Source organism: Adiantum capillus-veneris, chromosome 11 (assembly GCF_014529385.1).
Source record: "Adiantum capillus-veneris isolate H3 chromosome 11, ASM1452938v2, whole genome shotgun sequence".
Classification (NCBI taxonomy): Eukaryota; Viridiplantae; Streptophyta; class Polypodiopsida; order Polypodiales; family Pteridaceae; genus Adiantum; species Adiantum capillus-veneris.
In genome coordinates, this window is record NC_140941.1 from 14787082 (window position 1) to 14923114 (window position 136033).

The 136033-nt window shown below is 44.0% G+C and overlaps 1 protein-coding gene across 2 annotated transcripts; it reads right to left on the reverse strand.

Annotated features, from left to right (window-relative positions):
* Positions 1-14048: 14048 nt before the first annotated feature.
* Positions 14049-92359, reverse strand: LOC147446917 (pre-mRNA-splicing factor CWC22-like protein (DUF3245)). Of its 2 annotated transcripts, none has more exons than XM_086522856.1 (4): positions 91967-92359; positions 65400-65443; positions 14827-14921; positions 14049-14715 (listed from the first exon to the last, which is right to left on the reverse strand). In XM_086522856.1, the coding sequence occupies exons 2-4, from the start codon at positions 65433-65435 to the stop codon at positions 14409-14411; spliced, it is 438 nt and encodes a 145-aa protein (XP_086378982.1). In that variant the 5' UTR covers positions 65436-65443; positions 91967-92359; the 3' UTR covers positions 14049-14408. The 2 variants fall into 2 exon arrangements, with proteins under 2 accessions (XP_086378982.1, XP_086378981.1); XM_086522855.1 differs by having other exon boundaries at positions 65400-65447; positions 91967-92355.
* Positions 92360-136033: the final 43674 nt, after the last annotated feature.

Consider the following 136033-nt stretch of genomic DNA (forward strand, 5'->3'; position numbering starts at 1 on the left):
GTTTGTGGGCCCATGCAAACTCCGTCCTTGGGCAATTACCTTTACTTCGTGACTTTCATTGATGATTACTCCAGGCATGCATGGGTATTTCCGCTTAAAGAGAAGTCCGAAGTTTTAATGTGCTTCAAACAATTTCTGGCTATGGCTGAAAATGTCTCGAAATGTACTATGGGCACCCTCCGTTCCAATCGAGGGGGGGAGTATATGTCTCATGAATTTAATGTATTTCTGGCTAGTCGTGGGATAAAACACCCATGTATAGTGCCTTATACACCTCAACAAAATGGTGTTGCTGAGAGGAAAAACAGTTCGCTTACGAAAATGGCACGATGTATGGTCAAAAGTCAAGCTTTTTCGCATTCTTTTTGGCTTGAGGCCTATGTGTGCCACTTATGTACTAAATAGGTGTCCTAAGAAAGCTTTGCAGTCTATTACTCCATATGAAGCATGGCATGATAGAAAGCCTTAGAGTATGTACAAGAGGAAGCATAATGTTAAGGATACCTATGTCTAGTAAGATACATTGTTATCTTAATGATTTTGAACATCATCCTCATTTGAGATCCCCTCAATATGAAAATTGCTTTACTCAAGGCTTGTGAACAAGTTCATTTTTGTTTCCTATTTGTTATCCCAGTGTTTCTTAACACTATAATCCTTGATGATGCTTTTGACTCTAGTGGCCTTATTTTTAAAAAAATTGAATTTTTTGGAATTATATCGTTCTAATTAGCACAGTTTATGATGGAATTGTTCATAAAGAGGTAAATCTTCCATATCAACAATGTTAAACCATGCTTATAGAATTGGCATTGTAAAAAACCCAACAATATGGCTTTGTGTTGAGGCTATGCCTATGTGTTAAGGTTAAGTTTATGATATAAGATGCTAGTCACTAATAATGACTTGCATGCGTGAGGCAGGTGTGGCTCAAACTTTAGTCATGTCTTCAACTCAGTGTCCTAAAGTAGGATTAGCAAGTATAGATTGAATGTAAATTTGAGCCTCCCATCCATGTGACATTGTCTTATTTCTATATGGCACCAATTAAGATTTGCATGTACATCTAGAATTATGTATGAGACTATGCTCATCTGCTAGTTCATGAAAGGCATACTAAGTAGCACCACCAACAAAGTGAGGAAAAACTTGAATATGAGACCAATACAAGCGCTAGTGCCTCACTGTGCCTCTTTTTGAAATGGCACTAATAAGAACTAGCATGTGTGCCTTGAACTAAGTTTGAGCCTCATATTCACTTGCTCGTTTAGTTAAAGGATTTGAAGCAGTTAGGCTAAACCCTCACCTCAGTATCGTTCATAACAACAATAAGTAAAACCTTAACTTATGTCTGAGTTGCACATCCATGTGCTAGTGCCTAGAGCTAAGTTTGTGTGTGTCCACTTGCTATTTTAAGTGTGGTGTGTGAGGCTCAAAGTTAACTTCAATCCTCTTCTTGATATCCCACGCAACAACAAAAGTGAGACGCAAACGTAGTTTTTGACCCCCTATTCATGTGCTAGTGCCTCATTTCTATATTTCACAAAGGGTCCCCACAAACAATCATGAGATTAAACTTAAACAAACTACTCTATTTTTAAGTCTCATTTTAAAAATTGGGACTTGAATAATTCCCAAAATTCCTAAATATGTCTTATAGTAGGACTTCACTTTGTCGGAAGACCAAACCATGCAAAGAATCTTGAGACTTGGAGTATTTTGGCCGACTATGAGGAGTGATGTTCGATCTTTTGTAAATCAATGTCAAAAACAAACACCCATACCTCATATAACTTTGTTCCAAATGTCGCATGTTCCTAAGTGGAGTAACTATCTGGTTACTTACTTATCAAGTCGAACATTTCCTGAGGATATGAGTAAACGCCTTCAAAGAGCAAGTGAAACTGAAGCAAGAGACTATGCTCTTATTGGGAACCAATTGTATCAAAGAGGTAAAGATCAACATTTGCATCTTTGTGAAAATGAAGATGAGTATATTCCGATTATAGAACAAGCACATGCTGGATTAGCTGGAGGTCACTTTTCTAGTGAGACCACCGCAAGAGAAATCTTGATGGCAGGCATATGGTGGCCAACACTTTTTGCAGATGCCAAAGAATGTGTTCAAGGGTGTGATGCTTGTCAACAAGCAAAAATGCCAACACGTGTAGATAGCATGCCCTTAAGACCAATGATGGTGGCTAGAGATTTTGCAAAGTGGGGTATAGGTTTTGTTAGGCCAATACAGCCACCTACTTATAGAACCCAGGCTCAAATATATCATTGTAGCTACGGACTATTTGACCAAGTGGGCCGAGGCTAAAGAAACTCAAAAGAATGATGTCAGAACCACTTCCGCATTCTTATATGAGTATGTATTCACGAGATATGGACTACCAATAGAAATTGTCAGTGATAGGGGAACTCATTTTCTCAATGAGGTAATCGAGTATTTGCTTAATGAGTTTATGGTCATCCATAACAAATCAGCTCCCTATCACTCACAAGCAAACGAACAGGCTGAGCATACGAACAAAATTCTTAGCTCGGTACTGACTAAAGTGGTTAGTTCAGGAAGGACAGATTGGGAAATGAATCTCCATGCAGCTCTATGGGCTTATCGAGTTTCATTCAAAACAGCTTTAAATGCTATACCCTTTAACCTTGTTTCTGGTCTTGATGCCATACTGTCAATAGAATTTTTATTTCCAACATTAAGGGTAGCTAAGGATCTTGAGTGGACTGGACATGAATTGTCAGAAAGACTTGAAGATTTAGAAAAGCTAGATGAGCAAAGACTAACTGCCGTAGCTCACATCTATGCACAAAAGAGGAAACAAAACCAGTTTTTTGATTCCCATCTAATAACAAAAATCTTCAAGAAAGGGAACTTAGTTTTAGTCTATTCCCTTAAACAACACATTCCCAAGTTTAAGAAAAAGGAAAACGGACCGTTTATTGTGGATGCCATTTAAAGAGATACAATTTGCCTCTAACCAATGAATTGCTAGAAAGAATACATGCAGCCAGGCAAAGGAGGATTAAACGACAACAGGTTATTAATGAAGCCCAAGAGGAAGCTCGGCTTCGGGTACTCAAACGAAAAGCTTCTCTAAGGAATCAACAGATACCGATTTTCATCAACACTGTGGAAATAGATGATCGACAATCGAAATTGCCTAAAGATACAGTTTCAACAGATGATGAATGGTTAGACGGAATGGACCTGCGCATCAAAGTATAGCTCAATAATCATAGCACAAATGCTTTGGTCGACACAAGAGCTAGAGTAAATGCAGTCAGTTATTCCACGTACAAGAAAGCAGCAAGTCAGTCTTTGACAGCAGGAATAGCGACAATCAAAGGATGCAACAAGAACCCAACACCAACATTGGGAGTAGTCAACTTGAACGTGATAGTACATGGATGTTCATGTCCTTATCAGTTTGTATGCTTACCAGATATACATGAATGAGACGATGATTCTTGGAATTCCCTGGATGCGGACATACAAAGCAGTACCAGATTGGGATACAAATCAGCTCAAGCTATCACCTAAAGGCAGGCTACTCATTGTTCCAATTGCACCAAGCAAGGAGGAATGGAAAGGAAGCAATCAGCAAACCAAACCACTAAGTAATCAATCTTCTCCATCCTCTCGACGAGCAAATGCTACAAGTAGCATGCAAGGATGGGTACCAAAAGCACAGCTTAAGGACAAGCCCATTTAAATCAGGGTGCCCAAAACATCACCGAAAAAACCAAAGAAAGGTCTAAGGGTCAAAACACAGAGACGAGCATCTCCGAGCAAGGAACCTAACTTGAAATGGATTTGGCAGAAAAAGGAGAACTTATCTTCTCCACAGACCGTAAAACCAATCAAGCAATGGAGAGTTAAGTCTTAGAAGACTCCACCACACCATTCCACAACAAGCAAACCAACCTACCAATGGCAATAAAAAGCTCGACGACAGTTAAAAGTTCTATCAATAGCTCAGGCAATCAGTGTGCTGAAGCATCCTGATGGTACAATCAAACAACGAGCACACAAGCTACAAGATTTTCTCTTTGGAAGACAGCAACAGCAAACCTCGACATCAGAAACCCTTGAGTTAATTACTCAAGACCCAACTCTAGTGGTTTGAATTGCATTGATCTTCAAAGCATGGTAGAGCAACCACAACTATACATAGACACAATTGTTCAACCCATACACACAGTCATCCCGGAGTACGTCATCTAGGAAGGGTGGAAGGGCACTAAGTAATTAAGGGCAATGTTTGAAGAGGGAGAAAAAAGTTCGATGTTAACGTGTGATTTTTTTGCAAAATTACGTAATAATGCTCTTATAATTCATCATCAAGAAAAAATTCATTGATTACATCTTCCCGATGAGTGTAAATAGTGTAAATACTATCAAAAAATAGTCCCTTTTGGTTATTTTTCATCATTTTTTATAATAATGAGACTTAAAAATGGAAAAATCCAACAAAAAACAATAAGTCTGTGTTTTTTCAATGGATTTTCTTAATTATTGGATTTTCACTTTGCTTTTTTAGCACATTTTGTTTTTTTTTTACTTTTTCAATAAACATGTCAAAAATTAATAATAAATAGCTCAGATAAAAAAACGGAAAACAAGGTGGTGATCAGAAAGACAAGCACAAAAACTTTCAATGAAATCGGAAGATGGAAGTGGGAAGCCTAAATTAGGCGGTCAGACATACTTTTGCAAAATTCTTGCAGAATGAGCTACAGTAATCCGATCGGGGAAATTTTTGACGCTAACATAGATTTCACTGCGTAGTAGGACTAACAGGAGAATCTAGAGAAAAAATGATTCGGGAAGTCCGGGTATAGATATCCCACATATGCTAAAACAACCCCATTTCCACTTGTCACCTTTGCAGAGAGAGCTTTTCGACCTCTTTCGCGCATACTTTTCGGAGTCTACAGTTGCCCGTTTTCAGCGCCGTCTCACATGAGACATAAGGGGTAAGTTCTTTACTCATCAATAATCCATTATGTACGGTCGGTAGCTAGTCTAAACCCCTAGAAAAAACCCTAGAATCCGAGCAGTGCACGAAGACCTACGACCAAAAACTGACCATGGGTGCGTGTCAACTCGACCAAATCAGATGGGATTTGAACTGTAGCATGTCCTAACATACTAGAACCTTTCTATATCATCAGTTGACCATTCGACAGAGGTCGAGGGGGTCCCTAGTAAAAAAGCTAGGTTTTTGGCAGATGCCAGAATTTGGTTCTGACTCCATAGACAAGTGCCTACGAGGTTTATATACAATGTATATGATTGGTTTCGTGAAATCGATCAAGCAAAGCCCTCGAAAAGCAAAAAATGGCTCGAAGGCTACAAAGCGTCAAATTCGACATACGAGGTCAAACTCACTCCAAATGAGCCAAAATTGGATGAGTTGCTTCAAGACTATGTTGCGGACAAGTCCAAAGCCTCACAAGTGACAAACCAACTCAACAGGCAGTGTAGTCATAGAAATTGGTGATTTCAGAGTCGACAAAGCACAAAGTAATACCAACAACACCAAATTTGACCAAATTCAATTTAGGACTTGTTTTAGGTGTATAGAATGTGTTTAGGTCAAAAAATTTAAGTTTTGCAAGAAAATTGTGACTACTATAAATAATCGTGATTATTTACTTTTGCACTATTTTTGCTTGAAAATTGTATCATCACCTTTCCTATCATGTGTACACACCTATTACATGCCAAAAATCAAGTATGAACCATTCTTTAACTTGAAAATTTGCCAAAAAACGCAAAGAAGTCTTGGCAAGCCAAATTTTGAGTTGTGGACCACTTTTTTTATCCAAATCACCTCATATCACATACACAGAGTCTATATAGTTCCTAGAACCAATTTGTACCAAAAAATGTTGATTTTGGTAGAAAAGTTAATAATCGCGATTATTTATTTTCTAGCCAAAATGAGAGAATTTTGATATTTTGCCATCATACATCCAAATTACATGATGTGTTAAGCCCACTAGCCAAGTTTGAACCAATTTGGAACTCAAAATCTCAAATTTTCTTTATATCTACTGTTTCAGAGACCTAAAGCCAAAATCTCGTACCATTTTCATCCTATGCATCCAAATGAGCCCATAATTCACTCAAAGCATGTATTTGGTATATATTTCAAGCATGTGATGCCAAGTATGCAAAAAGTTGGAGAAATTACTCAGCTGTAAATAATCACGATTATTTACTTTGGTTGTAAATTTTTGTTTGGACTTTACAACTTTGTTCCTTGCATGTTTTTATGCATCTATGCTTGTTCAAAAATTGATTTGAAGTAAATTGGATCAAAATTGTTAACATTTCAGCCTAAAGGACACTTCGGAGAAAAATCCATCAAATTTGCTAGCTTTGACACTCTATTCACTGAATAGGAGACATGCAAGTAGCAAAGAGCACCAAGAAGAAGCGCAACCACAAAGAAAAGTTGCAAGAACTAACAGCATACCAACTGGACCCCGATTCAGTCAAAACCGCCAAGGCAACCTATCTCTCAAAAGAACAACTTGAGGAGCATCACACCACAGTGTTTACTGGAAGATTCAAGAGTGAGGAGTGACATCAAGTAGAGTTACAACTCCTATCAAAAGAAGTGTATGATGTCACCCCAAAGCCCGAAACCAAGGATGCCAACCGACGGCTAGGACTCAGAGATTTTTACAAACAAGAGCCGTGCGGAGTAGCTTACGAGCTTTTGTCCACGATCAAGAAAGATGAAACTGCACAGATTTCTGATCCACAAGGGAATAAAGTTGAAGTAGTGATCACCAAGGAAATAGTGGCAGAAGCACTCAGACTGTCCACAGAAGGAATGACAATGAGGGCAAGGGATAGGAAGACGGCCGGAACTTTCACAAAAGAAACCGCCGCGGCCACCTTTGCAGACCTTATTCATAAACAAGTTGAAGAGCTAGTCAGGTTATACAACCAACCCTTCCATTTCCTGGCTAAGAGGCCACCAAGGTATACCACGCCCAATCATGCGGTTGCCACCACCTTCACACAAGTCCTCAAGTCAACAACCAGGCAACCGGTGAACCAAGCTCAATATGTCTTGACAACTTTGAAAGGAATAAAGAAAGAAGGAAAGATCACATACCTGGGTGCACTAGAGGTGTCGACAAGGATTTCATGCCACGCCATCGGCATGGCCGACAACCTACCACCTGTCTCAGATCAAAATACTTGGATAGTGTCAGCTCAACCATCTCCTCAAGCTACAATATTGGCCAAGAGATCCTACAAATCTGATGAAGAATCGGCTGAGAGCTCGCCGGAACGGCACAGCAGTGAGAGCTTGGATAATGAAGAGAAAAGAGCACGACAAGAGGAAATGAAGAGAAAAACCTTGGCAGCACACCAAGAAGAGCCTGTTCAAAAGCAAGCCCGGTTTGAAAGAGAGAAACACGCATACCAGCGCAGCCGCCAAGCACAAGGAAAGGACCCGGAAAAGTGGGTGCCTAGTAGACTTAAGGGACCAAGAACCAAGCATCACACCAGGAAGCAGGCTAAAGAACCCACTGAAGTACTGGAATGGATGTTCCAAGAAGCAAAAGCTCTAAAGCTGAAGAAGCAGAACAAGAGGTGAGAAAAGCAAAAGAGGCGGTAGAACAGCAAAAGAGAGCAGAGGAAACCACTGTACAAGGAGAAGTACAACATGCCCAAGGTGATGTGTCTCCCTGCATCTCTTCTCATGTCTTTGAACACCAAGATCAACCAATGTCGAACCCACCACCATCACCGGCAGTTAGAACCACAACAAATGAGCCAACAAAAAAAGCAGAACCTAAACAGGAAAAAGCAGTTGAAGCTACACAAGACTCTGAACAACAAGAAGCAATTGTCTCTACTCAAGAGAAGCAAATAGAGAAAGAGTCAGAGACAAAAGCAGTCACTCCTGCACCAGAAGAGGACTCTGCAAAATTTGAGCACACAAGAGAACAAGAGGCTGAGGAAACACCCTCTACCTCAACACAGCAAGATAAGACGGAGGCACAACTCTCTACCTCAATAGAAAAAGATCAGCCGATACAAGGGCAATAGCAGCAACCAGCAATCATGACGCAGCCAAAGGTAAAAGAATCTGCAGAAACATCAAAACAACTAACTCAAAACGAAGATTGGCAATTGAATGATGAAGTCATCCTGCAAGTGAACGAATATGCTAAGCAAATGCAGGAGATGACAGAAAGACTTCGCTGAGCACCACTTGGCCGTAGTACATGGGCCAAAGAGTTAGAGATGGTGATTGACGCACTCCAAGGGAAGCTAGACGAAAAACTCAATGTCATCACCAATCTACAGAGACAAGTGCAGGAGTTAAGAGCGGAAACTGAACAACATCAGCTCGCAAGAGATAAACAACAGAAAGAAATGGAGGAATTGGGTTAGTTGTTGTCAAAACTGTTAGATGCATGCAAAGCGAAGGATGATCAACTGACGGAAGTGACAAATGAACTTCTAATTACCAGTCTATCAGCTCAAAAGATCCAAGTACAATTAGATGTGGCCAATGCTTCCGTACAGTACTCAGAACAAAGAATCAATGATCAGGTGATGTTCTTGCCGGCAAATACGAGAAAATCCAACCGTCGCCTTGATCAAGGGAACAGACGAGGTCTACAAGGCATTAGAAAATAAAAATAAAGACCTCCACCCGGAGCTGAAATTAGAGCAGTCTCAGCGTAGAGATCTGGCCTTGATTCGGGTCCAAAAAGAAGATGAGCTGTTGAAGGAGATAGCTGAACTCAAACGAGTTAACTAGCTACTGAGAGAGGGAAGAACAGAAATGCAAGAAGAGACAGGCACTTCGGAGCAACCTCAGATAGAAATCCCCTCAGTATCATTTGCTGACATGGAGACACGGTCAACAGTAGAGCTGAGCGGCGATGAAGAATTTCAGGTACCCATTACGGAAGAAGACATGGTCCAGCTCTCAGAGACTGAAAATAATGCACTGAAGGAAAAAGTTACACAAGAGGTAGATGAGCAGTGGAAGACAGCAATGGATTGGGAGCTGAGAGTACTTCATTCCGTCAATGTCACACAACTCACTCCCAATCAAATAAATGCGCAATGACACCAACAATCCCTGCCCTACCCTCTGATTAAAGTTGAGCTACTTCAAGTAAAAGAAAGGCTTTACATCGACATGCAAGTCGAGGACGCAGATAAAGACCACCCGAAGTGGAGGTTGAGCTGGCTCAACAAGAATCCCAAGTACTTGATTCTGTTCACAAGAGGACCTGCGGTCCTGCAAAAGGATCCTACCTTCTGTTCTGTACCAAGAGTAAGGACCTAGATAGCACATGAGGCACTCAAGGCGAGCCTCAAAGATGCGGAAGCAATGGGCCCGACCAACCTCGCTGAACTACCCCAGATTTCTTGCTCCAGAAAAGGGACAGCTAGCTGAAGAATACATAGTGAAAACCCTAAAGGACGCCATGTCATTCTTTAAAAGTCTACCAGATTTGTCATGTGCTATGTTATACAAAATCTACAGAATGTTGCTCACCTACATCGAAGTGTTCACTGAACCAGAGCAAGCAGGCGCCCCTTGGATACCGTTCCTCGAGGGTAACAAAGAGTTGTGCTATGACCTCAGTGGCCAACCTTCCGAAGAAGTCCTCTATGGCTTCTACGCCAGGTGCATGTTTCTACCTTCTCACAATATACTGGTGTTCAAGGAAGCGTTCTACACGGGATTCTTGACTTGGAAAACGAAGATATTTGCACGAGTGATCAACAACCTGACCTCAAGGTTTGTAGGCTACTCAGCAGTGGAGCTGAAAAACAGAGTAACTATGCAGTTCTTGCAAGTGCAAGATAAGGAACAGAAAATCAGATATTCAAAGGCTCTAAGAGTGCTTAAAGACCGCCTCGCCAACCGCCAGCCCGAAGACTACTTCAACACATAAAGCTCTGTCAAGGGACGACACAGACGAAATGGGGGGGAATGTTAGTAGCAAGCTAACACAGATACCACGGATACCATTTTTCATTGTAAAAACACTTATTATTTTGATAAATCGAGAATATTATAACTCTTAATTTTCAGATAAACCTTGTAATTGATGAGCCGAGGCTACAAGCTTCCAGATTGTATCAACCTGTCATTACCCATCTTTGGTAGAACTCCCGTATTATTAGTTTTGACCACCAAAACCCTTGGCTAAGGTATAGAAGCCAATTTTTGTAAGTTATTATGAAGTTTTGGATAATGAAATACACAGCGTGAGCTAACGGCGCTCACCTCTTTCCTTCTCGTGCTTCCTACTTCCTCCCCGGTTGTCACATTGCAGTCGCGTTTGTTGCATTGCAACCGCAGGTAAGAGCTCTACGTATTGACGTAAGCACATCTCAGTAATTCGTAGCTTTTGACGTCGCAGACCCACGGCCTAATTTCATAATAACTAGGAATTTACACTTTTAAATCCAAAACTAAGCATAGGCGAGATATTGGGGCATCATTGCTAAGCATTTAGATGCATTCCGGATCGAAAACGACTAGGTCAAAAATCCATTGCTGTTAATGATCGCGATTTTGGCACTTGACCTAAAGTGGGATTTGAGACCATAAGCATGTATGCTTAGGTCTTATAAACATGTCCTAGAAGTTTCGTTACGCTTGGATGTCATTTGATGGTGCAACGGATGTGATTTGTTTGCCGATGAGTGATTGGCTTTTAGTCACTTGAGTGTAGCATGAGTTAGATGCGAGTTGTTAGTTGTTTTTCGAGAGATTGACACCGTCTTGTAGCCTCTATGCACTAGTCGAGTCAGCTTCATCCTATGGATTGACAATTTAATCGTGGTTCTCGCTAATACTGCAATAAGATAGGATATTGAGATTAAACACGCGTCCCACAGCTGTAAAGGACGCAAGTGTTGTTGTTGGAACACGTAGCATCTCAAAACTCTCTATTGGTGGCCTTCGTAGACAGTTCTACACATACGTTTCAAAAAGCACTACGGGATAGCTATATGCACAATTGTTGAGCTTGGCAATTTCGCAACGTTCTGAAACGTTGTCTAGGCAATGGGAAAGAACACCTCTAGTGGAGGTCTTTTGCAATGTTTTGATATGCAGTCATAGGTTGGGGATTCTACTCAAAGCGATAATGTGGCCATCAAAAGCTCAAGGACAAGGCAAGCAAGTTTTTCTATGGTGAGCTTATTGACATTTGTTTTTGTAAGTCTTTCAAAACGCTACATTAAGATCCTTACAACATGGCCAAGTCCACAAGTGAAGCAATTGCTTCTCGACAAGCATTTCAACACACCCCTCCTTTTGAGCTACATGTGCAACACGAAGACGAAGATAAAGACGATAACCAACAATAACCTTCGTTATCAAGCTTCTTGAAAGCTTCAATATGGCATCAAAAGTGGACAAGCTAATGGATCCGGCTTTCATACCTGGCAAATTAAAGTGAAGGGCTATCTGATACGCAAGAATCTCTGGAACGTGGTCAAGCCTCTTTCAACGGACGAAACAGACACATCCGTCGTAGTTACCAGGGCATTATCCGCAAAGCAGCAACCCAAGGATGAGCAAGCATTAGGTATTATTCTCACATCTTTGGAAGATTACTTTATTCATTATTTGGTTAATATCAATTCTTCAAATGTTGCCTGGATAGAGCAAGAGAAGCTTTTTGGTGCTAAAGCTAAGTATTCAATGATGAGTCTAAAGATGGAGTTATACTCTCTTGCTATGCGTATTAAAACTGAACTTATGTATGTCGAAGCCCCAGTGCCAGAAGAAGATCTCAAAGCCGTTTAGTTAAAAAGTTTACCTAATGAATTCCATCATTGTTACAAAAGAGAAAGATCCGCTACCCTCCTTGGATGGTATCATCAATTCATTACAAGAACAAGAAAAAGGAGTATTCCGCTCGAATTCTCTCATTATTCCTAGTGCATATGCAATCTCCCCTACTAATTTTTCTAATACTATCAATGTTTATGCAATCAGTAATTGTGTTTTTACCTCAACTTCATCCCAACCATCCATGGGTACTAGATCTTGTGTCATTGGTGGACACAACAATCACCATATAAAGAACTGTTTCAAAAAGAATCCTTGTATTCACTGCGCGTAAGACAAATCATCCTTCAAATAAGTGCTTCAAAAAGGGTACAAATCATATTCATGTGGTTGTGATTCATGTGGTTGATGGGGATACAGAGTCCCAAATACTTACTGTTGACAATGATATTCTTTAGATAAACTCTTTTTAAGTTTTTTCCTAGTAAAAAATGAACATGTACGGATTATAAACACTACCACACACACATAATTGGTAAGATCTCCCAAAAAATATCCGTTTTTGTTCAGGTCCTATTTTTGTCCTGCTTTCTCATGAGGTTATTGGGTACACCTTAAACCAAGGGTTTAAAAATCAACCAAAAACTCCATTTGTTGGTAACTAATTTTGACCTACACCCTCTTTTCAAAAAGGGGAGGGGGGGGGGGGGGGGGGGGGGGGGGGGGGGTTTACTAACAATAGCACCACGTTATGGGTACACCAAAACCCTTGGTTGTGAGAAAACCTAAAACTCACGATTCACGAGTGCACCAAAAACTCGAGATATCATGAGAGTGGTGTATCTAGTTCGGACATGAGGGGAGGATTGTTGTATTCAAGCCCAATTACTCGTGGAAACAAGCCTCAAGGCATGCAAAGGAAAGTTCTTGCTCTGTATATGCAATTGGTATTTAATCAAAAGATATGGCGTTTTTACTGTGCCATACTCTCTCTCGCTCTTCTTTCTCATTATCTTCTCTACACCTACGCTCAGCTCGCCATGGCTCCGTGCACCCTAGCCCTGCATCTTTTACACTTGCATGCTCCACATTCACATGATAAGAAGAAGTTTTGTGACTCAAAAAGAACACATAACAAGAAGACTTTTAATCTACACCATAAATGTACACCAAGTGCACAACAAAGAAAGATGTTTATGAAGACCTTTTGAAAAAATCTACACCAAAGACGTACAATTCACCAAGTGGACAACATAAGAAGATGCTTATGAAGTCTCTTTTATTACCAAGGTCCTCGAGAGTGAGAACAACCATAGGCCATCTAGCTCAACTTCTTCTGAATTCTTGCATAACATCCTCTTACATTTGCAATTTTTTAAGGAGCATACACAATCAATTCATTACATCATTTTGGTGGGTGTAGTTCCAAATGAGATCACTAATCAAGCTCTCACATCAATGTGTTGCATGCTCTTTTCTTTTTAGGGGAGGATAGAGAAACAAGAGGAGGTGGAGGATGAGGTTCACTATGTACGAGGTGGAGGATGTGTTGCATGCTCTTTTTTTTTTTAGGGAAGTGGACGTAGAGAAACAAGAGGTGGAGGATGTGGTTCACTACAGATGCCCCACCATGTTCAAATAGCAACGCTCCCTCTACCAACTCTTAGAATCAACAGACCAACACACACACACACACACACACACACACACACACACACACACACACACACACATGACGCTTATGTGGCTCCCGCAATATTGGCACGTGAACAAGTTATTGCTAGCTCCCAAGAGGCGCTATGCCTTGGCTGCTCCAAATAACCTCCTTTGCATATTTGCAGAGGTGCTAGGTTAAGGTAGCTACACCTTTTACCTTTGAGTGATAAAAAAATGAGCACCTAACCTACGACCTTAGCTTAGAGGGTCAAACAACATCCCAGCAACAACCATTCCTATCAGATTTGGGAATCTCTGCCTTTTTTTTTTTTTCGGCTTCAAAAAAGAGAACATATGTCTGGAGTACTACTCATAGAACAGTGTACTTACAAAAACTAAAGAATAAGAAGTATTTCACATTAGAAACTATAACAGCGCCGAAAAGTATGCGGACGTTGTGTGTGGCTAGACGAGGCTCAAGACAATCAGTTGAGATGCTATGGTGTGCATTCCCCGTAATATGTGGGACCGCTTGGGCACCTGCTAACAGTATCCTGTTGAAACGTCTTAAGAAATGGCATATATTATTAAAAAAATCACTATTCTGAAGGACAGCATTTGAACAAAAGTTTATATGGTGGCCAGCAGATCCATTCAGACACTAATCAAATCCCTTGCCATAATCATCGCCAAAGAGCGACACTGCCCACCTGAAACACAATGACCCTGCCGGAGACCAGATCCTTTTCATGGGCTTTTGGAGCAATATAGCATACCTGGCATAGCTTACAATGTTTGTCATGGCCAGAGTTCCCCCATAGAGCAATCCTCTTTTCAATGTTGAAGCATCATCGACTTGTTGTCTGCTAGATTATGCAATGGCTTACCAAAAGAAAGTCAATATAGCACCACAAAAGTTCAAACCACCTAGCCATTTTTCTTCCTTTTCTTTTTGCCCTTCGAAGGCTCCAATAAATGACCCATCAATGTAGACGACTGTTGTTTCCTGTTGAATTGAGCTGCTCTACCATCATCGTCTTCACCATCCATGTCCTCTTTTAACCTTTTTCCTGAGTTGGATTTATCAGTGACCAGGTGAGTTTTCAAATGTTTGGTTTCTTTACTGAGGGCTGTGCCTTTTGAAACATCCAGCTTTGCTTTAAGCTTTTTCTCGAGTGGGTTTAGTGTGGTTGTCAGCTGTGAATGAGGCACATACTCAGCTCCTAACCCTAGTCTGAAGAAACCCCAAAATGTGTACTTTAGCAAAACATGCAAATGACAAGATGTCAAGTAACGATTTCCTCATTTCTAGGCTTGTTTTCTGAAAGGAGACACAGACACATACCTTGCTGGGCGTCCATCTATTTTGAGATCAGACTCATATGTATCTTCACTATCAAGATTCTCCCCTCCACTCATATTTTTCACCCATTTATTTGCCTGCACCATGCATAGGAACCCAGGTATTTATAGCCCTCATGGTTAATTCAAGCACGGCACGGAACAGCAAATGGGAAGCCCCAAAACAGATATGTCAAACAGCATGGAAGTTAGGAAATTGAAATGGGTACAAAAAGGTAAGGAATGGGATAATATTATGATTTTGTGACTACTAAGCACAAACACTTTTACTACCGTCTTCTCCAATGTGAGACAATATACAACCACAAAACACTTGATTAAACCTTTAAAATCAGAAATCCTTGCAAAGTTCAAAGTAGAAGTGCTTTCCTATAGTCAATTTATTTTCTTTTTTTTTGGTTGGAGGGGGGTTGGGACTCGGGAGCCGGGGAGGGGGGGGGAGGGGACTTGACCTAACCTGCGGCAAACGCCATGTGCTTCAACTCCCGGAGCAAGCCCCTTCGCTTACCCTTGTGCTGAGGTTCAAAGCTGGCATGGATTAATAAGAATGCCCATCGCTGCAGCGTCAGGTGCCACAGGTCATGCCATACGACACATGGCAGTCCCAGATTTTTACGGCGTGATCTACGGGCCATTTGGCTGCTGACATGGTAGGACATACGGAAGTCAGTGATGTGGCATGCTTTTCGGTAAGGTTATTGGCCCAACTTGAAGAATCTTTGATCGAGGATCCACAGCTTGCACATATTTGACAGAAGCTGCAAGTTGGCACTTGTGCTTAGTGCCTCTTGAAGTATTCAAAGAATCCTAGATATGCAAAAGTTTTGAAGCAGCAACCAATCACAGAATTTTACGAAAGGTGGCAGAAGGTCGCCAATTCTCCTCTCAAGTCAGCAATGAAAGTGAAAGCAAAGCCGAAATCTGATACGAAGACTTCTCTTTTGACATCGAAAGAAACTGATCGAGCCATCGAGCGAAAGATCATCGAAATCATGAAATACAGGAAAACTCTCGTAGGGGATGCAAGTTCGAGTCTTTCCCCGGCTCTATCTTGAAAGTCGACCGACATTCAACTTTCGAGGATTTTGCAAAGAAGAGGTCAAAAAGGAAACACCACCGAGGTATTCACTTTGAGGATCTCTCCAATTCTCCAGTTCAGTTATTCAGCAGTTTGAGACCGCCTTCTCAAGAGACAATTTTATGGAAGTCTCCAAGGTTCGAAAGTGGCATCCCACCTTAAAGGGAATACACAAACATGGTGGTAAGATAGCCTTTCTGCCTATAACCAGAGATATTGAGGTTCTTTCTTACCGGTTGCTTCTTTCTAGAAAGTGTCTTTGAAGAAACAAATGGAGAGATACTTTTGCGATCTACAAAAGGAAATCCAGCGATACTGTTTGAAGAAGAAATTTGCTAGCATTTAGCAACTTATGGATCATGCTCTGGACAGTTTCTCAAAGATATCGGGATCTTTGACTTATGTTATGAACAAACCAATGTCCAATGCTGCAAGAAAGACGCTTCAAATAAAAGGAAGAAAGCCAGAAAACTCGTTCAAAAACAGAAATCCACAACCTCACAATTCTCTGCCAAGCAGAAAGTGGAATTCTACAAGGAAAGTGCTTCGGGTGTGGTTAAGTAGGCCATATTTTTTAGCACAATTCCCTAAGAAAGAGGAGAAGCCAGAAGACAAACCAGAAACTTCAAAAGCAGTACAGTGAAGAGCTAAAAAGGAAAAACGAAGGCCGAACTTGTACCAGATTTTATGGGGACGCCTGAGGATCATGAGAATGAGAGTACAGAGCTTTGCAGTTGGGCAAAGTAAACGATCACAAAGCCCTAATTTTTTTCAACAACGGTGCCAAGGCAACTTTATTTCTACAGAGATGGCGGCTCACTTAGTAATGCATGAAGACATGGGACCCCAGATAGATGTGGTATTAGTGGCACCAGGGTATGAAGCTGCCGTAACGCTTGTCGTAGGCAGCTTCAACTGCATTGTAAGGGTTGCTTAGGGCATGAGGGCATCAACATTTTTTCCCTTGGAAAGGTGTGATGTACTCCTAGAAATGCCTTGGCACGATCAGAACGTCATCCTGGTAGATTATGGTGCCAAAAAGATTTTGTAGAAGAATAGTAAAGGTCGAGTGGTCATTGATGTAAAGCTCAAAGGCAAGTCAGTCCTCCTGTATCGGCTTCGGACATTTTGAAATTAATAAAATTAAATCCTTTTGTTTCCTCGTTCTTGCTCAATAATGTGGAAGAAGAAAAAGAATCCATCCTCACAGAGTTGGAGTCAAAGGGGCAAAGTTACCTTCAAACTCATGCCAATTGTTTCTCAAAGGGGTTGCTTGGCGAGTTACCTCTAGAGAGACCAGAGAATCACACCATAGAATTAATCCTTGGTAGTACTCCAAACTAACCCCCTTACAGAGTGAGCTGAGACCAACAAGAAGAAATCATGAGCCGATTGCAAGACCTTTTGGGAAAGGGTTTGATCCAACACTGTACCTCACCTTTTTGTTTTCCAGTATAACTTGTACAGAAGAAAGACGGATCTTGGAGAATGTATATCGACTACAGGGCTATCAATCAGATTACCAGCAAGAACAAAATTCCAATACCCAGGATCAATGATATAACAGATGGATAGGCGAGCTCGCTGCTGCTGCTTCTGCGCACGCCATCCCTGCCCTCCCCACCTCCCCCCCTTCGCACTGCCCTGTCCCTGCCAGCCCGCCTCATCCCCCTCCCTCTCACACTGCCCTAGGCTGCCCGCCAAGCTTGCGCACTGCCCAGTGCTGCCCGCCCACTCCTAAATCCCCCCCCCCCCCTTGCGCTGCCGCAGCCTGTCGCCATTCCCTCACTCCCCCCTCGATACTGCTTCGCAGCGGCATCGATTTGCCCCACCTCTTCGCCTCATTCTCATCACCACCTTCGACTCCCCGTCGCTTGCCTTTGTAGCAGCAGACACAGATGGAAAATTCTGCTCCGCCACAGAGGGACTCCACTCAAGCCCCCTCGCCCGACCCCGCAGAACCCACCATCCGACTTGCTCTTTCGCCGACAGAGCAAGCAAGCTTAGAGGCAGAGGTGTGTCACGTGATACATCCAACCCTATGTGTCCGTGGACAAGCTACAGCATGACCAGGGTTCAGTTCAGTCAAGTCAGTCTAGAATAGGAAGTGATCTGGCACTTTTGTGAGTCTGTTCGCAGACCGTGCATGACCAGTCACGTAGAGTAGATGCATATCCTCCAGTTGCACACAACTAGATCATCAGCATTACCATCAAAATCCATCAGGGGAATTTTCTCGTGCATTAAACCTATTTTCCCTATTTTTGACATTTTTTACTTATTTATTAAGTGACTTTTGTTGGGAACTAGGTAGGGCAATTTTGCTAAGATATATATAAGCAAACCAAAGCTAGCACCTTCTGGCAGAGGAGGCAGCAGGAGCATTGCTCAATAGACCCACTCTCAACAAGAACAAGAACCCCACAGCTGGTGTTTCCCACCAAGCAACTCAGCGTTTTTCAAGCAGCCTCATCAGCGTTTTCAGCCAGGAAATTCAGCAAGAAGAAACCTCTGCACTCAGCGTTTTGCAACACCCTGCATTGGCGTTTTCTGCAACAGAGATCCCACAGCGGTTGACAGCGTTTTCAGCAGCATTTCCACAGCAGCTTGGCAGCGTTTTCAGCAGCAGCATATCAGCGTTTTCAGCAGTTGAACCTACCAGATCCAGCGTTTTCAGCCATAGGAAGCAGCATTTTTGCAACAGCAGCAAGTCCGATTCAAGCATTCAGTTTTCAGCCATAGTCTCGTCATCATCGTCACCACCGTCGGCCTCGACATAGCCCCATCTAGATTTGCATCAGCCATTGTACCAAATTTTGCAATCAATAGTAGACCACTCTCGCCATCGAGAGTGGGGCCCTTGGAGGAAGGTTTTACGACGTCTCTGGTGTCGTATTCTCTTCTTTCTCTATCTCTCAGTCTCATGCACCTTCACGCACAGTGTCCATTCACTTTTGTGCCCATTGCACACTCTCATTAAGAACGGAAGGCTCTCACTTCCATAAGTAAAAGGAAGCTTGAGCACAGTTCGGAGCACTCATCTTGAGCAAAGTTCAACATTCATTCCGCTGCACCTTACAAGGTGGCACGCCTTCAGCCCACCTCTGTTATCTGCAAGATTCTCGCATGATCTCCTCTAGGCCCGCCTTCGCGCAGAGGTAGGCAAGATCCTCGATGTTCAGCTTCTCGGACGTGGCTACTACCAGATAGAGTTTGAGACTCCCGAGAAGGCCTCCAAAGTCATTGCGATGCGCCCCCTGGCCATCCAAGCAGTTCGCTTCCCCGGCTTGAGGAGAGAGTACCTTCCGCTCCTGTCCAGGATTGGCTCAGAGATTGGGACTGTCCTCACCTCGCACAGCAGCCTCTGTAGCTACCAATGAAACTGGCATTCCCACAGTACTTATTCTGGTTCGGGACACCCACACCCTCCCAAAGGTTATTCTACTACCTCGAGTGAGTGGTAGTTGGTTCAACCAGAGCGTGGAGTATTCGGGCCTTCCGAATCAATGTTTCATCTGTCGACAGATGGGCCATCTTACGAAGGCCTGACCACGGAGGAGCCCCCGACCTTCACCTCAGGCTTAGCCTTAGCCTCCTAGGGTTGGCCAACAGCAACAGACCGAGTCACAGAGTACTCAGGCACACTCCCCCTCAAAGCCTGGGGCTCAAGCAAAGGAGGATTGGCAACAGGTTCGTGGTCAGCGTCGACAAGGGCCACCACGTCAGCCTAGCCCTCCGAGTGGTCACCGGAACAGGCTCCAGGCCAACAGTAGTGGGTTCCCAAAGGAAACCGTTTCGACCCTCTTCAGCAGCACAAGATGTCACGTGACACATCCAACCCTATGTATCCGTGGACAAGCTACAGCATGATCAAGGTTCAGTCAATCCAATCAGTCTAGATTAGAAGTGATCTGGCACTTTTGTGAGTCTATTCGTAGACCGTGCATGCCCAGTCACTTAGTGTAGATGCATATCCTCTGGTTGCACACAGCTTGATCATAAGCATTCCCATCAGAATCCTTCAGGAGAATTTTCCAGTGCATTTAGCCTAATTTACCTATTTTTGATATTTTTCACTTATTATTTTTAAGTGACTTTTGTTGGAAAGTAGGTAGGGCAAATTGAGTAAGTCTAGACTAGCACTAAATGGCAGAAGAGGCAACAGGAGCCAAGCTCAACAGGCAACTTCTCAGCAAGACCCCTTGGTGGACTTCCCTCCAAGCAAGACTCAACCTAGCGTTTTCTTCATCTACATCAACCTTGCGTTTTCAGCATTTGGATCATCGCCAGCAAGTCCCTTGCCTTAGCGTTTTTGCATCAGCAGATCTTCACCGCAAGCAAGTCCAAGCCTATTGTTTTTGCCAAGTTCTATCACCGGAAAAACTACAAACATCAGCGTTTTCAGCCCTTGCCGTCGGCAACAGAAACCTCATGCCTAGCGTTTTTGGTCATAGCAAGCTTCAGCCCCTAAAGAGTAGCAGATTCAGCCTTAAGAACCTCCGTTTTCATCCCTAAGACCTGTAGATTTTCAGCGACAAAGATCAGCAGAATCAGCCCCAAACCCAACGTTTTTGGATTTGCACAGCAGATTTCAGCCCATAGTGTTTTTTGACAGCAGATAAAAGATTGCAGATTTCAGCCCTTAGGTCGGCGTCGTCGTCCCCGTAGTCATCATCAACATAGCCTAGACTTGCATCAGTCACATGCATTCCCATTGTACCAGATGGTGCAATCAATCGTAGACCACTCTCGCCAACGAGTGGGGCCTTCGGAGGAGGGTTTTACAACAGTCTCTGGTGTCGTATTCTCTTCTCTCTCTATCTCTCAGTCTCATACACTTTCACGCACAGTGTCCATTCACTTTGTTTGTGATCATAGCATTCTCTCATTAAGAACGGAAGGCTCTCCCTTCCATAAGAATAAAAGGAACCTTGTGCACAGTTCAAAGCACTCATCTTGAGCAAAGTTCAAACATTCATTCCGCTGCACCTTACATTGGTATCAAAGCTTTGGCAGTGTTCTATATCACTCAAGGAAAGAACCACAATAATCACAAGAATTTTTTTTCTTGTTGAGGTCGCACGAACCCAAGTTCGCTTGGGCCTGTCGATTCCTAGTCATGTTTTTGAAGAGTGGCAGGAATCCTAGGAAAGAAGGGCTTGTCCAGCCTCTCCTTGTGCCTCTTTTCACTCATTGAGAGCGGACCGTGCACTTAGCGACCGGCCAATCGACGTGAGGTGGGAAAAAGAAACCTTGGTGTGAGCGCAAGGCCACGAAGGGATGCGCCCGTATAAAAGAGCAGAAATTGGGTGAAAAGAAGATCCTTCTCAAACACGGTTTGCAAGCGAAAGAAAGCCTCAAGAAAACCTCAAGAACCTCAAGACCCTCGAGAACCCAAGTTCCTCGTGAACTTAAGAACCAAAGATCACAGTGCATGGTCATAACCCGAAGCGGAATGGATACTTCACATACAGGTGATGAGCATGAGAGAGGCGATGAAGAGTTCTCCCCACCAAGAGATTTTTCCGACCCTCCTTCTCCATCTACGCCAAGGATAGCACCAGATCCTATGGAGGCTTGGTGCAAGATAATGATGGACATGATGACAACGTGGCACGAAGCAAGAATGGCAACCATGGAGCGTGAGAGCGAGCAATTACGCTTGGAGGCCAAAGAAGTTGATGACAAGTACGCAGAAAGAAAAACAAAATTGGATCGCAAGAACGTTGTTCATTCTTCCTCTCTCATTTCTAATGTGCAGATGAAGATTGAAGAGATTCGGGAAAAGGAGACTCTCTTAGTCTCTTCTTCTCCCAAGCATGACACACATGATTTGCATGATTATGCGAAGCATGATGATTTGGATGACACTGACAAGCATGATGATTTGCATAACAAAGATGTGATTTCTCACAAGCATGATGATTTGCATGAAGAAGACATGGTTGTTCACAAGGATGATGAGTTAGTTGATGCTTTTTCTAGCAAAGCTAACCTCGTTGCAGATTTGATCAATCACGAAAGATCGATCTTGGCTCTCGAGCCTAGATCCAAAGAACCCCCCCAGGAAGAACCGATCTTGGCTCTCGAGCCTACGTCCACAGAAACCCCCCCCCCCGAGGAAGTATTATGTGTTCGCATGATTGATACGCACGCATTGTTTGAGTGTTTCATTCGTGATCCTTTCCTGTATTTTAGTCAACGTCTTTATGTGATCCCTTTTCCTAGGCATGACATATTGTACGTTGAGCACGCTTCACTCATGAATGAGCACGAATGTATGTGGAATTTTCATGAAAAGCTGAAAAGTATGCATTCAAGGAAGTCACGTTCCATGTCTCTTCCTTGGCATGACACATTCGTAGAACGAGCACATGAAAGTATGAGCACCAAGCATGGGCATTTCTATTGTGAATTGCCACAATTGATTGATTTAGATCAGCAAGACAAGATTTGATCTCATTGTTTGTGTGTGTGTGGTAAACGGTTTGGCACTCCGTCTATTTGTTCATCTACATTGCATGCACAGTCTTTGAGGAAGACAAGATTTTTTCACTCACTTTACATGGAATAGGTATGTTCATGGTTTTGTGTTGGAAATGGTTTCAGGAATTTTCAACCATGGAGATTCTTGATGAAGAAAGAAGCATGACTCTCGACAAAATTAAAGCATCGAAGGAGACTCAGAAGACTTTGTGTCGCTTTCGGCGCGGCCCAAGGAAGCAAGCATTGCAGACCTTTATGAAGTTCAAGTACCCCACAACCCACACATCAGAGTGGGCCAGCGAAGAGTCCCTTCCAGGATTCCGGATGCTATTGGCAATCTCCCTCGACGCCATACAGTTCGGTACCAGTACCTCACTTTGAAAAGGAGGGGATGACACGTGACACATCCAACCCTATGTGTCCGTGGACAAGCTACAGCATGATCAGGGTTCAGTCAATCCAGTCAGTCTAGATTAGAAGTGATCTGGCACTTTTGTGAGTCTATTCGCAGACCATGCATGCCCAGTCACTTAGTGTAGATGCATATCCTCTGGTTGCACACAGCTTGATCATAAGCATTCCCATCAGAATCCCTCGGGGGAATTTTCCAGTGCATTTAGCCTATTTTTGACATTTTTCACTTATTATTTTTAAGTGACTTTTGTTGGAAAGTAGGTAGGGCAAATTGAGTAAGTTTGTATATAAGAAAACCTAGACTAGCACTAAATGGCAGAAGAGGCAACAGGAGCCAAGCTCAACAGGCAACTTCTCAGCAAGACCCCGTGGTGGATATCCCTCCAAGCAAGACTCAACCTAGACGTTTTCTTCATCTGCATCAGCCTTGCGTTTTCAGCATTTGGATCATCGCCAGCAAGTCCCTTGCCTTAGCGTTTTTGCATCAGCAGATCTTCACCACAAGCAAGCCCAAGCCTAGCGTTTTTGCAAAGTTCCATCGCCGGCAAAACTGCAAACATCAGCGTTTTCAGCCCTTGTCATCGGCAACTGAAACCTCATGCCTAGCGTTTTTGGTCATAGCAAGCTTCAGCCCCTAAAGAGTAGCAAATTCAGCCTTAAGAACCTTAGTTTTCAGCCCTAAGACCTGCAGATTTTCAGCGACAAAGATCAGCGGAATCAGCCCCAAACCCAGCGTTTTTGGATTTGCACAGCAGATTTCAGCCCATCGCGTTTTTGGACAGCAGATAAAAGATTGCAGATTTCAGCCCTTAGGTTGGTGTCGTCGTCCCTGTCGTCATCATCGACATAGCCTAGACTCGCATCAGCCACATGCATTCCCATTCCCATTGTACCAGTTTGTGCAATCAATCGTAGACCACTCTCGCCAACGAGAGTGGGGCCTTCGGAGGAGGGTTTTACAACAATCTCTGGTGTCATATTCTCTTCTCTCTCTATCTCTCAGTCTCATACACTTTCACGCACAGTGTCCATTCACTCTGTATGTGATCATAGCATTCTCTCATTAAGAACGGAAGGCTCTCCGTTCCATAAGAACAAGAGGAACCTTGAGCACAGTTCGGAGCACTCATCTTGAGCAAAGCGCAAACATTCATTCCGTTGCACCTTACACGAGATCCCAACTCCACCCTCCACCTCAGCCTCGCCTTCGACAGCCCCTCCTCCCCCTGAGTTCTCCTTGGATGTACTCCTAGAAATGCCTTAGCACCATCAAAACGTCGTCCTCATAGATTATGGTGCCAAAAAGATTCTGTAGAAGAATAGTAAAGATCGAGTGGTCATTGATGTAAAGCTCAAAGGCAAGTCAATCCTCCTTGTATCAACTTCGGACATTTTGAAATTAATAAAATCAAATCTTTTTGATTCCTTGTTCTTTCTCAATAATGTGGAAGAAGAAAAAGAATCCATCCTCACAGAGTTGGAGTCAGAGCAACAAAGTTACCTTCAAACTCATGCCGATTGTTTCTCAAAGGGGTTGCTTGGCGAGTTACCTCTAGAGAGACCAGAGGATCACACCATAGAATTAATCCTTGGTAGTACTCCAAACTAACCCCCTTACAGAGTGAGCTGACCCCAACAAAAAGAAATCGTGAGCCGAGTTCAAGACCTTTTGGGAAAGGGTTTGATGTTAGGTGCAGCGGAATGAATGTTGTATTTTTTCAAGATTAGTGATCTTTATTGCTCAAGGTTCCTTTTAGTTCTTAGGGAAAGAGAGAGCTTTCCGTCTTGTAGAGTGCTATGATCACGAACAAAGTGAGTGGATATTGTGCGTGCAAGTGAATGAGATTGAGAGAAGGAGAGAGCAGAGATACGACACCCGAGAGGTTGTAAAACCCTCCTCCGAAGGCCCCACTCTCGTCGGCGAGAGTGATCTAACTTGATTGCACAAAGGTGTACAATGCGTATGCAATGGACTCATGCAATGGGACTATGCCGATGGCGGCGACGATGATGACGACGACGACTTAGGCTGAAATCTTTGATCTTCTATTGGCTGAATTTCGTGGTCTTCTTGGTGGCTGAAAATGACTGTTTTGCTCCTTTTTCTAGCTGAAAATGGGGGGAGCATCTGCAACCGTCTATGGGCTGATCTGCTACTGTGTCATAGGCTGAAAACTGTGAGAATCCAACTGCTGAATTTTGCGTTTTTGCTACTACTGAGCTGGCGTTTTTGACAAGGCTGAAAAAACGTTGAATCTGCAAGTGATGCTAGCGATGCTGGATCTGCTACAGTTTCCTAGCGTTAGTAAAAACGCTATGGCTGGGCTGATTCTGTTGCGGGAAAAACGCTGCCTAGGATGGAAAACGCTGCTGAGGTTGGAAAACGCCAAGCAAGAGGACTTGTAGGCGATGGCTTGCTGGGAGGAAACGCCAAAGGAAAGGAGTGGATGGCGAGGGTCTACTACTGAGGGGGGGTACTGCTGAGAAGTTGCCTGTTGAGCGGGAAGCTCCTGCTGCCTCTTCTGCCAGAAAGTGCTAACTTGGGTTTGCTTATATATTAACTTAGCAAAATTACCCTACCTACTTTTGTTGGAAAGTCACTTAAAAATAATAAGTGAAAATAACCAATAAATAGGAAAATAGGCTAAATGCATTGGAAAATTCCCCTAATTCATGCTAATGGATTTTGATGGGAATTCCGATGATCATGCTGTGTGCAACCGTAGGATATGCATCTATGCTAAGTGACTAGTCATGCACGGTCTACGAATAGACTCACAAAAGTGTCAGATCACTACTAATCTAGACTTGACTGAACTCACTGAACCCTGTTGTGGTGTAGCTTGTCCACGGACACATAGGGTTGGGATGTGTCACATGACATTTGATCCAACACTGTACCTCACCTTTTGTCCAATATAACTTGTACAGAAGAAAGACGGATCTTGGAGAAGATATATCGATTACAAGTCTATCAATAAGATTACCATCAAGAACAAAATTCCAATACCTACCAGCTGCAGTGGGAGCATTTGCAACAGGGATTGTCAGTCGTACAGTGGCTAACACTAGCATGATGCATAGTGGAGTTTTGTAGACCATACAGAGTAGTCTGCGGAATTTACATGCAGGATCTAGCGTTGGTACGCACGTTCACCTACCAATAGAGTCCATATGGGTGCATGTAGATCGTCTGAGCGAGCCATTGGGGGCCTAGGTTGAGAGAGTCTCTCACCTGTTTTCTTGTACATACAAGCAGTTTAGATGGTAGGACCCACTTATTGGCACATTTGCCTTTAAGTAGGAGATTGTTGGGGTACAGGCGTATGTGCCTTGCCCGGTCGCCCCATGCGATGGGTGCCCGCCCATTGACACCACCTTATTCTTGTACATATAAAAGAGCTCCTCATTTAGAGGTTGAGTCCACCCACACACCTACTCTCTCCCTCTCCCTTTCTCGCCCGCACACACCGCACCACATCCGCACCGTGCACGCACGCATCCGTGCACATGCACTCTTCAACTACTTACGCTATGTAGCTATAGTCATACGTTCTTTGTAAGATAGAAATCTTGCAAGTAGTATGTATTTAATAGACCATGTGTGCTACTTGTGTTCTCAATACGTGTTACATATAACTAGCACATATTTTAAAACAGTGCATGAGGTTGGTGAAAGTTCACGGCCACCACTGTCTATAACTTTTATGGATGTGAATGCGCCACAAGTTCAAGAGATAATGATTGGGCAACTAGATGAGGACAATTCAAGACACCGTTGGTAGTTGTTGTAAATGTGTTTAGCCAATTGATGCGGAATCCCAAGTTTATGGAGTTTCTAGAAGTTCCACCAGTGTCACAGCAGATAAGGCAACATTCTCATCCAATAGAGCCTGTTGAGGCTTATGGGCAAGTCCCAAATGTGTCCCAACAGGAGAGAGACCATTCTCATGTTGTGGAGTCGCAGGAGGCTCCAAGGCAAACCATTTCTATCCATGAACACGTGGCTAGGACGCCAATTCCTCATCCTATACCACTTCAGCCAGTCACTTTTCAGCATCCAAATGTTGGTCCAAATCAACACAGAACTACCTTCCAGGCTATGCATCAAGTATTTCCACCACCTACGATACATCATGGGTATTTTGGAGGTGGATTTGTGTTTCAAAGCATGGCTAGTTATGGGCCTGGAAATCAGCAGTATATACCAGGACCAATATTTGGGGGTATGCAAGGCATGCTGCCAAACCCCACGTATGGTAATGTTGTCTTATAGCAATTGAGTCCCTCATGGTAAGCAACAAGGGCTACTCATGCCGTTGCCTACCTCTGATAAACCATTTTAGGACATAAGTATAGACTTTGTAACTAGTTTACCTCCTTCCACATCTGCACGGAACACGCAATGTCTAACTCTCATTGATAGATTTAGCAAATTTTGCATGTTAATCCCTTGCAAGGCCAATCTTACTGCACAAGATGTTGCACGATTGTTGATAAAGCATTAGTATTCATTGTGTGGTCTACCCAAGTCTATTGCATCGGATTGTGATACCAAGTTCACATCCCATTTTTGGCATGCTTTGTTTGAAAATTTTGGCACTAAGTTAAATTTCTCTTTTATCCACAATCTCATAGGCGAATTGAAATTTACAACCATTTGGCATTTGATGTTCTCAAATCGTATGTTCATGATAAACAATCTAAGTGGGAACAATATCTGTCGTTAGTTCAAGTTGTCCTCAATGATTCATTCTCTAGTGCAATTGGTCATACTCCATATGAGGCGGCATTTGGCCGACCTTTTTAATCGTTATTGACTAGGTCCATTTCCAAATTTAATGATGTTAATTTTGTTAGTCAAACAAAAATTGATGGTGTTGCTTGGTGATGATGAACTGAGGAACGCTCGTTGATACTGCCGCTTACCCTGCACACCTTCTGCCTGCAGCCCTGCACAGTGCACCCTCCTCCCCCCTCGCCATCGCTCTCCAATCCCCTCTCCCTCCCACCCTCGTGTTGCGTGCTGAGGAACGCTCGTTGATACTGCCGCTTACCCTGCACACCTTCTGCATGCAGCCCTGCACCCTCCTCTCCCCTCGCCATCGCTCTCCAATCCCCTCTCCCTCCCACCCTCGCGTTGCGTGCAAGGCCTGCATCACGCTGCCCCAGCCAGCACGTGTGCTGTTTTCAGCGTGCGCAACCCGCGTAATCCACCTAGCCCGTCAGCCCTCCTCTCCCACCTCGTGCTGCCCTTGGCAGCCCGCCAGCCCCTTTCCCACCTCACGCTCCCTCTACCTGCTCACCTGCCTCCTTTGTTGTGGGCTGATTTGCAGCCTATTGGCAACGGAGTCTACACATTCGCCCGCTCCTCGACAGCAATAGACACAGAATGGCGGCCCCTGCTCCAGCATAGAGGAACTCCTCGGAAGCCCCCTAGCCCAACCCCGAGGAGCCAACCCTTTGACTTGCTCTTTCGCCAGAAGTGCAAGCGAGCTTGATTGCCGAGGTGGAACGCTTGCAAGCCTCCTCGGTTATCTTCAAGATTATTGGCACCAGACCCAGCCGAGGCGAAGTTCGGAATTTACTTCAGGCCCGACTCTTCTCCGATGTGGGCAGGATCACCCATGTCCAGATCCTCGGGAGAGGGTATTATCAGATAGAGTTCGAGTCTCCAGAGATGACGGCCAAGGTGATATCGATGAGTCTACTTGGTATCCGAGCAGCTCGAGCTTACTTCAGACGATGGCATCATGGTTCGACGATGGCATCATGGTTTCGACCCTACTACAGATGTGCTTGAGGAGGAGGCCGACTTGCCTATCTCAGTCTGCTTCCCACGCCTGAGGAGAGGGTACCTCCCTCTTCTTCCCAAGATTGGTTTCATGTTCGAGACAGTTCTGGAGTCACCACGCATTGCAGCTTCAATTGTGGCCAAGGCCGCAGGTTTACCTATTGTGCAGGCTCTTGTTCGAGACACACACTTCTCCCTCCTGAACGTGATACTGTTGCCTAGTGTGAGCGAGGGTTGGATCAAACAGTGTGTGGAGTATTCGGGTCTCCCGAATCAGTGTTTCATTTGCAGGCAGATGGGCCACTTAGCAAAGGCCTGTCCTCGCAAGAGACCTCGACCCACAGCGCATGCCCGGCCTCCCAAGGCTAAGCCTGCCCAGCAGACAGATACCCATGACACACACGCTAGCACCTCAACAGAGGCCAGCGATCAAACAACTGACGGTTGGCCGTGTTACGTGCACATCCAACCCTATGTGTACGTGGACAAGCTACTTCATGACAAGGGTTCATTTCAGTTAGCTTAGGAAGTGTTCTGGCACTTTTGTGAGTCTGTTCGCAGACCGTGCATGTCCAGACACTTAGAGTAGATGCATATCCTCTAGTTGCACACAGCATGATCATCAGCAGTACCATCAGATTCCATCGGAAGCATTTTATAGTGCAAAAAACCTATTTTCCCTATATTAGTCATTTTTCACTTATTATTAATAAGTGACTTTGTTGGAAAACTGGGTAGGGCAATTTGACTAAGGCAGTATATAAGAGCGCTAGTGTTTTCTGGCAGAAGAGGCAACAGACCACAGTTGAAGTGCACCTTCTCAACAAGACGGCAAGAGGACCTATCGTTTTCAAGCCACCAAAGACAGTCAACGTTTTTCACCAAGTGCAAATCAGCACCAGCGTTTTGCCACTTGCAGATCAGCCTAGCGTTTGCAGATACCATAGCGTTTTTGCAGCAGATCAGAATCAGCCCTAGCATTTTTCGATCAGCAAGACAGCCTAGCGTTTTGCAGATTCTCCATGACAGATTCAGCCCTAGCTTTAGCATTTTCAGTTTTCGACCTATAGACACCACAGAACAGCCCCCAAACCTCGCAAATCTCACCTTGCAGCAGATCCTCGCCGCACGGTTAGATCAGCCAAGCTTGCAGATCGCTATTCGCAGATTTCAGCATCTGCGTTTTCAGCGCATCGTCGCCGCGTCCTCCTCGTCGTCGCCATCATCACCGACATAGAGTCAGAATTCAGCAGATACAAGATTTGCAGATTTCAGCCCTTAGCGTTTTCAGTTTTCAGCCCGTCTCATCGCTGTACTCATCGTCGGCAAGTCCATTGCATTGTAGAGATTTGTGCAATCAATAGTAGACCCCTCTCGCCATAGAGAGTGGGGCCTTCGGAGGAGGGTTTGACAACATTCTGGTGTCGTATTCTTCTCTCTCTATCTCTCAGTCTCAGCACCTTTATTCACAGTGTTTGCCACTTTGTTTGTGATCATTTGCACTCTCTCACTAAAGGAACGGAAGGCTCTCCCTTCCGTCATTAAAAGGAACCCTTGAGCACAGTTCAGAGCACTCATCTTGAGCAAAGTTTAGCATTCACTTCCGTTGCACCTTACATTGATATCAGAGCTTTGGCAGTGTTCTGTATCACTCAAGGAAAGAACCACATAATTTTTTTGTTTGTTGCGGTCGCACGTAACCCAAGTCCACTTGGGCATGTCGATTCCTAATCGTGTTTTGAAGAGTGACAAGAAACCCAAGAAAGAAGGGCTTGTCCAGCCTCCCCTTGTTTCTCTTTTCACTCATTGAGAGCGGACGGTGCACTTAGCGGCCGGCCAATCGACGTAAGGTGGGAAAAGCAACCATCGTGTGAGCGCAAGGCCGCCAAGGGGTGCGCCCGCAGGAAAGAGAAGAGCTCGGGTAAGAGAAGATCCTTCTCTAACACAGATTGCAAGCGAAAGAAGAACCTCAAGAACCTCAAGACTCGAGATCCTCAAGAACCTCAAGAACCAAGAACCACAACAACCCAAGTTCCTCGTGAACTTAAGAACCCAAGACTTCAGTGTATGGTCATCACCCGAAGTGGAATGGATACTTCGCATGGAGGTGATGAGCATGGAAGTGGCGAAGAAGAATTTTCCCCACCAGGAGGTTTTTCAGACCCTCCCCCCTCCCCATCTACGCCAAGGATTGCACCAAATCCTATGGAGGCTTTGGTCAAGACAATGATGGACATGATGTTACAAGAAGAAGCGCAACGCACCACCTTGGATCGCGAGCGTAAGCAAGCGCGCTTGGCAGCCGAGGAAAGAATGGTATCCTTGGATCGCGAGCATGACAAAGAGCGCTTGGCAGTCGAGGAAAGAAAGGCATCCTTGGATCGCGAGCGTAAGCAAGAGCGCTTGGCCGCCGAGGAAAGAAAGGCATCCTAGGATCACGAGCGTGAGCAAGAGAGCTTGGCGGCCGAGGAAAGAAAGGCAATCTTGGAGGGCAAACACGAAGAAAGAAAAGCAGAATTGGATCGCAAGCGCAAGGAAAGAAAGGCAGAATTGGATCGCAAGCACGAGGAAAGAAAGACGGTTAGACTTGTAGCGTGAACACGAGCAAGCGCGCTTGGTGGCCGAAGATAGACGAGCGGCCTTGGAGTTAGAGCGTGAGGCACAGAGAGACCAACGCATGCAAGAGTTGGTCCTACAGGTACTTACCTCAAAGCCCGAGCTGGTCAAAGACATTGGTGGTTCATCAAGTGGCACAAGCCGAGACGCGGACTCCAACAACCCCGTCACAGAAAAGTTGGCATTCAGTAAGTATGACAGTAAGATGGATGCTAGTGTTATTCATTCTTGGTTGCATCAATTCAATACTTATTTTGCGACAACTAAGAAGACAGGAAATAGCAAAGTTTTGACAGCAGCCATGTATCTTGTCGGTGATGCTATCAATTGGTATAAAGCATGGCAAGAGGAGCAATCGGCCGCGCACCTAGAGGAAGCTGAGGTAGACGTGCCCCTGTCTTTCAGTTGGGCCGACTTCCAAGACAAGCTCAAGACGCAGTTCTTGCCACCTCAATGCCTAGCGCGATTAAAAGAAGATTGGCACAATCTTAAGCAGAATGGTACTCCAGTCATGCCTTTTTCTAACCGTGTTTTGCAACTTGGCACCCAATTACGCAAATCGGATGCGAAGCACAAAGAGGCTTTCATTTTCGGGTTAGACGACTATATCAAGTTTGATATCAAAGTCCTCGACCCCGTAGATCTTAACAAGGCGGTAGCAATTGCTCTCGCACAGGAGATGAAGCACAACAAGGGAAAGCCTAAGGAGAACAAGACTTCTCAAAGTACCTCTCAGAATCCTCAAAACGATAAGAATGGTAAGAACGGTAACTCTTCTAGCCAATCTTCCTCTAATTCTTCGGAAAAGAACTCTAACAATGAATCTAAGGGTAAAGCTAAAACACCTACTAAACCTAAGCTAACCCCTGATAAAAAAGCCACAAAAGGAATTATTGGAGGATACATAACAGCAGAAGAACAAGTCATTTATGCTAAGGAAGGTCGTTGTTATCAATGTCACATCAAGGGTCACATTAAAGCGGCTTGTCCTAAGACAACTCCACCTAAAGAACCTAAGGCACCCGCAGCAACCACAAGCACTTTAATGAACCAAGCTGAAACTTCTCATGTCTCTGACACACACATTGATGAGTCTCTCATGAAGTGTTATGGTCATGTGAAGGGTCAACGTTTTGTCATATTGTTTGATCCAGGCAGTATGCATGATGTGATTAGTGTCTCTCTTGTAGAGAGAGCCCGCCTAGAGGTTAGTCAGACATCTCCTCTCGAGGTGTCTCGCTTCACTCCCGATATGGATTCTCTCATCACGGAAGAGTGCCTTGATGTGATGTTTACATGTCGTGTCTCCTCTCTCAGGATGTGATATGCTTTTAGGCATTCGATGATTTCGTGAGGATAACCCTCTCATTGATTGGGCAACCAATACTTTCACTTTCAATGGCAAAAGTGACTCTTCCATTGTCATTCGTGGGGAGCAAGTTGTTCATTCTTCACCTCTCATTTCTAATGTGCACCCGAAGATTGAAAAGAATCAGGAGAAGGATAAAGAGGTGATTGTTCACAAGGATGATGGTTTAGTTGATGCTTTTTCTAGTGAAGCTAACCTCATTGCAGATTCGATCAATCACGAAGAACCGATCTCAGCTCCCGAGTCAACATCTAAGGAATCCCCACAGGAATGTGCATGATTAGTCAGTACGCATTGTTCGAGTGTTTCATTGGTGACTGTTTCCTATATTTTAGTCGCCGTCTTTATGTGTTCCCTTTTTGTAGGCATGCCATATTGTACACCAAACATAATTCACTCATGAATGAGCACGGATGTATGCGGATTACGCATGAAAAGATGAAATATTTGCATTCAAGGAATTCACATTCCATGTCTCTTCCTTGGCATGACACAGTATCCAAAAGAGCACAAGAAGGATTGAGCATCAAGCATCGGCGTTTCCATTGTGATTTGCCACAATTGATAGATTTATATCAGAAAGACAAGTTTCGATTCCATTGTTTGCGTGTGTTTGATGAACGGCTTGGCACTCTGTCTATATGTTCATCTACATTGCATGCACACTCTTTAAAGCAGATAAGAATTTTTCCACTCGCTTTACATGAAATGGGTATGTTCATGTTTTTGCGTTGGAAGTGGTTTCAAGAATTTTCATCCTCGGAGATTCTTGAAGAAGGTAGACACATGACTATAGACGAAGTTGAAGCATTGAAGGAGCCACAAATGACTGTCGCTTTCAGCGCGGCCTAGAGAAGCAAGCGTTGCAGACCTTTATGAACTTCAAGTATCGCACGGCCCACGCATCAGAGTGGGCTGGCGAAGAGTCCTTTAAAGGATTCCAGACACTATTGGCAATCTCCCTCGACGCCATACAGTTCGATACCGGTACCTCACTTTAAAAAGGAGGAGATGTCACGAGCACATCTAACCTATGTCTACGTGGACAAGCTACTTCATCACAAGGGTTCAGTTCAGTTAGCTTAGGAAGTGTTCTGGCACTTTTGTGAGTCTGTTCGTAGACCGTGCATGTCTAGACACTTAGAGTAGATGCATATCCTTTGGTTGCCCACAGCATGATCACCAGCAGTACCATCAAATTTCATCAAAAGCATTTTACAGTGCAGAAAACCTATTTTCCCTATTTTAGCCATTTTTCACTTATTATTAATAATTGACTTTGTTGGGAAACTGGGTAGGGCAATTTGACTAAGGCAATATATAAGAAAAGCCAGCGCTAGTGCTTTCTAGCAGAAGAGGCAGCAGACCTCAGTTAACGTGTACCTTCTCAACATGAAGGCAAGAGGACCTAGCATTTTCAAGTCACCAAAGACAGCTAAAGTTTTTCACCAAGTACAGATCAGCCCCAGCGTTTTGCCACTTGCAGATCAGCCTGGAGTTTGTAGATACCATAGTGTTCTTGCAGCAGATCAGAATCAGCCCTAGCGTTTTTGGATCAACAGGACAGCCTAGCGTTTTGCATATTCTTCGCGACAAATTCAGCCCTAGCTTCAGCGTTTTCAGTTTTCAACCTATAGATACCGCAGAACAACCCCCAAACCTTGCAGATCTCACCTTCCCGCGGCAGATCCTCGCCGCACGGTTAGATCAACCAAAGTTTGCAAATTCAGCCCGCTATTCGCAGATTTCAGCATCTGCGTTTTCAGCGCATCGTCGTCGCGTGGTCGTCGTCGCCGTCATCACCGACATAGAGTCAGAATTCAGCAGACAAAAGATTTGCAGATTTCAGCCCTTAGCGTTTTCAGTTTTCAGCCCGTCTCGTCGCCGTCCTCATCGTCGTCCTCATCGTCAGCAAGTCCATTGCATTGTAGAGATTTGTGCAATCAATAGTAGACCGCTCTTGCCATAGAGAGTGGGGCCTTCGGAGGAGGGTTTGACAACATTCTGGTGTCCTATTCTTCTCTCTCTATCTCTCAGTCTCAGCACCTTCATTCACAGTGTTTGCCACTTTGTTTGTGATCATTTGCACTCTCTCACTAAAGGAACGGAAGGCTCTCCCTTCCGTAATTAAAAGGAACCCTTGAGCACAGTTCGGAGCACTCATCTTGAGCAAAGTTCGGCATTCACTTCCGATGCACCTTACAGGCAGCAGGTGCCTGGCCGCCGCCGGCAGGGACGGGCTCGCCACACTGCTCCCCTGGTGGCCGACCTCTTGCAGCCTAGCAATATTGGGTTCCGACAGGGAACCATTTTGACCCTCTTCAGCAAGACCCCGCTGAGGAGGCTCCCTCCACCCTCGGACTCCTCCGTTCCGCCTCCACCTTCACCCCCACCTCTCGCTCCTCCTCTCTTCTCAGTGGGACCCTCAGCCTCATCTACCGACCCATCCTCCTCAGATGCAGGAGACTGGACACACATCTTCAGTGAGACGATCTCTTGGTGGTGCTTTCGCTACGAGTCACATGGCTCGGGAGGGACAGCCCCATCTGAGGCCGCCTCTTCTGGTTCAAACCTCTCCTTTTGCAGTAGTTCCTCGCGGTTTGGCCAGCTTTGACATTCGCAGACGATGGGACTTCTTCGATTACAGCTTCACACGCTTGCTAGGTGATTCTTCTCCCGACCACGTCCTCTTCCTACCCACCCGAGGCACTGAGGCTCTGGATACTGCAATAGGTTTCTCCTTTCCGTTGTGCGGCAGGGATCCTACAGAGTGGACCCTGCACACAGGATAAGCAAGCACTTGAATGAAGATGGGTTTAGAGAAAACTTTGAGGAAAAGCGGATTCTTTCTGAGAAAGCAGGATTGCTTTTCAAGAAAGCAGATGCTTTCCCGCGAGGAAGTCTATGTCTACATTGCAACTGTGCATGTGATTGCATCCAGGGACGCTCGAGAAGTGTTGTCAAAGCATTGTTTTTAAGTTATAAGGTTTTATTTAGTTTTTGGACAGATTCGGACCATTTTTAAAGGTGACCATCCACCCACTTATTATGATTAAATAAAGAAGTAAAAGACCAGCCAACGATTTTTCTCTCTATTTCTGGCAGAAGAAGAAAAAAAAAAAAACGAAAAAACGGTCGCAATGCCAACGCGGGCAGCCAGCCCTTAGCTATTAAAGCATCACGCCCTCTCTCAGAGGAGGTTGCCAGTGTCAGCAAGAGGAGACTCTGGCGCAAGAAGACGCAAGTGATCGCGAGACTACGAAGCACGGAGGCCGCTTTTCCCGCGCAAAGAGCAAGAGGTATCAATTGTGGATTCGCCACACGAATTGTTGTCCCGTGTTTGTGTGTGTGTTTGCAGGTGTACTTCCTCTTCACGAGGGAGTAGAAGCAGAGGAATGCACAAGCCTCTGCAGGAGAAAAGCGCTCTGAGGAATTAGAGCTAGATCAGCCCAAGGGTTTCGTACCGAAGTTTGGGAAGTGGATCCACGGATCGAAGAGAGGTAGTCTCTCGAAATGTGATCCGGAAATGGGGATTCCCAAGTAAGGACTCCGTGTCCAGGAAAGTAGAGTTGATCTGCAGGAAGAGGACTCTGGAAACAAAGTTGGAAAAGAGAGTTGCAGGGATGCTATGCCCTGAGTCTGGAAGGTGAGATCCAGAGGCGAGAACCTTGGTTCTCGAGGATTTGGAGTAAGAAACGGAAGTTCCTTGGAATAGGGTTTTGCCCTAGGAATAGGAAGCCGAGGCTTCCAAGAATCATCAAGTCTTATTCTAGAACAAACGTGGTAATACACGTTCGGTTCAAGTGCTTGCATAGACTTCTCCTCAGTAATACAGATACTATTACGCGGGGGGGACCAGCCCATCTTCTAGTCCCCAGAACTGTGTCGATCTTCTCACTCTATCTCTCTCTCTATCTATTTCTCTCTATATCCTCAGGCTTCAGTAATTAAGTGATAAATTCTATTTATCTGAGTATATTTTATATTGCTATGCGCTCCCGTTTGTGACACCACTTATGTCCAGCTAGTGTGAACATGGCCCTTTGGTTATGATGTCCTATAAATAGGACTTGAGTCTCATTGAGAGACATCTTGTGTGATCACCACACTTGGACTCTTGGCCCTTGGCAGCTTTACCCGCACACCCGTATTAGTGTGGGCTCGGTGGTATGAGACACCGGCCCTTGTGGCAGAGACTAGCCTGCTTCGCTCCAAGGCTCCGAGGTGAGCCTCTATTAGCTCTATGGCTGAGAGGTGAGCCTAATATCCGCTCACTACGTGTGTCTAGGTGTGAGTTTGGCTTGTGTCATGTCATGTGTGCAGGATTGGATCCGGCTAGGGACTAACAGTCCTCCATCCACTTCGCATCCAATGCCGGATAGTTCTTGAATTTCACTAAGAACCGCCGAATTACTTTACCTTTTCCTTCTTTGTGAGCCGATATCTGTTCTGGAACGAGTATCTCCTTGCTCTCTTCCACTTCAGGTTGCTCATCAGGCTCCCTTTCAACTAGCACCTCACCCTTAAAGGTTTCAAGAGACTCATATTAAAAGCATTGTGAATCTTCCAAGTGTCTGGCAACTTTAGTCTGAAGGATACATCATTTATCTTTCCTTGAATCAGGAAAGGGCCATAATACCTCATGCTGAGCTTTGGAAAAAGTCGCTCTTTTCCCTTTCGTTTCCTTAGGCATGTCTTCTCAAGCGTAAGAGCACGCAGTCGTCTTCCTTCAATTTCAAGTCGCGTTTATGTTTATATGCTGCCTTCTTATCCCGTGCTTGAGACTTCTTGTCACGTGACACATCCAACCCTATGTGTCCCTGGACAAGCTACACCATGATCACGGTTCAGTTCAGTCAAGTCAGTCTAGATTAGAAGTGATCTCGCACTTTTGTGAGTCTATTCGTAGACCGTGCATGCCCAGTCACTAAGTGTAGATACATATCCTCTGGCTGCACACAGCATGATCATCGGTATTCCCATCAGAATCAGATAGGCGAATTTTCCAGCGCATTTAGCCTATTTTTCCTATTTTTGATATTTTTCACTTATTAATTTAAGTGACTTTCCAACAAAAGTAGGTAGGGCAATTTTGCTAAGTTAATATATAAGCAAACCCAAGTTAGCACTCAATGGCAGAAGAGGCAGCAGGAGCTCCCCGCTCAACAGGCACCTTCTCAGCAGGAACCATCAAGAACCTCTACACCCTAGCGTTTTTGGTTATACCTTTAGCACCCGCCAGTACCTAGCGTTTTGGTCAACCCCTCATCGCCATCAACCTTGACCCCTGGCGTTTTTCAGTTTTGCATCATCGCCAACTTTCCAGATTGCCTAGCGTTTTTGCTAGCGCTACCCCAATCCACCAGCGTTTTCATTTTCAGCCTGAATTGAGCATTGGCAGCAGCGTTTTCAGCATTCAAGACAATAGCAGATCAGCCCTAGAGACTTGCAGAAGATCCCCATTTTCAGCCATCAAAAACACAGCCAAAACAGTCATTTTCAGCCACCGAAATCAGTCCAAGATTTTCAGCCATAGCGTTTTTATGGACAGCAGATAGAAGACCGCAGATTTCAGCCCTAGAGTCGTCATCGTCATCCCCGTCGTCGTCACCGGCATAGTCCCAAGTTGCATCAGTCCATTGCATCGTCATTGTACCACTTTGTGCAATCATAAGTAGACCACTCTCGCCGACGAGAGTGGGGCCTTCGGAGGAGGGTTTTACAACGTCTCTCGTGTCGTATCTCTCTTCTCTCTCTATCTCTCAATCTCATTCACTTGCACGCACAGTGTCCATTCACTTTGTTTGTGATCCTAGCACTCTCTCATTAAGAACGGAAGGCTCTCCCTTCCATAAGAACAAAAGGAACCTTGAGCACAGTTCGGAGCACTCATCTTGAGCAAAGCGCAAACATTCATTCCGCTGCATCTAACATTGGTATCAGAGCTTTGGCAGTGTTCTGTATCACTCAAGGAAAGAATCACAAGAATTTTTTTCACTTGTTGCGGTCGCACGAACCCAAGCTCGCTTGGGCGTGTCGATTCCTAATCGTGTTTTTGAAGAGTGATAGGAAACCCAAGAAAGAAGGCTTGTCCAGCCTCCCCTTGTGTCTCTTTTCACTCATTGAGAGCGGACCGTACATTTAGCGGCCGGCCAATCGACGTGAGGTGGGAAAAAGCAACCTTGGTGTGAGCGCAAGGCCGCCAAGGGGTGCGCCCACGGAAAGGAGTAGAACTCGGGTGAAGAGAAGATCCTTCTCAAACGCAGTTTGCAAGCGAAAGAAAACCTCAAGAACCTCAAGACCCTCAAGAATCCAAGAACTCAAGACCCTCAAGAACCCAAGTTCCTCGTGAACTTAAGAACCCAAGACCACAAGAACCCACGACTTCAGAATGGTCATCACTCGAAGCGGAATGGATACTTCGCTTGGAGGTGATGAGCATGAGAGAGGCGAAGAAGAATTTTCCCCACCAGGAGGTTTTTCCGACCCTCCCCCTTCCCCATCCAGGTGAAGGATTGCCCTAACTCCTATAGAGGCTTTGGATCAAATGTTTATGGAAAGGAAGTTAGAACGCGAAGCAAGATATGCAGAAAGAATGGCAGAAATGGAACGCAGACACACAGAAAGAAGAGAGAAAGAGAAGCAGAACGAGAAGCAGCAAGGAAGGAAGCCAAAGCAATACAAGAACAGAGCGACCGACGAAACAAAGAGTTCTGGCGACTCTATTCTCAGGTTCAGGCACAGATGCAAGAGATTTGGGGATAGGAGACTCTCTCAGTCTCTTCTTCTCCAAAGTATGACACACAGGATTTGCATGATTCTGAGAAGCATGATGATTTGACTGACAAGCATGATGAGTTGAACGACAATGATTTGCATTATGATTTGAATAACAAGCATGATGATTTGGATGACAAAGATAAGCATGATGATTTGAATGACAATGATTTGCATGATGACGATTTGATTGAAAATGATGAGCATGATGATTTGGATGTCAATGACAAGTATGATGATTTGCATGATCAAGATGTGATTTCTCACAAGCATGATGATTTGCATGATCAAGATGTGTTTTCTCACAAGCATAATGGGTTGCATGAAGATGATATGATTGTTCACAAGGATGATGTGTTAGTGGATGCTTTTTCTAGCGAAGCTAACCTCGTTGTAGATTCGATCAATCACGAAGAACCGATCTTGTCTTTCGAGTCGAGGTCCAAAGAACCCCCACAGGACGATTCGATCATTCAAGAAGAACCGATCTTGGCTCTCGAGCCTAGGTCCAAAGAACCCTCACAGGAAGTATTATGTGTTCGCATGATTGATACGCACGCATTGTTCAAGTGTTTCATTCGTGATCGTTTCCTGTATTTTCGTCACCATCTTTATGTGATCCCTTTTCCTAGGCATGACATATTGTACGTTGAGCACGTTTCGCTCATGAATGAGCACAAATGTATGCGGATTGTTCATGAAAAGCTGAAAAGTATGCATTCAAGGCGTCACATTCCATGTCTCTTCCTTGGCATGACACATTCGTAGAACGAGCACATGAAAGTATGAGCATCAAGCATGGGTATTTCCGTTGTGAATTGCCACAGTTGATTGCTTAAGATTAGAAGAGAAAGATTCGATCTCATTGTTTGCGTGTGTGTGGTGAACGGTTTGGCACTCCGTCTCTTTGTTTATCTACATTGCAAGCACAGTCTTTGAGGAAGACAAGATTTTTTCCACTCACTTAAATGGAATAGGTATGCTCATGGTTTTGTCTTGGAAATGGTTTCAGGACTTTTCAACCATGGAGATTCTTGAAGAAGAAAGAAGCATGACTCTCGACATCAGAGTGGGCCAGCGAAGAGTCCCTTCCAGGATTCCGGATGCTATTGGCGATCTCCCTCGACGCCATACAGTTCGGTACCAGTACCTCACTTTGAAAAGGAGGGGATATCACGTGACACTCCAACCCTATGTGTCTGTGGACAAGCTACAACATGATCAGGGTTCAGTTCAGTCAAGTCAGTCTAGATTAGAAGTGATCTGGCACTTTTGTGAGTCTATTCGTAGACCGTGCATGCCCAGTCACTTAGTGTAGATGCATATCCTCTGGTTGCACACAGCATGATCATCCGTATTCCCATCAGAATCCATCAGAATCAGATAGGAGAATTTTCCAGTGCATTTAGCCCAGTCAAGTCAGTCTAGATTAGAAGTGATCTAGCACTTTTGTGAGTCTATTCGTAGACCGTGCATGCCCAGTCACTTAGTGTAGATGCATATCCTCTGGTTGCACACAGCATGATCATCGGTATTCCCATCAGAATTAGATAGGGGAATTTTCCAGTGCATTTAGCCTATTTTCCCTGTTTTTGACATTTTTCACTTATTAATTTAAATGACTTTCCAACAAAAGTAGGTAGGGCAATTTTGCTAAGTTAATATATAAGCAAACCCAAGTTAGCACTCAATGGCACAAGAGGCAATAGGAGCTCCCCGCTCAACAGGCACCTTCTCAGCAGGAACCATCAAGAATCTCTACACCCTAGCAGTTTTGGTCATACCTTCAGCACCCGCCAGTACCTAGCATTTTGGTCAACGCTAGTGCTACCCCAATCCGCCAGCGTTTTCATTTTCAGCCTGAATTGAGCATTGGCAGCAGCGTTTTCAGCATTCAAGACAGTAGCAAATCAGCCCTAGAGACTTGCAGAAGATCCCCATTTTCAGCCATCAAAAACGCAGCCAAAACAGTCATTTTCAGCCACCGAAATCAGTCCAAGATTTTCAGCCATAGCGTTTTTATGGACAGCAGATAGAAGACCACAGATTTCAGCCCTAAAGTCGTCGTCGTCATCCCCATCGTCGTCATCGGCATAGTCCCAAGTTGCATCAGTCCATTGCATCGTCATTGTACCACTTTGTACAATCATAAGTAGACCACTCTCGCCGACGAGAGTGGGGCCTTCAGAGGAGGGTTTTACAACGTCTCTGGTGTCGTATCTCCCTTCTCTCTCTATCTCTCAGTCTCATTCACTTGCACGCACAGTGTCCATTCACTTGCTTTGTGATCCTAGCACTCCCTCATTAAGACGGAAGGCTCTCCCTTCCATAAGAACAAAAGGAACCTTGAGCACAGTACGGAGCACTCATCTTGAGCAAAGCGCAAACATTCATTCCGCTGCACCTAACACTTCTTGAGAGCCTCGTGAACCTTGGCAAAAGCAGTGTCCAAATCCCTCGCGTACTGATCCGCTTCAAAAATCTTGTCTTTGGTGCTTAGAAATGGAGGAACCTTCTTAGCACCTTCGATTACCTCAAATGGCACCTTCCCTATCAAAGAGTAAACCGTGTTGTTGTAGGCAAATTCCACCAAAGGCAAGTATTTTTCCCATTGATTTTATTGATCCAAAAATAAAAGACTTCAATAAATCCAAAACCACTGAATTGGCTATCTCAAATTGCCCATCTGTCTGTGGTTGAAATGAGGATGAGAACTACAACCGCGTGCCAATATTCTCCCAAATTCCTCTCCAAAACAAACTCGTGAATCGGGAATCTCTATCTGAGACTATCAACTCAAGCATGCCATATAACCAAAAAAACTGTGAAATGAACAGTCTCACCAAATAATCAAGCTTGACCGTCTTCTTTACCAGAATAAAGTGAGCTTGCTTGCTAAATCTGTCAATGACTGTCCAAATGCCATCGTGCACATGTTGAGTCTTGGGAAGGTCAAAAATGAAATCCATAGCAATGCTTTCCCAAAGGCCGGAGGGAATGGGTAAAGGCTATATCAGTCCTGATGCCTTATGCCTTCAAACTTGACCCTTTCGCATACTATGCAATTGCGAACAAAGTCGTCCACATCCTTTTTGAGCCTCGCCTAGTAGAAGTGACGCTCAACACCCTTCAAGGTTGTATCTATGCCGTGCTGGCCTGAAAAGGGTGGACAGTGGGACTCTATCAAAACCTTTTCCCTCAACAGGTGTGTAACACACAACATCATTTTACGCATCAAATAGCCGTCCCGTATAGAATAGCATGTAATTGTCTCCCCACTCTATATCCAGCTAAAGATGTTTGCAAAGTCAGGATCTGTTGCGTACTAATCTACCATGTCCTCAAAACTTCAATAATGGATCGCGGAAATAGCCAGAGCCAAGGGCTTCCGAGACAATGTTGGATAGGGAGAAAGGGGAACACACCCAGGAACCAAACAAACTGCCTCTCTATAGCCCACGATAATCATTGCACCCCAGTCCACTAGAGTTCATCTTCAAAACTAGACAATCCCGCATACAGATCACCGTCCGCACGCGACCATACACACACACGCTTGACACCATCAACTGATAGCACACCAATTTTGTTGGTTCACAACCGTGCCACAGCACACACCGCTCTCTTTCTCTCTCACACACTCACACAGGCCCAGGGAGGCACACACATCTCAAACACCGGCACCAGATGTTTGGAACAGAGCAAATAGAAGAAGGGGGGAAAGGGAAAGAAATGGCACCAAAATCTGCTATGGTTTGTTTCAACTATGGCAAAAACATCATCTACAAACACTAATGAATCCTGCTATTACAACCGGCTCGGCATGGCAACATTGAGCAACAAAAGAGGGGCGATTTCCGGTTTTACCGTTGTGCGGCCCTCCTCGCTGAGAGCGTGGCAAGAAAGATGTCGCGTGACACATCCAACCCCATGTGTTCGTGGACAAGCTACAGCATGATCAGGGTTCAGTCAGTCTAGATTAGAAGTGATCTAACACTTTTGTGAGTCTATTCGTAGACCGTGCATGCCTAGTCACTTAGCATAGATGCATATCCTCTGGTTGCACACAGCATGATCATCAGTATTCCCATCAGAATCCATTAGAATCAGTTAGGGGATTTGCCAGTGCATTTAGCCTATATTACCTATTTTTGGCATTTTTTCACTTATTAATTTAAGTGACTTTCCAACAAAAGTAGGTAGGGCAATTTGGGTAAGGAAATATATAAGCAAACCAAAGTTAGCACTAAATGGCAGAAGAGGCAGCAGGAGCTCCACCCACCTTCTCAGCAAGAACCATCAAGAACCCCCAGCCTTGGCGATTACACCCACACAGCCCTAGCGTTTTCTCAAACCAGCAGAAGGGCTCACTGTTTTTGCGTGTGTAGCAGAATCGTCCAAGCTCAGCACATCAGCCTTAGCATTTTCTACAAAGTCGCAGGTCAGCTAGCATTTTCAGCCTTGTGCAGTTGCTGGCGTTTTTGCCTGGAGAACAACTCAGCCCAGTAGCAGAGGTGCATGGAGCAGTAGCAGATTGGAGCAAATTCAGCCTAAAAACGCAGCAGCAAAACAGCAAATTCAGCCTCGAAAAACGCAACCAAAACCAGCGTTTTTTTCAGCCAAAACCTGCATTTTCAGCCACCCAAAACAGCCCCAAGTTCAGCAGATTTTCAGCAGTTTGAAGGTTGCAGATTTCAGCCCTTAGGTCGTCGTCGTCGTCACCGACATAGCCTAGACTTGCATCAATCCCATGCATCATCATTGTACCCATTTGTGCAGTCATAAGTAGACCACTCTCGCCGACGAGAGTGGGGCCTTTGGAGGAGGGTTTTACAACGTCTCTGGTGTCGTACCTCTCTTCTCTCTATCTCTCAGTCTCATACACTTGCACGCACAGTGTCCACTCACTTTGTTCGTGATCATAGCACTCTCCATTAAGAACGGAAGGCTCTCCCTTCCATAAGAACTAAAAGGAACCTTGAGCAAATATGGATCACTCATCTTGAGAAAGAACAACATTCATTCCGATGCACCTTACAAAAGACCTATGGCGCCTTCGTTGGCTTGAAAAGCTTCTCCAAAAGCTCTTCCAAACTTTGCCTGCACGTTGAGCTCTAAAAACGGCCCTTGAGAGCTCCTTCGTCTCCTCGAAAAAATTCCCCCCACCCCCCCCTTGGGCGTGTGTACCCTCCTTTTTTTAGCTCCAACTCGCTATTTTTATCCTTGCTTGCACGTGAAGCCGTCCTATTTTTGGCTTTGCCTTGGGGCCCACACCACCGTGTGCACCATCCCTTATGAGAGGCCCCGGTGCCCTCTCCCTTTATCCTCAAAAGTTTAGGGACCCTTGTGGGCGTGTGAACTGGCTCTTGGCAACCACCACATCATCATGTCATTGCCGCCCATGGTGCGCCACCAGACGCCACAACGCCACCGCCTACAACCAAAACACCGCCACGAGCCCAGCTGCGCCACCATAACAGCGCCCTGCGTGCGAGCGCCATAGCTTCCTAGAGGAGAGCTCTCTCTCTCTCTCTCTCTCTCTCTCTCTCTCTCTCTCTCTCTCTCTCTCTCTCTCTCTCTCTCTCTCTCTCTCTTTTTTGGAAAAAGTCAGGGTTGTATATTACTGAGTACAATATAATCCCCAGCGGATGCTAAAATAGCCTATCACGTGGGGTGTACAAGCTGAATGTAAGGAGAAGAGCCACTATAGTGACTACTCGACTAGAACAATCTCATGGTGGTCGGTGTGATGAGTGGAGGAGAAACCACCGAGTAGGGGCATAATGCCACGTAATCTGGCCATCTGTCAGTGTGAAGAAGAGTGGGGATCGAGCCCAACGCCGAAGGAAGGCAAATCGGCGAGCCTCGGCTGCTCGAGATGTACCTGAGGAAGAATCCCACTACCAAATCAGGGTGTGAATGATGTCCAGCCAAATGGCAGTGAGAGTAGTGAAGGAGCTGTGGAGCCGCACTTCGAATGTGAAGACAAGGAGCTCTCCAAACATTCCATAGTGTGATACTAGTGATGACTGAAAAAACTTCATCACGTGTCTAAGAATCCCCCTGCCAAGCAATCTGTGGTATCATAGCCAAAGTCCCTCGCCGATAACCAGTCGAGGTAAGCATGAAGGCTGGATCTGTGGTTGAGCCCTCGTAGAAAAGATGCGGGCTGGGCATCGGCATCAACCATGAGACAGATCCCCAAGTGATAAATCCATGTTGAACACCTGCTCTGCTGAGTAGAAAGCAAACTGCAAGCCACACTACATGGGAAGTTGAGCATGACCAAAGACAGTGTGCAGGTGACTCAAGTAGTCGCAAAGGACAGCGAGTACATAACGGATCATGACCCATAGTAGCTAGCCAAGTCCCAACTGGAAGTCCCGCATGTGCAATCATCCACATGAAAAAAGAAATACGACGAGCCGCATGTAAATCCCGGATGGCGGACCAAAACTGCTGCAGATAGGCATGGGAGAGGCCTGAATGTAACCAGAAACACATATGAGTGGGCTGCTCTGGTTGCTGTCTCATCAATGCTAACCTTCCAATCCTGACAGTGTACTCAAAGAATGATACAGGTGCACCGGTGGGGTCAGAGTGAGGCCAATGCCACTCTCCTGGGTCCCAATAAAGCTGAGATAGGGCACGACCCTCCCACACCCAAAGCCTCTAAAGTGCAACATCAGCGGAAGCGAAACGGGGGTCAACACAACGACGCTTCCCTCGTGAGCCAAGTACTCGTATGGCCTCCCCTGAGAGTAGTCAGTATCAACTGTGAACAGCATGGTGTCTAAACGAACTAATAAGAGAGTGCTCTGAGCAAAGAGGCCTTCCCAGCCGCAATGGGGAGGCATCTGAACCGTGCCTCGCATGACTGCATCCCACTGTGAAGGAACGGCAGAATCAATCTCAAGCAGTCTGTCTGTCACCCCGCGACCAATGTCATAATGTTCTGCCACAAAATCTGCATTCAGCATACGTGTCTCATGAAACAACTACATAGAGGCAACAGGGCCAGTGTCCCAAGCAGCCCAATCAATGTGAGTCCTCTCTCCAAGCTGACGTGGTGGATTAACCGAAGAATCAAGAACTGCAGCATTCCAAATGAGAGGCTGGCGCTCAATCTCCTCACGACATGAGGGAGGTGAGCATATGATAGCCCGTCGCATGGAAACCCAAATCTGAAGGAGCGATCGAATGAAGGGCGAGAGGGTGGTGGTGGACAATGGGGCATCCGTAAAGAGAAAACGCTACCTTGTATGCCAAGTATGATCGTCTCTAGTGCCGAGTCGTGGAGTCACTGTGCAAAGAGCGGCCTGAAGAAGCATCTTCCAAGGTTCTTGGCCGGGAAAAAGACCGCGAACAATAAGCTTGGTAAGAAGGGCGCGGCTCTGTAACTCTGGATCAATAATGCCAAGGCCTCCCTCTGACCTAGGACGAATAATCGTGGACCAGCGAACTCGAGCACGAGTATCAGTAGTCCCATCTGTGCCACTCCATAAAAAATTCCGCACTAGTCGGCGGAGCTGAGCTATCACACCGGAATGTAACATCCAACAAGAGGCCGTATACCATCTCTCTCTCTCTCTCTCTCTCTCTCTCTCTCTCTCTCTCTCTCTCTCTCTCTCTCTCTCTCTCTCTCTCTCTCTCTCTCTCTCTCTCTCCTCTCTCTCTCTCTCTCTCTCTCTCTCTCTCTCTCTCTCTCTCTCTCTCTCTCTCTCTCTCTCTCTCTCTCTCTCTCTCTCTCTCTCTCTCTCTCTCGCTCGCACAATGAGGAGTTCACGCCCAGCCTAAATACCTCAACATGTCCGTGCTCGACTCGGCATGTGGGATTGAAGCCCTTGCCACGTGGCATCCGTTGGGGCACCCACCCCCCAAGGCCTCCAAAAATCATCCTCAACAGCATTAAAAACATTTCCACCCCCCCCCCTGCCCCTCCCAACTTTCCAAGCTTGCCACCTGTTTCCCACAGCTCCTCTCCCCGAGCCGTAAAAATGCCATTTGCAGACCCAGTTCCCAGCTATCATCCGTGCCGGGCAAATAACATTCCTCACTGCTACAGTTACAAACATATATTTCAGCCATGGATTGCAAACCTCTTTAGACAGCTTAGACACAACTTGGAAATCTCCTTCATCTGCCATATGACATGCCTGCTGCACTGCATGAGAATGCACGGAAGCCTGTCAATGCATGAACCTGCAACCCAGTGTGGTCGGGTGGCTAAGCTGTGTAAAACTCCAGGAAGGCCAATGTAGTAATCTGCGCCATAAACTCCTCCAAATCAAGGAAAGCCAGACTAAACAGTCTGCACTGTAGAAGCTACCGTATGTTGCAGCAGTCACTGATAGACCACACGGACCACCACCGGATGGTGTCCTATCAGTAGGTAGGAAAATCCAAGATGAGGGAAAAGCCAGACTCAATAGTCTGCGCTGTGAATGACCTCTGAGAAGAGGAAAGGCCAAACCAATCTATCTGCATCGTCTTGCCTGTATCTCCTGCCTCCAATCCTCCGGTGTCAGCCAAAACAAAATCCGTGCCAACAACGCCACCAAAACGCAACTCGGTGTGGCCTTCGTGTGAATGAGCTAGGAGTGGCTTACTGCCCAGGTTGGGGGATGAGTTTACTGTAAGGTTACCAAGGGTGAGTGTAAGCAACTCTGAAGGTAGTAATCCAAATGATCAGGAGTGTAGAAGAGCAACTGCACTACCATCCAAGCCAAGCTCCGGGTGACTCCGCATGTAGTCGCGTAATGCCTGATCCTCTGCATCTCGCGGGTAAACTCTCCAAGAGAGTCCAAAGCACTGAAGTCCCACTCCAGTCTGTAGATCCAAGCAATGAACCTGTCCAAGAAGAGATCCAAGATCCTCTCCCTAAGTCCATGTAGATGCTCCTATGTAAGCAAGTGATCTGACATGTGGAGGTCAAGTGGTAAGTGTCTGTCCACCCAACAAGGTGGTGTCTTCTTTGGGAATGTCGTAATCCCATATGCCATGAGCATGGTCATATCTCGTGTGAACTCCTCTGATGAGTGCATAGGTGTGTCCATAGCAAACCACAAGTCACCACCCCCTCTAGAGTGCACAACCGTCGAATGATGGCTGGAATGAATGGATCTCCCACGGTACGCTCGTAGATGATCAAGCCGATGTCGAAGATACCATGTATTGCAGCAGTCACACTGAAAGACCACACGGACCACCACCGGATGGTGTCTTGGTAGGAGGTAACTTTATCCTCTGTGAAAAACACAAGCCATGGCTGCTGTCCACCCAAAAACGCAATTGTAAGGTGATGAAAACGCTGCTGTCCAGCGATTTTCAGCGTGCTCGTATGCTCCCGGCAGGGTCCGGAGCGGTGCAGAGGGTGTAGGGAAGGGTGGTGAATCACCGTCATTGCCCCAGATGGCTGAAAACAAAGAAAACAGCAAGGGCTAATGGCTGAAATCTGTAAATTTGAAGACAGAGAGGATACTCGCCGGCAATGCACCTTATGCAAAGCCAGGTAGGTGGTGGCGAGATCCGGGGTCTTGAAGCTGAGCGCTGCCCTCCCGCTGCAAAAACGCAGGTCAATTTGCAGCCCAATTTTGCTGCACTTATTGGCACCAAAAACCTTATGTTTGCTGAAAAAGACTTGATGGGTACCCTAGGTGCCCAGCAACTTGTGGAAGGTGTCAACGACACAAAGTGACCAATAAAACCGCCAAAAATGGGCTGAAAGCCCAAAAACGCAGATGAAGGTCAAAAACGCAAATGAATCTGGAGGGGTTTTTCACGACAAAGATGTCCAGAAATGGTAGCGCTAGCAGGGAAATCAGCAGATCTGATGTTTCTTGCAAAAACGCAAGTGGCAAAGCATTCCTTCGCGATGGAAGTTCACCAAATGTTGGCGCCACCCCCTCTTGCAGGCAGATCTGCAGAAACACTGATGCTTTCCAAAAACAATGGCTGTTGTGATCCCTTGGGAGAAGAACCTGATGCGATGTAGCGCCTCAACACTGGCGATTGATACCATGTGCCCTGGCAACTGATACCATGTGAGAGTGCGAGAGAGAGAGAGAGAGAGAGAGAGAGAGAGAGAGAGAGTAGACACTGTCACGATTGTGACTATGTTAACAGCAATACATCTACTCCTAGTTGCAGATACGCGAAGTTCCATGCCAAGGAGTGTTACTATATACATGTGGTAGTGATGTGTGTGAACACACTAGGACCGCCGGGGCATTTTTTCCCTCTTTAGGAGGATTTTTCCCCCGAGCATTGCACTCTAGGGCTATCTATCTTTCCATTGCACACTAAGTAACACACTCTCTATTGTGTGCCTTGAGCTTCCTTCGTCTTCTCCAAGCTGGGTGCGTTTCTCTGCAACCCTAATTCCAACAATTGGTATCAAAGCTCGGTTATGTCCTCCCAGGCTTAGTCGCCAGCTGCTCCAGCACACGGCTGCTCACTTTCTCCGATAACAGTGAGGTTTGGCGAGCGTTCACAGGTCGACAAATATTTTGGGACGGGTCGTAGAGCTTAGTCTGCTCAGATTTCTGATTCGGGCTCATTTCGGCCTCCGTTCCACTACAGGTAGGTCTGGACAGACAATTTCGTCATTTTGTGCAGAATTTCTGTGAGTGCCGATTTCTGCATAACAGGTGCCTTACAGTCTTCTACGGTTTGTGCTATATAGCACGTGTTGTTCCCGCTCCGTTTCTCCTATTTTCTGGCAGTTTTCACATCAGGTGCAGCATTTACCATGGCTGACAACAACATAGATGTACTCACGATGTTTGCTGCTAAGGACAGGTTGGATGGGGACAATTACTCTATCTGGGCTTATATGATGCAACATGTTCTTGTGTCAAAGAGCGTCTGGAATATTGTGCAAGGCATTGATGTACGTCCTGGTTCTGAGGATACAGGCGATGTTGAGGATGTTGCAGGGTCTTGCTGCAAGGATTTCTGCTATTAGAGTTGTTTTGCCTACGGTAGAACAAGCTCGTTGGGATGTAAAGGATGCGCAGGCTCATGCATTGATTGCGTTGTCTGTGAAACGCACCATTGTTCCTCACATCCGTTCAGCAAAATCTGCAAAACAGGCTTGGGATATTTTGGATGGTCTTTATGCAAGTCGCAATGAGACTAAAATTGCTTTGCTGCGTGAAGAGCTAGAGTCGAAGATTATGCATGAGGAAGATGATATGGACACTTTCCTTGCTGGTGTCAAGGATATCAATAAGCAACTTATTTCTGCAGGTGAAGTCATTTCAGACAGTTCCCTTGTACAGATTGTTCTTGATGCCTTACCAGATTCTTACCAGACTTTTGCTAGTACTTGGAGACTTATGACCCAAGGAAATCCTGAAGTTGTCAAGTTTGATGCATTATGCACATTGCTATTGCAAGAGTCACTTTCTAGAAAAAACAGGACTAGGCAGTGTGCAGTTCAACAGGCTTTTATTGCTTCTCAAAGAAAGGGTGGTAACAGCAATGCAGCCACTTCTTATGGTTCTGTTGTGAGTGGCAAAAATTATGTTCCTAATGCTTCTACTGGCAACAATTCGTCTGGAAATTCTGGTGATAAGGGCAAAAAGAAAATGCGTTGCCATTATTGTAAAGCTAATGATCACTTGATCAAGTCGTATCCTAAGTTGAAGTCCAAAGAGGCTAAGAAGAAAGAGGGTGGTTCCACTGCAAATGCTGGTTCCACTACAAATGCAGCCATTGTTGAGTCTTCTGTAAAAGGAGACTGTGTTGCTCATGTTGATGCAGAATGGGCTTTTAGCGCAGAGTGCACTTACAATCCTGTTGTCCATGATGCATGCTTGTCAGTTGCTGCAGATTCACATGTGTGGTATTTCGACAGTGGTGCTACAAAGCACATTACCTCACATCGTGAATTGTTTACCTCTCTCGAGTCTGTCCCTCGTGGGAATTCAGTCACTTGTGCCAACAATGCCTCCTATCGAGTTCAGGGAGTTGGAAAGATTGTGCTTACTGCTGCAAATGGCAATTCCTTCACACTTGTTGATGCACTTTATGTATTGGGGATCAAGAAGAATCTCTTGTCTATATCCGCACTTGCTAGACTTGGACTTGTAGTCAAATTTGTGAATGACAGATGTACAGTTCATGATCTCAGTTTTGGTGATGAAATTGTTGCATATGGGCTTTTGTGCCGTGGGCTATGTAAGCTCACTTTGTACGACAAGTTTGGACAAAATTTTGCAAATGCTGTTGCAGATTCAAGGGCTATTTCAGATGCAAAACTTTGGCATGCACGTTTGAGTCATTTGAATTTTGTCAGTTTGCTGCATTTGCAGAAATCTGATATGGTTGCTTCTTTGCCGCCTCTTGAAGCACCTATCAAACATCTTTGTGAAGGCTGTATTTTGGGTAAAATGCTGTGTTCTAAGTTTTCAAAGGATAGTTCAGTTAGGGCCACATGCAGGTTGCAGCTTGTGCACAGTGATGTTTGTGGACCCATGCAAACTCCGTCCTTGGGAAATTACCTGTACTTCGTGACTTTCATTGATGATTACTCCAAGCATGCATGGGTATTTTCGCTTAAAGCGAAGTCCGAAGTTTTTATGTGCTTCAAACAATTTTTGGCTATGGCTGAAAATGTCTCGAAATGTACTATGGGCACCCTCCGTTTTGATCGAGGGGGGGAGTATATGTCTCATGAATTTAATGCATTTATGGCTAGTCGTGGGATAAAACACCAATGTACAGTAACTTATACACCTCAGCAAAATGGTGTTGCTGAGAGGAAAAACAAGTCACTGACGGAAATGGCACGATGTATGGTCAAAAGTCAAGCTTTGCCGTATTCTTTTTGGCTTGAGGCCATCATGTGTGCCACTTATGTACTTAACAGGTGTCCTACGAAAGCTTTGCAGTCTATTACTCCATATGAAGCATGGCATGATAGAAAGCCTTCTATTGAGCACATGCGTGTTTTTGGTTGTTTGGCATATGCTTTGGTGCCACAAGTGCAGCGCAGAAAATTGGATGATAAGGCTGTCAAATGTATTTTTGTTGGTTATAGTGCTGAAAGCAAAGGTTACAAGTTGTATCATCTGCAAACAAAACGTATTTTGGTTTCAAGGGATGTAGTGTTTGTGGAAGACTCTGTTCAACCCTTGCTGTCATGTACTAGAGACAATAATGTAAGCTCACAGGACATTTATGACACTTTGTTGCCTCTTTTCAGTGGTGGAAATACAAATGTAAGTTCCAATGAGGCAAATGTACAACCTATTGGGGTTTCTGAAAATGTAACAGATCTGCCTATTACTGAAGCAGATGTACATGATGTACTTGATGAGGAAAGGGCTGAAAATGAGCAAGCTAGAGGTATGCCAAAATGGCTGGTGTACACTTTGCGTGACAGTAAATTGGATGCACCTTTGTCTAGTCGTACTCATTCACGCTCTCGCCATGCATCTTATGCATCGATTGTTATGCTTTGGCTGTGTCTAGCTTACATGATGTTGAGGAACCTCTGTCTTTTGATGAAGCACAGAATTCAGAAAATTGGATGGCTGCCATGCAATCAGAATATGATGCACTTATAGAAAATGACACATGGACTTTATGTGATTTGCCTTCTAGCAAAAAGGCCATTGGTACGAAGTGGGTTTACAAGTTGAAACGCAAGCCGGATGGTGAGATCGATCACCATAAGGCTCGACTTGTTGCAAAGGGTTATGCACAGCAAAAAGGCATAGATTATGAAGAGACTTTTGCTCCCACTTGTCGTATGACTACTGTGCGTTTTCTATGTGCATTGGGAGCTCATTTTAGTTGGAATGTACATCAATCAAACATTGTTACTGCTTTCTTCAATGGTGACATATTTGAGGAAGTTTATGTAACGTAGCCTCGCGGTTTTGTCGTAAAAGGACAAGAGGACAAAGTGTACAGATGTAAGAAGGCTTTGTATGGGTTGAAGCAATCTCCTCATGCTTGGTATGAGAAAGCTGACACTCATTTGTTCAAACAAGGCTTTCGTAACAGTCCAACAGAAAGCACATTGTATGTAAAGCGTGAGGGTGATGTACTTCTCATCGTGGTTCTTTATGTAGATGATTTGTTGATCACTGGACCAAATGAGAGACATATTGCTGAATTTAATATATATACCTAGATGAATCCAAGATAAGCCCAGATTCACCCTTGAAGAAAAGTGCAAGGTATAGACCTATGGTAGTCACCCACAAGACAATATTACCATCAACTTCATCATGCATAGTATCGACTAAATACCACGACATCCCCATTAACGTCGTCAGTGCCCAATAGTGGGTGTAGAACTAGGTACTAATTTAAGGCTGATTTGAATGCTACTTTCAAGATGAAAGATTTGGGGCTGTTGCATCATTACTTGGGTATACAGTTTAAGCAGTGTGATGGTGGTATTGCCTTGTGTCAGAAAAGTTACATAGAGACATTGCTATGTGAGTTTGGACTTGAGGATTGCAAACCTATTGCCACTCCCATGGAAACAAGTTTGAAGTTGAGTCTACATGATGCTGGTAATCCTACTGATGTCACTCTTTACCAAATTGCTGTTGGTTGCCTCATTTATGTATGCAACACAAGGCCGGATATTCAGTTTGCAGTCTCACAGGTCAGCAGATTTATGCATAGCCCAGGGTCTAAGCATTGGCAGGCTGTCAAGAGGATTTTCCGCTACCTTAGTGGCACTTTACATCTTGGCTTGTTTTATACCAAGGGGGAATCATTGCCACCAGACTTACATGCTTTTTCGGACTCAGATTGGGCTGGTTGTTTTGACACGCGAGTGTCCACAAGTGGTTTTTGTTTCATGCTTGGTAGTTCATGTATATCATGGTTGAGCAAGAAGCAACCTACTGTGGCCACTTCGAGTTGTGAGGCTGAGTACAGGGCAGTCTTCACAGCTACGGTTGAGTGTGTATGGCTCAGACGCCTTATGGCTGATTTGGGTGTTGGACAAGACACTGCCAACACTATCTACACTGACAGTCAGAGCACATTGGCAATTGCGAGGAACCCAGTTTTTCATGCTCGCACAAAGCACATTGAGATGCATTACCACTATGTCAAGGAGAGGCTCTCAGCAGGAGAGATCAGCTTGGCTTATGTGCCAACACAGGACAACCTTGCAGATCTTTTCACAAAGGCATTGTCTCGTGAGAAGCTTGAAGCTTTCCGCAAAGCTTTGGGCTTACTCCCCTTTGTGGACTGATCATGTCCTCAGGGCATGGCACTTCCCTTTACTCATGTGCCAGCTCTCGTTCACCGCATCACTCCAGGGGGGATTTGTTACCATATACATGTGGTAGTGATGTGTGTGAACACACTAGGACCACCGAGGCATTTTTTCCCTCTTTAAGAGGTTTTTTCCCCCGAGCATTGTATATACGCCCATCACTCTAGGGTTATCTATCTTTCCATTGCACACTAACACACTCTCTATTGTGTGCCTTGAGCTTCCTTCGTCTTCTCCAAGCTGTGCATTTCTTTGCAACCCTAATTCCAACAAGGAGGACCCCTGCGCTTGGATGGTCACACCCCTTCGCCCAAGAGACGTGCCTCTTCGCCAAAAGCCACACTCCTTCGACGACTGGTACACCCCTTCGCTCTACGGGTGCGACTCTTCGCCTAATGGTTGCAGCTCTTCGCCGAAAGGATGTGTCTTTACGTCTAAAGTCATGTCTCTTCACCAAGAGACGTGTCTTTTCATTTGTGTCTCTTCATCTCCTATATAAGGAGCCCTTGTATCACACATTCAATCAATCAAACACAGAGTCTTCTAGATCTTGTTTCTGAGTATAGTTCAAGTTTCTTAAGTCTTCATCATGAGTTTAAGTACTAATTAAGGATTGGTACCTAGAATCCTTACAGTGGTATCAGAGCAAATTTTTTCCCGAGACCCGAAGGTTGTGAGCCTCTAGGTTGTGAGCCTCTCACCCTCGCTGCTACCCTCTCCCCCCTTACCGGAGTTGTATGGAAGCAAAAGAAAGGTGGTACACACACACATACGCATGCATGAGGTAACAAGTATCTTTCTGTTTCACGTATATAAATATATAAAAAACAGAAGAAAGATGTGTGTGTGCACGTACCCTGAGAACCCTACGCACCCCTTCCCCGGGCAACCCCCTTTGCGCAACTTTCAAATCGTTCAATCGCTGAGGTGCTGGCTGAAATTCTGCGCTGGCTGACTGCTAGGCTGAATTGACTGTTCGTGCTGGCACCCCCTCCTCCGGTTCGCAGATCGCACCCCTCCCTTCCCCATGCGCTGGGCTGAAACGCCATGTTGGGCATGCCTCTTCGCTGCCCTTTGTTACACGGAAAAACCTCAGCAGCGCAACGTATTAAAGCCAGCAGCGCAAGCCTTTTACGCTAATCACATCACAGCAGCATAAAGTTTTTTTTACGATTAGCCAGCAGATTCTACGCTAGTGAGTGCCCTCAATTTCAATAATTTACAATGGCCGACTAGCCCCTAAATTAAACCCCATGTGAAACCACACTTGACCAGCCTCCCCCAAATTAACCCAAATTTTTAAACCCATGTGAAAACACCCAATTTTTTAAAAAAGCCAATGCGAACACACCTTATAAATCTTTTAAAAAAAAAAACTCCCATGAGCCTATATTAAAAAAGTACAAAAACCTTACGCTGCCTCTCCCTTGCTCTACTCTGTGCGCACCTTCTCTACGCAAGACATTTCGCACACATGGCCGACGCGAATCAGTACACGAAATTCCTCGATGAAATTTTGCAGGTGAATTTCTCTACTCAGAGCCAGAAGTGATAATTATTCCCGATTTCCCGACTCCAAAGCGCGAACTTATTCTAGAGGCATTTTCTGCTCACAGAGCACCCGCCCGAGAACCTGTTCCCAACCCCCTGTTCGTGTTCCTTTTAAGGCGTAACCATGCCGAATTCTCACGACGGAGGTGGTCAATCTGACGATGCCCTTACTCTTATCAAGGAGCAGATGGCCACACTTTCCATAAGCCTCGCATCACTTCATACTTGCTTGGATGAGATGCAGACGCAAAACACTTCTCGAAGTCGTCCTGCTGTTTCTCGGACTACTAATGCAGCATCTTCAACACCTTCTTCCGAAGCTTCAATGGACGAACCAAACGAACCAGATCCAACTGAAGAGGTAGACAATCGCGAACTTCAATTACTTTACAAAATTTTTAATGCTGCACAGAAGAAGAAGCTTGATGTTAAATCAGCCAGAACCAGACACTGGTCGCCGCGACAAGCGCGTGCTGGACCAATGGCTATTCAAAATGGAGGTCTACTTGTCCAACACAGATTTGGTCGAGAGTAAAAAGTTGCACTTGCTAGTTCTTTGCTCAAGGACACATTATTTCTTTGGTGGCAACAACGGGTTGCTGATGGTAAACACACACCTTCTTGGGATAAATTCCGGCGTGCTATTCGCAAGGCGATCGAACCTGCCAATGCGGATTTTCATGCCCGGTCTTCTCTTCGCCGCCTGAGCCAGACACGTTCCTTGGCCGCGTACATCACAGAGTTTCAAAGGCTAACTCTGGAGATAGAGACCCTTGATCCCTCTGATAAACTTCACAGCTTTATTGACAGACTCGAACCCAACCTGAAGGACGATGTGCACAAATACAACCCTACCACCTTGGATACTGCAATTGCCTATGTGGAGCGTCTTGGCGACAATCAGCGCCCTACACGGAATTTTCTCCCTAGTGACAGATCTTCAAACAGCGTTGCTTTTCACAGCGCGATCGCAAAGACAGTTACAGCCAAAGTCAGCAACATCAGTCTCAGTTCAGACAACAAGCAACACAACCTTATTCAACTTCAAGGTTCTATTCTCAAGATAGACAATCTCAAAGCAGATCTTCTTCAAGTGCTCCACTTGATCGTGGTAAAGGACGTGATTTTTCTCAAGATCGGCATTCCAATACTCAGCAAGGCTCTTCATCAAATGAATCTTTGACTTCAAAGAAGGAAGGATTATGTACAATTTGCGGTGGTGACCATAGATGGTATCAATGTCCAAAGAAACCAAATCCGTCTAATTTGAAAAGAAATTCCAACCGGGAAACATCATCGAATGCTGAACAACCAGATTCTGCTAAGGATAAAAGAAAATATGTGGTCAATACGATTCGTGTCTCAGAGGATACGACTATTCTTATGAAGCATGTTCAATGCAATTCTTCAGTTTTGGAGCCTCTCTCAAAGCAAGTTTTGAGCCTTCTTGGAACTATGAATGGTCGTTCCATCAATGTTTTGGTGGACAGCGGATGCTCGAATAATTTTGTCAGCTCTCAGATAGTTCAACAGCTTGGCTTACCAACTCAGAAGACATCTCACTTATATGATGTGGAATTAGCAGATGGATCAATTTTGACTTGTGATCAGACAGTTCGATACTTGCAGTTTGAGATTCAAACTTATGCAGATCAATTGGATTTCAAAGTCATGCCTTTATCTTATTACGACATGATTCTTAGTCAACATTGATTATTCCAATATGATCCACCAATTAGCTTTCGAGGACATACTATCAATTTGTTCAAAGATGGACGTGAATTGACTTTACGTGAGCTTTCTCATGCGGAAAGATTGATTCAAGCCTCACGTGTACTAGTCAAACAGCATGATACAGTGGATTATGAAGAGAATATGATTTCCGATGCAAATGCAGATATTATTATTGATGAATTTTTGAATTCATTAACTTCTCTCGGATCAATTGAAGAAGACAAAGATGATTTCAAGCAAGAAGTTTTTCCAAATGATACTTCGTTACCAGACAAAGATAGGAGATAGTTGCAGATTCCAAGTCTGAAGACGACTATGCTTTCTTTGATTCTTTGCTGGATGATGATATGCCAATTGCAAGTCATGAAGTGACAGTTCCTGAAGATGATTCTGAAGAATTTTCGGATTCATTATTGGAAGATAATTATAGTGTCAAGCCAAAATCCTCTCCAGTGATTCATAAAGTTGAAGTTACCCCATCTAAAGAGTACCTTGAGAAGATTTCCTCTTCCTCAAATATTTCGCAGTTACTGGAAGATTTTGAACCAGAAGTCTTACATCGCATGAAGAATTTTGAAGATCAACCTCTTGTTGCAGTCAACCCGATTATGCCAGATTCCTCTAAAAAGTCTTTGAATAATGCAATGACATGGGATTTAGCAGTCAAAGCAAAAAGGTTTCGCAAGAAGCAAAGGTTGAAGACAAAATAACTCAAAGATTGAAGATTTTCGAAGATTCAATGCTTTTCCAGAGTTCTATCAACATCAAAAGTCATTTCATTGACACGGGCTCTCATTTTAAATGGGAGGGAATGTCACGATTGTGACTATGCTAACAGCAATACATCTACTCCTAGTTGCAGATACGCGAAGTGCCATGCCAAGGAGGACCCTTGCGCTTGAATGGTAACACCCCTTCGCCCAAGAGACGTGCCTCTTCGCCAAAAGCCACACTCCTTCGACGACTGGTCACACCCCTTCACTCTACGGGTGCGACTCTTCACCTAATGGTTGCAGCTCTTCGCCGAAAGGATGTGTCTTTACGTCTAACGTCATGTCTCTTCACCAGGAGACGTGTCTTTTTATTTGTGTCGCTTCATCTCCTATATAAGGAGCCCTTGTATCACACATTCAATCAATCAAACACAGAGTCTTCTAAGTCTTGTTTCTGAGTACAGTTCAAGTTTCTTAAGTATTAATCATGAGTTTAAGTACTTAATTAAGGATTAGTACCTAGAATCCTTACAGACACAAACGCCAGAGATGGTGAAGAGGGGGGGATCAGTCCCCCATGACTACCATGAGCAGAAGACCCAATACACAATGACCAAATGACCAAATGATGGAAGTGGGTACCTCCCTGGCCCTATAAATTGGTGCCCAAGGGGAGCTAGGGCAAGGATTGATAAAAATCCCAACGACCCAACAGAAAAATGATATATGGAAATATATGTGGGCGCACGGACAAACGTGGGCGGCCGGCCCCAAAGTCGGGCGGCCGGCAGACCAGGAGCAACCTAGACTATGGGTGGCCAACCCGAAGACATACAAGCCATACAAGTATGTCCTAGACCTGTGACGCAGCAGAGTGGTGTAAGTCTTAACACTCAATGCATTAAAACTACTCCCAAACTACAACCACAAGCATCAGAATAAACTTCGAATGGCTTTTGCAAGTCTGGCAAGACCAACACTCGTCCGGTAGTCAATTTCTCTTTGAGAGTCTGAAAAGCGGTAATCTCTGTCGGTCCCCACCTGAAAGGGACTCCTTTCTGAGTCAGTAAATGCAAACGAGAGGCGATCTCTGCAAATTTTTGAATGAACCGCCGATAATAAGAGCACAAGCCTAGAAAGCTTCAAACTTCATCAACATTCTTTGAGGCAGGCCAATCGCCAATAGTCTCAATTTTGGCCGGGTCCATCTGTACTCCTTCTGTTGAGGATGTGCCCCAACCTCCAAGAAATGTATCTTGGGCAAGAAAAATTCACTCTTCTTCACGTTGATAACCAATCTATGCTTCCGCAATGCTTGAAAGACCTGTAGCAGATGATGTCTGTGCTCTACTTCATTCTTGGAGAAAACTATAATGTCGTCAAAGAAAGTGCCCTGCCCACAAAAGATCGATACTCTCTGAAAATCCTTTCCATCATTCGGTTGAATGTTGCTGGAGCATTCGTAAGTCCAGCAGGCATAACCAAATATTCGTACAAACCAAAGGTTGTCCAAAAAGCTCTCTTGTAGACATCCCCCGGAGCAATTCGGATCTGATGATATACACTCTTCAAATCAATTCTACTAAAATAAGAGGATCCTTATACTCTATCGAGTATATCATCGATCCTTGGAATAAGGAATCTGTTCTTGATAATGATTTTATTGAGAGCTCTATAGTCAATGCACATCCTCCAAGATCCGTCTTTCTTTAATACTAGCAATACCGAAGAGCAGAAAGGTGAAGTGCTAGGTTGAATGAGACCCTTTTCTAGAAGTTCTTTTACTTGGTTCATTATTTCTTTATTTTGGGCTTGGCTAGCTCAATAAGGTGGCCGGTTCGGTGGTGTACTTCCGGGAATCAAATCAATCGTATGGTCCTCAGGCCGAGGTGGAGGTAACTCGCCTGGTAGGCCTTCAGAGAACAATCAGCTTGTGTGTGCAGAAATTCTGGTCGTTCCTTTTTCAATTCAAACATATTTGATCATTGTTCATCATTCTGTTCTTTCAAGAAGATCGAGTAAACAAAAAGACTGGATTTCATAATTTCGAAATGGTCGAAGCCGATACAAGTGAGACAGACTCGCCCTTCAATTTTACATCAAGTACAATTTCTCTGCCCTTCTCATTCTTCAAAGTCGCTTTCCTTGCCCTATAATCGACCACTACACTGTTCTTGTGAAACCAAGGGATTCCTAGGAGGACATCACACCCTTCCAAAGGCATGATGTAAAAGTCCTCGTGCCCTAAATACCTCCAACAATGCAAACGAAGTTTGCCAATGACAGGTGTAATGGCAACATCCCATCTGCTAGAACAGCTTCTGCCTACGGCCCCCTTCGATCGGTTGTGATTCCAATTCGAGCCGCTAATTCGGGTGAAATGAAGTTGGCCTTGGCTCCTCGTCAAAGAAGATGAGGGCCTCTTGGTGTCGTACTTTGCCCCATGCGCGACAAAGTTCTGTGCTTCCATCAATCTGATCTGGGTGGGTCCCCACACAATCTCGTACCAGTCCTGCTTCCACCTTTCCTTTTCTGCCACGTTCTCCGGTTGCTCTGGAACTCTCTGGCTGATCTCCTGATGGTGCTCTGTGTGCCTTTTTAGGGCACCGTGCGGCAATATGCCCTTGTTCGCCACAATCAAAACACTTGCCTTCTTTGAGACGCTTGGATTTCTGATCCTCCGTTAGACGGAGACGAGTATCTTTCTTCTTTTGAAACTATTTAAAGGTCCTTAGCCATGGAAAAGCAGTTTACAAGAAAAGCTTCAAGCTCAAAAGCTGTAAGCCCCATAAGCTGGCGTTGTTTCCAGCCAGCGTAAATTACGGAATTCCATACGTTGCCACGCCAGCATTGTCAACGCGTTTTCTGGTCGTCCGTACAACCAGCCACGTCAGTATGTCAGTGCGTTTCCCGTGTGTCCATACAGCCAGTCGGCCCCTTTTTTATTAAGTCTGTCGGTTTCATGGTTTCGTTACCGGAACAGAATCACTTTTTCCTCAAAGAGTGAGCCTAGGTTGGTTTTTGGTGAAGACACAAGCACAGGAGCTTGGAATTACACCATGGATGACAGAGCAAATGACACCAAGGAAGAGGGTTCCTCTTCACAGGACATATAGACTGTTCCTCAAGTGTTAGAGGTTGGCAAGAGTTCACGGCCACCACTCCCTGTGCCTTTTATTGATGTGAATGCTCCACAAGGTCAAGGGTTTATGACTGGGCAACTAGACGAGGATGCGTTCAGGACACAATTGGTTGCTGTTGTAAATGTGTTTTCTTGGTTGGTGTGGAATCCTAGGTTTATAGAAGTTTTGCAAGCGCCACCAATGTCACAGCAGACAAGGCAACTTTCTCCTAGGTCCCTTATGCGTCCCAGCAGGGTAGGGAGCACACGCATGTTACAGAGTCAATTGGGCCTCCAAGGCAAATTCCTTATGTCCACAAATAGGTGGTTAGGACGCCAATTTTACAGGCTTTGCGAGTTCAGCCGGACCACCTTTCAAAGTCCAAAGGTTGCATTAAATGGGAAGGGAACCAATTTCCAGGCTATGCATCAGGTTTTTCCACCACCCACGGTACATCCTGGGTATTTCGGGGGTGGATTTGAGTTTCAAAGCATGACTGGTTATGCACCTGGAAACCAGCAATACATGCCAAGAACAGTCTTTGGGGGTATGCAGGGCATAATGCCAAACCCCATGTATGGTAACATTGGCCTCCAGCAAGGGTTTCGGTGCAATCAAGGCCAGTTTGGGGTGCCAGAGGGTAATTTTGGCACGGCTAGTTTTTTCGACCAACAAGAAAATATGGCACAGGTGACGCAAAATGTCAATGGCCAAGAGACACCGATGTTCCATTTTACAGTGCCTATGTTGCAAATACTTCCCTATGATAATTTGGCAACACTCAAAAAGCCAAAACCATACGAGAAAGGTGGTGCAGCTGTAAAGTTTGATACCTTCAGTGGTTTCGAGGACAAGACGAAGGCTCTTACTTTCCTCCAGCAGTTTGACACGGCATATGCAAGGGGGGAATTTTACAGAGGTCTCCAAGGTCACGAAAGCTACCACTTTCTTGAAAGGAAATGCACGTTCATGGTGGACGACATTGTTAATGCAAGGACAAGCACCCGCCATGTGGGTTTACTTCAAGCAAATGTTTGCATTTGCATGGCTGTCAATGAATTTGAAGCCAATGTCATGAGGGATTGGCACCAACTCAATGCAGCTTCTTGCAAAAGCTTAGATGAGTACAATAGGAATTTTTGTAAAGCATCTCTCTCAGTAACTTCCTATAGGTTTGTGCCATTGACAGAGCAGATAGAGAAGTATTGTTGTGGGCAGCCTAAAGGGCTCAAGGATAACTACATAAAGAATAAAGTGGCCACCCTTACTCATCTTATGGAAGTTGCCAACACCGGAATAGACAGTAGATTCCAGGGCAACGTGAAAGGGAGCCAGTCAAAGAAAAATTCAGCAAAAAGGTCCTTTGCAAAAGCGACTCCTAAAGCTTCCTAAGGGTCAAGAAATGCAGAGAAGGCCAAAGACTCAGTCTTCGAAAGGACAGGCCAAAAGGAAGAAAAGTTAAGGGAAAAGTTGCAAGACGTTATTTGGTGAAGTTCAAAAACTATCCACCTATGGATGCAAAGTGGATGGAAGAAAGTGAACTGATAAAGTCACCAAATGTATTGCAGTTTTACCTTGAAGCTTTTGGTTTACAACCCACGTATTCTCCAACTCAGATCACTTGAGTAGAGCAAAGGTCAAAGGGTTTGACACGTGCTCCAAAGAGGGGTGATGATAGAGCTAGCACTTCATATGTACATAAGGATTCAGTGCAATAGCAGTGTACATTGTTTGACAAAAGTATGAAGGTCTCATTAAGACATTTATACACATGTTTGACAGTCTTTCTTGTTGATACATGCGATGATAAAAGGGTGCCATACTAAATAATCTATGGCATGTATATATAGCATGCAAACGAGGACGTTTGAGATTTTAAGAGGGGGATATGTCACGAGACTGTGACAACCACTATATATATTTGCTGGTTTATTTTCCTTGATTTTTATTTAACTTTTGAGACCCTCTTGTTAAAATCACAAAAGCCCAGACATTGCATGGCCAGTGTGAAACGGTCGTTGGCTGAGAGTTTCACCCGCAGGAGTCAAGATCAGGCACCCACGAGATGCTTGGGCCGATTGGCACTAGAATCTGACTAGTAAAGAAGTGGCTAGGCTCAGTTAAAGTCATTTAGGCCCCTTGGCCGGACTTTATAAGTTGGTGGGTACTAGGAATTAAACCAAAAGGAGCAAACTGGACACATGGCAATAAGAGAGCAATCTGCAGGTCAACTCACCCCAAAAGGTCTCATCTAAGAGGGAGCGCCCAAAAATGAGGCTGGAGGCTGATTTTTATCATTGCTCCACAGTGTGTGTGTGTGTGTGTGTGTGTGTGTGTGTGTGTGTGTGTGTGTGTGTGTGTGTGTGTGTGGTGGGTGCAGGTGATCATAGCTTTAATGGGAAGCTTGCCTTCTTCCTTGTCTCATGCAGCGCGACGATTTGCTCTTGCGCATCTCTCTCTCCCCTTTGCACATATGGTAATGCCCTTCTAGTTGGGCTTCTCAGATGACCATGTACAGTTCTGGGGGTTTTATGTGCGTTTGCCAAGGCAAGAGCCTTCTGTAAAGGAACCAGATTAGCTAATTGCTAATCCCCTTCAGGTACGCACAGTTCCATCGCAAAAGAATGCGAAAACAGAGAGTTTTCTCGCGTGAAAACTCCCATCTCTTCAGCTTCAGTGCGGGTCATGCCACATCATTTATCGGCGTGAAATCCGTTGTATCTTGCAGCAAGAACTGTACAAACAGCTGTTGCAGATCTTGGTCCTCTTTTCGAGTTTGGGTCAGGCTTGGCTCGTCCCCTTCTCTTCAACTTCAGTGTGGGTCATGCCACGTCATTTATTTGTGACATCCAGAATGGCAGAGTGGGACATTCCTGCACGAGACAGACGGTGGCCCTGAACCACCACTCTCAACGCCCCTGGTTGGGTATTTCTTTACTGGTTGAGTTTGATTAATCGACCGCAAGAATCTACAAGTTCTTCTGATCCTTCAACCTTTAGACTTGGTACTTCCTCTTGAGACAAAACCCTATATAAATGTCATATCCTCCAGATATCATATGATACAATTTACAAAGCTCAAAAATGTGTGTGTGGATGGGTGTGAGGGTCCATGGGGGTAATCAAATGATTGACTCTAAATAAAGAAAAAAGAGATCCACGGCGCCCCGGCGGGGGGGGGGGGGTGTTTAAATTATCATTTTCTTTAGCATAATTGAGTCTAAGGTGCACACAAATGAAATACGAAAAGGTAAGTCTATATGGTCGAGAAGACAGAATTGCATAGGAAAAACTAGGACAAGGCTGAAGGGAACACTAATACATTTAAACAAGATAAACATTAGTGGTCTTCTACTGTTTACTAGTCCAAATATTATCACAAAGACACCAGGAGGGGACACAACCTAATTGAATTGGCTTCCTACATTAGGGATTGGCAGCTTCTACACCTATCTCCTTGTTTAAGAGGATGAAGTACACTAGACTATCGTACAAGCTCACTATCCCTATTCCTCTCATTTGACTTCAATATTTGCTCTTTGTCCATTTACAAAAGGTATAAACAAGAGCCCAAAATCTAACACTTCATGCTTTCAATTCAATTGCATCAGCAACTTAAAAGAGCAAGATGAATATCAAAACTACTCACCAGCTGAAATGCTCTGTCTGAGATTTTTAAATACATCGCCAGCCCTTCCTTATGAAGAAAAAAGAAAAAAAATCAATCCACATTTCAACGAGAAAAGTAACATTTTGTGTGCTATTGTGTAAAGTAAAATTTTCCACCATATTTTATTTTGTGAGAAAGATTTTTTTTTTTTTTTGGAAAAAGAAGGGGGGCTTGGTACCCTTTTGTATTACATAATCAAACTTATAGGCCCGAAGGCATTACATCAACCCGTAGGCATACAAGGATACGCATCTGATAGTGAAAAAACACCTGAGATATTCAATGATTACAAACAATAGGGGAAAAACTACCTGTCACAAGCCGGGCACCACGTGCCAATAGAAAAGAACAGACTGAACAGACTTTTAGCACTTCAATAACAACTGAACTGAAAAAGAGAGAGACGACACGCGACATGGAGTGGTGGAATTCTACCCCAGAGAGTATTGGCCCCAAACCTTGGCGCCCATTTCTTTATATTGCATCAACATAGAACAAGCCGGTACTCCAGACTCTGCACCTTCTCCAGGAAGCATGCCAGAGAATGAGCCCTAACCTCATATTTAAAGGCCCTTGGCCTCAAAAGCAATTACAGTGCAAAGCCTTCAAAACTCAAAAGCTTCTGGTCCAAAAGCAAAGCCAAAAAGCTGCCAGCGTAAATCACGGAAATCCATACAACCTGCCACGTCATCAGCCAGCGCAAAACGCGGAAATCTCCTTGCTGCCCTTAGGGTTAGGGTTAGGGTTTCTGCAGTTTTAGGATTTCTGGCAGCAAAATTAGGGTTTGCAGGTTTTAGGGTTAGGGTTTCAACAATTAGGGTTTTTGGCAGAAATTAGGGTTAGGGTTTCCAGAATTAGGGTTTGCAGGTTTTAGGGTTAGCGTTTCCAAAATTAGGGTTTCAGCAATTAGGGTTTTGGGCAGAAATTAGGGTTAGGGTTTCTGCTCTCGAGCAGCCACGTCATCACTTTGTGACAGGTTAGGCCCCTCGGCCACATCTGTAAGTTGGCTCCATTCTTTAGGCTTTGACACGTCAGCAATTTGTTACATCTCCCCTTGAAAGAGAGTAATCGTCCGCGATTACAGCATATCTGCAAAACAACTCAAGTTAGCTCAAAAATTTCCGAGGGTCATTCCGAGGGACATCAGTTTGCTGTTTTGATCAAGGAGTTAGCTTCTCGTTTTGCTCTTTTGATCAAGGAGTTAGCTTCTCCTTTCGGCTGTTTTGATCAAGGAGTTAGCTTCTCCTCTCGTCCAGATCAGAACTCTTGATATTCCGGCGTAGTAAAATTAGCCATCACACCCAGACCGTACTGATCTTCCACGGGTGTTTAAAATTACATACCCAGGCAATCTCATCCAATTAGGAATATTCAGTAGTTGGCACATCACAATGCAACAGAAAAGCTTACATATGCATGTTACAAGACATAGAAACATAAAGCCGTCGATGAACACTCCTCCCGCATAACCTAACAAGGTCCGGGCCGGGAGATATTCAACGACACCCTCGTCACTCCTCCCGCATAACCTAAAAAGATCCGGGCCGGGAGATATAGAGGCCTTTTACAACCAACGTCCCTCAGACCGCAGCCTGTATCATTTGGAGGTGCTGAGAGTAACCACTGCTCAAACTGCTTAATACTCCTCCCGCATAACCATCAAAGTCCGGGCCGGGAGTCACGACAACAATTATTTTACAAGCATAAAACCAAACGCTCCCGAGGCATGGCCTGCGTCGTTCCGAGGTTCAAACAATAACAAAGCAGTATTTCTCACTTCTCCACCCGGGAGTAAAATCACCAATCATTGAAACCAGTATCAAACCAGAGTCATACAATTCAAATCGGCACCAAAACAGGTTCAAAACAGATACCATCCATTTCAAACAAATTCCAAACAGGATCACCAAACAAGATCAAACAGAACTCAAACTTAAAAAGCAATCTCAATATCACTCGAGCTCGAAAAGTTGACTGACTTTCCATCCTGAAACCTACATCAAAAATTAGGGTTAGGTTCCTTCCATAAGATCGTAGCCGAGCACAGCATGGTCCATCAGCTCTTGGACAAATAGTGTTTCTTTGGCGGCGATGGTAGTCCCAAGAGATAGCAATCACACTGGACCTTCAAGGTCATCTGATCGTGAAGAGACATCTGCTCGAAGATGTCGAGAAACTTCAAGTTATAATCTGCTAGGGTTTCCATTCAAGCATTTCAAGATACCCCACTCTGCCAGAAGTTGCACTCCAAAGGAAGATGTCAGAAACCATATAACTTCGGAAAAAAAAATTCTTGAAAGCTTGCCAAGTACTTGGAGTGTGCTGCTTGGTAGCTGTAGACATCAACATCTGCATGGCACTGCTTCTGAGAAAAAACAGTGACTTGAAGCAAATCTGGATCCTTCTCTTGCAAGTGATCTTAATTGGCTTATGCCCTATCAGACATGAGCGGTGAAGATGGGAGCGCGCCCGATGCACGATGAAGTAAGGGTGGGAGTGGCTAATAAGTCCGGGGTAAAGGGCGAAGAGACAGAGGAGTGGCTAATAAGTCCGGGTTGGAAGGCGAAGAGACAGAGCAGAGGAGTCGCTAATAAGTCCGGGTTGGAGGGCGAAGATACCTCTGTCTGCTCTTTTGTAGGGCCAGTATAGTTTTAGAAAAGCACACGCCTGATGCTCTGATACCACTGTCACAAGCTGGGCACCATGTGCCAATAGAAAAGAACAGACTGAACAGACTTTTAGCACTTCAATAACAACTAAACTGAAAGAGAGAGAGACGACACGCGACATGGAGTGGCGGAATTCTACCCCAGAGAGTATTGGCCCCAAACCTTGGCGCCCCTTTCGGTATTTCTTTATATTGCATCAACATAGTACAAGCCGGTACTCCAGACTCTGCACCTTCTCCAGGACGCATGCCAGAGAATGAGCCCTAACCTCATATTTGAAGGCCCTTGGCCTCAAAAGCAATTACAGTGCAAAGCCTTCAAAACTCAAAAGCTTCTGGTCCAAAAGCAAAGCCAAAAAGCTGCCAGCGTAAATCACGGAAATCCATACAACCTGCCACGTCATCAGCCAGCACAAAACGCGGAAATCTCCCTGTTGTCCTTAGGGTTAGGGTTAGGGTTTCTACAGTTTTAGGGTTTTTGGCAGCAGAATTAGGGTTTACAGGTTTTAGGGTTAGGATTTTCAAAATTAGGGTTTCAACAGTTAGGGTTTCTGGCAAAAATTAGGGTTAGGATTTTTGAAGTTTTAGGGTTGGGGTTTCCAAAATTAGGGTTTGTAGGTTTTAGGTTAGGGTTTCTAGAATTAGGGTTTCCAAAATTAGGGTTTGCAGGTTTTAGGTTAGGGTTTCTAGAATTAGGTTAGGGATGATCATGTTGTGTGCAACCGGAGGATATACATCTATGCTAAGTGACTAGGCATGCGCGGTCTACGAATAGACTCACAAAAGTGCCATATCACTGCTAATCTAGACTAACTGAACCCTCCTGTGGTGTAGCTTGTCCACGGGCACATAGGGTTGGGATGTGTCACGTGACATTTCCATCAGATTCCATCAGAGTCAGTTTGGGGATTTTTCAAGTGACTATCCTATTTTTCCCTATTTGTGATATTTTTAAATTATTTATTAAGTGACTTTTTTTGGGAACTTAATAGGGCAAATTAGGTAAGTTAATATATAAGCAAACCCAAGTTAGCACAATTGGGCAGATGAGCAAGGAGCACAGCAGGCTTTTCCAAGCAACAGGTACTCCCTCCCTCTCTCAACAAGAACTTCGTCAAGCATGTCTTGGTGAGGCCATTCCACCATCAGCCCCAACGTTTTAGCATCGCCAGCAAGCCTCCCATCATTGGCGTTTTTCCCCCAACAGGCCATCGCCAGAAAGCTTGTTCTCTTGGCGTTTTCCTCCCCTACCGGCAGCTATATTACTCAAGGAAAGAACCACAAGAATTTTTTTTGCTTGTTGCGGTCCCACGAACCCAAGTTTACTTGGGCGTGTCGATTCCTAATCGTGTTTTGTTGAAGAGTGACAGGAATCCCAAGAAAGAAGGGCTTGTCCAGCCTCCCCTTGTGTCTCTTTTCACTCCTTGAGAGCGGACCGTGCACTTAGCGGCCGGCCAATCGACGTGAGGTGGGAAAAAGCAACCTTGGTGTGAGCGCAAGGCCGCCAAGGGGTGCGCCTGCAGAAAAGAGTAGAACTCGGGTGAAGAGAAGATCCTTCTCCAACGCGATTTGCAAGCAAAAAAAAACCTCAAGAACCTCAAGACCCTCAAGAACCAAGTTCCTCGTGAACTTAAGAACCAAAGATCCTAGTGCATGGTCATCACCCGAAGCGGAATGGATACTTCGCATTCAGGTGATGAGCATGAGAGAGACGATGAAGGATTCTCCCCACCGGGAGATTTTTCCAACCCTCCCCCTTTGCCATCTACGCCACGAGTTGTTCTAACTCCTATGGAGATGATGGTCAAGTCGATGTTGGACATGATGGCACAACAACAAGAAACGAATCAAGTTGCATTGGCACAACTCGCAAGCAAAGCAGAACAATAAGAAGCTAGGGACCGTGAGCGCGACGAAAGAATTGCAAGACCTGCCGCAGAACAAGCAGCTAAGGACCATGAACAAGCAGCTAAGGACCGTGAGCAAGCAGCCAAGGACCGCGAGCGCGACGAAAGAGACGCCAGACTTACCGCACAACAAGAAGACGAGCGTCTTGCTTTCGAACGCGAGCGCGACGCAAGAAAAGAAAGAAAAGAACTAAGAAAGGAGGGAGCAGCAGCATGAAGCACGGCCTTGGAGGCGGAGCGTGAAGCTCAAAGGGAGCTACGCACTCAAGAATTGCTTGCCCAAGTACTAGCCTCGAAGACCGAACCACCCAAAGATCGTGAGAGTTCCTCAAGTGGTACAAGCCACGATGCGGATTCCAACAACCCAGTCACCGAAAAGTTGACTTTCAGTAAGTATGATGGTAAGATGGATGCTACGGTGATTCATTCTTGGTTGCATCAATTTAATGCTTATTTTGCGACAACTAAGAAAACAGGAAATAGCAAAGTTTTGACGGCAGCTATGTACCTTGCCGGTGATGCCATCAATTGGTACCACGCATGGCAAAAGCAACAGCTAGCCGCGCACCTAGAGGAAGCTGACGAATTCACGCCCCTCTCTTTTAGTTGGGCTGATTTCCAAGACAAGCTCAAGGCGCGGTTTATGCCACCTCAGTACCTCGCACGATTGAAAGAGGATTGGCGCAATCTCAAGCAACATGGTATCCCAGTCATGTCTTTTTCTAACTATGTTTTGCACCTAGGCACTCAATTATGCAAATCGGATGATGAGCGCAAAGAGGCTTTTCTCTTTGGGTTAGACGAATACATCAAGTTTGATGTTGAAGTCTTTGACCCCGCGGATCTCAACAAGGGGGTACCAATCGCTCTCGCCCAAGAGATGAAGCACGACAAGGGAAAGCCTAAGGAGAACAAGTCTTCTCAACGGACCTCTCAGAATTCTCAGAACACACAGAATGGTAAGAACGGTAAGAATGGTAAGAATGGTAATTCTTCTAGCCCTTCTTCCTCTAATTCCTCATAAAAGAACTCTAACAATGAATCTAAGGGTAAAGCTAAAGCACCTGCAAAACCTAAGCTAACCCCTGATGAAAAAGCTTCACAAGGAATTGTAGGAGGATACATCACGGCTGAAGAACAAGTGATTTATGCTAAAGAAGGTAGATGTTTTCAATGTCACCTCAAGGGGCACATTAAGAAGGCCTGTCCTAAGACAGTCCCACCTAAAGAACCAAAGGCACCCACAGATACCACAAGCACTCTCACAACACAACCTGCATCTTCTCCTGACTCTGACACACACATTGATGAATCTCTTGAAGTGTTAAGGTCATGTAAAGGGGCAGCGTTTTATCATATTGTTTGATCCAAACAGTACACATGATGTGATTAGTCCCCTTCTCGTTGAGAGAGCCCGCCTAGAGGTTAGTCAGAAAGCTCCTCTAGAGGTTTCTGGCTTCGCTCCTGGTATGGACTCTCTCATCACGAAGGAGTGCCTTGATGTGATGTTTACCGTTCAACAAGCTTCTTTTCATAGGAAATTTCTTGTATCTCCTCTCTCAGGATGTGATATGATTTTGAGCATTAAATGGTTTCGAGAACTTGACGCTCACATTAAATTTGGTGCTAACACAATCGCTTTACATTCCGACACTGATTCCCCCCTCATCATTCGTGTTGAGGAGGACTTGCATTCTTTGTCTCTCATCTCTCATGTGCAGGTAAAGCGTCAATTACGACGAGGAGCACAAGCGGCATTCATCTATGCTGCTGCAGTTTCCCAGAGCATTCAGGCTCCAAGTAAGTATTCGGAGTTGTTTACGAAGTTTAAACATCTCTTTTTCCAGGATGATCTTCCACCTCGTCTCCCACCCGAGCGGCCGGAGGACCATCGCATCGAGCTTATGGAGGGAGCGCAGCCTGTCAGTAAGGCTCCCTACCGTTTGAACAAGTCATAGGAGGAAGAGTTAGAGCGACAACTCACGGAGTTGGTGGCTAGAGGATTCATACGTCCTAGTTAAGTCCTTTTGCTGCTCATATTTTGTTTCTTCGCAAGAAGGATGGTTCGTCTCGTTTGTGTGTTGATTACAGGGCATTAAACAAGATGACCGTCAAGAACAAGTTTTCGATGCCTCACATTGAGTATATCCTTGATAGACTCAATGGAGCAAAGGTTTTCAGCAAAGTCGATCTCAAAAGTGGATACCATCAGGTACGGGTATTCAAAGGCGACACTTTCAAGACCGCCTTTCGCACCGATCGAGGGCAATGGGAGTATATTGTTATGCCTTTTGGATTGACAGGCGCCATGTGTACGTTTAATCGTCTGATGGTAGGTTCGCAAAGCCGAAGCATATACAGAGCTCTGATACCAATGTCATGTGTAGCAGAAGTGATTGATGGTGTGTGCTCAGGATTAGTGCTAAGTCCATACTCAAGATTCCTTTTAATCAATAAGGAGTGATAGAGAGAGAGAGGACTGACCCCAGATGGGGTCCCAAACCCCCCTCCAAGGGCCCCTCTCTCTATCGCTAAAGAGGTATTTGCTTTAGATTGCACAAATACTGGTACGATGGTTCTATATGCTGAGATGTCGATGGGTACTTGCTAGAGATGCTTCGTACTGCGAGGCTACGGCTGAATACTCAAACGCTAGGAAACTCTCCTTGGATCTGCAACTAGGGGCCGATCCAAAGAGGGAATCCGGGAATATAAAAACGCTACTAGATCGGGCTGAATTCTGCACTTGTTGTCATGTGACACATCCAACCCTATGTGTCCGTGGACAAGCTACACCATAGCAGGGTTCCCGTCAGTCCAGTCAGTCTAGATTAGCAGTGACCTAGCACTTTTGTGAGTCTATTCGTAGACCGTGCATGCCCAGTCACTTAGTGTAGATGCATATCCTCTAGTTGCACACCGCATAAGCATAAGCATCTCCATCAGAGTCAGTTTGGAGATTTTTCAAGTGACTTTATCCTATTTTTCCCAATTTTTAACATTTTTCACTTATTTATTAAGTGACTTTTGTTGGGAACTAAGTAGGGCAAATTGGGTAAGTTAATATATAAGAAAACCCAAGTTAGCACAATTGGGCAGATGAGCAAGGAGCACAGCAGGCTTTCCAAGCAACAGGTACTCCCTCCCTCTCTCAACAAGAACCTCTTCAAGCCCGCTTGGTGAAGCCACCCCCTTCAGCCCCCTAGCGTTTTTGGGATCGCCATACACTCTCTCTCCCTTGGCGTTTTCTCCCCAAGCAAGCCATCGCCATCAAGCTTCCCTACCACAGGCAGCCTTACCCTAGCGTTTACTAACGCCAGCAACACCTGCAAAGGAGCAGCATTTTTAGCCATAAAAACGCAGTCCAAGACCTGCAAATCTTCAGCGTTTTCAGCCGTCGACATCAGCCATAAAAACGCAGCTTTGTCTTGCTTATCCTCAGCGTTTTTACCATCCCTACAAGCCTCGACAAATCAGGGATTTTCAGCCATAAAAACAGCATCAAACCAGTCATTTTAAGCCCCCAAAGCGGTCCAGATTCTCAGCCATTACCCCTTTGTGGACAGCAGATAGAAGAGCAGCGAATTCACCCTTAAAGTCATCATCGTCGTCATCGGCATAGTCCCCATTTGCATCAGTCCATGCATCATCATTGTACACCTTTGTGCAATCAAAAGTAGACCACTCTCGCCGACGAGAGTGGGGCCTTCGGAGGGGGGTTTTACAAACTCTCGGGTGTCGTATCTCTCTTCTCTCTTTCTCTCAGTCTCATACACTTGCACGCACAATATCCACTCACTTTGTTCGTGATCATACCACTCTCCATAAGACGGAAGGCTCTCTCCTTCCCTAAGGACTAAAAGGAACCTTGAGCAAATATAGATCACTAATCTTGAGAAAATACAACATTCATTCCGCTGCACCTTACATTGGTATCAGAGCTTTGGAAGTGTTCTGTACTACTCAAGGGAAGAACCACAAGAATTTTTTTGCTTGTTGCGGTCGCACGAACCCAAGTTCGCTTGGGCGTGTCGATTCCTAATCGTGTTTTGTTGAAGACTGACAGGAATCCCAAGAAAGAAGGGCTTGTCCAGCTTCCCCTTGTGTCTCTTTTCACTCATTGAGAGCGGACCGTGCACTTAGCGGCGGGCCAATCAACGTGAGGTGGGAAAAAGCAACCTTGGTGTGAGCGCAAGGCCGCCAAGGGGTGCGCCCGCAGAAAGGAGTAGAACTCGGGTGAAGAGAAGATCCTTCTCCAACGCGATTTGCAAGCAAAAGAAAACCTCAAGAACTTCAAGAACCCAAGTTCCTCGCGAACTTAAGAACCCAAGATCATAGTGCATGGTCGTCACCCGAAGCAAAATGGATACTTCGCATACAGGTGATGAGCATGAGAGAGGCGACAAAGACTTTTCCCGACCACGAGATGATTTCTTCAACCCTCCCCCTTCACCATCTACGCCACCAAGTGCACCAAACCCTATGGAGGCAATGGTCAAGCAGATGATGGCCATGATGGATAGACAAGAAGCAAATCGCCTTGCTCAAGACCGTGAGCGTGACGAAAGAAACGCAAAACTTGCCGCACAACAAGAAGACAATCTCCTTGCTTTAGAACGCGAGCGCAACGAACGCAAAGAACGGAAACAACAAAGAAAGACGGACGAGGCGGCAAGAAACGCGGCCTTGGAGGCCAATCGTACAAATCAAAGATTGTCTTTGGACACCAAGCATGAAGCTCAAAGAGAGCTACGCACTCAAGAATTGCTTCGACAAGCGCTAGCCTCAAAAACCGAACCACCCAAAGATCATGGGAGTTCCTCAAGTGGTGCAAGCCACGATGCGGATTCCAACAACCAAGTCACCGAAAAGTTGACTTTCAGTAAGTATGAAAGTAAGATGGATGCTACGGTTATTCATTCTTGGTTGCATCAATTTAATGCTTATTTTGCGACAACTAAGAAAACAAGCAATAGCAAAGTTTTGACGGCAGCTATGTACCTTGCCGGTGATGCCATTAATTGGTACCATGCATGGCAAGAGGCACAACTAGCCGTGCACCTAGAGGAAGCCGACGGATTCACGTCCCTTTCCTTCAATTGGCTGATTTCCAAGACAAGCTCAAGGCGCGGTTTATGCCACCTCAGTACCTCGCACGATTGAAAGAGGATTGGCGCAATCTCAAGCAAAACGGTATGCCGGTTATGTCTTTCTCTAATCGTGTTTTGCAGCTAGGCACTCAATTACGCAAATCGGATGTGGAGCGCAAGGAGGCATTTCTTTACGGATTGGACGAGTATATCAAGTATGATGTCGAGGTACTTGATCCAATCGATCTCAACAAAGCGGTAGCGATTACTCTCGCACACGAAATGAAGCACAACAAAGGAAAGCCTACGGAAAACAAGATTTCTCAAGGAACTCCGCAGAATTCTCAGAACACACAGAATGGTAAGAATGTTAATTCTCCTAGCCCTTCTTCCTCTAATTCCTCGGAAAAGAACTCTAACAATGAATCTAAGGGTAAAGCTAAAGCACCTGCAAAACCTAAGCTAACCCCTGATGAAAAAGCTTCACAAGGAATTATAGGAGGATACATCATGGCTGAAGAACAAGTGATTTATCCTAAAGAAGGTAGATGTTTTCAATGTCACGTCAAGGGTCACATTAAGAAGGCCTGTCCTAAGACAGTCCCACCTAAGGAACCAAAGGCACCCACAACAACCACAAGCACTATCACAAATCAACCTGCATCTTCTCATGACTCTGACACACACATTGATGAGTCTCTCATGAAGTGTTATGGTCATGTAAAGGGGCAGCGTTTTATCATATTGTTTGATCCAGGCACTATGCATGATGTGATTAGCCCCTCTTGTTGAGAGAGCCTGCCTAGAGGTTAGCCAAAAATCTCCTCTCGAAATTTCTGGCTTCTCTCCTGTTATGGACTCTCTCATCACGAAGGAGTGCCTTGATGTGATGTTTACCGTTCAACAAGCTTCTTTTCATAGGAAATATTTTGTGTCTCCTCTCGCAGGATGTGATATGATTTTGGGCATTAAATGGTTTCGTGAACTCAACCCTCTCATTGATTTTGAGGCTAACACTCTCACTTTACATGGCAAAACTGATTCCCCCCTCATCATTCGTGCTAAGGAGGGCTTGCATTCTTTGCCTCTCATCTCTCATGTGCAGGTAAAGCGTGAATTACGACGAGGAGCACAAGCGGCATTCATCTATGCTGCTCTAGTTTCCCGGAGCATTCAGGCTCCAAGTAAGTATTCGGAGTTGTTTACGAAGTTTAAACATCTCTTTTTGCAGGATGATCTTCCACCTCGTCTCCCATCCGAGCGACCAGAGGACCATCGCATCGAGCTTATGAAGGGAGCACAGCCTGTCAGTAAGGCTCCCTACCGTTTGAACAAGTCACAGGAGGAAGAGTTAGAGCGACAACTCACAGAGTTGGTGGCTAGAGGATTCATACGTCCTAGTTAAGTCCTTTTGCTGCTCATATTTTGTTTCTTCGCAAGAAGGATGGTTCGTCTCGTTTGTGTGTTGATTACATGGCATTAAACAAGATGATCGTCAAGAACAAGTTTCCAATGCCTCACATTGAGTATATCCTCGTAGGCTCAATGGGGCAAAGGTTTTCAGCAAGGTCGATCTCAAAAGTGGATACCATCAGGTACGGTATTCAAAGGCGACATTTTCAAGACTGCTTTTCACACCAAGCGAGGGCAATGGGAGTATATTATTATGTCTTTTGGATTGACAGGAGCCGTGGATACGTTCAATCGTCTCATGGTAGGTCGTTTCGGCAATATGGTAGGTGTATGTGTGTTTATCTTTTCAGATGATATTCTCATTTTTTCTGCATCGTGGGAGCAACATGAAAAGATGTTGAAAGGGTACTAACTCGTTTGGATGAGTGTCAGTTGTACATTGCAGCTAAGAAGTCTGAATTTTTTTTTACTGAAGTCACTTATCTAGGTTATATCATTTCTGCAGAAGGCGTCAAGCTAGACCCCGCGAAGGTGGAACAGCTTCGTAATTGGGATTTTCCCAAAACTGCAAATGATGCGCGTTCTTTTCTTGGTCTATGTCAAGCATATAGTTCGCACATAGAGAATTTTGCACACATTGCTACACCTATGACTGATGTTTTGAAAGGGGTAAAGACTCGCCGTGAGCGCATAGACTTGCCCGAGGCAGCCATTGAGGCTTTCGTAGCTCTCAAGGTTGCGATGACAGAAGCTCCGTGTCTTATCCTTGCTTCTTGGGATGATCCCTTTGAGGTATGGACGGATGCGAGCAATGTCGCCATAGGCGCTGTGCTTCAACAGCATGGTCGCCCAGTAGCTTTCCTTAGCCGGAAGCTCACTAGTGTGGAAAAGAATTATTCAGTTTATGATAAAGAACTTTTGTCTGTCATGCACTCTCTTAAGCATTGGAAGCATTTTCTGTATGGTAGAGAGTTCACAGTGCGCACAAATCATCAAGCCCTCAACTGGCTCCAGTCTATGCCTAGTGCAAATTGGAATGATCGCCAAGCGCAGTGGTCACAAGTTTTTGAGCAATTGGCGGTTTGAATGAGTATGTGCTTGGAAAAGCTAACCCTATTGCAGATGCGTTGAGTCGCAAAGGACAGATTTTGGCTCTTGAGTCAAGAACCACATTTTCTATACAGGGTGAGTCTTTTGATAGCATGAAGAATCAATATGCAGATTCAGAGTTTGGTAAGTATTGGTTGCAGGCTCTTGCTTCCCAAGGGCCCAGCAACTATCTCATTTGTGATGGATTGTTATTTTTTCGTCAGCGTTTATGTGTGTTGCCCTCTCTCATGCCAACCATATTGCATGATGCACATGATTCTCTCACTGGTGGGCACAGGGGTATCAACACCATATTAAAAAAGATTGAACGATTTTTTTATCGGCCTAAAATGCAGAAAGATGTGTTTCGTTATGTCACACAGTGCACTATATGTCAAAAAGTAAAAGCTCCTCGGGGTAAGCAGCAAGGCCCCTTGCTTCCGCTGCCTATTGACCTTTTCAGGATATCGCTAAGGATTTTGTGACTAACTTACCACCGAGTCTGCATTCAAGGAACACTCAATGTTTAACAATTGTTGATCGTTTCAACAAATTTTACATGTTGATTCCTTGTAAAGCCACAGTTACTGCACAAGATGTTGCACGATTGTTCATTAAGCATTGGTACCCCCTCTGTGGTTTGCCAATGTCCATTGTTTCAGATAGGGATGTTAAGTTCACGTCTAACTTTTGGCGTGCACTCTTTGAAAATTTTGGCACAAAGTTGAATTTTTCATCCGCTTTTCATCCACAGTCCGATGGTCAAACCGAAATTTATAATCAGTTGGCTTTTGATGTGTTAAAATCTTATGTTCATGATAAGCAGTCTCAATGGGAGCTCTATCTCCCATTGGTTCAGGCTACTCTAAATGATTCCTTTTCTTCTGCTATTGGTCGAACTCCGTATGAGGTAGCTTTTGGCCGTCCGTTCCAGTCACTTTTGACTAGATCGGTCAGTCAAATGCCTGATGCCAATGCTGAGAGTCAGTCATTGGATGAGATTTTTGAGAGTGTGAAGCTTCGGCTAAGAAAGGCTCAGGAATCTTATTCTCGACAGGCTAACAAGCATCGTCAGGAGGTCTTGATCAAGGAAGGAGATTGGGTGTATCTACGAATCATGAAACAGCGTCTGAAGCAAGTTGAAAAGAAATGTCCTAAGTTGTCTTTTCGTATGTATGGTCCATTTCCAGTTATCAAAAAGATTAATGAGGTTTCAATGAAATTGCAGTTGCCTAACTCATGGTCAATGCACAACGTTTTCCATGTTTCTTGGTTGAAAGTGTTTCAAGGCACACCTCCAAAGGACGTTTCGGAAGAAGAAGAACCGGAGATCATAGATGAAGCTAAAGTCATGGAGCCGGAGCAAGTCTTGTTGCATCGGTTTCGCCATGGTTCGAAGAAACAAGTACGACAATATTTTTTGAAGTTCAAAGATCGAGGAACCCATGAAGCGGTGTGGGTAAATGGAGAGTTCTTCAAGGATTATCCAGAGTTGTTGGTAGACTACAAGGAAGCCATGCAGGTCGGTACCAGTACCTCACTTTAAAAAGCAAGGGATGTCACGTGACACATCCAACCCTATGTGTCCTTAGACAAGCTACACCATAGCAGGGTTCCCGTCAGTCCAATCAGTCTAGATTAGAAGTGATCTGGCACTTTTGTGTATCTATTCGTAGACCGTGCATGCCCAGTCACTTAGTGTAGATGCATATCCTCTGGTTGCACACCGCATAAGCATAAGCATTTCCATCAAATTCCATTAGAGTCAGTTTGGGGATTTTTCAAGTGACTTTATCCTATTTTGACATTTTTCAATTATTTATTATGTGACTTTTGTTGGGAACTAAGTAGGGCAAATTGGGTAAGTTAATATATAAGCAAACCCAAGTTAGCACAATTGGACAAATGAGCAAGGAGCACAGCAGGCTTTTCCAAGCAACAGGTACTCCCTCCCTCTCTCAACAAGAACTTCGTCAAGCATGTCTTGGTGAGGCCACTCCACCATCAGCCCCAGCGTTTTAGCATCGCCAGCAAGCCTCCCATCATTGGCGTTTTTCCCCCAGCAGGCCATCGCCAGAAAGCTTGTTCCCTTGGCGTTTTCCTCCCCTACCGGCAGCCCTACCTAGCGTTTTGCTAACGCCAGCATCACCTGCCAAGGAGCAGCGTTTTCAGCCACAAAAATGCAGCCTAAGACCTGCATCCAGTCAGCGTTTTCACCCTTCGACATCAGCCCCAAAAACGCAGCCTAGTCCTGCTTATCCTCAGCGTTGTTATCATCCCTACAAGCCTCGACAAATCAGGGATTTTCAGCCATAAAAACAACAGTAAAACCAGTCATTTTCAGCCCCCCAAATTGGTCCAGATTCTCAGCCATTACCCCTTTGTGGACAGCAGACAACAGAGCATCGAATTCAGCCCCAAAGTCATCATCGTCGTCATCGGCATAGTCCCCGTTTGCATCAGTCCATGCATCATCATTGTACACTTTTGTGCAATCAAAAGTAGACCACTCTCGCCGACGAGAGTGGGGCCTTCGGAGGAGGGTTTTACAACCTCTCGGGTGTCGTATCTCTTTTCTCTCATTCTCTCAGTCTCATACACTTGCACGCACAATATCCACTCACTTTGTTCGTGATCATAGCACTCTCCATAAAGACGGAAGGCTCTCTCCTTCCCTAAGAACTAAAAGGAACCTTGAGCAATATAGATCACCAATCTTGAAAAATACAACATTCATGACAAAACACTGCCCCGTCATATGACCATAACATTCAATGAGAGATTCATCAATGGGAGGGTCATGAGAAACTTGGGGCACACTCGTGTTGTCATTTATTCGTAGTTACCAAGAACGGGAAACCGGAACGGGAACGCGGAACAAAATGCCATTCCCTGTTACGAGTACTCACGTTTGAAACACGGAACGGGGATTCGGAACTTGAACTTGGAATGAGAATGGGGAACGGAGACCTGAAAACGGCCATTCCCTGTTACTATGCATTTATTGCATTGATAGAGGAAGTGGGTTCTGTGGGTTCTTTAGATTCATTAGAGTCAAGCTTACAATGTCACGTGACACATCCCAACCCTATGTGTCCGTGGACAAGCTACACCACAGCAGGGTTCAGTCAATTCTAGATTAGCAGTGATATGGCACTTTTGTGAGTCTATTCGTAGACCGTGCATGCCCAGTCACTTAGCATAGATGCATATCCTCCGGTTGCACACAGCATGATCATCGGAATTCCCATCAGAATCCATTAGCATCAGTTAGGGAAATTTTCCAGTGCATTTAGCCTATTTTCCTATTTATTGGGATTTTCACTTATTATTTTTAAGTGACTTTCCAACAAAAGTAGGTAGGGCAATTTTGCTAAGTTAATATATAAGCAAACCCAAGTTAGCACTTTCTGGCAGAAGAGGCAGCAGGAGCTTCCCGCTCAACCGGCAACTTCTCAACAGTAACCCCCCCTCAGCACCCCCAGCGTTTGGAGTTCATCCTCGCCGGGCCAGATCTCCATCCACTAGCGTTTCCAGACCAGCCATCGCCATCCCGAGTTCCCCACTTGCCCTGGCGTTTCATCCTCTTGCAGACATCGCCATCATTACCTCTAAGCTGGCGTTTTTGCCCCTTCAACGTTTTTGTGTCAACAAACACTAACGCTAGGCTGCTGCCCTTGCAGCGTTTTTCAGCCTTGGACAAGCCTGCTGTTGTTGCAGCGTTTCCAGCAGGTACAATAGCCCTAAAAACGCAGCTTGCTAGTCCAAGTCTGCAGCGTTTTTACCATCAGCAAAGGCCCCGACCAAGCCCTCATTTTCAGCCATGAAAACAGCGGCAAAACAGTAGTTTTCAGCCTCGAAACAGTCCAAAGAATCCAGCATCTAGAAGATCTCAGATTTCAGCCGTCGTCGTCGTCACCGTCGTCGTCATCGGCATAGACCAAGTTGCATAGTCCATTGCATACGCATTGTACACCTTTGTGCAATCAAAGAATAGACCACTCTCGCCGACGAGAGTGGGGCCTTCGGAGGAGGGTTTTACAAACCTCTCGGTGTCGTATCTCTTCTCTCTCCTTCTCTCAGTCTCATTCATTTGCACGCACAACATCCACCCACTTTGTTCGTGACCACAACACTCTACAAGACGGAAATCTCTCTCTTTCCCTAAGAACTAAAAGGAACCTTGAGCAGTAAAGATCACTAATCTTGAGAAAATACAACATTCATTCCGTAGCACCTAACATTGGTATCAGAGCTTTGGAAGTGTTCTGCATTACTCAAGGAAAGAACCACAAGAACCACAAGAATTTTTTTTGCATTACTCAAGGAAAGAACCACAAGAACCACAAGAATTTTTTTTCTTGTTGTGATCGCACGAACCCAAGTTTACTTGGGCGTGGCGATTCCTAATCGTGTTTTGTTGAAGAGTGACAGGAATCCCAAGAAAGAAGGGCTTATCCAGCCTCCCCTTGTGTCTCTTTTCACTCATTGAGAGCGGACCGTGCACTTAGCGGCCGGCCAATCGACGTGAGGTGGGAAAAAGCAACCTTGGTGTGAGCGCAAGGCCGCCAAGGGGTGCGCCCGCAGAAAAGGGTAGAACTCGGGTGAAGAGAAGATCCTTCTCCAACGCGATTTGCAAGCGAAAGAAAACCTCAAGAACCCCAAGAACCCAAGACCCTCAAGACTCAAGAACCTCAAGAACCCTAGATTCTCACGAATCAAGGACCTCAAGACTCTCAAGACCCAAGTTCCTCGTGAACTTAAGAGCCCAAGACCCCCAAGAACCCAAGTTCCTCGTGAACTTAATAACCCAAGAACCCACAAGAACCCACGATTGCAGAATGGTCATCACTCAAAGCGGAATGGATACTTCGCTTGGAGGTGATGAGCATGAGAGAGGTGAAGAAGAATTTTCCCCACCAAGAGGTTTTTCCGACCCTCCCCCTTTTCCATCTACGACAAAGATTGCACTAACTCCTATGGAGAAGTTGGACCAAGAAAGAGAAGTAGAAAGAAAATCCTACGAAGAAGACATGGCAACCATCGAGCGTAAGTACCAAGAAAGAATGGCAGCCATAGCACGAGAGAAACAAAGCAAGACAAGCAGAATTTGATCGCCAGAACAAAGCCCTCAAAGAAAAGAGCGATCACCACAACAAAGAGTTTTGGCGACTCTATTCTCAAGTTCAGGCACAGATGCAAGAGATTTGGGGAAAGGAGACTCTCTCAGTCTCTTCTTCTCCAAAGCATGACACACAGGATTTGCATGATTGTGTGAAGCATGATGATGATTTGATTGACAATGACTTGCATGATGATTTGAAGCACAATGATAAGCATGATGATTTAGATGCCAATGATTTGGATGACAAAGATAAGCATGATGATTTGAATGAAATTGCTAAGCATGATGATTTGGATGCCAATGACAAGCATGATGATTTGCATGATCAAGATGTGATTGCTCACAAGCATGATGAATTGCATGAAGATGATGTGATTGTTCACAAGGATGATGTGTTAGTGGATGCTTTTTCTAGCGAAGCTAACCTCGTTGTTGATTCGATCAATCACGAAGGATCGATCTTGGCTCTCGAGTCTAGGTCAACAGAACCCCCTCAAAAAGAACCCACTCAAGAAGAACCCCGTCAGGAAGAACAGATCTTGGCTCTCGTGCCTAGGTCTCAAGAACCATCACAGGAAGTATTATGTGTTCGCATGATTGATACGCACGCATTGTTCGAGTGTTTCATTCGTGAAGGTTTCCTGTATTTTAGTCAGCATCGTTATGTAATCCATTTTCCTAGGCATGACATATTGTATGTTGAGCACGTTTCTCTCATGGATGAGCACGAATGTATGCAGATTGTTCATGAAAAGTTGAAAAGTTTGTATGTCAGGAAGTCACATTCCATGTCTCTTCCTTGGCATGACACAGTTTCCGAAAGAGCACATGATTGTATGAGCACCAAGCATGGGCATTTCCATGGTGATTTGCCACAGTTGATTGATTTCGATCAAACAAAAAAGATTGGATCGCATTGTTTGCATGTGTTTGATGAACGGATTGTCACTCCGTCTCTATGTTCATCGACATTGCATACACAGTCTTTAGAGAAGACAAGATTTTTTTCCTTCACTTTACATGAAATGGGTATATTCATGGTTTTGTGTTGAGATGGTTTCAGGAATTTTCAGCCATGGAGATTCTTGAAGACGGAAGAAGCAGGTCTCTAGACGAAGTTGAAGCAAGAAAGGAGATTCAAAAGACTTTGAGTCGTTTTCGGCGCGGCCCAAAGAAGCAAGCGTTGCAGACCTTTATGAAGTTCAAGTATCGCTTCACCCACACAGCACAGTGGGCCGGCGAAGAGTCCCTTCCAGGATTCCGGATGCTATTGGCGATCTCCCTCGACGCCATACAGTTCGGTACCAGTACCTCACTTTGAAAAGGAGGGGATGTCACGTGACACATCCCAACCCTATGTGTCCGTGGACAAGCTACACCACAGCAGGGTTAAGTCAGTTCAGTCAAGTCTAGATTAGCAGTGATATGGCACTTTTGTGAGTCTATTCGTAGACCGTGCATGCCCAGTCACTTAGCATAGATGCATATCCTCCGGTTGCACACAGCATGATCATCGGAATTCCCATCAGAATTCATTAGCATCAGTTAGGGAAATTCTCCAATGCATTTAGCCTATTTTCCTATTTATTGGGATTTTCACTTATTATTTTTAAGTGACTTTCCAACAAAAGTAGGTAGGGCAATTTTGCTAAGTTAATATATAAGCAAACCCAAGTTAGCACTTTCTGGCAGAAGAGGCAGCAGGAGCTTCCCGCTCAACAGGCAACTTCTCAGCAGTAACCCCCCCCTCAGCACCCCCAGCGTTTGGAGTTCATCCTCGCCGAGCCAGATCTCCATCCACTAGCGTTTCCAGACCAGCCATCGCCATCCCGAGTTCCCCACTTGCCCTGGCGTTTCATCCTCTTGCAGACATCGCCATCATTACCTCTGAGCTGGCGTTTTTGCCCCTTCAACATTTTTGTGTCAACAAACACTAACGCTAGGCTGCAGCCCTTGCAGCGTTTTTCAGCCTCGGACAGGCCTGCTGTTGTTGCAGCGTTTCCAGCAGGTACAATAACCCTAAAAACGCAGCCTGCTAGTCCAAGTCTGCAGCGCTTTTACCATCAGCGAAGGCCCCGACCAAGCCCTCATTTTCAGCCATGAAAACAGCGGCAAAACAATAGTTTTCAGCCTCGAAACAGTCCAAAGAATCCAGCATCTAGAAGATCTCAGATTTCAGCCGTCGTCGTCGTCGTCACCGTCGTCGTCATCGGCATAGACCAAGTTGCATAGTCCATTGCATACGCATTGTACACCTTTGTGCAATCAAAGAATAGACCACTCTCGCCGACAAGAGTGGGGCCTTCGGAGGAGGGTTTTACAAACCTCTCGGTGTCGTATCTCTTCTCTCTCCTTCTCTCAGTCTCATTCATTTGCACGCACAACATCCACCCACTTTGTTCGTGACCACAACACTCTACAAGACGGGAAGCTCTCTCTTTCCCTAAGAACTAAAAGGAACCTTGAGCAGTAAAGATCACTAATCTTGAGAAAATACAACATTCATTCCCCTGCACCTAACATACGACATATTCTTTTTATGTGACCCTTAATGTGACAATGAAACAACGACCTTCCTTAGAATAAGTGCTTTGCTCTTCCGACGTAATGTATCCTCCTAAAATTCCTTGTGCTACCTTTTCATCTGGTGTGAGCTTAGGTTTAGCAATTGTCTTAGCCTTATCCTTAGGTTCATTTTGAAAGTTCTTTTCTGAGAGACTATTGGAAGATTGATTAGAAGAGTTACCATTCTTACTGTTCTTACCGTTCTGAGAAGTCGGAGAGGTACTTGTCGAAGTCTTGTTTTCCTTAGGCCTTCCCTTGTTGTGCTTCATCTCCTGTGCGAGAGCAATCGCTACCGCCTTGTTGAGATCAACTGGATCGAGCAACTCAACATCGTACTTGATATACTCATCCAATCCATAAAGAAATGCCTCATTGCGCTCCGCATCCAATTTGCGTATTTGAGTGTCAAGCTGCAAAACACGATTAGAGAAAGACATAACTGGCAAAGCATTTTGCTTGAGACCGCGCCAATCATCCTTCAATCGTGCGAGATACTAAGGTGGCATAAACCGCGCCTTGAGCTTGTCTTGGAAATCGGCCCAATTGAAGGAAAGGGGCGTGAATTCGTCGTCTTCCTCTAGGTACGCGGCTAACTGTGCCTCTTGCCATGCGTGGTACCAATTGATGGCATCACCAGTAAGGTACATAGCTACCGTAAGCATCAGATTGATGCAACCAAGAATGAATAACCGTAGCATCCATCTTACCATCATACTTACTGAACTGGATCTTCTCTGTGACTGGCTTGTTGGAGTCCGAATCTCGGCTTGCACCACTTGATGAACTACCAACATCTTTGACTGGCTCGCACTTCGAGGCGAGAACCTGTCGAACCAATTCTTGTGTGCGTAGGTCTCTCTGAACCTCACGATCGGCCTCCAAGGCCGGTCGTCTTTCTTCGGCTACCTCCTTTCTTTGTGCTTTTCTTTCTTTTCGTGCATCACGCTCGCGTTCCAAGGCAATGCGAGTCGCTTCTTGTTGTGCCATCATGTCCATCATCGATTTCACCAAAAGCCTCCATAGGATTTGGTGCAATCCCTGGCGTAGATGGGAGGATCAAGAAAACCTAAATGGTGAGAAAATTCTTCTTCACTACTTTCATGCCGATCACCTCCATGCAAAGTATCCATTCCGCTTCGGGTGATGAGCATACACTGTGATCTTTGGTTCTTAAGTTCACGAGGAACTTGGGTTCTTGTGGGTCTTGGGTTCTTGGATTCTTGGGGGGTCTTGAGTTCTTGAGGTTCTTCTTTCGCTTGCAATCTGTGTTAGAGAAGGATCTTCTCTTCACCTGAGTTCTACTCTTTTCCGCGGGCGCACCCCTTGGCAGCCTTGCGCTCACACCAAGGTTTCTTTTTCCCACCTCACGTCGATTGGCCGGCCGCTAAGTGCACAATCCGCTCTCAATGAGTAAACAGAGGCACAAGGGGAGGCTGGACAAGCCCTTCTTTCTTGGGATTCTTGTTACTCTTCAAAAACACGATTAGGAATCGACACGCCCAAGAGGATTTGAGTTACGTGCGACCGCAACAAGCAGAAAAAAAAAAAATTTGTGGTTCGTTCCTTGAGTGATACAGAACACTACCAAAGCTCTGATACCAATGTAAGGTGCAGCGGAATAAATGTTTGAACTTTGCTCAAGATGAGTGCTCCAAACTGTGCTCAAGGTTCCTTTTGTTCTTATGGATGGGAGAGCCTTCCGTTCTTAATGAGAGAGTGCAATGAACACAAACAAAGTGAATCGACAATGTGCGTGAAAGTGTATGAGACTGAGAGATAGAGAGAGAAGAGAATACGACACAAGAGACGTAAAACCCTCCTCCGAAGGCCCCACTCTCTATGGCGAGAGCGGTCTACTTATGATTGCACAAATCTCTCTTGCCGACGAGGACGACGACGAGACGGCTGAAATCTGAAAATGCTAATGGTTGAAATCTGCAAATCTTTATCTGATGAATTATGACTCTATGTCGGTGACGATGTCGATGGCGACGATGCGACGACGACGCGCTGAAAACGCAGATGCTGAAATCTGCGTTTTCCGGGCTGAAACTGCAAACTTCGATGGATCCAACCGTGCGGCGAGGAACTGCTGTGCGGGAAGGTGAGGTCTGCGAGGTTCGAGACTTCTTCTCCGAGTGCTAAAGACTGAAAACTGAAAACGCTGGTCCTATGGCTGATTCTGTCGCGATGATCTGCAAAAACGCTGAGGTTGTGCTGCAAACCAAAAACACTAGGGCTGAAAACTGACCTAAATCTGCTAATGCTAGGAATCTGCTGTGTTGCTGTGGTAACCTGCTAACGCTAGGGCTGATCTGCTATCTACTGTCGCCAGGAATCAGGAAGTGCAAAAACGCTGGCTGATCTGGTGCAAAAACGCTAGGCCTTCTGTTGAGAGAAAACGCCAGAGTTGTCGTGGGGGTTGGTCTTGCTGAGAAGTTGCCTGTTGAGCAAGGTGCTCCCGCTGCCTCTTCTACCAGAAAGTGCTAGCGCTAGGTTTGCTTATATACAAACTTAGCAAAATTGCCCTACCTACTTTCCAACAGAAGTCACTTAAAAATAATAAGTGAAAAATGTCAAAAATAGAGAAAATAGATCTAGGCACTGTAAAAATGCTACTAATGGGATCTGACTGGAATCTGATGGTCATGTTGTGTGCAACCAGAGGATATGCATCTAATCTAAGTGTCTGGACATGCACGGTCTGCGAACAGACTCACAAAAGTGCCAGATCACTTCCTATTCTAGACTGACTTGACTGAACTGAACCCTTGTCATGCTGTAGCTTGTCCACGAACACATAGGGTTGGATGTGTCACGTGACATCCCCTCCTTTTCAGAGTGAGGTACTGGTACCGAACTGTATGGCGTCGACGGAGATCACCAATAGCATCCGAAATCCTAGAAGAGACTCTTCGCCGGCCCACTCTGATGTGTGGGTCGTGCGGTACTTGAACTTCATAAAGGTCTGCAACGCTTGCTTCTTTGGGCCGCGCCGAAAGCGACAAAGTCTTTGGGGCTCCTTCGATGCTTCAACTTCGTTTAGAGTCATGCTTCTTTCTTCTTCAAAAATCTCCATGGCTGAAAATTCCTGAAACCACTTCCAACACAAAAACATGAACATACCTATTCCATGTAAAGTGATTGGAAAAAATCTTGTCTTCTTCAAAGACTGTGCATGCAATGTAGATGACCAATGAGACGGAGTGCCAAACCGTTCACCGCACACACGCAAACAATGAGATCGAATCTTGTCGTGCTGATCTAAATCAATCAACTGTGGCAAAACACAATGGAAATGCACATGCTTGGTGCTGATACTTTCTGGTGCTCTTTCTACGATTGTGTCGTGCCAAGGAAGAGACATGAAATGTGACTTTCTTGAATGCATACTTTTCAGCTTTTTATGAGAAATCTGCATACATCAGTGCTCATGCATGAGTGAAACGTGCTCAACCTACAATATGTCATGCCTAGGAAAAGAGATCACATAAAGACGCTGACTAAAATACAGGAAACAATCACGAATGAAACACTCGTACAATACGTGCTGACTAATCATTTGAACACATAATACTTCCTGTGGGGGTTCTTTGGACCTAGGCTCAAGAGCCAAGATCAGTTCTTCGGGATCTATCGAATCTTCCTGTGGGGGTTCTATGGACCTCGACTCGAGAGCCAAGATCGGTTCTTCATGATTGATCGAATCTGCAATGAGGTTAGCTTCACTGGAAAAAGCATCAACTAACCCATCATTCTTGTTAACAATCATATCTTTTCCCTGCAAATCATAATGCTCGTGAATAATCACATCTTGATCATCATGCAAATCATCATGCTTGTCATTCAAATCATCATGCAAATCCTGTGTGTCATGCTTTGGAAAAGAAGAGACGGAGAGTGTCTCCTTTTCACGAATCGCTTGCATCTGTGCTTGCACTTGAGAAAAGAGTCGCAACAACTCTTGCATGTGTCGCGCTTGCTCGTGCTCATGCTCTATGGCTGCCTTTCTTGATCAAATTCTGTCATTCTTTCTGCTTTTCTTGCTTTGCATTCTAACTTCCTGTCCATAAACATTTGCTTTGCGCCAACTCCTCCGTAGGAGTTAGTGCAATCCTTGGTGTAGATGGGGAAGGGGAAGGGTCAGAAAAACCTCTTAGTGGAAAAAATTCTTCTTCGCCTCTCTCATGCCGCTTCGAGTGATGACCATCCACTGAAGTCATGGGTTCTTGTGGTCTTGGGTTCTTAAGTTCACAAGGAACTTGGGTTCTTGGGGGTCTTGGTTCTTGGGCCCAGTTCTTGAGGGTCTTGAGGATCTTGAGGTTCTTCTTTCGCTTGCAATCTGTGTTAGAGAAGGATCTTCTCTTCACCCAAGTTCTTCTCTTTCTTGCGGGCGCACCCCTTGGCGGCCTTGCACTTACACCAAGGTTGCTTTTTCCCACCTCACGTCGATTGGCCGGCCGCTAAGTGCACGGTCCGCTCTCAATGAGTAAAAAGAGGCACAAGGGAAGGCTGGACAAGCCATTCTTTCTTGGGTTTCCTGTCACTCTTCAAAAACACGATAAGGGATCGACACGCCCAAAAAATCTTGGGTTACGTGCGACCGCAACAAGCAAAAAAAATTATTGTGGTGCTTTCCTTGAGTGATACAGAACACTGCCAAAGCTCTAATACCAATGTAAGGTGCAGCGGAATTAAATGTTTGAACTTTGCTCAAGATGAGTGCTCCGAACTGTGCTCAAGGTTCCTTTTATTTTTATGGAAGGGAGAGCCTTCCGTTCTTAATGAGAGTGCAATGAACACAAACAAAGTGAATCGCCACTGTGCATGAAAGTGTATGAGACTGAGAGATAGAGAGAGAAGAGAATACGACGTTGTAAAACCCTCCTCCGAAGGCCCCACTCTCTATGGCCAGAGCGGTCTACTTATGATTGCACAACTCTCTACAATGCTTGGACTTGTCGACGACGAGGACGACGACGAGACGGTGAAATCTAAAAATGCTAATGGCTGAAATCTACAAATCTCTATCTGCTAAATTCTGACTCTATGTCGGTGACGATGCGACGATGACACGCTAAAAACGCAGATGATGAAATCTGCGTTTTCAGGGCTGAAACTGCAAACTTCGATGGATCCCACCGTGCAGCGAGGAACTGCTGCGGGAAGGTGAGATCTGCGAGGTTCGGGACTTCTTCTGTGAGTGCTAAAGACTGAATACTGAAAACACTAATCCTATGGTTGATTCTGTCGTGATAATCTGCAAAAACGTTGAGGTTGTGCTGCAAACCAAAAACGCTAGGGCTGAAAACTGACCTTGTGGGGGAAATTTGCTAACGCCAGGAAATCTGCTGTGTGGCTGTGGGAACCTGCTAATGCTAGGGCTGATCTGCTGCCTACTGTCACCGGGAATCTGCAAGTGCAAAAACGCTGGCTGATCTGGTGCAAAAACGCTAGGCCTTCTGTTGAGAGAATACGCCAGAGTTGTCGCGGCGGTTGGTCTTGCTGAGAAGTTGCCTGTTGAGCAAGGTGCTCTTGCTACCTCTTCTGCCAGAAAGTGCTAGCGCTAGGTTTGCTTATATACAAACTTAGCAAAATTGCCCTACCTACTTTCCAACAAAAGTCACTTAAAAATAATAAGTGAAAAATATCAAAAATAGGGAAAATAGGTCTAGGCACTGTAAAAATGCTACTGATGGGATCTGACTGGAATTTGATAGTCATGTTGTGAGCAACCAGAGGATATGCATCTAATCTAAGTGTCTAGACATACACGGTCTGCAAACAAACTCACAAAAGTGCCAGATCACTTCCTACTAGACTGACTTGACTGAACTGAACACTTGTCATGCTGCAGCTTGTCCACGAACACATAGGGTTGGATGTGTCACGTGACATACTCGAATAACCTTAGTGACATACAATTGGTGCAAAACCTTCAGCCCAGTATTCCATGCAAGGACGAAGCACATTAAGGAGCACTACCACTTCATCGAAGACAGGGTCTTGGTTGGAGAGATCGACATTAGGTTTGTGAGAACGGATAAACATGTTGCGAACATCTTCGCGAAGGCCCTAGGAGAAGAGAAGCTAAGGCGATTTCGAGCTATGCTTGGGCTTGACTCTTGAGGGGGAGAGTTGAGATATCAAGCTCGACACATGGGTTGTCTAAAGGACTTCTCGCCCACCTTTATCCTAGAGGTAGCGGACAAGAGGATCATTGCCAACGGTACTACAACGGAACTTCACTGACATGTTCTACCTACTAAGAGCGATGGCCACTTATATTGCCACCTGACTCGCTAGCGGGTTCACATTGACCATTGTACATAGTTCTTAACGTGTTGTACTCTTCACTTATGTTTTGAAGAACTTATCATCATTTTGAGTGGTGATGAAGAAAAAGCAACTTTCAACAACCACCTCCCTCGTGTGTGCTTCTCTTGGTTTTTTTTTGTGTGTGTGTGGTGTGCGTGTGTGTGCACTCGCTTGCAAGAGCTCCAGCTCTCTCCTTTTCTATCCATTTAGACTAGTTTCACCTTCTTGAATAAAACAGAAAATTCACAATTATGATCGTAGCTACCTCTCTCATAATCATTCTGAAATTGATTTGAATGACAAAACATATGGCATCCCCTAATGTACCGACGATTCGTGTGTGTGCGCACGGGCAAAACAGCGTAGTGTACCTGAGCGCGCTAGGAGAGCAGGAGATGAGGGCTGAGGGGCTGCTGCGAATGCTCGTGATCGAGGTGTGGCCCTCGTGAGCGGTAGGCGTTGGGGAAGACACGCAGCGAGACACACCACTTTGATAGTGTTAAAATGTTTGCCCGACTCCAAAAGAACACGATTATCTGAATGGTAAAAGTTGCTTGACAGTATTGCAGCGAATAGCTTGCGACCTTCTGGTTATCGCATAGGCTACGAGCCAATGGGGTCAGCAGTTCGAGCTTTTCTCGCTGCAAAGTACATGGAGCAGGTGCTCCGACTCCCGAGGGGTGCAGGCCGCTCGTCGAGCTGGTGGGTCCGGACGATGCAATTATTGCTTTAGAGAATAGCATGCTGGCACATCTTCATTTCCTGTTTTGGCATGGAATTTCTTCTTTCCCCCTTGCCCCGGCAATTTTGGCCGGCCCAAAGGGCAAGGTTATAGCACTCTTTGGGAACATTCATTTTCACAAACATACAAAAATCCCTCCAAGACAAATCTGAACCGGAAATTTTACAATACTAGCCAGTATTTTTGCAAAATTACACTATTTTTCATGTATTTTAAGCGGAGTTTTCTCCTTCTTGCCCTCCCCTCAACCGGCTACTTTGATTTTGTAACCGCCTCAAGGTTAAGCTGAGGCACACTTTTCTTGAAAGAACGCTGGGTTATAGTGATGCATTCTCTTTTTGCTGACTAAAACAGAAAAAAGATTGGGTTACATTTTCAAGCATTTTTTGATACGCTAAATAAGATGATTGGTTGAAATAAGACGATGGACACTCATTTAAATGAAGAGTGTGTAGATCTAATGATAGACATGTCTTGGGTTTTGAAATATGAATGAATGCTCATTTATCAAGGCAAGGATTTTGGGCTACCTTTGAAAGCATGAAATGTTGACAGCCTTCATTTCAAGTGGAGGGCATCCATGTGTCACTCTCTCTCCTTCATTTCAAGAACCTTGAGAAAAATGAAGGGTAAGTAGAAAGTCATTTGGTTTGAAATGTAAAAGTGAAGGGTAAGTAGGAAGTACTCTCATGGTAAAAAAATGAAAAGACTTAGTTTTGACATAGTTTTGTCAAAAAGTAGCAATACTTAATATTATATTTATATTTATATTACTTTAACTCTTTAGCAAGGCCATGGAGTTTCACTCCCACCTTCAATTTTTAAGGGTGGTTACTTTTGTTTTTGTAAAGGGTGGCTCTACTTCGTATTTCGAAGGCCGTAAAGAACATCGTGTACTAGATGGCACTAGTGTGGCTGGCAGCCTTCAGCCGCCTCTCTCTCTCTCTCTCTCTCTCTCTCTCTCTCTCTCTCTTGTGTGCGCACTGTCCTCATTGTAGCCAGATAAAGGAAATTGCGACATGTGGCACTAGAAAACCAATCTCCTTAATATATAGTATAGATGGGCGTGGTTAATGGGATCAAGGGTGGAGGTGACAGATCATAACATGCATGCATTGTAGACCATGCGATTGACACCCAAATTTACAAATAACTATGCACTTACAATGCAATGCATAGGAGTACTCTGATCTTCAGTGAAAGCATGTGAGCGTGGTGGTTAGAGCCCATGCCTTGAATAGGACAGGTCGTGGCTTTGACGTGCAAGGTGCGAATCCATCTTGACTAGCTCAAATTTAATTACTGCCCCGAATTTACTTTTCGCCTTGAATTTTCTCAACAATCCAAATTCGACGGTTCGAATGACACCCAATGTCAATCCCATTGGGATGTGCCCGGGCTAGATTATGCGCAACATAAAGAACTCCCTTTTTCTTTCTAGCCACGAAATTTATACTTGAGCTTCAAAAAATGTAGAACTTTCAAAGATTTCACGCATCGTATAATGTTGAGCTAAAATCTCGCACTTGGCACCTTCATGTATAATTTTCCTTCTAGCCTCGACAATGTGCACATTACATGTTGTAGCTTTGCACAAAGGGTCAGAGTCGAATGATCTTGGATTTGATTGGCGCTACCTACACCTTATGTGGGACAGCATGCGCGTACACACACACACACACACACATAGAGGAGGGTTTCTCAAATAGGTCCCGCCAAAAATATTTTTCTAAAGAAATCTTAAAATAAAAAATTACACAATAAAACAGGCTTTTGAATTTTAGGTCGAAATTTGAAGAATTGATAGTATTGACTAAAACTTGCAAAATTTTGTTAATTTTCTTCATTGGCAAGCTTGAAATATAGCCAAAAAATTACAATTTTAGTGACAAAAATACACTAAACCTGGCTTATTGAAAACATTGGGAACCTCATGTAGCCCCAAAATAGAAGAGCATAATAGATGTAGAGAAGTTGAATGCCGAGTACATCCAGGATCACTCTCTCACCACCCCGAACCCACCTATTAAAAATCTGCTACACCCTTACATGGGGCACTGATGTGTCTGTGTTAGAGAGAGAGAGAGAGAGAGAGAGAGAGAGAGAGAGAGAGAGATGAGTCCTAGAAGCATCCATGTGTCACTTAAAGGGTTACTCTACTTTTACTTTTGAAGGCCATAAAGAAACTCCAGCCCTCAAATATAATACTTTGATATCTATAATACTTCTTTATTGAGCTTGAGAAATCCTCAAGCACTGAAGCCTTCCACACATCAGAAAGTGCTCTCTCTCTCTCTCTCTCTCTCTCTCTCTCTCTCTCTCTCTCTCTCTCTCTCTCTCATGCGCGTGCGGAGAATACTCAAAGAAAATAGTAAGTTCGTGTATGTATAGAAGGGAACTGAGTAAAAGGGATTGGGGATAGGTAAGGTAGGGAGCTAACCAAAAAAATACCTCATATGGCACTATGTCAATATGTGAAAGATTAAGAAGGATGTTGCTATCAGTTATGACAATACGTAAGGGGTCCATGTGAGGCATGGTGACATATTCAAGCCAATAGTGCGGCCAATGCATTTTGATGCAAGCATAAGAGGGAAAACATATGGAAAAGTAGGTTTGCAATAGTTTAATTTATAATCAAAATGGACTAAATTGTAGCAAAGCACAGATGTGCATGTCCATATAGCCATAAAGATTGAGTACAATCCATCAAATGGATGGTGGCAAAGACAAATTCACAAAGGAGAATGGTGGCAAGCTCATAAAGTTTGTGTTTGTTGCTTTTCAAAGCTACTATATTGAGATCAAGATGTACATAGTGTGAAGAAGGTTTAGAATATTCTTGGCATTGGAACAATAACATCCGTGAATCAGATAAGCACGTGGAAATCTGGATCTGTATGTTTCACGAAGGATCATAGGTTGTGACTTATTGCATGCCTAAAAAAGAGTAGAATGCTAAACTCTACAAAACAATATGCTATTCATAGATATTGAGAATATAGTAAGAGCAAGAAACCCTCTAAAAATACCCTTTTCTCTTGCACATCTTCTTTCTTTACTAATAAACAACATAGTTGACAAATTTCATATTGGTTCCTATAAAAATGCGGAGACATGTTTTTCTTTTTTTGCATTACCCATTGCATCGAAAAGTTATTGCAATGGTGTAAAGTGAGAGCATAGGGAAATGGCATGCATTAGCCCCTTGGCATTGACATGATACACACCATCAAAAGCTTACTTGGATACCAAAACATGGCCCCTTTATCACAAATGTGGTGACCGTCCATGCCAAGCAAGGTGCTCACATTGAAGCAATCACTGCAAGACTTTTGGTGTGTGTGTGTGTGTGTGTGTGTGTGTGTGTGTGTGTGTGTGTGTGTGTGTGTGTGTGTGTGTGTGTGAGAGAGAGAGAGAGAGAGAGAGAGATTTGTTTGTGCGCGTATGTCACACGTGTCAATGCAAGGAACTTGCCGATACACCGTGTGCGAGCCACAAATGGCTCCAAGCACACAACAAGCCTAAACTAGTAAGCTCAAAGAAGGCGATGGTGTGTCACTCACCGCTCTACACTTGCTTCGTGGTGGATTCCTCGCCGCGAAGAAGAAGGAGACGCCGCTACGCCACGCTCAACCGCTTCACCGCCGTCGTGCCTTCGTAATGCTCGATCGCCCACACACACTCTCTCTCTCTCTCTCTCACACACACACACACATATACACACACAAAGAGATGAAGAAGAAGAAGATGGAGATGGAGATGGAGCAAGAGCACTCTTCTATTGCACAAATGAGAGAATAAGTGAATTTTAGGTTTAGTTGGCTTTTATATGAGCTCACCCCATTCACACTTGGGCGCCCATGCTTAGCCAACTAATCCCTTGAATGTCCCAGTTAGAGTGCGCCTCTCATCGGCGATCACTCTTACTCTTTTCCTATTGGACCGACAAGCCCGGCACCTGACTCTACCAAATAAATAATACAATGTCCACCGTAGGTTACAACGTCCGTCTCGTAGGTGATAGGGTGTCAGTGAGCCGTGAGGGTTAACATGCCCCCCTTCCTGATGTAGATTCCGTCCTCGGAAGCTATTGAGTTGAAGCTCGTTGGTCGAGGTGGAAGTGCATTTGAGATGAATGTCCTTAGCCTTCTTCAGTCATTGCAGAATCAAACAACATTGCACAGTAACTGTATTCTCATAAGCGATTAAAAAGAATATGCAATTTTAGGCAGACAATTGATTGGTAACAGAATTTTAAACAATTTGTCAGCAATAAGCATTAAATTGCAATGTAATCAAATGCATAAACAGATGTAAAGGTAAAAAATAAAACAAGTCTGGGGTCGCTAATTTAACGGTTGAAAGGCACTAGAGATCGACTATTAATACCATGGGTAAGCTTCTTAATTTTCTCTAGTTAATTAAGTTGTTTAATCGCGAGACCCAAGTATTTCATGTTCGAGGGCTGACTAGAGGCTATACCTAGAGGACCTTGTAGTTAAGCTACGATAAAAGGAATTTCTCATGAAATCGTCGCCTGATTGATTACCTTTGCTTTGACCCCCCAAAGTCTTTTTACAGTGATTCAATTTTGATGTGTGTGCTTATTTTGACTGCCTTGGGTTTTTTGCTTTTCAAGGAAAAGCACCCACACTGGGAACCTCTAGGGCTCTAGTACCATAGGCGATACATGTGAGTGGAGTACCAATTTAAGCAGGGATTTCTCTTCCAGCTTAAAATTTTACATTGTGGCACTTTGATATTTTTTTTGTGTTGTTTGTTTTCGTCATTTTAATTTTGTAGCTTTGGGGGGTCATATGTCATAAAATCTAATATCTAACCAACCCAAATGATTTTCTCATATTAAATTGATCACTTAATGTGGGAGAATAAACGGGAACAAGTGTTAAGATATAGATATGTGCTTATAGATCTATCTCAACACGGGGCCAATAGTAAAGGGGCCCAAATGGGAGATGGTCTATCAAGAGCAAGGCTAACCAATGGAGCATAAGACCTTAGGGTTAGCTTCATTGAAGACCTCCAATAATGTGTGTAAAAGTCCTTTGACCTTAGGTAAGCTAGGGCTGAGCTTGAGGTGGGAACCCGGCCCAAGCTCGAGGTGCTTGACCTGCTTGAGGTGCTTGTCGTGCTTGAGGTTCTTGATTAAGGTGCTTGAGGTGCTTGACTTACTCCATGCTTGAGGTGCTTGACTTGCCGCTTGATTAAGGTGCTTAAGGTGCCTTGACATGCTTGCCTGAGATGCTTGTGGGAATACCCCCTAGTCCAAGTGCTTTGTCATGCTTGATGACTAAGGTGCTTGAGCTCCTAAAGTCAAAAGCATCCCTACAAGAGGGGGGGCGAGCCCTTTTCCTAGGGATTAGAGAGAGAACACACACTCACACTCACAAGGGAAGCCCCAGCTTGAAGAGGCGGCAAGGACACATGTCAGGTCCCTACCCATGTTACCTTCATGTGTTGCTTGAAGCCTATTGGCTAGGCTTCAAAGGGGTCCAATGATAAATTACTTGAATTATCTAATTGTTTTTGCATTTATCAAGTCCTCTCTCTCAAAGGGGAAAGGGGGACACTTGTCCCAAGGCTATCCCTGTTGCTTGTAATGTCTTCTGCTTGTGATTGGCTAGGCCTGGAGGGGTCCAATGAGCTTCAAGCATGAGCTACAAGGGGGGGTCGACCCAAGAAAGCTAGGGGGGGTGCTTAGGGGGTATACTCACCCACACACACTCACAAGCACTCTCATTGTGTGCTATGCAAAGTGGAAGAGCTCCCTCTCCAAGCAAGTAAAGGTTGAGAGCCTACACCAACACTCTTGGCTATGGAGTGCAAATCCAACCAAGAGCCATGCTTCAATGCTTAAGCTTGCCATCTCCTTCTTCTTCATTACTATGCTATTATGTATGCTAGCAACAAGAGTATGATAAGTGAGGAACTAATTCTTTCTCCTACGAAATGTTTCTTCTTCCTCTTCCCTACCCTCATTCCCTGCTAGCTCTCTCCACCTTCGAAGGTGTTTGAGGTCTTGGGACTGAGGCTTGGTATAGTTAAAGCTTTCTTCAAGTTTAGGTTATGCTATGATGGTGATGCATGAAGCTTTCCATCTTCATTGCTTCACCTAGGTCACAAGGAACACAAAGAATGTATTGTAACAAGTCTCTCTTTATGGGAGAAATCATAATACAAATGCCTATTGGAGGGGGGACCGGATCCACATAAATCCGGTCCTCAACTGTTGTCATGTTCTCTAAATTCTCTCTCTTGCAAAAGTATTGTCTATGCCAAGTTAACTAATTGCTATAATTATGTTGCTATCTTCAATTATGTCTACCCGCTATGCTCACAAAATCATTTCTTGAAAGTACTCTCATTAAATTCCTCTACTCTCAAATTGAATAGGCAAATTCCATTACACATATAACTCTGATACACCTCCCCAGGCTCATCACACTAGTAAACTCCCTTTATAATACTTAAGCTAAAGGTCAATAGGGTCAAGCCCACTAGAAAGCCCTAGTACATTTCACACAATGCTGCCTAAATCGGATTAAGAACCTAAGTAACCATTGCTATTAGGAAGGCATTCCCCCATGGTATTAAGAGAAGATTTCTAACATCTAACTTGGTCAAACTAGCTTAGTCGGACTGCTTGATTTTTAAACCTAGACAAGTGATTATGACAAAAAATTACATTGAATTAAATGTTTGATACTAAGAAAATGCGGTGAATATTAGGCTACCAATCACAATTAAAGCAGACAAACATGGATGCAAAATAGATAGGGGCAATGCTAATGGACAAAAAACACATGTTTGTGTTGATGGTCGCGCTTGATCTGAAGTGTGAACGAGAGAAAGGTTCCATCAAGGTCCAAATCCTATCAATAGCAACACGTTCCTATACACACTAGGAAACAAAAAGAATACCTCCAGGAGGCACATTAGTGGGAAAAGGTACCAACACTTATTGAACACAACAAAAAACATAAGGAACCCTAACCTAATTATTTGCACTCCCCCTAGAGAGTCAAGGGAATAGGATATTGTAGAGGTTGGGGGGAAACCCTAAGGCTAAACCCCTATCCTCGTCGTCGAGATAAACAAAGTCATCATCCATGAGACCATATGTGCCATCCGTGTAGTCCTGTAAATTTTCTTCTTCATCATAGGTGTCCATGTTTACTAAGAAGGTCACTAGACACCTATAGTCATCTTGGTCAAAAGGGTAGGCTTGTGCAATGGGAGAAACGCTCTCTACTAAGTATGGATCATACATGGTCAAGAGATGTATCAGCCATTCTAACTCCTCAAAATTCCTCTCACATGCTAGCGTACCTATCAAATCCCATTCACATGCAAGCACTGGAAAGACCATGTGAAATATTTGTGAAAAGTAACGAGGGTACCTCTCACCCAAGGCAGGAGTGGATGACTCTAGCGTACTAGCCATATCTATATACGCAAATAGATGATGGTTAGAGTGCAAATATTACAAGGGTCGTGTTCTTGTGCATAATTTGTTTTTATGATTTTGTGTTATGGCTCTTGCTCTTTTACTTTTTTATCTTGTTTTTGTGAGTATAAGGCTTTATATATACATTCCCTAAGATTGGAGATTAAGAGGTCAGGGAGAAAGGTTGAGAGGGAAGCAAGTGAATAATGGATGTCCACAAACACTCCCCCCTTCCTTGGGTAGATCATACCGTTTGAAATGATGTTGTCACCCTTTGAAACTAGTTGTTCCAAGTTGTTATAGGTGAATATTTTTGCCATTAGTTTTCTATTACCTTAGGTGCCTCGTCGAGTTGCAAGGGTGGTAAGGTACTCTCCTAGGATCGAAATTGAATTGGTTCATCAGGTGATTCTTGAACACTAGAAGGTGTGGATTCCTTTGTAGCTTCATGGAGGTCCACTATTGTAGGTGGAGGCTGTGTAGAAGCTTTTACCTCTATGGATGTATTACATGAGGAGCTAGAAGCTTCATGGAACTCCCCCCCTTCCTGAGCTAGGTGAAATAAATTGGTTTTGCATTGGAGCCCAAACTAGCTCTGGACTAGGTGTGTAGCATTCTGTGATCTTTCCCTTCCCACGGTCTGCCATTGGCTTTAGCATTACACTGTTTGACTCATATGGGTTTGTTGTCGATAGGGAAGGACACATTTTACGTTTAGGTACCCAAATTTTCTCATTTCCATCATAGTAGCCTTGGGCTTCTAATAGTCGTTTTGGAATCCATCGTGATTTGGTCTTGAATCTCCTAGAGCGCGCTCTTGGTTTTCCAGGGAAATTTTTTCTTGGAATGGATGGGAGGGTTGAGGTAGTTGGAAATAAGGCCTTGGGGACCCATTGATATGTACTCTTAGGTCGTGCAGGTTGAGTACTTGCAATATTACTGCTTGCTGCAACTACAAGTGTTGAAGTGCTAGGTTCATGGGTAGCCGGCAAAGACGAGTTAACCACCTTGGCTTGTGAATGTTGGCTATCCTTCAACTTTGCTAGAGTTTGCAACGTAGGTGACTTTGCTTGAATGATAGGGGTAAGAGTCGGTGGTCGCGTCGTGACACTACCAGTATCCCAATCAATAATGCATTTGGTTGCCAACATCCACGTGCGTCCCAGGTTTACGTTGCCTTCCATAGCTCCCGCGGGCATGACTAGAAACCTCTGCACTATGCTTCCATTGTCATAGACAACAGGGGTCTGAAGGACTCCAAGAATAGCAATTTTCTTTTTATTAATGCCCTTGACTTGCATCGTACTCGGGGATAGGGTCGGTTTCCCTAATTGACACCAAACTCCATAGGATAACAAATTGTGTTTAGCTCCCGTATCTAATAAGGCATTGTATAGTACTTTCCCATAGGGGCTATTTAGCTCAATTGGGTATCGTAGGGGTGGCTCAAATTCTAATGAGTCGTCATCTGTGTCCTCGAAAAATGCTTGTGTGATTTCCAGATTAGCCTCTCGTTGGCGTCTAAGACGTTGTTGTCGTTCTCGATCCTCAACTCTTGCTTGGATTCTTCTAAGCTCTGTTTGTTCCTTGGCAGCCTTCTTTTGATGGATGGCTTGTAACTCTTCCTGGCTTAGAGGATCATAATATCTTTTGAATTTACTCCCATTAAGGAATCCAATGGTTTCAACTGCATCTAGAGTCTTCACACGAATGGTACCTTGCGGGGTAATTTCACACACTCGATATGGTCCCTTACAAGCGTATTTCAATTTCTTCTTTTCATTACGTACCCCGTACATAAGAACTTTATCACCAACCTTGATGTCTTTATCCTTTAAATGGCTATCAAACCACTTCTTTCTTCTATCCTTCTCCACTAGAGCATTTCGCACAGCTAATTGCCTCTCTTCATCTAGCCTTTCCAGGATATATAATCGCTCCACTAAGGGGTTACCATCCCAACCTTCTTGAGAAGCTACTCGAAGACTAGGAATGACAAACTCCCATGGCATAAGTGCTTCTTGGCTATACTCCATCTTAAACGGTGTGCAATTAATAGCAACTTTATATGCAGTACGATAAGCCCATAAAGCTGATGTAAGCTTTAGGTCCCAATCAGTGCGATGAGCCTCAACTGTCTTTGTCAAAATGGAGATGAGAGTTTTGTTGGTACTCTCAGCTTGGCCATTTGCTTGGGGATAATAGGGTGTAGACTTGTGGTGAGATATCATGAAGTTTGATGTGAGTTCTTTTATTACTTCATTTATAAAATGAGTTCCATTGTCACTCACAAGTTCAAAGGGGCATCCAAAACGTGTGATAATGTTTTCAAAGAGGAACTTAGCTGTTGTTTTTGCATCCACCTTTCGTGTTGCTTTTGCTTCGGCCCATTTGGTTACATAGTCGGTAGCCACAATGATATATCGTGATTGCGTGTTACGTGCAGTCGGACTAATCGGTCCTACAAAGTCTAAGCCCCACTTTTCAAATGGTTGGGTTACCTTGATGGGATGTAGAGGCATCCTATCCCTTCTTTGTGGCTTCTTGAAGCGTTGGCATTCATCACATCCCTTTGCAAAAAGTGATGCATCCTTAAACAGAGTGGGCCACCAATAGCCTGACTATAAGATCTTTCGGGCAGTCAACTTTCCTGAAAAGTGACCACCAGCTACGCCCATGTGTGCCTCTTGTAGAATATATAAATACTCATCCTCGCGGGCACAGCGTCTAAGAACATCATCCTTTCCTCTCTTATAGAGAGTTCCAGCCAGTAAGCAATAGGGTTCGCATTCCTTGATTAATTTTCGAGCTATATCTTTTCGCAGCTCTTTGGGTGGAAAACCATTAACTAAGAAGTTAACAATCTTTTCACTCCATTCAGGCATTGTCTCAACAATGAACAAAGGAGTATCAGGCAATTCATCATCAACCCCTGTAGGAGCTTCGCCATTAGGGATACGAGATAAATGATCCGCCATGACATGTTTCCTCCCAGGCCTCACAACAACGGTGAAGTCAAACTCAAGAAGAATCAACAACCATCGTGTAATTCGACCTGTGGAACACGGCTTGTTTACCAAATATAGCAATGCTTGATGATCAACATACAACGCAAACTTGGTAGCAAGAAGGTAATAGCGAAATTTCTTTACTGCGTAAATCATAGCTAGAACTTCGCGCTCTGTAGTAGTGTAGTTCATCTCGGAATCATTTAATTGGCGACTTGCAAAGCTAATAGGGTAGTCCAATTTATGTTTTGATCCTGGTTGAGTTAGAACACACCCAATAGCAAAGTTTGATGCATCAATATGCACATGAAAAGGTACATTCCAATCAGGTGTTCGCAGGATTGGAGCACTTGTTAGGGCCTTCTTTAATAACTCATAAGATTGATGAAATTCTTCCGTCCAGTGAAACTCGATAAGAAGCTTGTACAATGGACGCGCCATCTCGGCAAAGTTTAAAATAAACCTTCGATAATAACCAACATGGCCCATAAATCTTTGAACTCCTTTATACTTCGTAGGTGGTGGCAAATCGGCAATGGCTTTAATCTTACTCTCATCTGTGGATATCCCGTTCTTGGACACTATATGCCCTAGAATGACTCCATGCTTAACCCAAAATTGGCATTTGAAAGGGTTCAATGAAATGCGATAAAATCTGCACCTTTCAAATATTTTTCGTAGATATAACAAATGCTTCTCCCAAGAAGAATAAACACAAAGGTCGTTTAGGAAAGCTTCACAAAACTCCCTTAGAAATTCTTTAAACGCAGTGTTTATTAATCGTTGGAATGTAGCAGGGGCATTTGTTAGGCCAAAAGCCATAACACGGAATGCAAACACTCCAAACTCTGTGACAAAAGCAGTTTTAGCTTGGTCCTCTAATGCAATTGTGATTTGATTGTAACCAGAGTACCCATCTAAAAAGCTATAAGCTTCCTTGCCCGCAACTCTTTCAAGCACATGTTCTGAATATGGCAAGGGATAATGATCTCTCCTAGTAGCTGCATTAACTTTCTTGAGGTCTACGCACACTCTTAGTTTCCCATTCTTTTTTGGCACAATGACTATTGGAGAAACCCATTCTGAGTGCTCAATAGGGTATATGAATCCACATTGGATAAGTTTTTCAATCTCCTCTTGTACAATTTTGGCGTACTTAGGATTCATTGGATAGGGTCGTTGTTGGACGGGTTTAGCAATGTTGATCATGGGAATTGTATGTTGCACCACAGAAGGTGGAACGCCCTTCATGTCATGATATCTCCAAGCAAAGATATCCTTGTATTCCTTGAGGAGCTCCTTTAGTACAGCCTCTTCAGTTTTAGTAAGGTCTTGAGCAATAAAGACTGGTTTAGACTCCTCACGTGGTTCTGCTAATTCTATCTCTTTAACTACCGCTGGACCATCCTAGACTCCACTGCTTCCATTGGTAGGTATTCGTTGGGCTTTGGCATACACAACCTTTCGCTCCCCTATGGTATAAGATTTAAAATGTTCAGGAGCCGTATGTAAGTTAGTAGGCTCTTGTCCTGATAGAGACCTTTCTTTTAGTTCTGCCTCCTTTTGTTGTTGTGCTAACTCTCGATTTTGACGTCTTCTTATAGTTCGACTCAATTTCGGCTCTGTAACCTCCAATTGAGCGAGGTCAATGGGTCGTGGGCTACACCACATGACATTCTGGAGATGTTCACCCCAATTGTCTACTAGCTTTCGATGAGCATCACATGCCCCTAGATAGCTAAGCCATTCTGCAGTAGATCTTTCCTTGTTTATCCTAGCTCTCACATTTGCTCGATATTGTCGTCTCTTATATGACCTTTGTTTCTTGTTAAGGTTTTGATTTTGGTAAATGTTTGAACTCGACTCGCCTGATAGGTCTTCGCTTGTATCTTCTTCACTCTCATATAAATTACCATAGATGGTCGTACTAGGCCTTGAGTGTTTAGTTTCTATACTTGGTTCACTCGATGTTTCCTCAGGTTCTGAATCCATTTCTCCCTGAGATTCCATTTCTGATGTGTATTGGCCTGAAGCCTTTGAGGAATCATCAATTTCACTCTTAGGTAGGTGTGCCTCTTTCTTATCATCAGATGTTACATGCGCTACACCTAACATGTTTATTGGTGCAATGTGTGGTATCTCTTCCCCATCTGGTGTTACCCGGGTTGTTCCTCTAGCTCCCCATGTATCTATAGTTGCCGCTAGGTGTACCCAATCGACATTGTCTGACTCAGCCATTCCGGGTAGGATATCCATATAAGGAGAGTTCTCCCCAATATCCGTGTCTTCGTTACACGTGTAACAATACTGTAATGGAGCTGAGTGAATTGTTGTGTCTGATCGATTATCAATGATGAATTTATTTCCTAGAGGATGCGTTCGACCACTTAAAAGATCAACTCGAATGACAGAGTCTTGGAACTGTAAGTAGACGTGGTTTTTGGACCAGTCATGCACCATTTTTGCTTCCCTCATGAATGGACGCCCTAAGATCATCTCAAATGACATAGGATGCTTGGAAAAATCCATAACAATGAAAGTATGCCTTACCTTGTGTCCCAAGACCTTGATCCTGAGATCCTTTAGCATTCCAATAGGTGTAACAATAGATCCATTAGCCATTTTTACCACTATGCTTGTGGCTTCAAGGTGAGGTCTCCCCATAGACTCCCAACAACTCTTTGTCACCATGCTGACTCCTGCAACACCGTCAAGGACCCCCTTTACAATTAATCCTTTAGTAGTGATTGGTAGAGTAGCATTAGATTCATCACCTTCAAAGTATTGCCCCAACTTGTTAACGGGTATTTCAATTACAGATTCATGTCCCGCTAGGTCAGATGGTGGTGCTAAATGTTCCTCATCATTCATTACCGAGTCAGGTTTGTTCATATGTGCAAACTGTGGTAATCCGGCCTGTAATTCTCCATTGAGAAACGCTCGCAGTGTTGAGACTAGCTCGGGGTCTTTATATAGTTTGGACATGATGGTGGTTCTAACTTCTGAAGACATGAAATCCATCAATTTGGCAATGTTTAACGGCACCTTTTGGCCTTGAGTCCCTTGACGTGGGGAAGATGGGATCTCCATTTCTTCGATAGGATCAGGTATTCCCTCTGTAAACATTCTTTCCATCAAGAAGTGAGTACGCCCACTTTCCCATGACGTTAAGTCACTTTCTTCTTGGATGACACTAGGTATGTCCAAGGGTCTATGGACTTGGTGAGGTTGTTGTTGCGTAGGGAACACAATGTCTGTAATTTGGATCTTCCTAGGTGCTGGTTCCAGATCCCTTTGGGTATCTTCTACCAAACTCCTTAATTGCTTGACTCGCTCAATCTCCTCTGTAGGGTTTGGGTAAGTTCCTATCTTCTTTTTGGATCCTGGCCATTGTGGCTCATGAAGATCTTCCTTGTTGGTTTCTATGTTAGTGGTCGTTTTGGTCTCCATGGTTTCACCTGAATCAGAATCTTCTTTAGCGTCGTTCATATATACGGGGTCATCACCAGTCCCTATGTTGGTTTTTGAGCTGGGGTCTGACTTCGCTGCTTTTTGCGATCTCTTTCTTCGTGTTTTGTTCTTTTTTTGAGATTGGGCAATTGATGCCGTGTCTCTTTCCTCAAGAATATAATTTTGTTTTTGGAGCATCGATAGTGTGAGTGCGTTTACTGGTACTATGTTTATAGTTGGTGGTGTCCCATCAACAATCTCTATTAAGTTCAATGGTGTGATTTTCGGTGCGTTTGGATTGTTAGGGCACTGTGCGATCAAATGATCTATGCCACAACGATTACAAGTGAGTATTGGCATTGCCAATGCACTCCCTTGACTTGTTTGCATTAGTGCAGCATTCTTTTGCATTCTAATGGGGCACTCAGCTACTCGATGTGGTCCACCACATTCGTAGCACTGAAGAGGTGGTCTCCTGGCAAAACTATTAATGTTTTGGCCTCTTGCTGCTAGCGCAGTAGCTTGATATACCGGTTTGATTTGTCCCCAATGGTCTTCCATATAGTACATGGGACACTCCTCAAGCATGTCGACTCCATAGGTGATACTAGAGTCTATGTCCTCTTCGCAATCTAGACTCTAGTACCTAGAGTCATAGGTACTAGATGACTCGCAATCTATTTGGTTCATAGGTGTAACTCTTGGATGAGGGGGTTGCGGTCCTAGCACTGGAGGTGGCAACGGTGTGGTTTGGACCACATTTTGGGTTCTAGGGACCATGTGCTGTAATGGCAACTGTTGCTCCATGGGTGGGGTAGGCATCAATGCAGGAACTCGAGGTGAGTCTGCCCAAGCTATAGGCGGTCTATTTTCCATGATGCGTTTAAGCATTAGGCAATCCTTCGCTTGATGTCCATACCTACCACACGCGTTACAAGTCCCGTTAAACTTTACTCTGAAAGTAGGGCATTCACTCGTAGTATGTGGGCCCAAGCAAATTGAGCACCATTGTTGCTCCCTTCTTGGATACATATGAGTGTTTTGTGGAGCACGATTACCCCTAAGGCTTTCTTGGATGGCCTTGGTGAGATTTGCCAAAGTCATCTCAGATATTGTTTGCTCTTTCACGATTGGCTTTATCTTCATTGGCTCATGCCCTGACGCTTGCGAGCTACTAGACTTCGGCTCGGTAGACACTCTTTCTCCTGCAATCATTAAATTATCCTCCAATTGGATTGCCAAGTAGTGATACCTCTAATGAATAGGCCATTATAGATACTTTCATGTCGTAGTCCCCTAATGAATCTATCGAGAAATTGGTTGTTGTTGAATCGCTCGTTTGGATTGCATCGAGAATTCAAATTCTTTAGGCGACTAATGAAGTCTCTGACGGATTCACCTTCTTCTCGTTGGGCTTTCTGGAGCTGAGAGGCTACACCCCAAAGTACTCCCTCTCATATGTGCTCTTTCAAGAACAATCTCCTAAGAGTAGAGTATATCTTTTTCTCTTCTACTCTTAAGGTTCTATACCAATCTCCAACCTTTCCGCTTAGGGTCAAACTCAAAGCCTTACACTTATGTAGCTCATTGTGCTCTTCCAAGGAATCGCACACATGTTCAAAGACTTCCATATGCTTTCTAGCATCTCCGTCTCCACTGAATTTCTGTGTGAGCTTAGATACTTGAACTGCCTTGCTCCTAGGCTCTCTATCAGGTGCACTATGCATGTTTTCCGCAATAGAGCGACCGATAGTTTGAGCAAATGCTGCCAAATCTCCTATTTGAGCAGGTATAATGGGTGTATGTGCTCCTGGAACCACATGTAAGATGGGAGTTGGCCTTGGCCTTGGCATACGCGCGGCTCTTGGGTCCCATATTTTGTATGGTGGTGTACCAGACGGTGGTCCAAAGTTTACAGGCGTGGCCCTAGGCATAGGGGGTGCCTGATATGGCATGTTATTATTAAATGGCATGGCTCCACTTGTATAAGAGCTTGGATAATGCCATTGTGGATTGTAAGCTCTTGGAATAATCGGAGGTGTAGGAGCTACATGAGGCTGAGGTACGACAGGTGCACATGATTGATACATACATGTAGGTATAGTTGGGGGCACTGTGCTACTAGGCATCGGCGTAGTATTAACAAATGAACTCCATGGTGTACTTCTTCTCATGCTCACCACTGGGATATGCATGGTAGCCGTAGTGTCATTAAGAGAAAGATGAGCTAGATCTGGGAAGGTAAAGCTGCCACTTGTGGGCTCAGATTGTACTGAGGCTCCCGGCGAAACAACATATGGAGGATCAATGGGGCTCACTGAGGGAGTCTCCATTTGTGATAGGGTTGGTTGGTTGGCCTTTCCCGTATCCAAGAATCTCATTAGGCTTGTTGAAGGCATGTTGATCCCTGTGTTCTGTCTTTCTAACTCGACAATCCTATGGAGGACATCACAGACTTTCTGTTGTTACTCATCTATGCTAGTAGCACCCGATGTGGATTGTAGAACATCTAACCAACCCACATGATAGGTGTGTCCTGTGTACCGATCCATTAAAGCTTCTGCTTGTAGGTCATACTCCCAATTTTCGTTTAGGAATATCCCATCTAGGCCTGGCGTGCTGGAGGTTTCCCTCGAAGTGGAAGCATTATTGCTCCCCATCGCTTGTCCCTCCGTGACTGCTACCTTGGGAGCACTCAGTTGCTCGGCTGGCATGATTGTTGTCATAGGAGCCTTTGCTTTCAAGGCTCGAATTTGTTCTAGCCTTCGTAGGTTCTCAATTTCCCTCTCCCTTGTTGCTTGCATATAGCATTTGATCTCTTGTACTTCGGCAAGACTCCTACCATCGGGTAGTAGAACCTCAGAGGGAGATAGTCCTAAAGGATCAGGAGGTGCAGTGGATGGAACATTCACATGCACATTCTCAAGAAGCATAGGTCTATTTTAGGCATGAATGACGAATTTACTTCCCCACTCCCTTCATTTATTTCATTAACCGCATGTTCGGAGCGAGTAGCTCTACTAAGGGTCTCTTTTAAGCGGCTAAACACACTGGACCCGGGCCGTGGGCCCATGGCATGCATGTCTTGACTTGAACTATCAGGGTTTGGGGTAGGATACCCCTCCATGACTTCGTAGTCAGAGGAAGAATCACTAGACGCGATATGAGGATCTTGGGTCGCGCTACCTTGAGTCCCGGCCGAAGGTCTAGATCCTAGGGTGGAGGAATAATGGGTGCCCGCGTAAATGGAGGCACTACCAATATGCTCGTGCTCTAACACTCGTCCAGAGCGTAGGTTCATATGACTTTGATCCCCTAGAAGTGTCAATGAGTGCCCGTGAAGGCTGCTCACCTAGTATTTTTGGGTGTTTTGCAACCCAAGTCTTTTCTTAATTTTTTTTTGATTTTTTGGTCCTTTTTTCTTTTTTGACCCAGCTATAGAATAGAACGTATGATAGCTCAAAACGAGCGTCTCGGTCAGAGGGACGTGCCGTGCTTTACAACCCTCCGTTTGGTCACTTTATGCCCTCGGAATCCCTAAAACCGTCTATTTCTAGTAGGGAACTAGGCTCAAATTAGAAAGTCTAAGGGTGCAAGTGGGAAGAGAAGGGAGGAGAGTGGAGGACTTGCCCCACATGCTCTCATTCCCTCTTGAGGGGGTAGGGTATATATATAAGAGTGAGTCTAGTATATATCATAAGACTGAGGACTGAGGTCTGGGCCTGGGCTTGGGCTTGGGCTTGGGCTTGGGCTTGGGCTTGGGCAACCGATCCCGATCAAAATTTTAGTGTAGCCTCCCAGTCACTCACGCTTAAATATTCGGATTTTTCACAAAAATTTTTATTTTTATATATTTTTATATTTTTTAATATTTTTTAGGCGACGACCGCGCACGTTTTAGGTGACCCTTTCTTGGCCACACACACTGTCAACACCTACCTAACCTCTCTGTCGACAGCTCACAGCTCACTACCTTATCTACTTACTAACAGTGCTGCTAACCACTAACTAATCTACTAACTAATCTGTTAACCACTCTGCTAACTGCTTACTGACAGTGAGCTAACTGTCCACCTACTTCCTCTCTCACTACCTTACTGTGCAAAGACTGTGTGCAGGCAAACCTTAACAGAAAACTGTGTACAGACTGTGTGCAAACAGAAATTGCTAACTGTCTACCTACTTACTCATTCACTGCAAACAAGGTAACGACTACTAATTGTGCAAAGACTGTGTGCAAACAGAAAACACAAGATTATGCAGAAATCACAGAACTTGCAGACAATATAAAAATTAACAACTTGCAGAAAAATAACTCATTCCTCTTCCTCTTCCTCTTCTTTCCTACTACAAACAACTCATAGAAGAAGCACAAAGTGCCTTTTGGGCTTAGTGCAAGGCGATTCCCCGACAACGGCGCCAACAATGTGCGCGTATGTCGCACGTGTCAATGCAAGGAACTTGTCGATACACCGTGTGCGAGCCACAAATGGCTCCAAGCACACAACAAGCCTAAACTAGTAAGCTCAAAGAAAGCGATGGTGTGTCACTCACCGCTCTACGCTTGCTTCGTGGTGGATTCCTCGCCGTGAAGAAGAAGGAGACGCCGCTACGCCGCGCTCAACCGCTTCACCGCCGTCGTGCCTTCGTAATGCTCGATCGCCCACACACACTCTCTCTCTCTCACACACACACACATACACACACAAAGAGATGAAGAAGAAGAAGATGGAGATAGAGATGGAGCAAGAGCACTCTTCTATTGCACAAATGAGAGAATAAGTGAATTTTAGGTTTAGTTGGCTTTTATATGAGCTCACCCCATTCACACTTGGGCGCCCATGCTTAGCCAACTAATCCCTTGAATGTCCCAGTTAGAGTGCGCCTCTCATCGGCGATCACTCTTACCCTTTTCCTATAGGACCGACAAGCCCGGTACCTGACTCTACCAAATAAATAATACAATGTCCACCGTAGGTTACAACGTCCGTCTCGTAGGTGATAGGGCGTTCGTGAGCCGTGAGGGTTAACATTGTTATCTCATGCTGGCGTAGTTGCTTGGGACAAGTCATGCTGCCTAGGAAGAGTAGCCACCTTGGTAGGGGCGTTCCCCGGTAACGCTGATGGCAGCATCAAGGTTGGGTTAGAATCAAGGGAATGCAGGTAAGCTGCCCATGCTCATGCTGGCGTAGTTGCTTGGGACAAGCCACGCTGCCTAGGAAGAGCAGCCACGCTGGTTGTTATTCTTACGCAATGTTTTTTATATTGTTGCAAAACATGCTGGATCTAGAGTTGTAAATTTGTAAAAGGGGCTCTAGAGCTTAAAGATATAAAATTATTAAAGTGGGATTTAGAGCATACAACTCTAAAGCTTAGGGTGTAGAGGTTAAGGTTGCTTTTTTAATTCAATTCTCTCTGCTTATGTTTTTTTAAGAGAAAAGCTTAGAGATTTTGAGATTTTAAAGTGGGATCTAGACTCAAAACAAGGCTTGAAATTGACGCCTATTTTTTTTTGTCAAGGGCTATTATGTCTCTCAAATCTCCAAAAAATAAAAATTCTTTCAAAACATATTAAGTCCATAAGTAAACGGTGAGTTTAGCAAATGAAAAGACAAATGAAGCTCGAAATTCAAAAGACAAATGAAGGTTTTGTGTCCATATAAATAGGTGTTTCTCTTCTCATTCATTTTTCCTTTAGCGTTTTCTTCTCTTCTCTTTAACGTTTCTCTCTCTCTCTCTCTCTCTCTCTCTCTCTCTCTCTCTCTCTCCGTCTCCGTTTTTCTCTTGCAATGTTGTATCCATCCTTCCTAGCTAATATTGTTGCAAATCTATATGCTTTGTCATTGCTTGTTATTACTTGCTATAAACTAAGACATAATCTTTCTTATTGTTGAAGGGAATCTTTCAACTAGGAATATCTTTTAATTTTTTTGTCAATGACTATTTTTCTTATCAAAACAAGTGCTTAAAAAAAACCTCATGTCATTTGACATGCTAGAATATCAAAATTGCCTGTCATTTTTTGTCTTTATATCCTTGAGTTAACGTTATATATGGAAAACTATATAAGTTGATCGCATTACACAAAGCATATGAAAGGGGGCTTTAAAAATTGCATGTTAAAAAGAAATTTCTACTATGCCTGGCAGGCCTAGTGATTTTAGCACTTGTTGAAATTGAAAACGGCACGATATTGTTGGAATTAGGGTTGCAGAGAAACACACACAGCTTGGAGAAGACGAAGGAAGCTCAAGGCACACAATAGAGAGTGTGTTACTTAGTGTGCAATGGAAAGATAGATAGCCCTAGAGTGATGGGCGTATATACAATGCTCGGGGGAAAAAACCTCCTAAAGAGGGAAAAATTGCCCCGACGGTCCTAGTGTGTTCACACACATCACTACCACATGTATATGGTAACAAATCCTCCCTAGAGTGATGCGGTGAACGAGAGCTGGAAAATGAGTAAAGGGAAGTGCCATGCCCTGAGGACATGATCAGTCCACAAAGGGGAGTAAGCCCAAAGCTTTGCGGAAAGCTTCAAGCTTCTCACGAGACAATGCCTTTTTGAAAAGATATGCAAGGTTGTCCTGTGTTGGCACATAAGCCAAGCTGATCTCTCCTGCTGAGAGCGTCTCCCTGACATAATGATAATGCACCTCAATGTGCTTTGTGCGAGCATGAAAAACTGGGTTCCTCGCAACTGTCAATGTGCTCTAACTGTCAGTGTAGATAGTGTTGGCAATGTCCTGTCCAACACCCAAATCAACCATAAGGCGTCTGAGCCATACACACTCAACCATAGCTGTGAAGACTGCCCTGTACTTAGCCTCACAACTCGAAGTGGCCACAGTAGGTTGCTTCTTGCTCAACCATGATATACATGAACTGCCAAGCATAAAACAAAAACCACTTGTGGACACTCGCGTGTCAAAACAGCCAGCCCAATCTGAGTCCGAAAAAGCATGTAAGTCTGGTGGCAATGATCCCCCCTTGGGATAAAACAAGCCAAGATGTAAAGTTCCACTAAGGTAGCGGAAAATCCTCTTGACATCCTGCCAATGCTTAGACCCTGGGCTATGCATAAATCTGCTGACCTGTGAGACTGTAAAACGAATTTCCGGCCTCGTGTTGCATACATAAATGAGGCAGCCAACAAAAGTTTGGTAAAGAGTGACATCAGTAGGATCACCTGCATCATGTAGACTCAACTTCAAACCTGTTTCCATGGGAGTGGCAATAGGTTTTCAATCCTCAAGTCCAAACTTACATAGCAATGTCTCTATGTAACTTTTTGGACACAAGGCAATACCACCATCACACTGCTTAAACTGTATACCCAAGTAATGATGCAACAACCCCAAATCTTTCATCTTGAAAGTAGCATTCAAATCAGCCTTAAATTCAGGAATATTTCTCTCATTTGGTCCAGTGATCAGCAAATCATCAACATAAAGAACCACAATGAGAAGTACAGCACCCTCATGCTTTCCATCCAATGTGCTTTCTGTTGGACTGTTACGAAAGCTTTGTTTGACCAAATGAGTGTCAACTTTCTCATACCAAGCACGAGGGATTGCTTCAACCCATATAAAGCCTTGTTACATTTGCACACTTTGTCCTCTTGTCCTTTTATGACAAAACCGCGAGGCTGCGTTACATAAACTTCCTCAAATATGTCACCATTCAAGAAAGCAGTAACAATGTCTGATTGATGTACATCCCAACCAAAATGAGCTGCCAATGCACATAGAAATGTACAGTAGTCATACGACAAGTGGGAGAAAAAGTCTCTTCATAATCTATGCCTTTTTGCTGTGCATAACCCTTTGCAACAAGTCGAGCCTTATGGCGATCAATCTCACCATCCGGCTTGCGTTTCAACTTGTAAACCCACTTCATACCAATGGCCTTTTTGCAAGGAGCCAAATCACATAAAGTCCATGTGTCATTTTCTATAAGTGCATCATATTCTGATTGCATGGCAGCCATCCAATTTTCTCAATTCTATGATTCATCAAAAGACAGAGGTTCCTCAACATCATGTAAGCTAGACACAGCCAAAGCATAACAATCTGATGCATAAGATGCATGGCAAGAGCCTAAACGAGTATGACTAGACAAAGGTGCATCCAATTTACTGTCACGTAAAGTGTGCACCAGCCATTTTGGCATACCTCTAGCCTGCTCATTTTGAGCCCTTTCCTACTCAAGTACATCATGTACATCTGCATCAGTATATAGGCTGATCTAAAACATTTTCAGAAACCCCCATAGGCTGTACATTTGCCTCATTGGAACTTACATTCGTATTTCCACCACTGAAAAGAGACAACAAAGTGTCATAAATGTCCTGTGAGCTTACATTAATGTCTCTAGTACATGACAGCAAGGGCTGAACACAATCTTCCACAAACACTACATCCCGAGAAACCAGAATACGTTTTGTTTGCGGATGATACAACCTGTAACCTTTGCTTTCAGCACTATAACCAACAAAAATACATTTGACAGCCTTATCATCCAATTTTCTGCGCTGCACTTGTGGCACCAAAGCATATGCCAAACAGCCAAAAACATGCATGTGCTCAATAGAAGGCTTTCTATCATGCCATGCTTCATATGGAGTAATAGACTGCAAAGCTTTCATAGGACACCTGTTAAGTACATAAGTGGCACACATGATGGCCTCAAGCCAAAAAGAATGTGGCAAAGCTTGACTTTTGACCATACATCGTGCCATTTCCGTCAGTGACCTGTTTTTCCTCTCCGCAACACCATTTTGCTGAGGTGTATAAGGCACTATACATTGGTGTTTTATCCCACGACTAGCCAGAAATGCATTAAATTCATGAGACATATACTCCCCCCCTCGATCAGAACAGAGGGTGCCCATAGTACATTTCAAGAAATTTTCAGCCATAGCAGAAATTGTTTGAAGCACATAAAAACTTCGGACTTCGCTTTAAGCGGAAATACCCATGCATGCCTGGAGTAATCATCAATGAAAGTCACAAAGTACAGGTAATTGCCGAAGGACGGAGTTTGCATGGGCCCACAAACATCATTATGCACAAGCTGCAACCTGCATGTGGCCCGAACTGAACCATCCTTTGGAAATTTAGAACGCTGCATCTTACCCAAAATACAGCCTTCACAAACATGTTTGACACGTGCTTCAAGAGGCGGCAAAGAAGCAACCATATCAGGTTTCTGCAAACGCAGCAAACTAGCAAAATTCAGATGATCAAAACATGCATGCCAAAGTTTTGCATCTGAAATAGCCCTTGAATCTGCAACAGCATTTGCAAAATTTTGTTCACACTTGTCATACAAAGTGAGCTTATACATTCCACAGCACAAAAGCCCAGATGCAACAATTTCATCACCAAAACTGAGATCATGAACTGTACATCTGTCATCCACAAATTTGACTACAAGTCCAAGTCTAGCAAGTGCGGATACAAATAAGAGATTCTTCTTGATCCCAGGTACATAAAGTGCATCAACAAGTGTGAAGGAACTTCGATTAGCAGCAGTGAGCACAATCTTTCCAACTCCCTGAACAAGATAAGAGGCGTTGTTGGCACAAGTGACTGAATTCCCATGAGGGATAGACTCGAGAGAGGTAAACAATTCACGATGTGAGGTAATGTGCTTTGTAGAACCACTGTCGAAATACCACACATGTGAATCTGCAGCAACTGATAAGCATGCATCATGGACAGCAGGATTGTAAGTGCACTCTGCGCTAAAAGCCCATTCTGCATCAACATCAACAACACAGTCTCCTTTCACAGAAGACTCAACAATGGCTGCATTTGTAGTGGAACCACCCTCTTTCTGCTTAGCCTCTTTGGCCTTCAACTTAGGACACGACTTGATCAAGTGATCATTGGCTTTACAATAATGGCAACGCATTTTGTTTTTGCCCTTATCACCAGAGTTTCCAAACGAATTTTTTCCAGCAGAAGCATTAGGAACAGAATTTTTGCCACTCGCAGCAGAACCATAAGAAGTGGCTGCATTGCTGTTACCACCCTTTCTATGAGAAGCAATAAAAGCCTATTCAACTGCACGCTGACTCGTCCTATTTTTTCTGGAAAGTGACTCTTGCAACAGCAATGTGCATAATGCATCAAACTTGACAACTTCTGGATTTCCTTGGGTCATAAGTCTCCAAGTACTAGCAAAAGTCTGGTAAGAATCTGGTAAGGCATCAAGAACATTCTGCACAAGGGAACTGTCTGAAATGACTTCTCCTGCAGAAATAAGTTGCTCATTGATATCCTTGACACTAGCAAGGAAAGTGTCAATATCATCTTCCTCATGCATAATCTTTGACTCTAACTCTTTACGCAACAAAGCAATTTTAGCCTCATTGCGGCTTGCATAAAGACCTGCTACAATATCCCAAGCCTGTTCTGCAGATTTTGCTGAACGGATGTGAGGAACAATGGTGCGCTTCACAGACAACACAATCAATGTATGAGCCTGCGCATCCTTAACATCCTCGCCGTAGGCAAAACAACTCTAACAGCTGCAATACTTGCAGCAAGACCTGCAACATCCTCAACATCGCCTACATCCTCAAAACCAGGACGTACATCAATGCCCTGCACAATGTTCCAGACACCGTTTGACACAAGAACATGTTGCATCATATTAGCCCACATAGGGTAGTTGTCCCCATCGAACCTGTCCTCAGCAACAAACATCTTGAACACATTTGTGTTGTTGTTGTCAGCCATGGTAAATGCTGCACCTGATGTGAAAACTGCCCGAAAATAGGAGAAACGGAGCGGGAACAACCTGTGCTATATAGCACAAACCGTAGAAGACTATAAGGCACTTGTTATGCAGAAAACAGCACCGACAAAAATTCTGCACAAAATGACGAAATAGCCTGTGCAGTAGTGCCTATAGTGGAAAAGGAGGCCGAAATGAGCCCAAATCAAAATTCTGAGCAGACCGAGTTCTGCGAGCATCCCCAAAATATTTATCGACCTGCGAACGCTTGCCAAAGCTCATTGGAATCATAGAAAGTGAGCAGGCGTGTGATGGAGCAGCTAGCGACTAAGCTCGGGAGGACGTGACGTGCTCTGATACCAATTGTTGGAATTAGGGTTGCAGAGAAACACACCCAGCTTGGATAAGACGAAGGAAGTTCAAGGCACACAATAGAGAGTGTGTTACTTAGTGTGCAATGGAAAGATAGATAGCCCTAGGGTGATGGGCGTATATACAATGCTAGAGGGAAAAAACCTCCTAAAGAGGGAAAAAATGCCTCGGCGGTCCTAGTGTGTTCACACACATCACTACCACATGTATATGGTAACAGATATTAAGTTGAGACATATTTCATTGGTCTGAATGGTACATTTCAAATAGCTTGCTACAACACCACAACACTAAGGCTATGATCACACGAGGCTTAGTTCTGCCGACAAGCTTTGACAAGCTGGAGCTTTCCACCGGCTTCGTAACTTAACTATACCTAAAAAGGCATAGTTGCCAAACATTTTCGTTCCACTTTCCACCGGCTTCATAATTTAACTACGCCTAAAATGGCATAGTCGCAAAACATCGTCGTTCCACTGCCGGTCACCTCAGTGTTTCTCTCTCTTGTTTGCGCCTTGCTTTCCCTCTCTCTACTTGTTGCACCCCTTCTCCGGTCTGAACTCCCATTAGAAAGTGTCGACGCTTACAAATAACTAAGCCTGGCGTGACCACACCCTAAGTGGCACGGAGTCGGGACCTAAAATTTCCAAGCATAGTAGAAAGTTATTTTGACATTGTTGTGTCGCAGTAGAATCTTGACTTGGGGTGTCCAAGTTTGATACAGCGGTACGTAATTTTCCATTTATAACATAAATTTCAGGAAATAAACATGAAAATTGATAGGCAATTTTGATATTCTATCATGTCAAATGACATAACGTTTTTATGAAGCACCCATTTTTGGCGTGCAAATTATCCCTTGACAAAAAAACAGGTGTCAATTTTAGACCCTGCACGGGGTATTCAATGAAGCTGGAGAGATGGGGTCAACTGTAAGCTGAGCACGGGAATCTCGAGATGGATGGACAGATGAAAAAAAGGCCGCGGCCAACACCTGCCAGGTGAATCGAAACCACAACCTGCCTGTTGATAGGCAGATGCCCTAACCACGTGGGCACGTAGCTATTAATGACATCCAAGGCAAAGCATACCCTTAAATGGTAAACACAAACGGGAAAAAGTTAACTCGACCACCAACGAAAGTAAACTCGCACAAAATCTGACAGTACACATTGTTTTTGAATTTTGAGCCATGCTTGCGCATAGTCGATCCCATGGCTTGGGGTTCATTCAAGATCCGTTGGTCTTTAGTGTTGAGGCCAAGCTTGGTTATTCGTACGATCACTCTCACGGAGGACATTCAAGAGGCCATCTTCAGACTTCCTTAACTCCCCTACCTTCCTCATGCCCAAGCCCCCTTCTGCTAACCACTTTGCTTCTTTGTGCAGTCTCCCTTGCACCCCCCGTTCACCCCTCCCTTTGTAATTCATGCTTCAGTCCAGGCACCCACCCCCTAGATATTCTTCCCTCCTTATCTGCTCTGATCCAAGTCCCCTATGCCCCATGTATCCCTAGTGGTCTTTGTACTCTTTTTTGCTCTCTATAATATATGATGGGGAAAAAATATGTTCCCCAGGCTCCAACCTCCCCCCCACGAACAGAATTAGCCTAGGTAGGCCTTACGATGGAAGATCAATACAATTCAATAGGCATAAAAGAGAGGACATTATAGTGACGAAAGATTTTATAAACATGAAATTGAGGATATTATATTGACCAACAATAATTTGAAAACTTTGTACAACTTAGAAGTTGACGGCCATGCATATTAGTACTAGTGAGGAAAACCCGTAGCTAAACTAAACTAAAGGAAGCATTGATGAACTCTAATAATAGAAGAACACTATGTACTTGGGAATCGTGCCTAAGTGTTGTCCAACATGCAAGGAAGAGGACGTTGTTTGTGTTAAGCTACATAAAAACGATGTGAATAAACATTTTGCAATGAGGCAACGAGTGAAAATGCAAAACATATAGTGCACTTCATGTAGAAGTGACATAAGAAAGTACGATCGAGAGTTGGCACTGTGGTCTCTCCGAAAATTATAAGGAACAAAAGTCGTGTCGTGCCCTATAGTCTTTATGTGATGTCCAAGCAAATGCATAGGCATGGAAATTCGGATGCAGATATAACGAACCTTACAATTTTGTTGAGGTGGAGTCGTGCTTGCCTATTTTGCAAGAACTCAGGGTTGTATTCATATTGTGAAGTCATGTTAGTATGCCTTGGTTTGCTCTCGATCTTCATCTTGCAAGAGCATTTAGTCTCAATAATTGCATTCAATTGTAGCTTGGGTTTTGGTCAATAGTGAGAGAAGGTGTTGCATTTATTGTAGCTTGGCTTTTGGTCAATAGTGAGAGAAGGTATCGGTTGGAGGCCAGTAGGGCAATGGAGTATTATTCATACAATTTTCATGGGTAACACATCAATGGAGTACCTGGTTTTTCCTCTTAAGAAGGCTAGTTAATCCTCATTGAGCTCAATTTCAAGCTCCTCTTTGTCTTGATACAAGAGTTCAAAACCATCAACATTATAATTGGGGTAATCCCTCACCTGACAATATGAGTTTCTCAGCTTCCCATCTCTTATGTGAACTCATTCTCTTTAGTGGTTGCCTAGAAGTGTCATTTTTATCCACCACTTTGATTATGATCACAAATAGCCCTTTGCAAACTATTGAAGGTTGATTCATATCAAAAAGATTAGATCCCTCATCCAAAAAGCTTCTTTACTTGGTTTTATCTATAGGAGATCTTGCCTTGTCTTTTGATCCATCTCCCTCAAGGAAATGTTACTTTTATACCCAATCATGGAAAGAACCTTAACGCATACCTCTTCATCTCTCTTGCAACATTTTTTGCATAAGCAATCATACGTGTGGCAATATGTGACACATATACCATCTCTTTCTTTCAGTCATGAATCCCACGACATAAAATGCCAGATGCAACAATTTCATCACCGAAACTGAGATCATGTACAGTACATCTATCATCCACAAACTTAACTATAAGTCCAAGTCTAGCAGGTGCAGATACAGACAAACGATTCTTCTTGATCCCAGGTACATACAATGCATTAACAAGTGTGAAAGAGCTGCCATTTACAGCAGTCAACACAATCTTTCCAACACCCTGAATCAGATAAGAGGCATTGTTGGCACAAGTGATAGAATTCCCATGAGGGACAGTCTCAAGAGAGGTAAACAAATCATGATGTAAGGTAATGTGCTTTGTAGCACCACTGTCAAAAAACCACACATGTGGATCTGCAACAACTGACATGCATGCATCATGGACAACAAGATCACAAGTGCACTCTCTACTAAAAGCCCATTCTGTATCAACATCAACATCACAATCTCCTTTCACAGAAGACTCAACAATGACTACAATTGTAGTGGAACCTGCATTTGTAGTGGATCCAACGTCTTTCTTCTTGGCCTCTTTTTCCCTCTTTTACTTGATCAAATGATCATTAGCTTAATAATGGCAACGCATCTTCTTTTTTCCCTTATCACCAGAATTCCCAGATGAATTACTGCCGGCAGAAGCATCAGAAACATGTGATTTAACACTCGCTGAAGAACCATAAGAAGTGGTTACATTGTTGTTTCCACCCTTTCTTTGAGCAACAATAAAAGCCTGTTCAATTGCACGTTGTTTAGCCATGTTTTATGGAAAGTGACTCTTGCAACAACAATGTGCATAATGCATCAAACTTGACAACTTATGGATTTCCCTGGGTCATAAGTCTCCAAGTACTAGCAAAAGTCTGGTAAGAATCTGGCAAAGCATCAAGAACAGTCTTCACAAGGGGGGTGTCAAAAATGACTTCACCTACAGAAATAAGTTGCTCATTTATATGCTTAACACCAGTATGAAAGTGTCTATCTCATCTTCCTCATGCATAACCTTCGATTCCAGCTCTTTATGCAACAAAGCAATTTTTGTCTTGTTGCGACTTGCATAAAGACCAGCCAGAATATCCCAAGCCTGTTTTGTAGATTTTGTTGAACGAATGGGAGGAATAATGGTGCACTTTATAGACAACGCAATCAATGCATGAGCATGCGCATCTTTTACATCCCAACGAGATTGCTCAGCCATAGGCAAAACAACTCTGACAACAGCAATCCTTGCTACAAGACATGCAACATCCTCAACATCGCCTACATCCTCAGAACCACGACCTACATCAATGCCCTGCACAATGTTCCAAATGCCCGTTGACACAAGAACATGTTGCATCATATAAGCCCACATTGGGTAATTGTTCCCATCCAATCTGTCCTCAACAGCAAACATCTGTGTTGTTGTCAGCCATGGCGAATGCTGCACCTAATGTGAAAACTGCTCAAAAAGAGGAGAGACGAAGCCGGAACAACACGTGCCTGTATAGCACAAACCATAGAAGGCTATAAGGGACCTGTTATGCAGAAAATGACACTAACAGAAATTTTGCACAAAATGACAAAATGGCCTGTGCAGCACTGCTTATAGTGGAAACGGAGGCCGAAATGAGTCCAAATGAAAAATATGATGCTTGCCAAAGCTCATAAAAATTAAAGAAAGTGAGCAGGCGTGTGCTGGAGCTACTCGCAACTAAGCTCGGGAGGACGCAACCTGCTATGATACCAATTGTTGGAATTAGGGTTTCAAGACAACACACACAGCTTGGAGAAGACGAAGGAAGCTCAAGGCACACAACAAGAGTGTATTACTTAGTGTGCAATGGAAAGATAGATAGCCCTAGAGTGAGTGGGCGTATATACAATGCACGGGGGAAAAACCTCCTAAAGACGGAAAAAATGCCCCGGCGGTCCTATGTGTGTTCACACACATCACTACCACATGTCTATGGTAGCACTTCTCCTTTTTTCTACCGTGTTAATATTCATTGCAATGTCCGATTCATAACTTCCTCTATGTTTTCTATTACTAGGAGATTGTAGCTCTCGTAGACTCATATAGTCTAGGGGGCTACCTCAATGACATACCGCCACCTCAGCTTCAAAGTCTTGGGATAGAAAGTCACTTGCAAAGAGAAATGAAGGCATATGAGATAATGTGTGTAAAATTTCCATGGTTAGCTTCAGTAATTTATAATGGAGTACTTATTCATAATGCTTGGGAAAGATGCCTATGTCTTAAAATTGATTCCATTGTTTCTTTGATTCCACATTAAGAAGGGCCAACTCTCCTCTAGGAAATGTTGTAGCACAGTCCTTCATGTTCACCTTAAACCATTACACATGGAATGTCTCCATGTCAAACCCTCTGTAATCCACCCTCAAAATTTTCTCTATCGGATCTGCATCCAACAATCATCATCAACTTGTGTGCTCAAAGTTATCCATGATCCCAAAATCAAACGTTCCCCCTCTTGTGTGAAATGCCTCTACCCTGAAGTGGCAATCGCTCCACGAAGCTGTTGTGTACAACTTATGCTACGAACAACTGTGTCAACCAAGTAGCCACACCGAATAGGAAGAAGAGGTACATATCAAATATTTACCTAAGGGCTACAACCTCACAAAAACTCCCACTCCTCATTTGTAACCCGGTCACCTTGTTTTTGGGTCATGACCATACTAGCGTGCAACCATGCTAGACTCATGAAAGGTGGAAATGTCTCAAGATTTGCAGGATAATGCATTGGTGGTTGTTTCCCCCTTCCAACGGCATGTCTCATAGCTTCTCCCTCTTGCTTTGTGGCCTTGTATCAAGAAAGACACTTTTTCATGGTTGGAATGTGAATCATGTAGAATTAATTGATCTTTGCCTCCAAGTCTATGCTCATTTCCCCCTCTACAAACTTGGGCCCACCATCAAAACTCCAATTAGTTGCTCATAAAAAATTGTCCACCAAAGTATGCCATCTCCACAAGAAACCCTATAGAGCCACTCTCCAATGTCCACTAATGACTCTGAAACCAGCCAACTCTCAGCCATCTTTCCTTATGGGCACGGTGCACAAACCCCTTTGTGTTTTCATGAAGTACTCTAGGTAGAACATCCATCTCGAATCTCCGGTCCCCGTTATTTTTCCCTTTTCAACTATTTGCACTAGGAGATGCACTCGAATGGTAACCATGGTGGCAAGAAAGTGTGTTTCAAATATGCAAACCACCTACGATGGTCCCACAATAATCTTCCCACATTTGTGATATGTTAATTGGATTTAGAAGGTGGTTGAATTTTAATCATATCCAATAGGTCAATTCAAACCATATTTTAAACCTATTTATCCCTAGGGGAAGGCACTCATCTTACTACCTCTCCTTTTGCTTCAACCACTCCTGAGAAAATGTCCTTACTAGATCCTTATCAAGAACCCCTCTTGTAGATCATGTTTTCGTAGAAGATGTGCTTGTGATGACCTTCATAGATCGGCTTTCTCAGTGCTAGCAAATGACGCACGCATAGCTTTGGGCTAAATGTAATACATGCATGTGGACACTCATTTGAAGCCCTAGACACAAACTACACTAGCACAAGGAAAGTTCGTTGTTTGCATAACATGTAGGGGGTATTGGAAACTTACCTCAACATTGTCCATAGGTGAGATATTCATCCATTGTCCACATTAGAATGCCTCTAATGAGGGCATTGCACTGACCTGCACGTTGGCTCATGTCTACCATTTCTATGCCTATCCACAACTATTGTAGCTCTTCAAGAAGATGAGAAAGATAGACATCCATACTCTTCACTTTATACCAATTTCTCAAAAAGCGTCCTCACACTTCAATGAAAAATCACGTAAAAATTTTCAAAAGTCTACTCACACAACTTGCTGGGACTAGCAAGGAAATAGAGGATGACATCGGAATTGCCATACTTTTGAAAAGAATAATTAAATCTTGATGACTATCTCAGATTATAAAGAAGATACCAACATCTAAACTTTGAGAGATAGAAGCTTCATTGCATAGACTCACAAAGAAGAATGATCATGTTATTAAAGGAGCATGCTATGTCAAAATAGGAACTCCTTCCTCATCAAAGTCCAAAAAGAACTTCAAATGCACCTTGTACAACGAGGGAAATCTCGAGGAGTAATGCTTTGCAAAGAAAAAGGCCCAAAAATTTTGCTTGGTCAAAGCTATTTGTGAAGAAATCACGTCATTAGATGCTGCTAACTTTTGTGAAATGGATAGAATCAAGGATTTTTGAGCGCAAGGGTTTCTCTTTACAAAGTTTTTTCTCTTTAGTCTACATATCTAGTGCTTTTTGGCCATCGTAAACTAGGACTAGTATACCTTTTTTTTTGCATCTAGCTATGAGTTTTCTACATTTGGGATGATCCATGTTTTAAGCATCCTTTTTTGTATGAACTCAACTTAGTCATCACACCCTAAGCTATTAGCATTGTACAACCTAGTTTGGATCAAAAGAGAGTTTGTTAGGTTGATATTTCCTAGGACTTTAATTTTTGTTCATACCTAAAGGTATATTTTAGATGGTTAGATAGCCTTCAAAAGAAACAATCAATTGACCACTCTTGTTATAAGGACGGTCATTTCCATTATTGAGCCTTTAACACTAGGTTGGTTAATAACAAGACATAAAAGTGTCTTTTCAGGGTTTTGAAAAAAAATTCCAATACTATAGGAGATCCGCTCTTTTTGGAGAATCCTATTTTGAGCTTATAGTTCAAGAATCACTACATAAGGGAAAAATGAGAAACTAGTGAAATTTAGCACGTTTTGGTCACAACAAGCCTCCAAGTTGATGTACCAATGCATTTTGCTCAAACCATCCATTTCTTACGATCGATTGCATATTGAGAAGACTATAATTTTTATAGACCACGAGATAAATTTTTCCATTGACTTTAATGGTTTGGTAATCAAAACATATGATTGTTTTAGCCTCACTTTTTTTGGACATTAGAATTAGGTACAAAAAGTTAGCGTTTTTGCCATTCTGATATGCTCTCATCAAAGTTTATATAGGCATGCTCATTATTGTCACCATATACATGTTTTGGTAGGTCCCTTTGGACCTTTCCATTCATGAGAATCCATGGAGCATGTGAAAACCATAATAAATCTCCTACCAAGGAGAATCTTGGGCACAATGATGAATTAAGTACTAAAAATTAGCAAACATGAAAAAACTAGGCTCCACATTATGACCTCTAGAGTCCCATAGAAAATGCTCAATATACATAGAAATTTGAATTTTATGATTAGATATTGTTATCAGCTACAAAGCTCACACAATTTGCCTACAGAATTAGCAATCTTGACAACACTATACTTGTTATAATAGAAGTACTCTTATTCTTGCTTGATTGAAAAAATCAACCATCTTTGTGTAGTACTCTATATGGGGTATTAGGTGCTCCAAAACTCAATATGGTGACAATAATGAGCAAAGGTGACAATTTTGATTGTGTAGGTGGCACATGGGAGCCACCTTGCATGCAAAATCGTCTTGCCCAACACCAATATTAGATAATAGAGTGTATTCCTTTATATTGACCTCCTATATATTGTAGTTGTATAAAATGAAAAAAAAAAAACGCATTTATATATCCCCCAGTGCATGTTGATTAGCCCATATATGAGTAAGTATCACAATATATGGAATAGCCTATATGTGAGAAGGAGTAGAGGGGTGAGCACATGCATCCAAGACGTGTCTACTAAAGCCTTACTTTTCTTTCATATGAAAGGTTAAAATTTGGAGTCATTACACATAGTTCTATCGAGCACATGCATCCAAGAAGTGTCTACAAAGGAATTACTTTTTCTTTCGTACGAAAGGTCAAAATTTTCATAAGTATTTCATTAGAGGGACTTTTTTGAAAAATGCCCCACTATGGAGGGAGGGAGGGAGAGAGTGTAATGGAATTGATAGTTGACTATTTATTGCAGTTGACAGGTGGAAAAAGCTAACCAAGCTATGGACTATGGCATGAGATATATATTTTATGTACATTCTTATTATTCAAGTTTTTTTTATGAGCCTTGGCCATTTTATGACCGGCTGGCCATAAAATGTTTGTACTCACTTTGGGCATTTAAGATATCTATAAAGTAAATACGTGCAAGAGGGAAATGCTCACTCTTGCACGGGGAAAGATTGCACCCAGTGTCTATGTATTCATCTTTCCTCTCCTCTCTTCTCTCTTGTCGTGCTGGCGTATCACTCCGCTCTAGGAGGTGCGTCTGCATGTGCTCTCTCTCACTCTCTTCTACGTTTCGTCTCTTGCTATTCGCGTATAGCTTTGATCATGAGTTCGTGGATGTGTCAGATATGCAGATTTGTGCGTTTTATGGCTTGCAGCATATTATTTTGGTATTTTGCAGGGACGCCGGGCCTTCGTTTGTAGTAGTGGTATCAGAGCCTAGGCTACGCTCCAAGACTAAAGAATTTGATAAGCAACAGCTAAGTATTTTAAAATTTTTTTAATTTTATGTTTGTAGATTGCATTAATTGCTTCAATTAGTATTGATTGCATGATACAGTTAGTGATCTTTGGAATTAAAGATAATTTCTACCTTATTAACATGCCATAGTGATTACTCGTTTAATTATGATAACTAAGCATAATAATAGAACAGATCAAACTCAACTTTATGTAAATACCCCATAAATACTCAATAATGAGAAGGGAATAGTTAGGTATGGGGTTACAAAAATATAGACCTTCCTTCACAATATGAAGGCTCGGTCTCGATCTCCATCATAGGGTGAAGGGTGAGAAGTTTATAATTGACCAATGAGATTTTAGTTAGAGGAGTTCGATATAGTATTATTATATTTTAATTATTCATTTATTGATAAGAAATGCATTAGGGAATTTGGCACAAGAGAATTAGGAGTAACCTCCATCGGTCCCATAACCTACGTGGTGACGAGTCTTAAAACTCACAACCAATAGCTCTAGGAGTGAATGCGATAAATGTTGCAAGAATGATTGAATTCAACTTTGTGGGACCAATCCGAAAAGAATCATGGACTTAAAGAAAGGCGGGGGAGGCCATCAAAAAGAGGAATTTTGATGGCTATGCGAACTCACTTCAAATCGCTTTGATAAATTAAAAGTAGATCTATAATTAGCTTTAAAGGGAGATTCATAGAACTGCAAAATGAATGTGAATCGGGTGTATGGAGGTGAGCTTAAGCTTAAATGAAAGCTAAAGGAAGCTTGTGAGATCACGTGGCTAGCTCGCTGCCTAGAGAGTGCTCCTCCCAAAATAGACAATGGGGTTTGATCACTATGGGGTGGTGGAGCTCAAGCCGACAACATCCTACGCTATCTGACGACAATGGATCCGGGCTGCATGCAGTAGCGATGGTGACCACACACAATAGGTAACGACTTGCATGCTACACGATCACCACTCAATGTGTGTGGGTTGCAATTAGCAGTGGCTCGTTACATTAACGTCGAGCGACATAGATCGCTACTTTTCATGTGCCATGCACACCCACATACACTCGATTCCCTGCAGCCTACCCATCGTTCCCTTCATGCAGCTACCCTCCACGAACACCCACACTCACACACACACCCTCTCTCTGTGCATGTTGGATGCTTTTGCGGTTGCCGACCAATCCTATGCAGTGGCTTTTTCACTCTCTTCCTCCATGCCTTCTATTTCTCTATCTCCCTACAATACACACACTGTCTCTCTCTCTCTCTCTCTCTCTCTCTCTATACATTTGGTGAAGCACCTCTCTCTCACCAACCTATAGCCACCCTCTTCTCTTCCTAACTATCATGCAACTAGTAGTGGCAGACCTTTCCCCCTCATTATGCCAACCACCTGTTTGAGCGGCCCAACTGGCGGACAACTGCCCCTCCCAACCAATGCTAACCAGTGCTTTGCCATGCAAACAACCCCCCACAACCACCATGCAGCACTGACAGTCTTCTCTCTGTGTGTGTGTGTGTGTGTGTGTGTGTGTGTGTGTGTGTGTGTGTGTGTGTGTGTGTGTGTGTGACTATCTATAGCAGCGGCAGACACTGTTGTTGGCGGATACGCCGTGAAGGACGTTAGCATAGCGAGAACTCACCTAACATATAATGTCAACTAACGACGGAGCTCGACCCCGCAGGTGCATGGAAGCAAGCAAAGGGTGTCAACCTCTACTCGACCGACTAATGACTACTTCCTACAGAGTTATCAAATCTACATGCCATCGATTCTGTGAATGTGAGAGTCTCCTATGATGCTACCGCAATCCAAAAGCCCATCAAACGATCTCGAAACTTCACGAAACTCAAGGGAAGTCCTACACACACTGGAAGGCCGCTATCCCTAAGGTCTCTGACCACAAATCCTAACCCAATACCCTCCGTGCAGAAAATGCGTAGTATGTCTGGTCGGATTTTACAGGTCACTGTTTCTAAAATCTAACATGCCTAATGCGTAGCTCTACTCGCTCTGATCGTGTGGATATGCTGAAATGCAAAAACAAATAACATTTACTCACCGAAACTCCAAAAGTAGCTCGCGGGTGAATCTGCCAAAACACAGACAAATGCGCGTGAGGTAAGCATCAATCTGTACCTCTCCTCGTGGGCAACATGCTGCTGCTCTCTGTTTGCGATTCTGACCACCGTAGCTCTTGTAGCACACACACACACACACACACACACACACACACACACTCTCTCACTCTCTCGTAATCTCCCAGACGACACAGAAGATAAGATTATTAGAAGTCCCTTTACAACGCTTTAGGTTTTGGTTTATATACCAAGCCTTAGAAAACCTAATGTACGGCCAAAATGACCTGATTTGTCCCTAGGCTTCTATAGAGCTTAATTACAACACCGTGAGTTGGCTTTTCTCATCCAACAAGCATCTGCGGCCAAAATACAATTGCCGCCTTAAAATATGAAGTTCCTGTAAACATTACAAAAGTGGTCGTAATGGCTCAAAATGATAATAACGGGATATTCGATGATTTCCATGAGCTTGTATCTTCACATTACAGCATCCATCTTCATTTTCATCACTTCAACATCATCTTCATATGGAATCTTTAGAGAATCTTTGAAGAATCTTCATGGAATCTTTGTGGAAGCGTTGTTGAAATGTTGGCCTGCCAACACTCTCCCCTTCCGAATTCTTGTCGTCCCCGACAAGACCCTATGTCTGCAGTGGCTTTGACGAATGCTTCATGTTTTGGTGTTGGTTGAAGCTTTTGTTGTTGCAGTTGCTTCTACTAGATGCTTACCTTTTTCTTGTACATATAGTGTAGTTGAAGGCATAGCTCTCCCCCTCCGATTGGTTGTTGTATCGTGAATAGGTTGAGTGAGGTTTGTTGTTGCAACAAGTCTTTATCTTGGCAGCTCTGTATTGTTTGTTCTTTGGGTGTCATCCTGCATGTGTACCTGTAAACTTGAAGCCTTTTTGAATTTTTTCTGGGCCGCTCCTGTTTTATTTTCTAGTTGATGAGCATGTAGTTGTTTGGGGATGTCTTTGGTCTGCTTTTTTGTGTTTATATAAAAATTAAAATGTGGCGTATATTACAAAATGAAGGTCTTGGATACTTGGATAGGACTAAAGGAAAAAACCCAGTTGGAAAAAAATACCTTTAGTCACAATTAAATGTAAGGCTATATGTACTTATGTTTTGACGTAACCGAGTTTTGTTGAGTTAAAGTACTTATGGCCGTATGGCTACTATTATTGATTGGATATACATTGGATAAGTGTTAGTAGCTTGAAGTCAGAGTCGTTGTTATTGAGCAAATGCTTATGAAACATGTTACTGCTTCGTCATCGTCATTTTGTCGTGTAAGTGCATTGGTGGAACACAAGTCGTGTCAAATGCAAATGTCCAATGATGGGACATTATATATGCTTGCATAGATAGATGCATGGGAAACAATAGGTTGTGCGAGAAGAGTTTGAATGGGTGCTTCCAGGAGTGAACGTAGCTAGAGAAGCAAAAATATATTTGACTTCAAGAGCTGCGGTTACTCACAAGAAGGGTTGTTGATGCTCGAGATTTTTTCACTCTCCTCACTGTGTACATGTGCGTGAGTGTTTTGTGGATTACTCTGCCTCTCCACCAAATAAAATTATTTGACTCTTCTACTCACCTATCGAGTATGAGCGACTCAATTTTACAATATGCTCAACTCTTCTAGCTTGAGCTATACTCTAAATATCTAGACTCATAGACCGCAAAAACTATTAAGACATGAAGCTTGGGTCTGAAGCTTGCTCATTTAGTGGCTCAGCTGCCCGACTCTTGACTCTTATGCCATGATTTTTATGGCGACTTGACTTACTCTCGGGAGCTTTCGACCAAGAATAGGTTTTGAAATTCAAAACTCCCATCCTCAAAGGGAGGATTTGTGAAGGACCATACTGGCAATATTGGTTTCTTTTGCCATACCTGGGTGACATTGGTTGTCAAAATTTCTTTTTGTTGTTGTTGGTCCCTTGGTTGAGAAGATTGGCTCGCTCCATTCTCTGTAACACTTTGTCTATCATGTCTTGAGATTTCTTGAGAGCTAGAGATGTCTTCAATCTTGTTTGGCATGTGTTGTTCTTTTGGCACCCATTTGTGTCTGCATCGTGTGATTAGCGTGTCTTTGCAGATATCCTTTGCCTTGACTGTGACATTGTCCTTGATTTTGCCTTCCGTGAAATTGCGATTATTTTCAAGTTGAGGTCGTCTGATTGAAGAATGTTTACTTGGCATCTTTGGTAGCCAGATTCTCCGATTGCCTTGATAGTAACCTTGTGCTTGAAGAATTGTAGATGACACTTCCCATGATGTTTTTTATGTCGTATTGAGATGTACAAGAGTGCCATTTTTGGGATCATTTACCAATGAAGTCCTATGTTGGTATGAAGGCCAACTGGATTTGAAATTTCCTGTGTACCTTTGGCAAGCCTTGTTGGTTGGTCTCCTTTGGCGTATAAATATGAGCTTTTTTGCTTTTGGGGACGCTTTTTGAAACCTTTATCCACCGCATAAGCCGAGGTCTGTGGTTTTGGTAACCAAAGTTTCTTTTGACCCTCATAATAGCCTTGCTCTGCTAAGCTGTAGGGGGAGGCTATCCATCCCATGTGTTTACCTTTCGTCAATTGGCTAGGATCATTTACCCATATTGGGTCCTTGACCTTTATTTCCTCAGCTTTAATGTAGACCTTTGAAAACCTTTGGCGGCGGTGATCTTGCAGTGTAGGGTATTTCGGTTGAAAGATTTTCTTTGGAGTCTGCCTTTTATGTGTAAGCATGTGGTCAGTTGATATAGAAGCTCTGTCTTGAACTTTTCTGGGTTGGATTGAAGACTCTGATTTAAGGGGATGCTTCTGTTGGTAGGACATTTGTGGGCTCATTTTGGCTTTGCCTTTGTCGGCAGCCGATAATCTTGGAGCGATAGTAGGCTGGCTTTCTTTAGTCGTGATGACCATCATTGAAGATTCAGATTCTTCTTCAAGTGTTTTTGCCCATAGCTTGGACAAAATCAAATGTGTACTCATTTTGGAATCATCCACTACTAGGAATTTGTCTTTAACTATCTTTGACCGTAGTTTAAGGGTAGCTTCTGCAATCCCCAAACGTGTGACCTTAACTCCATTTGATAGGGATACCTATACCTGAATTTCATACAGTTTTGGCTTATCTAGAAGTAACCACAGCCCATAAGACATGACATTAGTCGTGGCAGTGCAGTCTATCTCTGCTGTAAAATTGAATTTTAGTTTCTCATGCACATCCAATGAGAATTTAATCTTCTTATTGGCTGCCAAGTAATTGATGTCCTCTTTGCTTTTGGTACTTGTCTTGGACTTTTGTGCCTTGGAAGCTTTTGTCATCCTCTTGTATGTTGAACTTCTTTGTCATTTGACTGGTTGTAGCATGTCCCAAGTGCTTACTATCTTCTGATCTATAGCTTTGGGGAAGGTCTATAGCCTGAGCTGCTTGTTGGTCTTCATTGCCAGTTTTTGACTGTGACACCTTGACTCTTGATTTCAGAAGCTCTCTGTCACTATTTACTTCTTCTAGCACTTGAAGGTCATTCAATGGTGACTTTTCTTCTTGGAAATCTTTTGAAGCTTGTGTAGCAGGATGTTGAGGTTGACTCTCTTCTTCTGATGCAATGGTCGCCGTGGTCTTTGGTTCGCATTGCTCCATGGGTTCTTGTAGAGTCTCTGTTTGAAAATATTCATTCATATCCTGCATTTCTTGTCCTTGGTAGTCAATCTTGGAGTCGGTCATTTCCTGTTCTTCGGTGGGTTCTAAGACTTCAACTACATCGTCTTTTAGCTTCTACTGGTCTTTGATTTCTTTAACCACCACTGCAGATTCCAAAGTAGAGGAATTTCCTTGTGGAATTTCATCTTCATTCGTTGACTTTTCTTGCATGCCTTTCGCTTGTGATGTGGCAGTAAGATTTGATGTTACCTCTGCCACCTCTTCTTGGGTTGACTTACCATCTTCAGAATCTTGGCTTCTTTTGCTCTCGAACCTTGAACTGCGAGCTTCATCTTCATCACCTTGTGGATGCTTTGACTTGTCCTCACTGAGGTTCTTTAAGCGATCTTGAATTAGCTGATTCAATTGATCTTTTTTGAAAGCTTGATTCTCTATGATAATGTCGTTGACACCCTTGACTTCAAGCAACTGTCTCTTGAGCCTATCTTTTGTGCTCTGTGACAAGATCTGCTTCTTTTTCAGAGATCTCATTGGGGATTCTTGCTTCCGTTCCCTTGTTGTCACTGTCTGAACTTTGCTTTTGGCTTGTTGCCTCTTCTTTTCCATGTAGAGCTTTGCTGGGCAGTCCTTCACTAAATGACCAATGGCACATTGGTTGCAATATGTCGCTATCTCAACATGTGCACCCTTTGGACGAGGCAGCTCTCCATAATACTGCTAATAATGGTTTCCTGTGGTATCTAGATATAGATATGACCTCTTCTTTGCATGCATGAACCTGTAGATTACGGCCGACTTAGGTGTATCCACTAGCTTCATCTCTTTATCCTCCATCATCTTGTCCTTGAGAAGCTGAAAATAGCTTCCATTATTGCTTGCATACAAGATCAAATCACTATCCATGCTTTCTAGCAGTTGTAATGATAATTCTTCCATCAGCATGTGGTCTTTGACGTGGGGCTTCTGCATAGCCTTAGGGCTATGTTTCCGAGTTGATTTTGGCGAGGTTTGCACTGAGGGTGAAGATTGAACCAAATCTTTGTTTTCCCTTTCCCTGGATGGTGCTTTTGGACGGGGTCCAAGTATGTGACTTACAGGTTGCCCATAAATGCTAAACTCATCCATATTTTTCACATCGGCTATTTCATAGTGCCTACCGTATTTGTCGACCACAATGACATCTTGACCTGTTGGGTTCACAGATTTAAACCAATATAACTTTTTCATTTTACTTAATTCTCCACGTTTGGGATCTAAGCATATGTAGTATGTGGTAGACTTAGTCTCAGAATTCCAAAATTTGTATAATCTCACATCCTCTTGATCTAAGTCAACCATATATAGCTCACCTGACCTTCTACATTTGGCATTGTGAATTTCCGGTGGTCTCTTCTCCGACTCGGCATCTTCCAATGCTTCTTGAAATTCCACTTGGGCTCCTGAAAAGGACACTGCTTCTTGTAAAACTGGACTTCTTAATCCCACTCTTGAAGAGATAGGGTCTCTTTGTTGTGTTTGAACTCCCCCCATCTGAGAGGGTTCCATATCTGATAATGGCCTTTGGTTATTGCCTGATGATATGACTTGTTGTGCTTTGTTAAGTAGCTCTTGAGACCGAGCTAGTTCTTTTTGAAGTTGTGCTAAGCTGGTACTTCCAACGTATTCCTTGTTTGTGCAATTTGGTGTGTTTGGCTTTGTCTTGTTGTGCTGGTGCGGTGCACAAGACTTGTGACAATCATCAAGCAAGCATCCAAATGCAATTTTACTTTTTTCTTGATTTTATGTTTTCACAACTTTGATGAGCCTAGTAGCAAATATGACATGCATGATATGCTCAAGATCAAAATCAGTACGTCCTACTTACTCTACTCCTACTCATCATATGGGATGGTGATTTTGGGTGTCTAAGTTGCTCCCTGGCCTCGCACGGACTCTCAAGCTAACCTCTCACCGCATCTACCACTCCAACTCCACTCTTCTCACCACAGCCTATCCTCTTACCTAATACTACCTAAGTCGAAGGATCTAGGCCAGACACATGCTCCCTAGACTCCCTCTAAGACCAAAAGAGTCCACCACTCTCCGATCCTATCTAAAAGAATGAATATACTCTGGTAGGCCAGAGGGACCTCTATCCTCAAGGACTAGTCTCGGTCACCTACTTAGGGCCCTCATCCCCGGCAACAACGCCAATGTTGGCGGATACGCCATGACGGACGTCAGCATAGCGAGAACTCACCTAACATATAATGTCAACTAAGGACGGAGCTCGACCCGCAGGTGCGTGGAAGCAAGCAAAGGGTGTCAACCTCTACTTGACTGACTAATGACTACTTCCTAAAGAGATATCAAATCTACATGCCATTGGTTCTGTGAATGTGAGAGTCTCCTAATGCTACCGCAAGCCAAAAGCCCATCAAACGACCTCAAAACTTCACGAAACTCAAGGGAGAAAACCTAATGTTTGGCCAAAATGACCTAATTTGTCCCTAGGCTTCTATAGAGCTTAATTACAACACCGTGAGTTGGCTTTGCTCATCCAACAAGCATCTGTGGCCAAAATACAATTGCCGACTTAAAATATGAAGTTCCTGTAAACATTACAAAAGTGGCCGTAATGGCTCAAAATGATAATAATGGGATATTCGATGATGTCCATGAGCTTGTATCTTCACATTATAGCATCCATCTTCATCTTCATCACTTCATCATCATCTTCATATGGAATATTTAGAGAATATTTGAGGAATCTTCATGGAATCTTTGTGGAAGCATTGTTGAAAGGTTGGCCTGTCAACAACTGTCGACGCAACTCTTCACCGACTGACGCCCCCGACTCCATATATAAGCAAAATGTGGACAAAGGTCTGCAGCGACCTGTGCAATACTTTTCTCAGAGACCATCGACGTCGCCAAACAAAATTTAATGATCCTTGCCAAGCCCACAGACTTTTCTCATTCGCACTTCATCATGATTCATGGCCTCCAGCTCACCAAATGCTACATCAGAATGGGGACTACTCACTTCACACTTATTCGACCTCCCATTCAACTCCACAACAATTTTCCCAACTCTATGGTCATTCACAAGCTCAAACTTCCCAATGTAGCATGATGGTGAGGAACTTGATGATCAATTTGGACGAAGGTGACACGAAGAAAGGACCCTCTTGTCGATTGATGCTGATGTGATCTCATGAGTGATCTAGGGTTTTGCACGTGTAAGAGACTCCATTGAAAGAGAGGATCCGGGAGCACAGTGGAAGAGGAAGATGAATCGCACGCACACACATACACACACAGGTTGGAGGGGGAGAGCCAACACACGCTGTGTGCCCCCTTCCTTTCTTTTTTATCTTATGCACTAAGGCACAATACAAATTGTACTTAGTGTTAGTGGCCACAAGTGTATAGTTGTACACTTAGGGTTAGTAGCAGTTAGTGATGGGCGGTCGGCCACATGGCCATTAAACCTAACATTCTCCCACTTGATGGCC

Coding starts and splice junctions, on each gene's coding strand:
- LOC147446917 (XM_086522856.1), bottom strand. CDS start 65,435: ATGTATTTAAAAATCTCAGACAGAGCATTTCAGCTG. Junction 14,922..65,399: donor CAGACAGAGCATTTCAGCTG/GTGAGTAGTTTT, acceptor TGCATGGTGCAG/GCAAATAAATGGGTGAAAAA. Junction 14,716..14,826: donor ATAGATGGACGCCCAGCAAG/GTATGTGTCTGT, acceptor GGGTTTCTTCAG/ACTAGGGTTAGGAGCTGAGT.